Genomic DNA, 144,179 nt, shown 5'->3' with positions numbered 1-144,179 from the left:
TTCTTTGCAAATACCCCCTGTTGGTGGCGAGAAACTGTTGGTGTGGTCAAGTGGGTGCTGTAAAAACAAAAGCTCAGGACAGAACAGTTATCAGTCATGTGCTTCATACAAAATTAGCATATATTGAATTTCATATTGATCCTCTGAGTGTAATGGTACATTTTAATTTGAATTTCTCAAAGCTAAACACAATATTTTCTTTATTTTGCTCTTGTTCTTGTGCAGCACCACCTCCTATCACATGCCCCTGTCGGTTATATTCTACTTTTAATAATTTACTATTTCAAGCGAGAACCTAAATCATGTGGACCAATGTTTGTTATTGCATATCTCTATTCTGAATGTGGCAAGTCTACCATTCCCCTGTTATTCATAAACAGAGATGGGCAGTAACGCGTTACTTGTAATCCGATTACTTTTTCAAGCAACTTGACCAACACTGTTCATAAATTTTGTTAAAGTTTTGGCACTTTTCCTCTATAAACTTTAATTGACTTCTACAGTGACCTGCTATGGTTAATAGTAACATATTCCAGTCATGAGTGATATCAAAAGTTTTCTCCACTGTAGCATTTGGCATTCCCAATAATATAACATGATACCTTAATCAAAACACAGCTAATATAGCACAGTTTTCTTAATGCAAACATCAGTAACTCAGAATTAGCAACCAAAGTGTTCAGTCTGCAGTTCACACTCATGTGAAGCTACAGTCTCCTCCTCCAGTCTCTCTTATCCTCCTGCTCCTGCAAAAACAAAACAAAGCGAAGCATCCACCCTTCTCTTGCCGGCTGGGTGAATTGTTTGTCGGCATTTACTAATCCTAAAGTTGGTGCAGTCTTTGTCTCAGTCTCAAGTCAGTTAAAACTTTTAGTCGTCAGTCCATCACAGTCCAGTCACATGCATTCATCCACACACATTCATACCAGATGTTGCTGATAATGGAGTCTCACGCACAACCTATTCGAGCCTCCATCACCAGCAAGATGACGTCATCATTTTAAAAGGAAACAATTCTTTGTTCTTTTGTTCTGGATTGACTCGCTGCAATCCTTTTAGGCTCAGGACTTCTCATGTGATCAGTGTCCCATATAAGTGAATTTCTCCCAAGCCCATTATAATCATGGAGAAACACACTTTGCAACTGTTTTCCGTAAGAATATTTTATAGCGCTTTAAATTTCAATCTTTCAGGCCTGGTTTAAAGAGCTGATTGTTAAATCATGGACTCACAAAATATCAACATATCACCACCGGTGGATCACACCTCTCAGATGTTTTTATCTCAGTGCACTGTAACAAAAACGAAAACAGACGTAACCAACAAAATACTACTAAAATAACACATACTAGGGCCCGTTGCAGACATGTCCAAGCATAAAAACCATCTCTCTCTCTGAGAGAAAGAACACAAGCCAAAGCTCACTGATAAAATCAAGCTAGCGCTAAGCAAAACCAAGAAATCAACCAAAAATTCACAGGAACTTTTGTTTCCTGCCGGGACAATATTGTGTGGGAATGAGAACCTCAGGTGCCGTAACACCTTTTGTTCCTCCTTGGATTAAATCTCAATCACAGAAAATGCCTAAAACTCACCCTATTAATTCATCATTTTCACTCTGTGCCACTGTTCCTCATCAGGGCTGTGTGAAGCACAGCAAAGAATTCAGTCAAGGCCTTGAGCCATAAACAGACATCACGCACAGACATTGTTTTCATAACCAAACCGTTTTAGACCTTATTCCTTAACTCTACATAAATGCTCTCTGAGTGACATATAACACATTCTAAGTAATCAATGGTAATCAATGGCTCCTCATAAAAATTATGTATTGGGATGTTTGTGTGCAGCATTTTGCATATCAGCATAAGCAAAGCATTCTTCATTGCATCAGCGTGTGTGTGTGTGCATCACTCTTCATTGCACAAGCGTGTGCATGTATATGTATGTGGATCACTTCTCAGTGAAGCAGCATTCCAATGTGTGTGTGTGTGTGTGTGTGTGTTCATCACCTTCCTGTTCTGGTGTTCTGGGTAAACCACGGCCTGAGGCATGCCCTGGGGTCCTGCCCTCCTCCTTTTCAGTCTGTTTGCGGCCATTGCTGCTGCTGCTGCTCAAAGTTCTGTCCGTCCTGGTTCTGACCCCAGTTGGGGCAGTCCTTTCTCCAGTGTCCATGCTCACCGCAGGTGAAACCTGCATCTTCTCCTGTGTTTTTTGTCCATTCTGAGGTGCCTCCTGACCTCAGTTACTCCTCCTGTCTCGGTCACGCCCTTTTCGCTGCCCGATCATCCGTGTTGGTCTGTCACTGTCCTGCACAGTGTTAATGCAGAGTTGTTAAGGTCAGCATTCCTTTGCTCGGCCTTACTTTTCATTCGGGCTTGGCGGGCGTCTTGCCACCGCTCTGTCAGCTGAAGCTGTCTGAGAATTTTCCCCCGTGTAGTGAAACGGGCCTTGGTTTTAACGCTCTCCGTCTCTGCTGCATGAGATCGCATTCCTGCAGCACTGTTGACATTTTCAGGTCGTTGTTGTGGGTCCAGCTGTTGCAGCATTTGGTCAGGGTCACGTAGAGGGGAGAGCAGGAGTCCAAGTCAGCCTCGGCTTTCAGGGCCGGCAAAGCAGCCTGTAATTAAGCATAAAGAGAAAAAACAAAAACAAAACAAAACAAAAACAGACGAACAGGAAAATGATGTTGTGTTGGCTGTTATTCCGAGAGGGGAGAAACAACGGGGCCAGGCCCTGTGTCAGCCTTCTCTCCCCCTTTTTTTGTTTTTTTCTCACCGTATAATCAACTCACAACCCACCAAGCTGACAGGACAACACAGGTACATGTTAAAATTCTTAAGATCATGTTTAAAAGCCCAAAAAGGAATTTTCTTTCATTCAGTAATCACTTGTATCAATCAATCAGCAGAAAACATGTCACAATTTGAATCTTTTAACCACTAAATTTGTCGTGTCTTCACTGGTTGGTCAGTCCAGTGTCTTTTTTTTTGAAGTTAAATTGTTGTCCTGCAACCCAGAGGGTTTCTTTGTCGGTAATGGATAAACTTCATCATTTAACAACAGAAGTATGTTAATTTTTTATTTTTTTTTTTGCTTTAACCTTGCTGGAAAATCTTCACATGTTCATGAGTGTAAGCTGTTTTTTCATTGCATGTGTGTGCATTTGTAGGCAGGCAGGTTAATTTGAATTTTTCTCAAACTAGGCGTTACCTTAAAAGGAGCCTTTCTCTCACATTTCTCTGCTTGTGTGTGTTTTTGTTTCACCTTTTGTTGTGATGCTCCGGACGCCTTCCCAACCTCCAGTCCGTTGGCCCCAAAATTCAACCCAATTTCCTGTGCTCTTAAAACCTTCATTTCTCCTCTAATTCTCTCCTCGCTGCTGTCTGTTTCACAGCTGCTGATTCATGCTGGGTGTGGTTCCCATTTCTTATAATTTTGCTTCGGCCGCTGTGCTTGTGGGGGCAGTTGGTCCAGGTCCGTAGCCACCTGTGTTAACACACTAAGAGATTTATTTAATTTCATTTTCATCACTGTTAAACAGATAAGCAGGCAACACGTCTACCTCGACAGCGTAAACTGCACGCCAGTCTCCCAACACATTCCTCTCTCTACTTCTCCATAATTCTCCACCACACACCTCTTACTATCTCTCTTTTTATTTATTTATTTTTTTTAATTACACCACAGAGTAATACACCCAATTATGCCCGTCTATCTCTATGTGGCTCCAAATTCCCTCTTTATTTAATTTCACACTCGTCAGGGGACAGGCACACAAGAATTTCAACCACTGAAGCGAGGAATTCAACCTTTTTATATTTCACCTATGATAGAACTCAACCTTAGATGTAAAAGCATCTTCTTGTTCTATTCCAGAATAAATGTGAACCCATGATTACACGGCCGTTCCAGTGTTATTCTGTAGCTATGCGGGAGTCCTCAGTTCCCAAGTCACCACCTCGGCATCCAGACGCCGCTGGGCCTGCCCGCGCGTCCACGAACAGGAGGGTCGCCACACCTTGAACAAAATTAGTTTCCACAGGTACACTAGGCGTCAACCTTTGATCTTAAAGCATCTTCTTCGCACTAATGTCCTCCTATTCAAACACATCAACCGTCACTGTCACTGTGTTTCACGCTTCACACACAACCCACACCCAGAGCGCACCTTACACACACAACCCCCAGAGCGCGCCTCACACACAACACCCAGAGCGCACCTTACACACACAACCCCCAGAGCGCGCCTCACACACAACACCCAGAGCGCCTCACACACACAACACTTCTCATCAGCGGAACTTTACACAGAAACCTCTGAGCTCAACTGTTAGAACCCCTTAAAGCACAACTGCACCATCGAACAGATACCCCTTTCTCTGCGCTTATGACCGCCACCACGGGGCAAAATCGCATCGTAAAAAGTGATGCATGTGTCCCCGAAGCTCAAAACCGACACCATAAACCAGGTTCTGCTTTACCTTTATTTCATGGCAAGTGAAATTTTACTTATATTTTATGACCGCAGCCCTCGAGGCTCAACTGATACCATAAACCACCGTCAAACCTCTATTCAATGTACTGAAATCAGCACCAATCACTACTGCACTTACGGCCGCACCACCGGAACACGGCCGTATCATAAACCAAAACCTACGGACGTGTTGCGCTTTTGGCGTTGCCAGTGTTTAACCGCACCGTAAGCCAGCATCTGCTTTCCTTAATTCTATATTCAATTTTATAGCCGCATCCACGAGGACTTAACCGACACCATAAACCAACTTCAAAACCTCTATTCAATGTACTGGACTTATGGCCGCGTCTCCAAGAGATTCTAATGTATTATTGCTACAGAAGCCAGTCTTAGACAAAGTTAAATGTGGAAGGTAAAGTGGGCTGCAACTAGCTCAACGTAGTATGTCATTAGTTTCTCGGTAGAAGCAGTTTAACTGCAACTAGCTCAACGTAGTATGTCATTAGTTTCTCGGTAGAAGCAGTTTTACTGCATCTAGCTCAACGTAGTGTATTATTAGTTTCTCGGTAGAAGCAGTTTATCTAACACACTGGAATTCAGCCTCAACTTATGTTGTTAGTATCTTGCGCCAAAAACCAGACACCGACAAATTTAATGTGAAAATACGTGTAACTCAGCGAACAGATTAATTTGGAAAGCCCAATATGCACATTTGGTATTTATAATACAACAGGCTGTGCTTACCTTTTTATATTTGGACCGGTCCTCTGTTCGCCTCGCCCCACGATCTCACCACAGGCCAAATCTGCACCTCCTCAGCACACCAAAGATCCGGGTCACCAGGCACCAAGTTGGTGGAATTTCCCCAGTTCTTTTAATCTTTGGGCTGAAGGAAGGACAATACTCGGTGTATAAATGCTCAATCAACAATCATTTATTTCCATACAATTCAACACTTATGAGCATTAGAACCATCATGATGGGGAGACCTGCCTGCAGAGGGTCACAGCGAGTCTCAAAATGGTGACGGGTTACACAGCCTCTTATAGCTCCTAGCGGCCCCCACCTAGTCGTAAAAGCCTAAACATTCACATTCTTTCTCTGTTACGGTGCCTAAGTTATGACCTCGGCTCCCTGTCTTTCTGCTCTCTGTAAAGTGGGGGTATGGAATGTGGTTTATCTCTTCTGCCCTAGACACCAAGTCTCCTGCCTACAACCTTCTTTTTATGATTCAACTATAAAGCATGTCAAGAAAACAGTGTAACACATTCACAGCAGATCAAGGATACAGAGTGATGCACACTTATCTAATGAACTACAAAAATGATTATGTTCTTTTAACCCAAAAGTATAATGAGGATTAAACTACATACACAGCACACCATCTAAACTAAAGGATAATATATGTCCAACAGCTGTTATCATAATTCAACTACTTTGATTACATATATAAGGTAACATATGATAACAGAATAATATCACAAGCACCTGACATTCCTGACCATGTGGGCGGAGCATGCATGAAATGGAATGTTCAGTAGAACTGTGCAACACAAGCACTTAGTTACAGCATGTTTCATTGTATCCAGACACAGCTAGAGACACATCTACAGCAGCATCTCTGTGCAGGACAAACGACAGTTGACGAAGAAACATCGAAAACTTCACTTCACTCCTCTACAAAACGTTGGTTCCTTTGTTTAAAAGGCCAAAATGAATGAAGGGAGATCGAGAAGAGGATCGGCGAGTGCTTCACCTCACAATACAGTACAGCTGATTCATTTTAAATTTCAAATGATACAGGCTGAAAATGTCAAATTAAAAGAAGAGGCAGAAAAATCAAGAGGAGAAGCTAAAAATTCAAAGTTTGAAACTGAAGTAGTATTGCAGGAATTACTGCATGTGGGTCTCAAACTTAAAGGAGAGAAGATGAGAAAACAACAGGCAGAAAACGAGAATGAAAACATGAAGAAAGAACTGTTGGAAGCTCAAAAAGCATTGGAGGAAGAGAAAAGCACAGCACAAGAAGCCAAAAATAAATATCAAACTGCAAAGAAGGAGGCAGGAAATGTGATACAGGAATTACAGGAGGTGCAGGAAGCTTTTGAAGAGGAAAAAAGGAAAATGCAGTTGGAAACACAAGAAGCTGCAAATGTAATGGCTGAAGCTGAAACACTAAGGAAGGAATTACTGCATGTGAAGCAACAACTTGAAGAGGAGAAAAAATGTAAACACGAGGCAGAAAATGAGATTGAAAATATGAAGAAAGAATTGTTGGAAGCTCAAAAAGTGTTGGAGGAAGAGAAAATTAAAATACAGGAAGCAAAGAAAGAAATGGAAGATACAAAGAGTTACACTCAAAACATGAAGAAGGAACTGATGAAAGTGCAAGAGGAACTTGCAGAAGAGAAAATTGAGTTGAAGGTATTCAAGAAAGAAACGATGGTGAGCAAGAAAGGCTGCAAAGATGAACTTAAAGAAATACAAAAGCACAAAAAGGAAGCTAAAGAGCTCCTCAAACACAAAGGGAAACTGGCCAAACAGCAGCTGAAAGAAACATTTAAAGATGCCGAGGAGCAGCTCAACAAAACCTTAAAAGAGCTGAAGGCAAAAGAAAAGCAAGCCGAGGACAGGAGGGGATTCTGGAGCAGACTGCTGAGAAAGAACTGACCCAGCAGCATCTTCCTCCTTCCCCCTCTCTCAACCTTTCTTTCACAAAAATCCCCCCAAACTTTACTTGGGACGTTTGTTTGTTTTTTAAAAACTCTATTCTGAATACATGTACTGACATACAAAAATAAAATTGCCATAACTTGACCTCATGTTGCCTGCTTCTTTTCTTGTGTGTCTGTGGATGTAAAACAGTAACACACTTTCTGCTCTGTGTGTTTTTAATTGTAAATAAATGCAATATATCTTCATTTTAAAAACTTCTGCTCTAAATCTTTTTTGAGCAAAATGCTTTGTTTGCCCCTTCCTGATTTCTTATGTTTTAACATGTTTGTTACATTTACATGTTTCCCATTTCAAGTGTTAACACAGATGGTCAGAGACAGAGGTTTGGACAGCTCTTTCCCTTTATTTGTATTTATTCAGGTTCTTTTTATACTCAAAAATCCATCCACAAGCTCCAACGCGTCCAGAAGTCTGCTGCCTGTATCATCACCAGGACCCCTTCTATCCACCACATCACTCCTGTCCTGCAGCAGCTTCACTGGCTCCCGGTCAAATATCGCATCAATTTCAAAAATACTCTTGCACACATACTGTCACGGCTGGCGCAGTGAGCCGTGTGGTGTGGAGGAAAAGGAGGACCCAAAATGCAGGCAGCCGACTGATGATATGAGTGAGGGTTTATTTACAAGGTGGCAGTGGCAAAAACAGGCAGTGAGGCATGACAAAACAACTGAAGAAACCTAAACTGGGAGAACTAAATGACAAACCTGAGACCATACAAAAGGGGTGCGGGGCAGAGAGACGCAGAGACAGGAACGGAACACCATAGAACGCAGAGATACACAGATGAACGCAGACGAGCCGACAACGAACACAGACCGACACCCACTATATATACACACACACAAGGTAATCGGGTAATCGCACACAGGAGGGAGAACAGCTGATCTGAATAACCATGATGACTGGAGGACACAAGCTGAACACAATGACAACAGACACAGACCTTCAGAACAAAACAGGAAATCTAGAACCCGAACCGGACACAAGAGGGGAGGACACCGAATAACTAGAACAGAGGGACATAATCATAAAACACAAAACGCTGGGGCAAAATGACCCAGGACCATGACAGTACCCCCCCTCCAAGGGCTGGCTCCAGACAGCCCAAAACAAAAACAGACGACCAACCCAGGGCGGGCGGCGGGGGGCCCAGGACGGAGGGACCAAAACCAAACAAAAACAAGCTCCAGCGAACCAAGTGAATCGTCAAAACAAACACACATGCTGGAGTTCAAGAACAAAACACAGTTCAGGAGGCCGGCCCAGAGGCTGACAACTCAGAAGTCCAGGACAATGCATCTTCTGAGGCTGGCCACGTTGGCGACACAGATCCAAAAGCCGACCGCGCGGAAGGCTGCGGTGGCGAAGTGGAAACAGTTCAGGGGGCCGACCGTGCACACGGCAGTGGCGGCGACGGGGAAACAGTTCAGGCGGCCGACCGTGCGGACAGCAACGGCGGCGACGGGGAAACAGTTCAGGCGGCCGACCGTGCGGACAGCAACGGCGGCGGCGACACAAGTCCGGAGGCCGGGCGCGCAGAATGCAGCGGCGGCGTTTGGGAGGTCGTCCATAACGACGATGACGCCCAACAAGCGGCCTGGCAGATGACCGCCGATGTCGAGGCGGCAGTTTGGGACCTGAAGGCTGCGTGGCCCCCGCAGCACCAGGTGAGACGGAGGCTGGACCAGGCGAGGCTGAAGCAGAGGCTGGACCAGGCGACGCCGAGGATGCTGAAGCCGGACCAGGCGACGCCGAGGATGCCGAAGCCGGACCAGGCGAAGATGAAGCCGAAGCCGGACCAGGCGAAGATGATGAAGCCGGACCAGGCGAAGATGATGAAGCTGCAGCAGGCGAGGAGGAAGCTGCTGCTGCTGCTGCTGCCGGCGGCGTGGTTGAAGCTGCTGTTGCTGCCGGCGGCGTGGATGAAGCTGCAGCCGGTGAGGATGATGAGGCTGCAGCTGGCGGCTGGACGGGCTCCTTGGGCCCGCCAGCTGACGAGGCAGGAAGCTGGCTAGGTTCCCCTGAACCTCCAGCTGACGAGTCTTGGGGCTGGACGGGCTCCTCGGGCCCTCCAGCTGACGAGGCAGGAGGCTGGACGGGCTCCTCGGGCCCTCCAGCTGACGAGGCAGGAGGCTGGACGGGCTCCTCGGGCCCTCCAGCGGAGACAGGTGGCTGGACGGGCCCCTCGAACCCTCCAGCGGAGACAGGCGGCTGAACGGGCCCCTCGGACCCTCCAGCGGAGACAGGCGGCTGAACGGGCCCCTCGGACCCTCCAGCGGAGAAAAGCGGCTGAACGGGCCCCTCGGACCCTCCAGCGGAGACAGGAAAGTGCTGGCCGGGCTCTCCAGAACCCCCAGTGGAAATAGTCACTGAACCAGGGGGCACAGGGGCCCCTGGCACACGCAGGGCTGAACCAGCAGGCACACGGGCCTCTGGAAAACACAGATCAGAACCAGTAGGCGCACGGGCCTCTGGAAAACACAGATCAGAACCAGCAGGCACACGGGCCTCTGGAAAACACAGATCAGAACCAGCAGGCGCACGGGCCTCTGGCAGGGACAGATCAGAACCAGCAGGCGCACGGGCCTCTGGCAGGAACAAATCAGAACCAGCAGGCACGGTGGCCTCTGGCAAACACATAGCAGACTGCAGCTGCGCAGAGCATTGACCCTGCTCAGGCAGCGACAGCTGGGTGCAGTCCTCAGCTGGCTTCTTCACCTCCAGGGGTCCAGAGTCTGCTGGGGGCTGAAACCCAGCCTCTGGGGAGGCCCTGGAGTGCGTCTCAGAACTGGCCAGCTCTTGAGGAATGTTTTCACAGTTATTAGGTTTGTCTCTCTGCTTAGAACAGGAAGTTGTTGACCTGTCCTTTATGGGTTGAACTGTCATGGCTTGCTGTACCGGAGGAGTTGGTGAAGATGATGGCTGAATAGGTGGCTGAGCTGATGATAAGTCTGATGAGTCTTCTACCAACTGAGCTATTGACTGGGCTATGGATTGTAACATAGTGTCTAATAAGTCTGGCTGTGACTGTAACTGGGCTATGGGTCGTGAGGCTGAATGTGATGGAGGTGACGACTGAGCGGCTAACTGAGCTAGCGGCTGCTGGGCAGCTAACTCAAAAAACACAGCCCCGGTATAAACAGTCACACGGTCTGGCGAAACAGAAAAAGTGTCTTTTCCACTCACCACAGCCGGCAACTCAGAAGTCTCGGGACCCGGCTGTGGCGATGGGCGTCGGCGGCGTGAACGTCGCTTCCTTCTCGGGGATAACTCCGACCGGCCGGGTAATTCCACCTCCGGCGGGCCGGGCCGCAGATTGCCCGGCGGGCAGTGCAAAACATTCACCACCGGGCTGGGTCGGGAAGCGGTGGCGGCTGGAGGGTGAAGGTGCAGTTCTTTCAGAATGAAGTCCTGTGCGAGCGGGTGAAGAGAGTCCAGTAGCCAGGGGTGAGCAGAAATTAGCTGCTGTAGCCTGGCTTCTACAGCGCGGTGAAATTCCTCTCCCTCACGTTCAAGCCATAGGTTAACCAACCTCGAAACAGAGTCGATTACTTCCTCCCGAAACTCCTGGGAAGGTGCGGATGCTGCTGGGTCCATGTTTGGTCGGCTCGTACTGTCACGGCTGGCGGAGTGAGCCGTGTGGTGTGGAGGAAAAGGAGGACCCAAAATGCAGGCAGCCGACTGATGATATGAGTGAGGGTTTATTTACAAGGTGGCAGTGGCAAAAACAGGCAGTGAGGCATGACAAAACAAGTGAAGAAACCTAAACTGGGAGAACTAAATGACAAACCTGAGACCATACAAAAGGGGTGCGGGGCAGAGAGACGCAGAGACAGGAACGGAACACCATAGAACGCAGAGATACACAGATGAACGCAGACGAGCCGACAACGAACACAGACCGACACCCACTATATATACACACACACAAGGTAATCGGGTAATCGCACACAGGAGGGAGAACAGCTGATCTGAATAACCATGATGACTGGAGGACACAAGCTGAACACAATGACAACAGACACAGACCTTCAGAACAAAACAGGAAATCTAGAACCCGAACCGGACACAAGGGGGGAGGACACCGAATAACTAGAACAGAGGGACATAATCATAAAACACAAAACGCTGGGGCAAAATGACCCAGGACCATGACACATTTAAGGCTATTCATCATCTCTCCCCTCCATATCTCTCTGATCTGGTTAAGATCACCGCCCCATCTGGTTGTCTCAGATCTACTTCTTCCCTTTCACTCTCCGTCCCCTCCCCCCGTCTTGCCACCATGGGGAGCAGGGCTTTCAGCTGCTCTGCTCCACGACTCTGGAATTCCCGACCTCCTGATTTAAGAAACATCTCTTCCTTCTCTCTCTTTAAGTCCCAACTCAAAACTCACTTGTTCAAAATAGCTTATCCCACATAACCTCTCCACTCTGCTCTTTTATTAGTTTATGTCTTATGCTTTTACCATTGTGTGAACTGCTTGCTTTTATGTTGCTCTTTATTCTAATGTGTACAGTGACCTTGAGTGTTTTGAAAGGCGCTTTCAAATAAAATGTATTATTATTATCTTTGAAATATCTCAGTGTGACACTGATACTGTACATGAGTGTGGTAGGTTTTGAAAACAGCATCAGCAGAGTACACAGCAAAGGGGAAAGGAACAATTGTTCCTTTCAAATTTTAGACAAAACATCCAATCCTGGATCATATCCATATCCACTTAGGATTGAGTGATCCAAATACACCACATTGTGACAATAACCACGGCATAGCAGCTGATGAGCAGCAGATAGATACTGCTCATGGCACCACTGGTGCAACTAGACTTGCAGTCAAGACCGCCTAAACCAAGACCAAGACCAGAGGGTATCGAGACCAAGACAAGACTAAGAACAAGTCGAGACGAAGTCGAGACGAGACCAAGACCGAGACCGAGACCAAGACCAAGATGAGACGAAGTCGAGACAAGACCAAGACCAAGACCAAGACAGACAAAAAAGTCTTTAAACTGCAGCCAGATGCTGCTTCGTTTACGGGTGTCAGGCATATTTATGTGTTTTTGCTTTCGCACAGCCCTCCTCACCACTGTCTACTGTCTCACTCACTTACTGATGAGAGGACAGACGCACCCTCCACTTGACTGTCGCGAAATGCAGATCCAAAAGCAACAACATGGCAGGTCAAGAGACAACAGCAGTATCCTGAGCAGCGAGGGGTCCAGCAGCAACAGCAGTATGTGCAAAAGGCATCAGCAAGGAGAAAACACCATCATCATGACTGGATGGATGGAGATGCAATGGACTGCTGCAAGGGGGGAGACGAGACTTCAGTGGAAGGAGGGGGAGGAGACATGGAAGAACGCTGTTGTTTAGTGTGGGAGATCAAATTGGGCTAAGGAACCTGGGGAGGAAAAGCGACTGCCTTTGAGTGGAGAATTGAAAAGTGTCTGAAACACTGCAAGGAGGAGAGGCACACAAAAATCACACACACACAAACAGAAAATGCATTAATCCTATTAAGACATATACACATGCAATGAAGACCAGATAACATCTTAAGCATGCCTTTCTGTTTTATCATCTTGTCCAGTTCACTTAGTGGGATGAGAGGTGATATGTAAACTAGTGGACTAGTATTATTTTAGGAAAGATGATTGAATGATAGCAGGTGTAAACAGAATGCTGTAGAGAGGGTTTAAAATGGGTGGCACTAATAGATTCTGGGTTCTGATGTGTGGGGGAGGTTTTACCATGACACACACCTGCTTACATGGGAAGAAACTCATTATCTAATAGAACAGCAGTGTTATGTGGTGTGTGTGGCTGATGGATGAATGTTTTGGGGATTTATCTGGCTGAGGCATTTTCTTTTGTTACCAAGTTGAACCTGCCAATTAGTTTTGGTTTGAATTACCCTTCCAAGATGAAGAGCATGCTTAGATATGTCCTAACTAGGCCTTCCTGTCTGTTTGTTTGTTTACTTTCACAGTGCACTGAAAGTTTTGTTTGGTCATGCAACACGCAGCACCTGTACATAAAAGGCCAAAGCAGACTGTACTTCCTCAGAAGGCTGAGGTCCTTCAACATCTGCAGGAAGCTCCTGAGGATGTTTTATCAGTCGGTGGTTGCAGGAGTACTGTTCTATGCTGTGGTGTGCTGGGGGAGCAGCACAGCAAAGGACTCATCCAGGCTGGAAAAACCAATCAGGAAGGCTGGCTCTGTGGTCGGCATGAAGCTGGACACTTTGGTGACAGTGGCAGAGAAAAGGACATTAAAGAAACTGATGGACATTATGGAAAATGCTGGGCATCCTCTGCACGTGCTCGTAAATAATCAGAGGAGCCTATTCAGCGACAGGTTGCTTCTCTCAAAGTCAAGAACCAACAGGCTTAAAAACTCCTTTGTCCCACACGCCATCAAACTGTTTAACTCCTCGTTGGAGGGGAGAGGGAGGGGAGACAGGAGGACAAAGGCGAGTGGGAACAACTGAGCTGTAGTGCCTTTTCACTGTGCAATATTTGCAATATTTTTTTATATTTGACCTTTTTTGTGGGGCAAATAATATTGACACCAGTCATTTTGAGTTTTTCTGAAATGATTCTGTTGTTGTGTACAAAATATTGAAAAAAAATTAAGCTATAGGGAAATCCTCTGGTTGAAAATCCTGTTTAAAAAAGCACTTGGGACAATTGTGTTGGTGACAGCTTTTGTTATAATATCAATAATATTTCTATGAATATGGGATACTGTTACATGTTTGCATAGACTTTTGTGGAATATGGAGACACTCCTGGCATTATATGAGCAAAGTGAGACTCATTTTTTAGGGTTGGTGGAGATGAGTGTGAAGATCCAAACAATCCCTGTCAGTGATGGAGAAGCTTTGATGAAAATATTTGGTAAAAAGTTCACCAGCATGAAGGAAATGAAGTTTCAAACTTTCCTTAGGAGGAGCCCAGCACGCCTGCTTAAAGAAACGTAAGTGTGGCGATGTGGATGCTTGCAGCGACTGCTGTATAGAGGCCATCCTGCTACACATGAAACACATCAGAGTCATAATTGTTATTTTAGTCACGTCTTTGTTTATTATCCTTATTGTTTTATCTGGGACTGTTTGCAGACATCTCAGAGAGAGGAGACACCAGCATCTGAACAGAGACTCAAACCAGCAACCTGCAGCTCCCTGCTTGGCTGCTCCAGTTTTCTCCTCACTCATGTTGCCCACCAGTGATTTCTAGCTGCCCACCCACACAGCAGGCTAGAATATGCGCTGAGCCTCAGCACCCAATACTTGGACATGTTTTCTTTATTAAACAATGAACCAGACCCCAAAAAGTAAACAGCTGTTATTGCTAGGCAACGGGAGCAGCATTTGGAGATGCAGCACCTGACATTCCTGACCATGTGGGCGGAGCATGCATGAAATGGAATGTTCAGTAGAACTGTGCAACACAAGCACTTAGTTACAGCATGTTTCATTGTATCCAGACACAGCTAGAGACACATCTACAGCAGCATCTCTGTGCAGGACAAACGACAGTTGACGAAGAAACATCGAAAACTTCACTTCACTCCTCTACAAAACGTTGGTTCCTTTGTTTAAAAGGCCAAAATGAATGAAGGGAGATGGAGAAGAGGATCGGCGAGTGCTTCACCTCACAATACAGTACAGCTGATTCATTTTAAATTTCAAATGATACAGGCTGAAAATGTCAAATTAAAAGAAGAGGCAGAAAAATCAAGAGGAGAAGCTAAAAATTCAAAGTTTGAAACTGAAGTAGTATTGCAGGAATTACTGGATGTGGGTCTCAAACTTAAAGGAGAGAAGATGAGAAAACAACAGGCAGAAAACGAGAATGAAAACATGAAGAAAGAACTGTTGGAAGCTCAAAAAGCATTGGAGGGAGAGAAAAGCACAGCACAAGAAGCCAAAAATAAATATCAAACTGCAAAGAAGGAGGCAGGAAATGTGATGCAGGAATTACAGGAGGTGCAGGAAGCTTTTGAAGAGGAAAAAAGGAAAATGCAGTTGGAAACACAAGAAGCTGCAAATGTAATGGCTGAAGCTGAAACACTAAGGAAGGAATTACTGCATGTGAAGCAACAACTTGAAGAGGAGAAAAAATGTAAACACGAGGCAGAAAATGAGATTGAAAATATGAAGAAAGAATTGTTGGAAGCTCAAAAAGTGTTGGAGGAAGAGAAAATTAAAATACAGGAAGCAAAGAAAGAAATGGAAGATACAAAGAGTTACACTCAAAACATGAAGAAGGAACTGATGAAAGTGCAAGAGGAACTTACAGAAGAGAAAATTGAGTTGAAGGTATTCAAGAAAGAAACGACGGTGAGCAAGAAAGGCTGCAAAGATGAACTTAAAGAAATACAAAAGCACAAAAAGGAAGCTAAAGAGCTCCTCAAACACAAAGGGAAACTGGCCAAACAGCAGCTGAAAGAAACATTTAAAGATGCCGAGGAGCAGCTCAACAAAACCTTAAAAGAGCTGAAGGCAAAAGAAAAGCAAGCCGAGGACAGGAGGGGATTCTGGAGCAGACTGCTGAGAAAGAACTGACCCAGCAGCATCTTCCTCCTTCCCCCTCTCTCAACCTTTCTTTCACAAAAATCCCCCCAAACTTTACTTGGGACGTTTGTTTGTTTTTTAAAAACTCTATTCTGAATACATGTACTGACATACAAAAATAAAATTGCCATAACTTGACCTCATGTTGCCTGCTTCTTTTCTTGTGTGTCTGTGGATGTAAAACAGTAACACACTTTCTGCTCTGTGCGTTTTTAATTGTAAATAAATGCAATATATCTTCATTTTAAAAACTTCTGCTCTAAATCTTTTTTGAGCAAAATGCTTTTTTTGCCCCTTCCTGATTTCTTATGTTTTAACATGTTTGTTACATTTACATGTTTCCCATTTCAAGTGTTAACACAGATGGTCAGAGACAGAGGTTTGGACAGCTCTTTCCCTTTATTTGTATTTATTCAGGTTCTTTTTATACTCAAAAATCCATCCACAAGCTCCAACGCGTCCAGAACTCTGCTGCCTGTATCATCACCAGGACCCCTTCTATCCACCACATCACTCCTGTCCTGCAACAGCTTCACTGGCTCCCGGTCAAATATCGCATCAATTTCAAAATACTCTTGCACACATTTAAGGCTATTCATCATCTCTCCCCTCCATATGTCTCTGATCTGGTTGTCTCAGATCTACTTCTTCCCTTTCACTCTCCGTCCCCTCCCCCCGTCTTGCCACCATGGGGAGCAGGGCTTTCAGCTGCTCTGCTCCACGACTCTGGAATTCCCGACCTCCTGATTTAAGAAACATCTCTTCCTTCTCTCTCTTTAAGTCCCAACTCAAAACTCACTTGTTCAAAATAGCTTATCCCACATAACCTCTCCACTCTGCTCTTTTATTAGTTTATGTCTTATGCTTTTACCATTGTGTGAACTGCTTGCTTTTATGTTGCTTTTTATTCTAATGTGTACAGTGACCTTGAGTGTTTTGAAAGGCGCTTTCAAATAAAATGTATTATTATTATCTTTGAAATATCTCAGTGTGACACTGATACTGTACATGAGTGTGGTAGGTTTTGAAAACAGCATCAGCAGAGTACACAGCAAAGGGGAAAGGAACAATTGTTCCTTTCAAATTTTATACAAAACATCCAATCCTGGATCATATCCATATCCACTTAGGATTGAGTGATCCAAATACACCACATTGTGACAATAACCACGGCATAGCAGCTGATGAGCAGCAGATAGATACTGCTCATGGCACCACTGGTGCAACTAGACTTGCAGTCAAGACCGCCTAAACCAAGACCAAGACCAGAGGGTATCGAGACCAAGACAAGACCAAGAACAAGTCGAGACGAAGTCGAGACGAGACCAAGACCGAGACCGAGACCAAGACCAAGATGAGACCAAGTCGAGACGAGACCAAGACCAAGATGAGACCAAGTCGAGACGAGACCAAGACCAAGACAGACAAAAAAGTCTTTAAACTGCAGCCAGATGCTGCTTCGTTTACGGGTGTCAGGCATATTTATGTGTTTTTGCTTTCGCACAGCCCTCCTCACCACTGTCTACTGTCTCACTCACTTACTGAGAGGACAGACGCACCCTCCACTTGACTGTCGCCAAATGCAGATCCAAAAGCAACAACATGGCAGGTCAAGAGACAACAGCAGTATCCTGAGCAGCGAGGGGTCCAGCAGCAACAGCAGTATGTGCAAAAGGCATCAGCAAGGAGAAAACACCATCATCATGACTGGATGGATGGAGATGCAATGGACTGCTGCAAGGGGGGAGACGAGACTTCAGTGGAAGGAGGGGGAGGAGACATGGAAGAACGCTGTTGTTTAGTGTGGGAGATCAAATTGGGCTAAGGAACCTGGGGAGGAAAAGCGACTGCCTTTGAGTGGAGAATTGAAAAGTGTCTGAAACACTGCAAGGAGGAGAGGCACACAAAAATCACACACACAAACAGAAAATGCATTAATCCTATTAAGACATATACACATGCAATGAAGACCAGATAACATCTTAAGCATGCCTTTCTGTTTTATCATCTTGTCCAGTTCACTTAGTGGGATGAGAGGTGATATGTAAACTAGTGGACTAGTATTATGTTAGGAAAGATGATTGAATGATAGCAGGTGTAAACAGAATGCTGTAGAGAGGGTTTAAAATGGGTGGCACTAATAGATTCTGGGTTCTGATGTGTGGGGGAGGTTTTACCATGACACACACCTGCTTACATGGGAAGAAACTCATTATCTAATAGAACAGCAGTGTTATGTGGTGTGTGTGGCTGATGGATGAATGTTTTGGGGATTTATCTGGCTGAGGCATTTTCTTTTGTTACCAAGTTGAACCTGCCAATTAGTTTTGGTTTGAATTACCCTTCCAAGATGAAGAGCATGCTTAGATATGTCCTAACTAGGCCTTCCTGTCTGTTTGTTTGTTTACTTTCACAGTGCACTGAAAGTTTTGTTTGGTCATGCAACACGCAGCACCTGTACATAAAAGGCCAAAGCAGACTGTACTTCCTCAGAAGGCTGAGGTCCTTCAACATCTGCAGGAAGCTCCTGAGGATGTTTTATCAGTCGGTGGTTGCAGGAGTACTGTTCTATGCTGTGGTGTGCTGGGGGAGCAGCACAGCAAAGGACTCATCCAGGCTGGAAAAACCAATCAGGAAGGCTGGCTCTGTGGTCGGCATGAAGCTGGACACTTTGGTGACAGTGGCAGAGAAAAGGACATTAAAGAAACTGATGGACATTATGGAAAATGCTGGGCATCCTCTGCACGTGCTCGTAAATAATCAGAGGAGCCTATTCAGCGACAGGTTGCTTCTCTCAAAGTCAAGAACCAACAGGCTTAAAAACTCCTTTGTCCCACACGCCATCAAACTGTTTAACTCCTCGTTGGAGGGGAGAGGGAGGGGAGACAGGAGGACAAAGGCGAGTGGGAACAACTGAGCTGTAGTGCCTTTTCACTGTGCAATATTTGCAATATTTTTTTATATTTGACCTTTTTTGTGGGGCAAATAATATTGACACCAGTCATTTTGAGTTTTTCTGAAATGATTCTGTTGTTGTGTACAAAATATTGAAAAAAAATTAAGCTATAGGGAAATCCTCTGGTTGAAAATCCTGTTTAAAAAAGCACTTGGGACAATTGTGTTGGTGACAGCTTTTGTTATAATATCAATAATATTTCTATGAATATGGGATACTGTTACATGTTTGCATAGACTTTTGTGGAATATGGAGACACTCCTGGCATTATATGAGCAAAGTGAGACTCATTTTTTAGGGTTGGTGGAGATGAGTGTGAAGATCCAAACAATCCCTGTCAGTGATGGAGAAGCTTTGATGAAAATATTTGGTAAAAAGTTCACCAGCATGAAGGAAATGAAGTTTCAAACTTTCCTTAGGAGGAGCCCAGCACGCCTGCTTAAAGAAACGTAAGTGTGGCGATGTGGATGCTTGCAGCGACTGCTGTATAGAGGCCATCCTGCTACACATGAAACACATCAGAGTCATAATTGTTATTTTAGTCATGTGTTTGTTTATTATCCTTATTGTTTTATCTGGGACTGTTTGCAGACATCTCAGAGAGAGGAGACACCAGCATCTGAACAGAGACTCAAACCAGCAACCTGCAGCTCCCTGCTTGGCTGCTCCAGTTTTCTCCTCACTCATGTTGCCCACCAGTGATTTCTAGCTGCCCACCCACACAGCAGGCTAGAATATGCGCTGAGCCTCAGCACCCAATACTTGGACATGTTTTCTTTATTAAACAATGAACCAGACCCCAAAAAGTAAACAGCTGTTATTGCTAGGCAACGGGAGCAGCATTTGGAGATGCAGCACCTGACATTCCTGACCATGTGGGCGGAGCATGCATGAAATGGAATGTTCAGTAGAACTGTGCAACACAAGCACTTAGTTACAGCATGTTTCATTGTATCCAGACACAGCTAGAGACACATCTACAGCAGCATCTCTGTGCAGGACAAACGACAGTTGACGAAGAAACATCGAAAACTTCACTTCACTCCTCTACAAAACGTTGGTTCCTTTGTTTAAAAGGCCAAAATGAATGAAGGGAGATGGAGAAGAGGATCGGCGAGTGCTTCACCTCACAATACAGTACAGCTGATTCATTTTAAATTTCAAATGATACAGGCTGAAAATGTCAAATTAAAAGAAGAGGCAGAAAAATCAAGAGGAGAAGCTAAAAATTCAAAGTTTGAAACTGAAGTAGTATTGCAGGAATTACTGCATGTGGGTCTCAAACTTAAAGGAGAGAAGATGAGAAAACAACAGGCAGAAAACGAGAATGAAAACATGAAGAAAGAACTGTTGGAAGCTCAAAAAGCATTGGAGGAAGAGAAAAGCACAGCACAAGAAGCCAAAAATAAATATCAAACTGCAAAGAAGGAGGCAGGAAATGTGATGCAGGAATTACAGGAGGTGCAGGAAGCTTTTGAAGAGGAAAAAAGGAAAATGCAGTTGGAAACACAAGAAGCTGCAAATGTAATGGCTGAAGCTGAAACACTAAGGAAGGAATTACTGCATGTGAAGCAACAACTTGAAGAGGAGAAAAAATGTAAACACGAGGCAGAAAATGAGATTGAAAATATGAAGAAAGAATTGTTGGAAGCTCAAAAAGTGTTGGAGGAAGAGAAAATTAAAATACAGGAAGCAAAGAAAGAAATGGAAGATACAAAGAGTTACACTCAAAACATGAAGAAGGAACTGATGAAAGTGCAAGAGGAACTTGCAGAAGAGAAAATTGAGTTGAAGGTATTCAAGAAAGAAACGACGGTGAGCAAGAAAGGCTGCAAAGATGAACTTAAAGAAATACAAAAGCACAAAAAGGAAGCTAAAGAGCTCCTCAAACACAAAGGGAAACTGGCCAAACAGCAGCTGAAAGAAACATTTAAAGATGCCGAGGAGCAGCTCAACAAAACCTTAAAAGAGCTGAAGGCAAAAGAAAAGCAAGCCGAGGACAGGAGGGGATTCTGGAGCAGACTGCTGAGAAAGAACTGACCCAGCAGCATCTTCCTCCTTCCCCCTCTCTCAACCTTTCTTTCACAAAAATCCCCCCAAACTTTACTTGGGACGTTTGTTTGTTTTTTAAAAACTCTATTCTGAATACATGTACTGACATACAAAAATAAAATTGCCATAACTTGACCTCATGTTGCCTGCTTCTTTTCTTGTGTGTCTGTGGATGTAAAACAGTAACACACTTTCTGCTCTGTGTGTTTTTAATTGTAAATAAATGCAATATATCTTCATTTTAAAAACTTCTGCTCTAAATCTTTTTTGAGCAAAATGCTTTTTTTGCCCCTTCCTGATTTCTTATGTTTTAACATGTTTGTTACATTTACATGTTTCCCATTTCAAGTGTTAACACAGATGGTCAGAGACAGAGGTTTGGACAGCTCTTTCCCTTTATTTGTATTTATTCAGGTTCTTTTTATACTCAAAAATCCATCCACAAGCTCCAACGCGTCCAGAACTCTGCTGCCTGTATCATCACCAGGACCCCTTCTATCCACCACATCACTCCTGTCCTGCAGCAGCTTCACTGGCTCCCGGTCAAATATCGCATCAATTTCAAAATACTCTTGCACACATTTAAGGCTATTCATCATCTCTCCCCTCCATATCTCTCTGATCTGGTTAAGATCACCGCCCCATCTGGTTGTCTCAGATCTACTTCTTCCCTTTCACTCTCCGTCCCCTCCCCCCGTCTTGCCACCATGGGGAGCAGGGCTTTCAGCTGCTCTGCTCCACGACTCTGGAATTCCCGACCTCCTGATTTAAGAAACATCTCTTCCTTCTCTCTCTTTAAGTCCCAACTCAAAACTCACTTGTTCAAAATAGCTTATCCCACATAACCTCTCCACTCTGCTCTTTTATTAGTTTATGTCTTATGCTTTTACCATTGTGTGAACTGCTTGCTTTTATGTTGCTTTTTCTTCTAATGTGTACAGTGACCTTGAGTGTTTTGAAAGGCGCTTTCAAATAAAATGTATTATTATTATCTTTGAAATATCTCAGTGTGACACTGATACTGTACATGAGTGTGGTAGGTTTTGAAAACAGCATCAGCAGAGTACACAGCAAAGGGGAAAGGAACAATTGTTCCTTTCAAATTTTATACAAAACATCCAATCCTGGATCATATCCATATCCACTTAGGATTGAGTGATCCAAATACACCACATTGTGACAATAACCACGGCATAGCAGCTGATGAGCAGCAGATAGATACTGCTCATGGCACCACTGGTGCAACTAGACTTGCAGTCAAGACCGCCTAAACCAAGACCAAGACCAGAGGGTATCGAGACCAAGACAAGACTAAGAACAAGTCGAGACGAAGTCGAGACGAGACCGAGACCGAGACCAAGATGAGACGAAGTCGAGACGAGACCAAGACAGACAAAAAAGTCTTCAAACTGCAGCCAGATGCTGCTTCGTTTACGGGTGTCAGGCATATTTATGTGTTTTTGCTTTCGCACAGCCCTCCTCACCACTGTCTACTGTCTCACTCACTTACTGAGAGGACAGACGCACCCTCCACTTGACTGTCGCGAAATGCAGATCCAAAAGCAACAACATGGCAGGTCAAGAGACAACAGCAGTATCCTGAGCAGCGAGGGGTCCAGCAGCAACAGCAGTATGTGCAAAAGGCATCAGCAAGGAGAAAACACCATCATCATGACTGGATGGATGGAGATGCAATGGACTGCTGCAAGGGGGGAGACGAGACTTCAGTGGAAGGAGGGGGAGGAGACATGGAAGAACGCTGTTGTTTAGTGTGGGAGATCAAATTGGGCTAAGGAACCTGGGGAGGAAAAGCGACTGCCTTTGAGTGGAGAATTGAAAAGTGTCTGAAACACTGCAAGGAGGAGAGGCACACAAAAATCACACACACAAACAGAAAATGCATTAATCCTATTAAGACATATACACGTGCAATGAAGACCAGATAACATCTTAAGCATGCCTTTCTGTTTTATCATCTTGTCCAGTTCACTTAGTGGGATGAGAGGTGATATGTAAACTAGTGGACTAGTATTATGTTAGGAAAGATGATTGAATGATAGCAGGTGTAAACAGAATGCTGTAGAGAGGGTTTAAAATGGGTGGCACTAATAGATTCTGGGTTCTGATGTGTGGGGGAGGTTTTACCATGACACACACCTGCTTACATGGGAAGAAACTCATTATCTAATAGAACAGCAGTGTTATGTGGTGTGTGTGGCTGATGGATGAATGTTTTGGGGATTTATCTGGCTGAGGCATTTTCTTTTGTTACCAAGTTGAACCTGCCAATTAGTTTTGGTTTGAATTACCCTTCCAAGATGAAGAGCATGCTTAGATATGTCCTAACTAGGCCTTCCTGTCTGTTTGTTTGTTTACTTTCACAGTGCACTGAAAGTTTTGTTTGGTCATGCAACACGCAGCACCTGTACATAAAAGGCCAAAGCAGACTGTACTTCCTCAGAAGGCTGAGGTCCTTCAACATCTGCAGGAAGCTCCTGAGGATGTTTTATCAGTCGGTGGTTGCAGGAGTACTGTTCTATGCTGTGGTGTGCTGGGGGAGCAGCACAGCAAAGGACTCATCCAGGCTGGAAAAACCAATCAGGAAGGCTGGCTCTGTGGTCGGCATGAAGCTGGACACTTTGGTGACAGTGGCAGAGAAAAGGACATTAAAGAAACTGATGGACATTATGGAAAATGCTGGGCATCCTCTGCACGTGCTCGTAAATAATCAGAGGAGCCTATTCAGCGACAGGTTGCTTCTCTCAAAGTCAAGAACCAACAGGCTTAAAAACTCCTTTGTCCCACACGCCATCAAACTGTTTAACTCCTCGTTGGAGGGGAGAGGGAGGGGAGACAGGAGGACAAAGGCGAGTGGGAACAACTGAGCTGTAGTGCCTTTTCACTGTGCAATATTTGCAATATTTTTTTATATTTGACCTTTTTTGTGGGGCAAATAATATTGACAGCAGTCATTTTGAGTTTTTCTGAAATGATTCTGTTGTTGTGTACAAAATATTGAAAAAAAATTAAGCTATAGGGAAATCCTCTGGTTGAAAATCCTGTTTAAAAAAGCACTTGGGACAATTGTGTTGGTGACAGCTTTTGTTATAATATCAATAATATTTCTATGAATATGGGATACTGTTACATGTTTGCATAGACTTTTGTGGAATATGGAGACACTCCTGGCATTATATGAGCAAAGTGAGACTCATTTTTTAGGGTTGGTGGAGATGAGTGTGAAGATCCAAACAATCCCTGTCAGTGATGGAGAAGCTTTGATGAAAATATTTGGTAAAAAGTTCACCAGCATGAAGGAAATGAAGTTTCAAACTTTCCTTAGGAGGAGCCCAGCACGCCTGCTTAAAGAAACGTAAGTGTGGCGATGTGGATGCTTGCAGCGACTGCTGTATAGAGGCCATCCTGCTACACATGAAACACATCAGAGTCATAATTGTTATTTTAGTCACGTGTTTGTTTATTATCCTTATTGTTTTATCTGGGACTGTTTGCAGACATCTCAGAGAGAGGAGACACCAGCATCTGAACAGAGACTCAAACCAGCAACCTGCAGCTCCCTGCTTGGCTGCTCCAGTTTTCTCCTCACTCATGTTGCCCACCAGTGATTTCTAGCTGCCCACCCACACAGCAGGCTAGAATATGCGCTGAGCCTCAGCACCCAATACTTGGACATGTTTTCTTTATTAAACAATGAACCAGACCCCAAAAAGTAAACAGCTGTCATTGCTAGGCAACGGGAGCAGCATTTGGAGATGCAGCACCTGACATTCCTGACCATGTGGGCGGAGCATGCATGAAATGGAATGTTTAGTAGAACTGTGCAACACAAGCACTTAGTTACAGCATGTTTCATTGTATCCAGACACAGCTAGAGACACATCTACAGCAGCATCTCTGTGCAGGACAAACGACAGTTGACGAAGAAACATCGAAAACTTCACTTCACTCCTCTACAAAACGTTGGTTCCTTTGTTTAAAAGGCCAAAATGAATGAAGGGAGATCGAGAAGAGGATCGGCGAGTGCTTCACCTCACAATACAGTACAGCTGATTCATTTGAAATTTCAAATGATACAGGCTGAAAATGTCAAATTAAAAGAAGAGGCAGAAAAATCAAGAGGAGAAGCTAAAAATTCAAAGTTTGAAACTGAAGTAGTATTGCAGGAATTACTGCATGTGGGTCTCAAACTTAAAGGAGAGAAGATGAGAAAACAACAGGCAGAAAACGAGAATGAAAACATGAAGAAAGAACTGTTGGAAGCTCAAAAAGCATTGGAGGGAGAGAAAAGCACAGCACAAGAAGCCAAAAATAAATATCAAACTGCAAAGAAGGAGGCAGGAAATGTGATGCAGGAATTACAGGAGGTGCAGGAAGCTTTTGAAGAGGAAAAAAGGAAAATGCAGTTGCAAACACAAGAAGCTGCAAATGTAATGGCTGAAGCTGAAACACTAAGGAAGGAATTACTGCATGTGAAGCAACAACTTGAAGAGGAGAAAAAATGTAAACACGAGGCAGAAAATGAGATTGAAAATATGAAGAAAGAATTGTTGGAAGCTCAAAAAGTGTTGGAGGAAGAGAAAATTAAAATACAGGAAGCAAAGAAAGAAATGGAAGATACAAAGAGTTACACTCAAAACATGAAGAAGGAACTGATGAAAGTGCAAGAGGAACTTGCAGAAGAGAAAATTGAGTTGAAGGTATTCAAGAAAGAAACGACGGTGAGCAAGAAAGGCTGCAAAGATGAACTTAAAGAAATACAAAAGCACAAAAAGGAAGCTAAAGAGCTCCTCAAACACAAAGGGAAACTGGCCAAACAGCAGCTGAAAGAAACATTTAAAGATGCCGAGGAGCAGCTCAACAAAACCTTAAAAGAGCTGAAGGCAAAAGAAAAGCAAGCCGAGGACAGGAGGGGATTCTGGAGCAGACTGCTGAGAAAGAACTGACCCAGCAGCATCTTCCTCCTTCCCCCTCTCTCAACCTTTCTTTCACAAAAATCCCCCCAAACTTTACTTGGGACGTTTGTTTGTTTTTTAAAAACTCTATTCTGAATACATGTACTGACATACAAAAATAAAATTGCCATAACTTGACCTCATGTTGCCTGCTTCTTTTCTTGTGTGTCTGTGGATGTAAAACAGTAACACACTTTCTGCTCTGTGTGTTTTTAATTGTAAATAAATGCAATATATCTTCATTTTAAAAACTTCTGCTCTAAATCTTTTTTTAGCAAAATGCTTTTTTTGCCCCTTCCTGATTTCTTATGTTTTAACATGTTTGTTACATTTACATGTTTCCCATTTCAAGTGTTAACACAGATGGTCAGAGACAGAGGTTTGGACAGCTCTTTCCCTTTATTTGTATTTATTCAGGTTCTTTTTATACTCAAAAATCCATCCACAAGCTCCAACGCGTCCAGAACTCTGCTGCCTGTATCATCACCAGGACCCCTTCTATCCACCACATCACTCCTGTCCTGCAGCAGCTTCACTGGCTCCCGGTCAAATATCGCATCAATTTCAAAATACTCTTGCACTCATTTAAGGCTATTCATCATCTCTCCCCTCCATATCTCTCTGATCTGGTTAAGATCACCGCCCCATCTGGTTGTCTCAGATCTACTTCTTCCCTTTCACTCTCCGTCCCCTCCCCCCGTCTTGCCACCATGGGGAGCAGGGCTTTCAGCTGCTCTGCTCCACGACTCTGGAATTCCCGACCTCCTGATTTAAGAAACATCTCTTCCTTCTCTCTTTTTAAGTCCCAACTCAAAACTCACTTGTTCAAAATAGCTTATCCCACATAACCTCTCCACTCTGCTCTTTTATTAGTTTATGTCTTATGCTTTTACCATTGTGTGAACTGCTTGCTTTTATGTTGCTTTTTATTCTAATGTGTACAGTGACCTTGAGTGTTTTGAAAGGCGCTTTCAAATAAAATGTATTATTATTATCTTTGAAATATCTCAGTGTGACACTGATACTGTACATGAGTGTGGTAGGTTTTGAAAACAGCATCAGCAGAGTACACAGCAAAGGGGAAAGGAACAATTGTTCCTTTCAAATTTTAGACAAAACATCCAATCCTGGATCATATCCATATCCACTTAGGATTGAGTGATCCAAATACACCACATTGTGACAATAACCACGGCATAGCAGCTGATGAGCAGCAGATAGATACTGCTCATGGCACCACTGGTGCAACTAGACTTGCAGTCAAGACCGCCTAAACCAAGACCAAGACCAGAGGGTATCGAGACCAAGACAAGACTAAGAACAAGTCGAGACGAAGTCGAGACGAGACCAAGACCGAGACCGAGACCAAGATGAGACGAAGTCGAGACGAGACCAAGACCAAGACCAAGACAGACAAAAAAGTCTTTAAACTGCAGCCAGATGCTGCTTCGTTTACGGGTGTCAGGCATATTTATGTGTTTTTGCTTTCGCACAGCCCTCCTCACCACTGTCTACTGTCTCACTCACTTACTGAGAGGACAGACGCACCCTCCACTTGACTGTCGCGAAATGCAGATCCAAAAGCAACAACATGGCAGGTCAAGAGACAACAGCAGTATCCTGAGCAGCGAGGGGTCCAGCAGCAACAGCAGTATGTGCAAAAGGCATCAGCAAGGAGAAAACACCATCATCATGACTGGATGGATGGAGATGCAATGGACTGCTGCAAGGGGGGAGACGAGACTTCAGTGGAAGGAGGGGGAGGAGACATGGAAGAACGCTGTTGTTTAGTGTGGGAGATCAAATTGGGCTAAGGAACCTGGGGAGGAAAAGCGACTGCCTTTGAGTGGAGAATTGAAAAGTGTCTGAAACACTGCAAGGAGGAGAGGCACACAAAAATCACACACACAAACAGAAAATGCATTAATCCTATTAAGACATATACACATGCAATGAAGACCAGATAACATCTTAAGCATGCCTTTCTGTTTTATCATCTTGTCCAGTTCACTTAGTGGGATGAGAGGTGATATGTAAACTAGTGGACTAGTATTATGTTAGGAAAGATGATTGAATGATAGCAGGTGTAAACAGAATGCTGTAGAGAGGGTTTAAAATGGGTGGCACTAATAGATTCTGGGTTCTGATGTGTGGGGGAGGTTTTACCATGACACACACCTGCTTACATGGGAAGAAACTCATTATCTAATAGAACAGCAGTGTTATGTGGTGTGTGTGGCTGATGGATGAATGTTTTGGGGATTTATCTGGCTGAGGCATTTTCTTTTGTTACCAAGTTGAACCTGCCAATTAGTTTTGGTTTGAATTACCCTTCCAAGATGAAGAGCATGCTTAGATATGTCCTAACTAGGCCTTCCTGTCTGTTTGTTTTTTTACTTTCACAGTGCACTGAAAGTTTTGTTTGGTCATGCAACACGCAGCACCTGTACATAAAAGGCCAAAGCAGACTGTACTTCCTCAGAAGGCTGAGGTCCTTCAACATCTGCAGGAAGCTCCTGAGGATGTTTTATCAGTCGGTGGTTGCAGGAGTACTGTTCTATGCTGTGGTGTGCTGGGGGAGCAGCACAGCAAAGGACTCATCCAGGCTGGAAAAACCAATCAGGAAGGCTGGCTCTGTGGTCGGCATGAAGCTGGACACTTTGGTGACAGTGGCAGAGAAAAGGACATTAAAGAAACTGATGGACATTATGGAAAATGCTGGGCATCCTCTGCACGTGCTCGTAAATAATCAGAGGAGCCTATTCAGCGACAGGTTGCTTCTCTCAAAGTCAAGAACCAACAGGCTTAAAAACTCCTTTGTCCCACACGCCATCAAACTGTTTAACTCCTCGTTGGAGGGGAGAGGGAGGGGAGACAGGAGGACAAAGGCGAGTGGGAACAACTGAGCTGTAGTGCCTTTTCACTGTGCAATATTTGCAATATTTTTTTATATTTGACCTTTTTTGTGGGGCAAATAATATTGACAGCAGTCATTTTGAGTTTTTCTGAAATGATTCTGTTGTTGTGTACAAAATATTGAAAAAAAATTAAGCTATAGGGAAATCCTCTGGTTGAAAATCCTGTTTAAAAAAGCACTTGGGACAATTGTGTTGGTGACAGCTTTTGTTATAATATCAATAATATTTCTATGAATATGGGATACTGTTACATGTTTGCATAGACTTTTGTGGAATATGGAGACACTCCTGGCATTATATGAGCAAAGTGAGACTCATTTTTTAGGGTTGGTGGAGATGAGTGTGAAGATCCAAACAATCCCTGTCAGTGATGGAGAAGCTTTGATGAAAATATTTGGTAAAAAGTTCACCAGCATGAAGGAAATGAAGTTTCAAACTTTCCTTAGGAGGAGCCCAGCACGCCTGCTTAAAGAAACGTAAGTGTGGCGATGTGGATGCTTGCAGCGACTGCTGTATAGAGGCCATCCTGCTACACATGAAACACATCAGAGTCATAATTGTTATTTTAGTCACGTGTTTGTTTATTATCCTTATTGTTTTATCTGGGACTGTTTGCAGACATCTCAGAGAGAGGAGACACCAGCATCTGAACAGAGACTCAAACCAGCAACCTGCAGCTCCCTGCTTGGCTGCTCCAGTTTTCTCCTCACTCATGTTGCCCACCAGTGATTTCTAGCTGCCCACCCACACAGCAGGCTAGAATATGCGCTGAGCCTCAGCACCCAATACTTGGACATGTTTTCTTCATTAAACAACGAACCAGACCCCAAAAAGTAAACAGCTGTTATTGCTAGGCAACGGGAGCAGCATTTGGAGATGCAGCACCTGACATTCCTGACCATGTGGGCGGAGCATGCATGAAATGGAATGTTTAGTAGAACTGTGCAACACAAGCACTTAGTTACAGCATGTTTCATTGTATCCAGACACAGCTAGAGACACATCTACAGCAGCATCTCTGTGCAGGACAAACGACAGTTGACGAAGAAACATCGAAAACTTCACTTCACTCCTCTACAAAACGTTGGTTCCTTTGTTTAAAAGGCCAAAATGAATGAAGGGAGATCGAGAAGAGGATCGGCGAGTGCTTCACCTCACAATACAGTACAGCTGATTCATTTTAAATTTCAAATGATACAGGCTGAAAATGTCAAATTAAAAGAAGAGGCAGAAAAATCAAGAGGAGAAGCTAAAAATTCAAAGTTTGAAACTGAAGTAGTATTGCAGGAATTACTGGATGTGGGTCTCAAACTTAAAGGAGAGAAGATGAGAAAACAACAGGCAGAAAACGAGAATGAAAACATGAAGAAAGAACTGTTGGAAGCTCAAAAAGCATTGGAGGAAGAGAAAAGCACAGCACAAGAAGCCAAAAATAAATATCAAACTGCAAAGAAGGAGGCAGGAAATGTGATGCAGGAATTACAGGAGGTGCAGGAAGCTTTTGAAGAGGAAAAAAGGAAAATGCAGTTGGAAACACAAGAAGCTGCAAATGTAATGGCTGAAGCTGAAACACTAAGGAAGGAATTACTGCATGTGAAGCAACAACTTGAAGAGGAGAAAAAATGTAAACACGAGGCAGAAAATGAGATTGAAAATATGAAGAAAGAATTGTTGGAAGCTCAAAAAGTGTTGGAGGAAGAGAAAATTAAAATACAGGAAGCAAAGAAAGAAATGGAAGATACAAAGAGTTACACTCAAAACATGAAGAAGGAACTGATGAAAGTGCAAGAGGAACTTGCAGAAGAGAAAATTGAGTTGAAGGTATTCAAGAAAGAAACGACGGTGAGCAAGAAAGGCTGCAAAGATGAACTTAAAGAAATACAAAAGCACAAAAAGGAAGCTAAAGAGCTCCTCAAACACAAAGGGAAACTGGCCAAACAGCAGCTGAAAGTGTTGTGTGCCCACCTAATTACTAAATTAGGCAGAGCACTCTGAATTGAATCAGGACATAAAGCACGGTCTTTATGTTGCTTTATTGAACACTGTCCATCTTACAACTAGCCACTTAACGGGGCTTCCTCCGGACAACAACATCCGGTTCAAAGGTCATCACCTTAAGACATAGCCATATCAATACATGACATCCCCCTTTTCCTTAGACTCAAACTTTAGTTGTAATAACTTTGATGTCTTTTTTTTTTTTTCCAACATTGAACATTCTCTCTTGTCTTACTTTCTAACAATTATATTATCTAACTGTCTCACCACACATGTATCTTTCTTTTTTCAATATATACATGTCGACATACACATATGAACTTGAAACTTGCCAAATTTAAGGTACCTCTCCACCTTAACATATTATAGTTCATTTCACCACAAAATCACGAAACCTCTCGGGTATCTTTTTAGCCCTCTGTGATCTACTTGGTCTCTCTGGCCCCTGGGAGCCCTCTTGTGGTGTTGGAGTGAAGGTGTCAGTCTTTGTGGGTGTTTCACCTTCCTCCCTTTCAGGTATTGTGTCATAGTGTCCTTCTCTGGTCTCATTTGTCTCGTATTTCTTCACATGTGTGGTATTCCGGTGATAGCGAGCTCCTGTTGGCGATTCAATAATGACTTGGTTTCCAGTTCTGCTTACAATTTTGTGTGGTGTTGCGTTGAATGGTGTTGTAAACTTGTCCACTTTGTCTTGTTGAACCAGCACTGTGTCTCCCGAGTCAACTTTTGAATACTCAGCTCCCCTTCGTTCATCAGCATAAATCTTTGATTTTCCTTTCTGTTCAGCGTCTCTGTCACGCACGTCCAACTCCGTTGTTTTTGCCTCACTGATGCTCGGTAACTTTCCTCTCATTTTGCGGTTGAACAGGAGTTCTGCTGGACATTTGCCCGTGGTTGGATGTTCAATGCTGCGATACACTGTTACATATTTTCTTAGCTCTCGCTTCCAGTCAAGTCCTTCGGCTTGTGCGATCCTGATTCTTTTCATCAATGATGCATTTTGACGTTCCACTTCTCCATTTGCTTGAGCCCATTTTGGTGTAGTTCTTATATGTTTGATTCCATTAGTTTCACAATATTCTCTGAACATCTCAGATTTGAACTGTGGGCCGTTATCAGATTTGATGGTAACTGATAGCCCATGTCTGCTAAATATACAGTCAATAGAGTCAATGACTTTTTCAGCAGTTGTAGATGACAGTACATCATACTCATAGTACCGACTGTAGTAATCTATCAGTACAAGTATTGAGTGGTTCGAAGGTAGCGGTCCCAGTAAGTCTACCGCCACATCTCGCCATGGTCCATCCGATAAAAGTGTGCTTCTCAGTGGTTCAGGTGGATCTGGTCTGGCTACTATTTGACATCCGTGACAAGCTTTACAAAACTTTTCTGCAGCTTTGTCCATCCCTGGCCACCAAACTTTTGTTCTGAGATGCTGTTTGGTTCCAACAATTCCTAAATGTCCTTCATGAGCTAGTGACAGTGCTTGAGCTCTGAGGTTTTCTGGCAATACAATGCGAGTTCCCCGCAAAACTATGTAGCCGATGACACACAGTTCATTTGCAATGGGTGCATATGTTTTGCATTTTTCAAAGTGTCCATTTTCAATAGCTCTTTGCACTTGTGTTAATTCTGAGTCTGTAGCAGAGGCTTCTTCAACCTCTCTTGTTGTGAGTGCTTTTGGAGTAGCATTCACTGCAACAAATCTCACATATTCTTCAGATTCATGCTTATGTATCTCTTTTGACGTGGTGTCAGACAGCAGTCTTGACAGTGAATCCGCAATGTTTTGTTTTCCCGCGATGTGCACTACTTTAAAGTCATATGGTTGCAGTCTGAGAACCCATCTTTCTATGCGTGCACAAGGTTTAGATTTCTGGCTGTATATGACCTCTAACGGCTTGTGGTCTGTGATTAGGTCAAACTTCCTGCCATACACATATGGATGTAGTCTCTCACATGCCCATACCAGTGCTAGGGCTTCTCTTTCTGTTTGAGAATATCTTCGCTCACAGTCTGTTAAACTCCGACTTACGTAGCACACTGGTACCTCTTCTCCGTTCTGTATTTGTATTAGCACTGCGCCCAAGCCTACAGGGCTTGCATCTGCTATGACTCTGGTTGGGGCTTCTTTGTCAAAATAGGCTAGGGTACCTGCTCTGGCTAACTCAGTCTTTAGTCTTTCAAATGCTTGCTTTTGTTCTGGCCCGAATGTAAACATAGTTTCTTTTCGAGTTAAACGTCTAAGTGGTTCAGAGAGTGTAGCAAACTGTGGTATGAACCTGCTACTGAAGCCTACCAGTCCAAGAAAGCTTCTCACCTCAGTAGCATTCTTCGGTTCTCGGGCTTCCACCACAGCTCTCACTCTTTCTTCAGTTGGGCCTATGCCTTTCTGTGTCAGCAGTATTCCCATGAACACGAGTCTGTCCATGTTGAACTGACACTTCTCTGAGTTTAGTGTCAGGCCACAGTCAGAGAGTCTCTTCATCACAGCATGCAGGCGTTTATCATGGGTTTCCTGGTCTGGCGCGTGTATGATTACGTCATCTGAAATGTTCTCAACTCCTTCAATGCCAGCTAGTGCATTGGCAATCTCATGCTGATATTGCTCACTAGCTGATGAGACTCCAAATATTAGCCTTTTGTACCGGTATACTCCGTTGTGCACTGCAAATGTAGTTATCTCTCTTGACTCCGGGGTAAGCTCTAGCTGATGGTATCCCCACTTGAGATCGAGTTTGGTGAAGATTGCAGAGCCGTTTAGTCCTTGCAAAATTTCATCCACAGTGGGTATGGGGTATCTTTCCCTGATTATTGCCTCATTTGCTTTTCTCATGTCTAAGCACATTCTGATATCTTTGTCACATTTCTTTGGGAGTACCACTACAGGATTTACCCAAGGTGTAGGTCCTTCTACGCGTTCTATAATGTCCATGTCGATTAGTTCATTGATCTTTTTCTCCACTGCATCCCTCAAATGATAAGGTATGCGCCTCAGTGGCTGTGCTACTGGTTTCACATTTGGATCAATGTACAGGCTGATCTTGAGCACAGCACAAGAAGCCAAAAATAAATATCAAACTGCAAAGAAGGAGGCAGGAAATGTGATGCAGGAATTACAGGAGGTGCAGGAAGCTTTTGAAGAGGAAAAAAGGAAAATGCAGTTGGAAACACAAGAAGCTGCAAATGTAATGGCTGAAGCTGAAACACTAAGGAAGGAATTACTGCATGTGAAGCAACAACTTGAAGAGGAGAAAAAATGTAAACACGAGGCAGAAAATGAGATTGAAAATATGAAGAAAGAATTGTTGGAAGCTCAAAAAGTGTTGGAGGAAGAGAAAATTAAAATACAGGAAGCAAAGAAAGAAATGGAAGATACAAAGAGTTACACTCAAAACATGAAGAAGGAACTGATGAAAGTGCAAGAGGAACTTGCAGAAGAGAAAATTGAGTTGAAGGTATTCAAGAAAGAAACGACGGTGAGCAAGAAAGGCTGCAAAGATGAACTTAAAGAAATACAAAAGCACAAAAAGGAAGCTAAAGAGCTCCTCAAACACAAAGGGAAACTGGCCAAACAGCAGCTGAAAGAAACATTTAAAGATGCCGAGGAGCAGCTCAACAAAACCTTAAAAGAGCTGAAGGCAAAAGAAAAGCAAGCCGAGGACAGGAGGGGATTCTGGAGCAGACTGCTGAGAAAGAACTGACCCAGCAGCATCTTCCTCCTTCCCCCTCTCTCAACCTTTCTTTCACAAAAATCCCCCCAAACTTTACTTGGGACGTTTGTTTGTTTTTTAAAAACTCTATTCTGAATACATGTACTGACATACAAAAATAAAATTGCCATAACTTGACCTCATGTTGCCTGCTTCTTTTCTTGTGTGTCTGTGGATGTAAAACAGTAACACACTTTCTGCTCTGTGTGTTTTTAATTGTAAATAAATGCAATATATCTTCATTTTAAAAACTTCTGCTCTAAATCTTTTTTGAGCAAAATGCTTTTTTTGCCCCTTCCTGATTTCTTATGTTTTAACATGTTTGTTACATTTACATGTTTCCCATTTCAAGTGTTAACACAGATGGTCAGAGACAGAGGTTTGGACAGCTCTTTCCCTTTATTTGTATTTATTCAGGTTCTTTTTATACTCAAAAATCCATCCACAAGCTCCAACGCGTCCAGAACTCTGCTGCCTGTATCATCACCAGGACCCCTTCTATCCACCACATCACTCCTGTCCTGCAGCAGCTTCACTGGCTCCCGGTCAAATATCGCATCAATTTCAAAATACTCTTGCACACATTTAAGGCTATTCATCATCTCTCCCCTCCATATCTCTCTGATCTGGTTAAGATCACCGCCCCATCTGGTTGTCTCAGATCTACTTCTTCCCTTTCACTCTCCGTCCCCTCCCCCCGTCTTGCCACCATGGGGAGCAGGGCTTTCAGCTGCTCTGCTCCACGACTCTGGAATTCCCGACCTCCTGATTTAAGAAACATCTCTTCCTTCTCTCTCTTTAAGTCCCAACTCAAAACTCACTTGTTCAAAATAGCTTATCCCACATAACCTCTCCACTCTGCTCTTTTATTAGTTTATGTCTTATGCTTTTACCATTGTGTGAACTGCTTGCTTTTATGTTGCTTTTTCTTCTAATGTGTACAGTGACCTTGAGTGTTTTGAAAGGCGCTTTCAAATAAAATGTATTATTATTATCTTTGAAATATCTCAGTGTGACACTGATACTGTACATGAGTGTGGTAGGTTTTGAAAACAGCATCAGCAGAGTACACAGCAAAGGGGAAAGGAACAATTGTTCCTTTCAAATTTTAGACAAAACATCCAATCCTGGATCATATCCATATCCACTTAGGATTGAGTGATCCAAATACACCACATTGTGACAATAACCACGGCATAGCAGCTGATGAGCAGCAGATAGATACTGCTCATGGCACCACTGGTGCAACTAGACTTGCAGTCAAGATCGCCTAAACCAAGACCAAGACCAGAGGGTATCGAGACCAAGACAAGACTAAGAACAAGTCGAGACGAAGTCGAGACGAGACCAAGACCGAGACCAAGACCAAGATGAGACGAAGTCGAGACGAGACCGAGACCAAGACCAAGACCAAGACAGACAAAAAAGTCTTTAAACTGCAGCCAGATGCTGCTTCGTTTACGGGTGTCAGGCATATTTATGTGTTTTTGCTTTCGCACAGCCCTCCTCACCACTGTCTACTGTCTCACTCACTTACTGAGAGGACAGACGCACCCTCCACTTGACTGTCGCGAAATGCAGATCCAAAAGCAACAACATGGCAGGTCAAGAGACAACAGCAGTATCCTGAGCAGCGAGGGGTCCAGCAGCAACAGCAGTATGTGCAAAAGGCATCAGCAAGGAGAAAACACCATCATCATGACTGGATGGATGGAGATGCAATGGACTGCTGCAAGGGGGGAGACGAGACTTCAGTGGAAGGAGGGGGAGGAGACATGGAAGAACGCTGTTGTTTAGTGTGGGAGATCAAATTGGGCTAAGGAACCTGGGGAGGAAAAGCGACTGCCTTTGAGTGGAGAATTGAAAAGTGTCTGAAACACTGCAAAGAGGAGAGGCACACAAAAATCACACACACAAACAGAAAATGCATTAATCCTATTAAGACATATACACATGCAATGAAGACCAGATAACATCTTAAGCATGCCTTTCTGTTTTATCATCTTGTCCAGTTCACTTAGTGGGATGAGAGGTGATATGTAAACTAGTGGACTAGTATTATGTTAGGAAAGATGATTGAATGATAGCAGGTGTAAACAGAATGCTGTAGAGAGGGTTTAAAATGGGTGGCACTAATAGATTCTGGGTTCTGATGTGTGGGGGAGGTTTTACCATGACACACACCTGCTTACATGGGAAGAAACTCATTATCTAATAGAACAGCAGTGTTATGTGGTGTGTGTGGCTGATGGATGAATGTTTTGGGGATTTATCTGGCTGAGGCATTTTCTTTTGTTACCAAGTTGAACCTGCCTGCCAATTAGTTTTGGTTTGAATTACCCTTCCAAGATGAAGAGCATGCTTAGATATGTCCTAACTAGGCCTTCCTGTCTGTTTGTTTTTTTACTTTCACAGTGCACTGAAAGTTTTGTTTGGTCATGCAACACGCAGCACCTGTACATAAAAGGCCAAAGCAGACTGTACTTCCTCAGAAGGCTGAGGTCCTTCAACATCTGCAGGAAGCTCCTGAGGATGTTTTATCAGTCGGTGGTTGCAGGAGTACTGTTCTATGCTGTGGTGTGCTGGGGGAGCAGCACAGCAAAGGACTCATCCAGGCTGGAAAAACCAATCAGGAAGGCTGGCTCTGTGGTCGGCATGAAGCTGGACACTTTGGTGACAGTGGCAGAGAAAAGGACATTAAAGAAACTGATGGACATTATGGAAAATGCTGGGCATCCTCTGCACGTGCTCGTAAATAATCAGAGGAGCCTATTCAGCGACAGGTTGCTTCTCTCAAAGTCAAGAACCAACAGGCTTAAAAACTCCTTTGTCCCACACGCCATCAAACTGTTTAACTCCTCGTTGGAGGGGAGAGGGAGGGGAGACAGGAGGACAAAGGCGAGTGGGAACAACTGAGCTGTAGTGCCTTTTCACTGTGCAATATTTGCAATATTCTTTTATATTTGACCTTTTTTGTGGGGCAAATAATATTGACACCAGTCATTTTGAGTTTTTCTGAAATGATTCTGTTGTTGTGTACAAAATATTGAAAAAAAATTAAGCTATAGGGAAATCCTCTAGTTGAAAATCCTGTTTAAAAAAGCACTTGGGACAATTGTGTTGGTGACAGCTTTTGCTATAATATCAATAATATTTCTATGAATATGGGATACTGTTACATGTTTGCATAGACTTTTGTGGAATATGGAGACACTCCTGGCATTATATGAGCAAAGTGAGACTCATTTTTTAGGGTTGGTGGAGATGAGTGTGAAGATCCAAACAATCCCTGTCAGTGATGGAGAAGCTTTGATGAAAATATTTGGTAAAAAGTTCACCAGCATGAAGGAAATGAAGTTTCAAACTTTCCTTAGGAGGAGCCCAGCACGCCTGCTTAAAGAAACGTAAGTGTGGCGATGTGGATGCTTGCAGCGACTGCTGTATAGAGGCCATCCTGCTACACATGAAACACATCAGAGTCATAATTGTTATTTTAGTCACGTGTTTGTTTATTATCCTTATTGTTTTATCTGGGACTGTTTGCAGACATCTCAGAGAGAGGAGACACCAGCATCTGAACAGAGACTCAAACCAGCAACCTGCAGCTCCCTGCTTGGCTGCTCCAGTTTTCTCCTCACTCATGTTGCCCACCAGTGATTTCTAGCTGCCCACCCACACAGCAGGCTAGAATATGCGCTGAGCCTCAGCACCCAATACTTGGACATGTTTTCTTTATTAAACAATGAACCAGACCCCAAAAAGTAAACAGCTGTTATTGCTAGGCAACGGGAGCAGCATTTGGAGATGCAGCACCTGACATTCCTGACCATGTGGGCGGAGCATGCATGAAATGGAATGTTCAGTAGAACTGTGCAACACAAGCACTTAGTTACAGCATGTTTCATTGTATCCAGACACAGCTAGAGACACATCTACAGCAGCATCTCTGTGCAGGACAAACGACAGTTGACGAAGAAACATCGAAAACTTCACTTCACTCCTCTACAAAACGTTGGTTCCTTTGTTTAAAAGGCCAAAATGAATGAAGGGAGATCGAGAAGAGGATCGGCGAGTGCTTCACCTCACAATACAGTACAGCTGATTCATTTTAAATTTCAAATGATACAGGCTGAAAATGTCAAATTAAAAGAAGAGGCAGAAAAATCAAGAGGAGAAGCTAAAAATTCAAAGTTTGAAACTGAAGTAGTATTGCAGGAATTACTGGATGTGGGTCTCAAACTTAAAGGAGAGAAAATGGGAAAACAACAGGCAGAAAACGAGAATGAAAACATGAAGAAAGAACTGATCCAGCAGCATCAAGTTTGAGGAGATCAATAGTTTCTTCCTCCTTCCCCCTCTCTCCACCTTTCTTTCACCCCATCCTTCTTCTTGGGACGTTTGTTTGTTTTTTAAAAACTCTATTCTGAATACATGTACTGAAATACACAAATAAAATTGCCATAACTTGACCTCATGTTGCCTGCTTCTTTTCTTGTGTGTCTGTGGATGTAAAACAGTAACACACTTTCTGCTCTGTGTCTTTAATTGTAAATAAATGCAATATGTTTTCATTTTAAAATGCAGTGCAAAAAACTTCTGCTCTAAATCTTTTTTTTTTTAGCAAAAAGCTTTTTTTTTTGCCTGTTGTGGAAGTTTTCCATTTAAATAAAGCCTGCAGACGAGCGGTGAGCGGTAGCTAACATTCTTTAATCAAAACACACAAAGAACAGACAACCAAGCTTGATGAAGTCCCTGCATGACCGCGGGACAGACGGTCAGCAGAGTCTCCCTGAGCCTAGCATGGCTCTCAGTTAAATACCTTCTCCAGGAACAAAAGGCAGTACACAGCTGTTTCACACCTTAAGGTTCACACTCCCTTGCTACCTACCAGAGTCCTCAAAGAGACAAAAGACTCTTCCTGTGGAGTTGCCTGCTTCCCCCAACTTCCTTACTAGACCCCCAGCATTTGTCTTACTGTATGAGTGTGAGACATGTTAAAATCCAGTGGCACCAAGGTATCATACAATAAAGTAATGTGATTAATACACAAGTAAAAGAAATTCCTATACATGCCCCTTCCTGATTTCTTATGTTTTAACATGTTTGTTACACTTACATGTTTCCAATTTCAAATGTTAACACAGATGTTCAGAGTAAATACAGATTGTAGTTTTTTAAATGATGATTTCATTTAGTTTGGGGAAACAGCTCTCCAACTTTACCTCATGTAGAAAAAGTAATTTCCTTCTAAACCTAATAAGTGGTTTTGTCATCTAGCAAGAACTGCAATCAAGCATTTGCAATAACTGGTGATGAGTGTGTTACAGCGCTGTGGAGGAAATTTGGTCCTCTCTTCTTTGCAGAATTGTTTTCATTCGGCCACTTTGGAGGGTTTTCCAGCATAGGCTGAGTTTTTAAGGTCATGCTAAACCATCTCAATCTGATTGCAGTCTGCACTTTGACCAGGTCAAAACCTCCATGTTGTTTTTTGAGCCATTCAGAGATGATCTTGCTGCTGTGTTTTGCATTATTGTCCTGGTGCACTTCAGCTTCAGGGCACATTAAATGAGACAAGTGAGGCCTTCAGGTTTTCCACATTTTCTGGATTAAGGCCCTCATCGTGGTTCGATTCCCAAAGCGCTTGAAATGCCTTTGTAACCCTTTCCAGACTGATAGAGTTCAGTGTTTCTTAGCTGTTTCTTTAGATGTCCACAATGTTGCTTTCTGAGATCTTTTAGTCAACTTCACTTTTTTTTTGCCTGTCCCATTTGGTTCTTTAGCCCTCAGAATTGTTGTCTGAAGACCAACAAGGAGACCCAATGGATTTACTTTCCCAAATGGATCATCACGGCCTTGCCGTATTGGTCCATTTGATCGACCTTTGTTGTTATTATTTATTTTATTTTATTTTCAGTTGTTACAGACAGGATAGACATGACTGAGGGATAGGAAAGGGAGAAAGAACGATGAAGGAAAAGAAAAACAGAAGGGAAGAGGGACAGTGAGAAAGGGCACTTAAAAAGAGAAAGAAGAGAAAAAAAACGTCCTGGATCACCTGTTGAGAGAAAAAGAAGAGAGCAACATACTAAACACAACACCATCACCAGTAGCGGTTTTTGATACGGGCGTCACGGGCGGTTGCCCGGGGCGGCATCATGGGCATCGGCAAAAAAATAAATAAATAAACTGCTTGTACTCATGCTGCCCCGACGTCAGCCAGCGCATATTGGGAATGGTACAGGCACCGATCGGTTTTCTATAAAATAAAATAAAAAATAAAAAATAAAACAAACCAACAAACACGAAAACAGAGGCTCCAGTTACAGCAGTGCAAGTAAACAAACAATAAATATAAGAAGAGTAAGAAAATAAATATTCACTTTAGGACTCGTGGTAAAGGATCAATAACAATTTAAAATGTATAATTTACAGTTTGATGATTTAAAATCTCACACACAACCCGTCGAAAGGGGAGGGGGGCCGGCTGCTTCCAAGTAGAGCACATTTCATTCATAATGTTGTAAATTATGTATTCATGATTTGAATCCTGGGTTGTGTGAAATCCCAGAAATACACCTTAGACAAAGTGAATCTGTGAACTAAGGTGTTGGTCTATTAGGTTATGTTGTGGTGATCCTCGGGTTGGGGAATGGGTGCTCATACTGGAGTGCAAAATTAAAACCAATGGAAGATGGACAAGAAAAGTTCAAAGCCATCAGGTCCTCAGTTTAGAAAAAATAGAAAAGAAGAGGAGGAGAAACGAGCAAAAGATGCAGGTAAGCAGATGTGTGATTGGATAATGGCAGGTCATCCTGAAACAATCAGAATCAGAATACTTTATTAATCCCTGAGGAAATAATGTGAATTACAGATGCTCCAAGAAGAAATGGTAAAAATAGCAACAGTAACAGACTAAACTCCAAACAATACATTATGTTACAGATTTTAATATTAATTAGTCATTGTCAATTGTTGATTTGTCCTGTTCTCATTGTGTGACGAATTATGATGGCTGCTTGGTAGCCGTCTGCATAAAATGCACGCTCTCTCTCTCTTCATGTGTGTGTGTGTGTGTGTGTTTCTCTGGTGAATTTCGACAACAGTTTTATGTTAACGTACAATCCTTAATATGTTTTATGTGTGTGTGTGGGGGGGACGGCGCCAGAGAGAGTGTTCGCCTGGGGCGCCAAACAGGCTAGGACCGCCACTGACCATCACGTTAATCTAGCTAAGTGTAAACAGCAGTAAATACTAAATATTGAATGTTGTTGTGTAGCAAGGAGGACCGACAGCGCACAATGTGCTTGGAAATAGCACCAATAAAGGTGTAGTTTATGTCTATGAACAGTGAACACCTGTGTGCACACCTGTGTGGATCAGCGCGCTTGTATTCAAAAGGTTTCCCCATGTAATGATCTGCTAGAGGATGTAGAGAGCCATAGCCCCGTCTCCCAGGGCATGAAGCAGGCATGGAGGAGGCCCCAGAGTGCAAGAGCCCAAGGAGGACCACCGGAGGGGCATCCGTGCCACCCTCCTGGGAAGAGCTGAGGAGAACCCCAGATGAGGGGTCACCCAGTAGCCACGGAGCAGAAGCCAGAGGGGGCTGCAGTGGCGTGCCCGCTGGCTCTGCTGGCAGCCAGCTGTGCCAGAGTGAACCGAGCCGCAGGCCCAGAGGCCGGAGGCCCGAGGGCCCCCTTTGCCCCGGAAGAGGCCTGACCGGGCAACAGGCACCAGGCCCTGCCAAGTAGTCACCGGGAGTGAGCTGGTACATACCTGAGCGCCCAGCCCCGGACACCAAGAACCACCAACCCACCGACCCCTGAGGGCATCAGTTACCGGCAGGGAGTGTGGTGAGGGGAGATAGGCCTTTGGAGGGCCTGGGAGTTCCCAGAGAGGTGGACTGTAAGACCCGACCTGACATATAGACACAGACAAACTCTGTACATAAGATGTAAGGGCGGTGGCCACAATTCAGGGATGGTCCTGGTGTTTCACTGGGATGCTCTCTCCACATTGCAATGTGTTTATTAAACCCACTTCAAATCAAGCTCACTGGGTGTGTTGCAGGTTATTGTTAACATTTCCACAACAATGTGTATATGTGTTAGTAGGATTAATGCATTTTCTGTTTGTGTGTGTGATTTTTGTGTGCCTCTCCTCCTTGCAGTGTTTCAGACACTTTTCAATTCTCCACTCAAAGGCAGTCGCTTTTCCTCCCCAGGTTCCTTAGCCCAATTTGATCTCCCACACTAAACAACAGCGTTCTTCCATGTCTCCTCCCCCTCCTTCCACTGTAGTCTCGTCTCCCCCCTTGCAGCAGTCCATTGCAGTCAGTTGTCTTCAGCTTTGTCCTGTGTAATCCCACTGTCTCTGTCTGTTTGGTCATGCAACATGCAGCACCTGTATAAAAAAGGCCAAAGCAGACTGTACTTCCTCAGGAGCAGCACAGCACAGAAGGACTCATCCAGGCTGGAAAAACCAATCAGGAAGGCTGGCTCTGTGGTCGGCATGAAGCTGGACACTTTGGTGACAGTGGCAGAGAAAAGGACATTAAAGAAACTGATGGAAATTATGGACAATGCTGGGCATCCTCTGCACACGGTGGTAAATAATCAGAGGAGCCTGTTCAGCGACAGGTTGCTTCTCCCAAAGACAAGAACCAACAGGCTTAAAAACTCCTTTGTCCCACACGCCATCAAACTCCTCATTGGAGGGGAGAGGGAGGGGAGACAGGAGGACAAAGGAGGGCGGGAACAACTGAGCTGTAGTGCTTTTTTTTTCAACTGTGCAATATTTGCAATATTGTTTTATATTCGACCTTTTTTGTGGGGCAAATAATATTGACACCAGTCATTTTGTGTTTTTCTGAAATTATTCTATTACTGTGTACAAAATAATTGTGTTGGTGACAGCTTTTGTTATAATATCAATAATATTTCTATGAATATGGGATACTGTTACATGTTTGCATAGACTTTTGTGGAATATGGAGACACTCCTGGCATTATATGAGCAAAGTGAGACTCATTTTTTAGGGTTGGTGGAGATGAGTGTGAAGATCCAAACAATCCCTGTCAGTGATGGAGAAGCTTTGATGAAAATATTTGGTAAAAAGTTCACCAGCATGAAGGAAATGAAGTTTCAAACTTTCCTTAGGAGGAGCCCAGCACGCCTGCTTAAAGAAACGTAAGTGTGGCGATGTGGATGCTTGCAGCGACTGCTGTATAGAGGCCATCCTGCTACACATGAAACACATCAGAGTCATAATTGTTATTTTAGTCACGTGTTTGTTTATTATCCTTATTGTTTTATCTGGGACTGTTTGCAGACATCTCAGAGAGAGGAGACACCAGCATCTGAACAGAGACTCAAACCAGCAACCTGCAGCTCCCTGCTTGGCTGCTCCAGTTTTCTCCTCACTCATGTTGCCCACCAGTGATTTCTAGCTGCCCACCCACACAGCAGGCTAGAATATGCGCTGAGCCTCAGCACCCAATACTTGGACATGTTTTCTTTATTAAACAATGAACCAGACCCCAAAAAGTAAACAGCTGTTATTGCTAGGCAACGGGAGCAGCATTTGGAGATGCAGCACCTGACATTCCTGACCATGTGGGCGGAGCATGCATGAAATGGAATGTTCAGTAGAACTGTGCAACACAAGCACTTAGTTACAGCATGTTTCATTGTATCCAGACACAGCTAGAGACACATGTACAGCAGCATCTCTGTGCAGGACAAACGACAGTTGACGAAGAAACATCGAAAACTTCACTTCACTCCTCTACAAAACGTTGGTTCCTTTGTTTAAAAGGCCAAAATGAATGAAGGGAGATGGAGAAGAGGATCGGCGAGTGCTTCACCTCACAATACAGTACAGCTGATTCATTTTAAATTTCAAATGATACAGGCTGAAAATGTCAAATTAAAAGAAGAGGCAGAAAAATCAAGAGGAGAAGCTAAAAATTCAAAGTTTGAAACTGAAGTAGTATTGCAGGAATTACTGCATGTGGGTCTCAAACTTAAAGGAGAGAAGATGAGAAAACAACAGGCAGAAAACGAGAATGAAAACATGAAGAAAGAACTGTTGGAAGCTCAAAAAGCATTGGAGGAAGAGAAAAGCACAGCACAAGAAGCCAAAAATAAATATCAAACTGCAAAGAAGGAGGCAGGAAATGTGATGCAGGAATTACAGGAGGTGCAGGAAGCTTTTGAAGAGGAAAAAAGGAAAATGCAGTTGGAAACACAAGAAGCTGCAAATGTAATGGCTGAAGCTGAAACACTAAGGAAGGAATTACTGCATGTGAAGCAACAACTTGAAGAGGAGAAAAAATGTAAACACGAGGCAGAAAATGAGATTGAAAATATGAAGAAAGAACTGTTGGAAGCTCAAAAAGTGTTGGAGGAAGAGAAAATTAAAATACAGGAAGCAAAGAAAGAAATGGAAGATACAAAGAGTTACACTCAAAACATGAAGAAGGAACTGATGAAAGTGCAAGAGGAACTTGCAGAAGAGAAAATTGAGTTGAAGGTATTCAAGAAAGAAACGACGGTGAGCAAGAAAGGCTGCAAAGATGAACTTAAAGAAATACAAAAGCACAAAAAGGAAGCTAAAGAGCTCCTCAAACACAAAGGGAAACTGGCCAAACAGCAGCTGAAAGAAACATTTAAAGATGCCGAGGAGCAGCTCAACAAAACCTTAAAAGAGCTGAAGGCAAAAGAAAAGCAAGCCGAGGACAGGAGGGGATTCTGGAGCAGACTGCTGAGAAAGAACTGACCCAGCAGCATCTTCCTCCTTCCCCCTCTCTCAACCTTTCTTTCACAAAAATCCCCCCAAACTTTACTTGGGACGTTTGTTTGTTTTTTAAAAACTCTATTCTGAATACATGTACTGACATACAAAAATAAAATTGCCATAACTTGACCTCATGTTGCCTGCTTCTTTTCTTGTGTGTCTGTGGATGTAAAACAGTAACACACTTTCTGCTCTGTGTGTTTTTAATTGTAAATAAATGCAATATATCTTCATTTTAAAAACTTCTGCTCTAAATCTTTTTTTAGCAAAATGCTTTTTTTGCCCCTTCCTGATTTCTTATGTTTTAACATGTTTGTTACATTTACATGTTTCCCATTTCAAGTGTTAACACAGATGGTCAGAGACAGAGGTTTGGACAGCTCTTTCCCTTTATTTGTATTTATTCAGGTTCTTTTTATACTCAAAAATCCATCCACAAGCTCCAACGCGTCCAGAACTCTGCTGCCTGTATCATCACCAGGACCCCTTCTATCCACCACATCACTCCTGTCCTGCAGCAGCTTCACTGGCTCCCGGTCAAATATCGCATCAATTTCAAAATACTCTTGCACACATTTAAGGCTACTCATCATCTCTCCCCTCCATATCTCTCTGATCTGGTTAAGATCACCGCCCCATCTGGTTGTCTCAGATCTACTTCTTCCCTTTCACTCTCCGTCCCCTCCCCCCGTCTTGCCACCATGGGGAGCAGGGCTTTCAGCTGCTCTGCTCCACGACTCTGGAATTCCCGACCTCCTGATTTAAGAAACATCTCTTCCTTCTCTCTCTTTAAGTCCCAACTCAAAACTCACTTGTTCAAAATAGCTTATCCCACATAACCTCTCCACTCTGCTCTTTTATTAGTTTATGTCTTATGCTTTTACCATTGTGTGAACTGCTTGCTTTTATGTTGCTTTTTATTCTAATGTGTACAGTGACCTTGAGTGTTTTGAAAGGCGCTTTCAAATAAAATGTGTTATTATTATTTTTGAAATATCTCAGTGTGACACTGATACTGTACATGAGTGTGGTAGGTTTTGAAAACAGCATCAGCAGAGTACACAGCAAAGGGGAAAGGAACAATTGTTCCTTTCAAATTTTATACAAAACATCCAATCCTGGATCATATCCATATCCACTTAGGATTGAGTGATCCAAATACACCACATTGTGACAATAACCACGGCATAGCAGCTGATGAGCAGCAGATAGATACTGCTCATGGCACCACTGGTGCAACTAGACTTGCAGTCAGGACCGCCTAAACCAAGACCAAGACCAGAGGGTATCGAGACCATGACAAGACTAAGAACAAGTCGAGACGAAGTCGAGACGAGACCAAGACCGAGACCGAGACCAAGATGAGACGAAGTCGAGACGAGACCAAGACCAAGACCAAGACAGACAAAAAAGTCTTTAAACTGCAGCCAGATGCTGCTTCGTTTACGGGTGTCAGGCATATTTATGTGTTTTTGCTTTCGCACAGCCCTCCTCACCACTGTCTACTGTCTCACTCACTTACTGAGAGGACAGACGCACCCTCCACTTGACTGTCGTGAAATGCAGATCCAAAAGCAACAACATGGCAGGTCAAGAGACAACAGCAGTATCCTGAGCAGCGAGGGGTCCAGCAGCAACAGCAGTATGTGCAAAAGGCATCAGCAAGGAGAAAACACCATCATCATGACTGGATGGATGGAGATGCAATGGACTGCTGCAAGGGGGGAGATGAGACTTCAGTGGAAGGAGGGGGAGGAGACATGGAAGAACGCTGTTGTTTAGTGTGGGAGATCAAATTGGGCTAAGGAACCTGGGGAGGAAAAGCGACTGCCTTTGAGTGGAGAATTGAAAAGTGTCTGAAACACTGCAAGGAGGAGAGGCACACAAAAATCACACACACAAACAGAAAATGCATTAATCCTATTAAGACATATACACATGCAATGAAGACCAGATAACATCTTAAGCATGCCTTTCTGTTTTATCATCTTGTCCAGTTCACTTAGTGGGATGAGAGGTGATATGTAAACTAGTGGACTAGTATTATGTTAGGAAAGATGATTGAATGATAGCAGGTGTAAACAGAATGCTGTAGAGAGGGTTTAAAATGGGTGGCACTAATAGATTCTGGGTTCTGATGTGTGGGGGAGGTTTTACCATGACACACACCTGCTTACATGGGAAGAAACTCATTATCTAATAGAACAGCAGTGTTATGTGGTGTGTGTGGCTGATGGATGAATGTTTTGGGGATTTATCTGGCTGAGGCATTTTCTTTTGTTACCAAGTTGAACCTGCCAATTAGTTTTGGTTTGAATTACCCTTCCAAGATGAAGAGCATGCTTAGATATGTCCTAACTAGGCCTTCCTGTCTGTTTGTTTGTTTACTTTCACAGTGCACTGAAAGTTTTGTTTGGTCATGCAACACGCAGCACCTGTACATAAAAGGCCAAAGCAGACTGTACTTCCTCAGAAGGCTGAGGTCCTTCAACATCTGCAGGAAGCTCCTGAGGATGTTTTATCAGTCGGTGGTTGCAGGAGTACTGTTCTATGCTGTGGTGTGCTGGGGGAGCAGCACAGCAAAGGACTCATCCAGGCTGGAAAAACCAATCAGGAAGGCTGGCTCTGTGGTCGGCATGAAGCTGGACACTTTGGTGACAGTGGCAGAGAAAAGGACATTAAAGAAACTGATGGACATTATGGAAAATGCTGGGCATCCTCTGCACGTGCTCGTAAATAATCAGAGGAGCCTATTCAGCGACAGGTTGCTTCTCTCAAAGTCAAGAACCAACAGGCTTAAAAACTCCTTTGTCCCACACGCCATCAAACTGTTTAACTCCTCGTTGGAGGGGAGAGGGAGGGGAGACAGGAGGACAAAGGCGAGTGGGAACAACTGAGCTGTAGTGCCTTTTCACTGTGCAATATTTGCAATATTTTTTTATATTTGACCTTTTTTATGGGGCAAATAATATTGACACCAGTCATTTTGAGTTTTTCTGAAATGATTCTGTTGTTGTGTACAAAATATTGAAAAAAAATTAAGCTATAGGGAAATCCTCTGGTTGAAAATCCTGTTTAAAAAAGCACTTGGGACAATTGTGTTGGTGACAGCTTTTGTTATAATATCAATAATATTTCTATGAATATGGGATACTGTTACATGTTTGCATAGACTTTTGTGGAATATGGAGACATTCCTGGCATTATATGAGCAAAGTGAGACTCATTTTTTAGGGTTGGTGGAGATGAGTGTGAAGATCCAAACAATCCCTGTCAGTGATGGAGAAGCTTTGATGAAAATATTTGGTAAAAAGTTCACCAGCATGAAGGAAATGAAGTTTCAAACTTTCCTTAGGAGGAGCCCAGCACGCCTGCTTAAAGAAACGTAAGTGTGGCGATGTGGATGCTTGCAGCGACTGCTGTATAGAGGCCATCCTGCTACACATGAAACACATCAGAGTCATAATTGTTATTTTAGTCACGTGTTTGTTTATTATCCTTATTGTTTTATCTGGGACTGTTTGCAGACATCTCAGAGAGAGGAGACACCAGCATCTGAACAGAGACTCAAACCAGCAACCTGCAGCTCCCTGCTTGGCTGCTCCAGTTTTCTCCTCACTCATGTTGCCCACCAGTGATTTCTAGCTGCCCACCCACACAGCAGGCTAGAATATGCGCTGAGCCTCAGCACCCAATACTTGGACATGTTTTCTTTATTAAACAATGAACCAGACCCCAAAAAGTAAACAGCTGTTATTGCTAGGCAACGGGAGCAGCATTTGGAGATGCAGCACCTGACATTCCTGACCATGTGGGCGGAGCATGCATGAAATGGAATGTTCAGTAGAACTGTGCAACACAAGCACTTAGTTACAGCATGTTTCATTGTATCCAGACACAGCTAGAGACACATCTACAGCAGCATCTCTGTGCAGGACAAACGACAGTTGACGAAGAAACATCGAAAACTTCACTTCACTCCTCTACAAAACGTTGGTTCCTTTGTTTAAAAGGCCAAAATGAATGAAGGGAGATGGAGAAGAGGATCGGCGAGTGCTTCACCTCACAATACAGTACAGCTGATTCATTTTAAATTTCAAATGATACAGGCTGAAAATGTCAAATTAAAAGAAGAGGCAGAAAAATCAAGAGGAGAAGCTAAAAATTCAAAGTTTGAAACTGAAGTAGTATTGCAGGAATTACTGCATGTGGGTCTCAAACTTAAAGGAGAGAAGATGAGAAAACAACAGGCAGAAAACGAGAATGAAAACATGAAGAAAGAACTGTTGGAAGCTCAAAAAGCATTGGAGGAAGAGAAAAGCACAGCACAAGAAGCCAAAAGTAAATATCAAACTGCAAAGAAGGAGGCAGGAAATGTGATGCAGGAATTACAGGAGGTGCAGGAAGCTTTTGAAGAGGAAAAAAGGAAAATGCAGTTGGAAACACAAGAAGCTGCAAATGTAATGGCTGAAGCTGAAACACTAAGGAAGGAATTACTGCATGTGAAGCAACAACTTGAAGAGGAGAAAAAATGTAAACACGAGGCAGAAAATGAGATTGAAAATATGAAGAAAGAATTGTTGGAAGCTCAAAAAAAAATAAATAAAAAAAAATAAAAAAAGATTGATTGATTGATTGATTGATTGATTGTTTGATTGATTGATTGATTGATTGATTGCCCAGCTTTGGTCATTATATGCTGTATTTTGGAGACAGAGAGTTACAGACTCTCTCCCAGACCACAGACTCATAATACAAGTCAGAGCCTTATAAAAAAAAAAAAAGAAAGTTGTGTTTTCGAAATTGGAGTTCAAGTTATTTTTACTTCCAACAGTGTTAACATACTACACAGGTCATGAACAAGATTTCTTTTACATTTTCATTGTAAATGGGCTGAAGCAGTTAATTAAAAGTAGTCTAACATAAATGTAAACACTGTAATTTGATTATTTTAATAAACCATGAAACTTGGATGGATTCAATGCCGGTGTGACCACAGTGCACACGTCTGATGTCGCTCACAGTGGTCCAAGGAACCGCTCAGGGAGTTTGTGCGTTCGCTCAGACACGTGAAAATTTAGAGGGAACATTGGGCCTCTGACATTAAAATGTTAAGTGTAAATCATCCGCAGCCCACAATAGCAGCTGAATTTACTACGATTTCAGATCTTTTTACACGTCAATAAGAAACCACCGATGTGTAAAACAGGCTGACAACAGAATGACGTAAACCACACTGCTGCAACTGTGCAGCTCTCAGGTTTTTCTATTGTTTCTCTGTGTGGCCAGCAGGGGGAGGTGTTTTGCTTAGTTTTTTTTTTAAATATTAATGAAAACATTTTTCATGAAAGTTGCAAATTTGTTATCTGTTTTTATGACATTTTTCACTGTGGATTACAACAACATCAACATTAGAAAATGAAATACATTTATAGTAGGTGATCATTAATCACTATTATTGGCACTATTAAAGGGCCCCAAAAATCAAACTTTGCTTAGGGCACCACGGAGGGCCAACCCTTTTTACACTTCAATGATTGTACACAAAATACAATCATCCATCCTTCTATCTATTTATTTTTGTCCACTTATATAATTCAGCATCACAGGGAAGCTGGATCCCAGTTGTTTTTCACAGAGGGCCAAGCAGTGGAGGGAGCTGCTGACCTCCCAGCAATACATGTAAAAGCTTTATTTTATACTGACTCTGGTCATCTTTATCTATCATAAAAATTTGCTTCACGATCTGAAACACGTAAGTGTGGCAAATATGCAAATAGCTAAGAAATCAGGATGGGGTAAATCGTTTCTCACTGCACTTCTGTTAGGCGACTGAATAAAAACACAAAGTCAGCAGTCTGGCTATGAATGTCTTTAATGTTTCCAAGATCAGAATCACATCAGGGTGTACGACCTCACCCCTGGCGCCGTTGCCCACCTCTCAATTTTAAATACACGTAGACATTGAGGGCTACCAGGAGGGGCTATGCGCTTACCTGCTGCTGAGTAATTGCATATGAGAGCATGAGGGTGGGAATGGATGTTTGTATCTGTGTGTGCCTGTTTGTCTGTGTCCATATGTCAGGTCGGGTATCAGACGCCACCTCTCTGGGGGCATCTCAGGCCCTCCAAGGTATGGAGGCCTATCTCCCCCCACCACTCCCCCTGCCAGTGGCAGACGCCTTCAGACATCGGTGCATTGGTGGTTCTTTGTGTCTGGGGATGGGCGTCCAGGTACTGCTTGTCGGGGCCTGGAGCCTGGGGCTCGCTCGGGCTCCTTCGGGGGTGGGGTGCCTTTGGCCTCTCGGCCTGGGGCTCGGTCACTCAGGCACAGCTGGCTGCCGGCGGAGCTCACGGGCACGTCACGTTTAAATCATGCTTTTTATCTGTTTTTGTTTTTTAATGTTCTGTAAAGAACTTGGGATCACCTTGTTGTTGAATTGTGCGATATAAATAAACTTGCCTTGCATTTTGGCTGCTACCTCAAAGCACACTGTGCGCTGTCGATCTTACGTGCTGCACAATAATATTCAATATTTAGTATTTACAGTTATATTCACATAGATCATCGCGATGATGTTGTTTATTATATTGCTCTCTTTTGTTTGCTTGTTTTCTCTTTTTTCTTTCTCAACAGGTGATCCAGGTGATTGATAGATGGATTTTTTGTCTGTTTGTTTTCTTGGCTTGGACAACTTCCTACCAGACCCGTGGAAGTGGAAGCTTCAGTGAAGAAAGATTCCTGCTCCCTGCCGTTCATTGGCTCGGCATTTTAAACCCCTAAAGGGTCACCTGGCCTGTAACTAAACAGGGCCAATAAAAAAAAAATCACAAGAATAATACAAACATTTCAGCCAGTTTATCTTAATACATTAACTTATTCTTGTGTACACAGTAATTCATAAATAAATAATGTATATTATCAATAAAGATTGATCTAAACAGTTTAACTGCTATGTGCAGATAAAGGTTGCAAAGCTTTAAAACATTTGCTATCCAGCAAATATCAGTCAAACTCAACACAAAAGGTAACATAACAATGGTCCAAATTGTTTGGACCGGTGATCCAAATCAACTGGTGTTGGTGAAACAGATGTGTGGTAGACTTACTTTGAAGGAGCTGCTACCGACAAACCAGCAAATAAACACCAAATATTTCATCTGTGACATTTGTGAGGTTTCCTCAAACACACTCCGTCAGTCTTGTTGCTGTTGAACGACAAACTATTTAAAAATGTCGCGGGTTTACCTGGTCATATTCTCATTCACGGGGCGATCGCCAAAACAAAAGCAAACAATTAACACCACGCCGATGCTGTTCACAGGACAGCAAGAGTAACGATCAGGAGCATCTTGTCTTCGTTATCGTTCCCCTCGTACGTGTTATTACTGCGATTTCAGCGTTTTCGCTTCACAACTAAAGTGTGCAGTTTACTTTGTGTGCACTCAAATGGAGTCAAGTCAAGTCAATTAGCGCCACCTGTGGTCAAGTGCCATAGCCTACAGCCAGATTAACTTGTGACACACATCTGAGCCACGTTTGAATTCCTGTTTCATGCACAATACATTTGTAACTTTTAATTTTTTCTGTTTTTGTGTCTTGCAAATAAACCTTTAAAGTGATTGAAATGATGTTATGTATTTATTTTTGGCCTATATCTACGGTGGCCCTGAGAGGCCAAACGGACTGCAACTTAAGAAAACACCAGCAATGAAAAAAACGCTGCAAAAGCACAAAAAACACAACTGAAACACAAAAAAAGAAAACACAAATACAAAAAATGAAAACACAAATAGGAAAAAAGAAAACGGAAGTGTTTCTGGGGAGACAATAGTAATTAGTAATAAACAGAGCCAGTGTGACTAAGTGGAGCTTGTGAGAGTGAGTGGATTGAAGAAAGTGAGGGACTCAGATGTGTCAGTTGGTTTGTCTTTGTTTTTGAGTGTGGAGGAGAGTTAGATTGGGTTGGTTTTAAAGCTAAGTTAAGAATATTCTGAATTTCAATTCAATTTTATTTATATAGCACCAAATCACAACAACAGTCGCCTCAAGGCGCTTTATATTGTACAGTTTAATTTCCAAAACTTGCATATGATCTTCAGTTTGCAGCTGGACTATCACATAGCAGCTGGAGCAGTCTCAAATGGAGGCCAGTCCACTGCTGCCACCTGTGGCCAAGTGCCATAGCCTACTACTAGATGAACTTGTGACACACATCTGCAGTAGAGGCTGAGTGGCTGCTCTCACACCTGGAGCATCCAAATCGACCCACAAACACGTTGAAAGATGCAATGCCATCAATGTGGATTGTCAAGACTGAGAGACCTCTTCCCTCTGACCCCTCCCCAAACCCTCAAACCCTCCTACCCACCTCGACATACAAACTCTGTGTGGCTTCACGTGTTCTGTTGATGTTTACATGATCGAAATAACTTGAACACAAACACAAACAAACAAAGAGGAAGACCGCACCGGAAGGAAACAACTACAAGTCCCAGCATCCTCTGTGTTTAGGGAGCAGCAGTGAAAGTGAAAGTATTGAGCCTCCGTTCAGAGCAGCAGGAGGAGGAAGGTGGAGCTGAGGCAGGTGAGTGTTTACATGAATATGTTTCTTCTTATGACATAAAATAATTCCACGCTGTTCGTGTCTGTGGGTGAAATGTGAGGCCGGTCGGCTCCTCTGAGCGCTGGTTTCCTGTAAGTAGAGAGGAAGTGAGTTTAGCTGAGCCTCCGTTTAGTGTGAGAGAGCAGGAGGAGAGTGAGAGCTGTGCTGAGGCAGGGTGAGTGTTAACACCGCTCTGACATTACTGTGTCTCTGTGGCGGGAACAACAGGCTCCGTCAGTGGAGGCAAAAATAATCAGACTTTGGTTTTTCAAAGGAAACAACTTTATGTCGGAAGTTCCCGCACGCTCATTGGATAACGATGTGTCAATCTCGAGCTATTAGCCAATGAGCGTGCGGATTCACAGAAAGACCCGCCTTTATCACGGGACTTTAAAAACTACAATAGCGACAGAAACTCCGTGAGTGGCAAGGGTGTAGATTTGGTTGTGGCATTGGTGGGGACGGATGATTCAACCATCGACCCCTGCCCCGTTTCTTATTTTTTCCTTTTTGTTTTTGCTTCTTGATAAAAAGAGGAGAAATATACTTGCCTACATGTGCTATTCTACATGCTTTTAAACCGTTTAAAATTACAATTCATAGTTTTATATGTGAATTATATAATGTTAAATTACTATTAAACAAATGACTGACTAAGTATTTCAGGCTTTAGTTTACTTCAGCCATATTCCATATAAATCAGGTATCATACAAAAGTAAAAATAGCTTCAAATACAGTCAAGACAATAAAAGAATATGACTTTAAGGACTTAACAACATTACTTCAGCTATAGTACACCAACATCTCTGATACATTAGCACTAAGGGAACACTGAATGATCTGGTGGGTTTTGTCCATAAAACTACTCATCTAAGATTACCACAAAGTAAATGATCTCTCAGCAACATTATGCAACATTTTAGGCACTACTGCCCTCTATCAGATCAGTGAGCTGGGATGTTTAACTCTAAACATGAACTACTGTTACAGCAACAGATATGGACTACATGCCCACACAACAAACACATGCCTGCTCCTCTCGTTAGCTGAAATGAACTGCTGGCATATTTGTTTTACATCTATACTGTCCAGTCTCTCCTGGTGGACATGGAATCACATTATTCGTGGTTACATACAATTTTAGACTGATGTGGACCAAGCCTAGCACCTACTTGCCAACCTTGAGATCTCAGAATTAGGGAGAAAGGGGCTGGGGGGGGAATACATGTACATATATATACAAAAAACTTGAAACTTACAGTGTTTATTTATCGGATAAAATAAGTTAAATGTCACTGTTATTATTGTCCAGCCGGAAACAGGCCGGGGGTGTCCAACTTCAGAGGCTGCGTCCACCTGAGGACGCGGCCTTAGTGGTCTAAGTGGGCCGGGTCCTCCGAAAGCCGGGTAGACCGGAAATGAGCGACTGTGAAATTGGACGGTCTAGCCTTCAGAATTACGTCACCCGCCGTCTGTTCCTTGCTGTCTAAAATATAACCGGACGCTGGCGTAGATGGTCGAATAAACTGCTGTTTTCACACAGCAGTTTATTCAGCTGTGTGAGAACCCGGCATAGCCTGTAACGTTATTGTGACGGACACATTATATGAGTGAACTTGACTTTAAGTGACTTACAGGTTTCTTTGAAAAACAATTTCTTATATCCAGGTTCTTCCTTTGCGCTGCCGTCCTCCTCTCCTCCTCGCAGCGCAGGTTTGCCGCTGCTGAAACTAAACAGAGCTCCCTGAAAGGCTCAGCCAATCACATTGGCCATATTTGTCACATGACGTAGGACTCCAGTAGAGAGCGTAATTTAACTTTTTCTGCTCCGCTCGCTGAATGAGACGCTGACAGATCGTTTTTTTCTTACTATCGGGTTTGTTTTTCTTTACTCGAAGAGATCAAATTATTGGTGGGGACAATTCAATAATCGCTGGATATTGGTGGGGACACGTCCCTTCCGTCCATGCCAAATCTACGCCCTTGGTGAGTGGAGTTCAGGGTGACGTTATGAAACTGTGACGTTTGAGCCACTTCCTGTTCTCAGTCCCAGCGTCCTGATCACCGAGGTTTCTGTTGCTCTGATATCTGATATTGATTATATTGGTAAACAGGCTGTAGCATAAACATCAGGTCTGCTCTGAAAACTGGCTTTATTTTTTCAAAGTAAGGGAATATCTGTGGTCTGATACCGCGGGCTCATGGGCTAAGGACTTGGATTGACAAGTCAAGCGCAGATGATTGTGTTGTTTCTTATAAAGGCTTGTGTGTGTGTGCCTTCCTGTGTGTGTCCTTGTGTCAGTGGAACTGAATCAGTGTGTTAGAGAAAGTGCTCCTCTGCTGTGCCGTCATCGTGTGGATGCTTCTTTTAAAGCTGGAACTCATGTCTTTATGATCTGCTTCATTTCATTGAACCTTTATTTCTAACCATGAAGTCCCTTTGAGGTTACAGCCTCCTGGTTAGGTTTAGGCTGTTATTGTGCTTCAGGCTGAAATCTGAGGAGTAAGGAGTGGGGCTGGTTAGCCCTCATGACCCTCACCATAACACATACGTCACAGGACAGTGTTTACCACAGAAACTCCATGAAATGATCAATGAGAACTTTAGAAACCCGTCAGTGTGATGCTTCCAGTACAACAGCACCTCTGAGTGTGTGTGTTTGCATCCCAGACTAACTCCACCCTGACATCAAGAAGATGGAGGAAGAGGATGGAGCAGGATCTGCAGCATCCAGCTGTGTGTCTGTGAGGAGTGACGGGTCCAAAGATCAACCTCCAGACTTCAGTAATGAACCTGCAGCAACAATGTAAGAGAGCTGCTGACTCATTTATTCAGTGTAAATAATGATTTTTGATGCAATGGGAGAAGAAAAATGACAAAAACTGTTTTAAAAATAAGGATTAAAATATTAAAAACTATATTTTTGAGTTTCCTGATGTAGTACAAAAATATATGAACATAACTGTATATAGGACAGATATTTTACGGTTCTTTTAGGCAGCACCAAAAAACAAAAAGACTATTTTTAAGCTGTCTGAGGTAGTGAGTCAACATGTCACACTGGGTCAAAGGTCAGGGAGTAAAAGTGTGTTTTAAAGGAGGTTTAAAAGCAGCGAGTGAAGGAGCCTGTCGAGGTAAATCGTTCCATAACTGATCAAATTCAGTTGGTGGACCTCTGTGTGAAATCAAGCATCTGGTTCACAGAGAGGATAACCCTCAAATGGGCTGTACAACATTATATAGGGAGACAAAAACAGAGATTATCGTAGCCATCGCTCTCTCGCATGGACGTGGCAGTCTTGCTGTCTGCTGCGAATCCTCCCCGTACCGCCGTGACCTCGTCTGGTATCTGCTCCCTCCTCTGTAAGAGACAGTAAAGGAAAACACGTCTCTGCCTAGTCTTGAAAATCTAATCTTATCATCCATTGTTCTTCTAGGGCCTCTTCTTCTTGTGGCCTCAGCTAACTGCTAATATTTAAATGGCTAACATTAACATTAACATTTTTTTTCAAAAACTTACTCAAGTAAACGTAACGGAGTAAATGTAACTCGTTACTACCCACCTCTGGACTTGACTGCGGTAGTTTGTAACCAAAGATCATCACACTGCCCCTCTGATTGTCTCCCCCCAACTACTCTTTCAAGGATTGTCAGGTTGGAGATATAATTAGCTAAGACAGCTGGGTCTAGAGATGCTTTTTAAGTAAAGGTTTAACTACAGCCAGCTAGGGATGGGTACTGTTTAGAAAACCTGCTAAATCAGAATCAGTTGCTGATGATGGCTTTTTTCTTTTACATCAATCACGTATAATCTTAACTCAAAGTGAACATAGACTTGATTGAAGTAACTCAGATCAGCCAATTCAAAATGCTAATTCAATCAACTCTGAGTTTATGGCTAGACTCAGTTTGTTGGCCCTGCACCTTAAAACTATTCCCTGTTTGTCCCTCATGTTTTTTGGATATTGTTTTCACATCTTATGTCACGGCTAGCGGGGCGAGCCATGTTGAATTTAATAAAGGACCCAAGATGCAGACATTGCTGTGACGTGAGTGAGCTGTATTGAAACGGTGAAGTGCAGTGGAGATGGCCTGTGCAGAAGCTAAGATAACCTCTACTGAAAAAACTAACCTGAAACCTTAAACGGAGACACGGGGAGACAACACAGACGAACCAGCAACAAGCAGGAGAAAACAAAGGGCTCATATACACAAAAGAGCAATCAGGGAATGAGAAAAGGGAGACACAGCAGGATTCATTGGACATAACCAGACAAGGGGAAGCAAAAGTAGACACACTAACATAGGACATGGCACTGTCAAAATAAAACAGGAAGTGAACACAGAGACACAATACTAACACAGTACAGAGGGAACACAGAAACCAAAACCTCAGAACTAGAAAATCTTAATCAGAATGAAATTGTAACAAAAGACAATAACAATCAAAACAAAACTACTGAGTCCACAGACTCGGGACATACATCGGCTCAAACTGTGGTCATAAATATTTTGTGCTTGTAAATCAGACTGTGTAGTTGTGAACTGAGTTTTGTAACATTGTAAAACAAAATATCTGGAAAGTTTATGTTTTTGCGTTCATTGATTTGTGTGTGTAAAAATGTAAGAAATGTAATAAATGTAAGAAACATTAGAACTACTTTTGCTGACACAAAGTTTGGCGAGCACTGCAAGTTGTCCCTTTAAACCAGTCACTGATATAAAGAGAGCACCTTGTTCCAGGGCATCTGAGCATGGAGGGAAAGCTTTACGCAGGAGATGGTAAGAGCTGTTGGGACTAAAGAAACTGAGCAGAAAACTACAGACATCTGGAAACTGAGATGTTAATTCTCAGTGGGATCACCAGGACTAGCAAAGCTTCACCATGACAGTCATCTGATTGACTGAACCCATCCAAACATCACTTCATGGACCTTTAGCTTGTGTCTGTGTGTGGACAGACATAACATGAGCTAATTATACATTACTCCTCCACAGAGTGGACCAGCAGAGAGCAGAGGTTTCCACTGGTCAGTCTGCACAGCAACATCCAACACACCTGGACTCTGTGGTTATGGTTTGTAGTACTACGTTTACATTTGTTCTTTTCAGTCACCTCTATGCTGCACTTTGTGGACCAGAGGATTGTCAGTGTGTCCAACATAAATCAGAGTTTGGGCTCCATGATTTCAGTCAGATTGGGGTGACTGTAGCTCAGGAGGGGAGCAGGTCAGCTACTAGTCAGAAGGTTTGTGAATCAAACCCTGGCTGGCAAATGTACTGGGTAACGTACTAAACCCAAGCTGCCCTCTGATGCATCCATCAGAGTGTGAAAGAAAGTATTTAAGCTAGGGCTGCTCAATTGATCGAATTTTAATCACGATTACGATCTGGGCTTTCAACGATCATTAAAAATGACTAAGCCGATTATTAGCCCCTCCCTCGTGCTTTACTCTTGCGCTGCTCCGTGTGGCAAATCGAGCGCACCTCTCTGCATTTCGAACAAGCCTCACAACAATTAAGAGGACCCGAGGGAAGCTCGGAAAGCTAAGCAGAAGTTATTTGGAGAGGAGAGTGACTGCCATTGGTTGAAAAGAGAGGTAAAAAAAACTTCAGTGGGGTGGAAACATTATGGGTTCACGGAGTCAGACGTGGATCAAGTAGACATAGTGTGTAAACTTTGCTACGGTGTCGTAGCTGCACCACAGAGCAACACTGCAAAGTTCACTAAACATAGATGTTTACATTTTTCATTTACTTTTTATATTGCAAACATTTGCACTGTTATCAGTATTTGCACACTAGTTTATATTATTTTTAAAAGTCATTATTCAATACATTGTTATTGTTAACCCTTTAAAGCCGGTCAGAGCGGCAAGCTCCGTTTTGCGTAACTATTTTTAAATCCCTGTAGAACCGGAACCGCGTAAGCTAGCGCAATAATTTTTTTTGCATATGAAACCGGAGGAGTTGTACTTACGTCTTATGCCATCAGCTTGTCCTAGGTCACGGTTTCCTTCCACATACAGCTTTGCAAAAATTGCATAAAAAGCGCTTGCAGGAACAAAAACATAATATTCCAGAAACACGCTGATCCGATCAGCTGTTCGTAACACTTCCCACATTGAAAAAGACGTCAGCCATTTCCTGACCGAAACCGGAAGTGACGTCATTTTGCGGAAAATGTATTTTTTTACTTGTAGGCCTTAAAAGCCTATACTGGTGTTTTTATAAGTCATGTTTGACTTTTATGAATAGTTTCTGGGATGCTTAGAACTCGAATTGCACTGCTGGAAATAGTTTATTTTGATGCACCTGCTGTTTTCTTTGCAAATTTGCATCATAGGATTGTTTTTTGTTTTTCCTACAGTATATAAAAATTGGTGTATCTCCAAAATAAAACTATGAAGACACTCAAAATAAATTTCCTGTTTTTGTAAACTATTTTTTGCAATTTTTTTGTATTTAAAGTTTTGAGGGATAAGCCTCTTAAATTTCTCCAAGTAGAAATATATGTAAAAAACAAAACAAAAACGATTTTCAAATTTTTTTTAGTTTATTGCACTTTTTCGCAATTAATGTAGTTACTATGGATTTAATGCATACATATTATTAAAATATGGTCTATAACAGTTGTATTGATGTATAGCAACTTGAAATGCTCCCACAAATGGCACTACAGCATGTAAAAAAATAATATAAGCTCTGGCGGACTTGGTTCTATGGTAGGTCTTAAAGGGTTAAATAAATATCGTCAAATAATCGAGATCTCAATTTCAGCGAAAATAATCGTGATTATCATTTTTGCCATAATCGAGCAGCCCTAATTTAAGCATAGAACAATGTGCTTGGTTGAATGAGGCATGTTGTATAAAATGCTTTGTGTGCACAGAGTATCAAAGAGAGCTATAGAAGAACCAGTCCATTTACCACTGGGTAATTCATATAGTCTTCTTTTCCAGCGGCTGGAGGACAACATCACCATGTTTGTGAAGAACGAGCTGAAGAAGATCCAGAAGGTTCTGAGTCCAGATCACCCAGAAACTTTAAAGAGCCAGATGGAGGATGAGGAGATGTTTGAAGGTGAGGATGAAGATGAAAGAAAGAGCTGCAGAGAAGCATTTCTGAAGATCACACTCCACTTCTTGAGGAGACTTAAGCAGCATGAGATGGCTGACCATCTGCAGAGCAGTAAGAGAATTTCTCTAAAGACTGAATATTGATCTTTCCTAATAGCTCAAGAAACAGACCAATAGACATTCATCCTTTCAGGGTACTGAAAGGCTATGATATTTATTATATAATATTTTTTTCTGAATTTCTTACCTTCAGAAATATTTGCTTCACTCCGTAAACGTGAACTTAAAGCCCAACTGAAGAAGAAGTTCCAGTGTGTGTTTGAGGGCATCGCTAAAGCAGGAAGCCCAACCCTCCTGAATCAGATCTACACAGAGCTCTACATCACAGAGGGAGGGACTGCAGAGGTCAATGATGAACATGAGGTCAGACAGATTGAAACAGCATCCAGGAAACCAGACAGACCAGAAACAACAATCAGACAAGAAGACATCTTTAAAGCCTCACCTGGAAGAGACGAACCAATCAGAACAGTGCTGACAAAGGGAGTGGCTGGCATTGGGAAAACAGTCTTAACACAGAAATACAGCCTGGACTGGGCTGAAGACAAAGCCAACCAGGACATCCAGTTCATATTTCCATTCACTTTCAGAGAGCTGAATGTGCTGAAAGAGGAAAAGTTCAGCTTGGTGGAGCTTGTTCATCACTTCTTTAATCAAACTAACGAATCAGGAATCTGCAGGCTTGAAGACTTCCAGGTTGTGTTCATACTTGATGGTCTGGATGAGTGTCGACTTAATTTGGACTTCAACAAAACTAAAATCCTGACTGAAACAAGAAAGTCCACCTCATTGGATGAGCTGCTGACAAACCTCATCAGAGGGAACCTGCTCCCATCTGCTCGCCTTTGGATAACAACACGACCTGCAGCAGCCAATCAGATCCCTCCTCAGTGTGTCGACATGGTGACAGAGGTCAGAGGGTTCACTGACCCACAGAAGGAGGAGTACTTCAGGAAGAGATTCAGAGACGAGGAGCAGGCCAGCAGGATCATCTCCCACATCAAGAAAGCTCGAAGCCTCCACATCATGTGTCACATCCCAGTCTTCTGCTGGATCACTGCTACAGTTCTGGAGGATGTGCTGGAAACCAGAGAGGGAGGACAGCTGCCCAAGACCCTGACTGAGATGTACATCCACTTCCTGGTGGTTCAGGCCAAAGTCAAGAGGATCAAATATGATGGAGGAGCTGAGACAGATCCACACTGGAGTCCAGAGAGCAGGAAGATGATTGAGTCTCTGGGAAAACTGGCTTTTGATCAGCTGCAGAAAGGAAACCTGATCTTCTATGAATCAGACCTGACAGAGTGTGGCATCGATATCAGAGCAGCCTCAGTGTACTCAGGAGTGTTCACACAGATCTTTAAAGAGGAGAAACAACTGTACCAGAACAAGGTGTTCTGCTTTGTTCATCTCAGTGTTCAGGAGTTTCTGGCTGCTCTTCATGTCCACCTGACCTTCATCAACTCTGGACTCAATCTGCTGGAAGAGCAACAAACAACTTGGAAGGTGTTTCAAACAAGAAAATCTTCAGAGAAATACTTCTACCAGTGTGCTGTGAACAAGGCCTTACAGAGCCCCAATGGACACCTGGACTTGTTCCTTCGTTTTCTCTTGGGTCTGAAGACTAATCAAACTCGTTTGCAAGGCCTGCTGACACAAACAGGAAGTAGCTCAAAGACCAATCAAGAAGCAGTTCAATACATCAAGAAGAAGCTCAGTGAGAATCTGTCTGCAGAGAAAAGCATCAATCTGTGTCACTGTCTGAATGAACTGAATGATCGTTCTCTACTGGAGGAGATCCAACAGTCCCTGAGATCAGGACGTCTCTCCACAGATAAACTGTCTCCTGCTCAGTGGTCAGCTCTGGTCTTCATCTTACTGTCATCAGAAAAAGATCTGGATGTGTTTGACCTGAAGAAATACTCTGCTTCAGAGGAGGCTCTTCTGAGGCTGCTGCCAGTGGTCAAAGCCTCTAAAAAAGCTCTGTAAGTTATAAAAACACACTGCCATCAACTTCTGTTTTGTTTTCGTCGAAATCACTGTAATATAATCACTGTACCTTTATATACACGTGACTTGTATTAATGCTGCTGCCCTCTTGTGGCTAAAGTGTAATTATGTTCTTGTTATTAGGGAGGATTTGAGAGTAACATGCCAAGTGAGTCAGCACCTTCGCTTTAGCTTAAAAAATCCAAATTCTTATGTCATCAGTTATAGTTGCATGTATTCATTATCATAATTTAACCTTTAATATTGATGTCTTAAAATTATTTTGAGTAAACTAGCAATAATTTTATGGTTGTATTAAATACATACATCACTAATGAATTATTTATTTCAGTAATTAATTTAAAAAATATATTGATAATGAATTATCAGTTAATTTCATTTAAAATAATTCATTATTTATTTATGTACAATTCTAATTAGTTAAATACAAATTTAATCAATTATTGGTTTGTTTTCTATTTTAATTATTTTACTGACACATTTAATGAATTATTTAATGATGTATTTATTTAATTCACGTTGCTACTCCTGGCCCTGCATCGCTGTTCATAAATACATTTGATTTGTCAGCTTCACCCATCAAAGTCAGGGGGCGGGGTTAATGCTGATCAAGTCAAAACCATTGCTTTGGTCTGGTGGGCGTTCTTGTAGTGGGCTTTTCTCAATACTAAGTAGGCCCACACACCAGGGTTTGGACATGTGTGGACCCAAACTATACTTAAACTTTACCCTTTTTTGTGTGTCACCAAATACACTTTTAATATTTTCTAGACAAGAATGTAGTGGCGTAATCTTTAACCTCTTTTGGCTCCAAACAGAAGTGACAGACTTGAGCAGGGTTCATTTAAAGGCTGACAGAAGTGGAGTGGTGACGGGGAGATGTTTGACAGGACAGTGTTTCAGCCTCCACAGGTTCATGTTGTGCTCCATCAGTCAGTGAAGATGAAGTCAGTGCTGATGAGGCTGTAGAGTGTGTGAGGGATGTGAATGAGGATGATGAAGATCTGATGATAGCAGATAAAAACAGGCTGCAGAGACTTTGAGCCATACAGGGCACACAGTGCGTGTACAGAACAGCTGAAATCATTATGGAGGCCTCACTGGAATATGGAAGCATCACAGTACAGCTTCAGTGAAGCATTAAAGTCTCTGATATGAGATGAGAAATGAAGCAGCCAGAGCTTTTTCATGAGTGGAAATCCACTGTGACTGTGAGCTGCTGCTACAGCCTCCAGATTAGCCAGCAGCTCATCCTGCTCAACATTTCCTCACCAACTTTAATGGAAGTGTGATGTTTTCAGCTGGAGTGATGGTCAGGGTGGCCTCCCTCTCCTCTTCTTCTCCTCTTCCTCTTTCATTTGTAAAGCCACTTCTGCTGCTTTCATTCATTTGGAAGTCCTGTAGCTGAGTTTGGGAGAGACTAACAGCCTCGGCAGCAGAGGGGAGAAAGGCTGTAACACCACCACTTTACTCTGTTCTACCTGTCACATCATTTTATCAGGAAACAAATATGCTCATGTTTTTACTATGTTTGTCTTGAATGTAAGAAGATCACATGGTGCTTTTTATTATTGTGTTGGTTTGTTTCCTGTCTCTTGGATGGAGCCCAACTGTGCGTGGCCCCTGGGCCTGTGGTCAGAGTGTGTGCTGGATAATCCGGCCCAGGATGAGGCCAAACTGACATGGGATGAAATGTCTGTCACATAATTGAGCTTAGTGTAGTTTCATTTCTGCACAATTTAAAAACAACCAAAACTTTTTTTCTGTCTTTTCTATGTTATACTGTAGACTTTCTTTGATACTGTGTCCAAAAGGAGCAGCTTTTACTTTGAAGGGGAGGCGTCTCTGTTTCCTCTTCAGGTTGGATGATGGAAGCAAATTAGTGTGTGATGTTCTTTCAGTGTTGCACTTTGTAGACGCTCCCTGAGCACTGGTCTCACAGCCAGCTGCACATAGAGACCAGTGTTGTTAGTCCAGGTCAGAAGATGACTTGTTGGAATGAAAATGAGCTTGTAGTTTGTCTGCTTTAATAATGTGACTGGAAAAAGGTGTTGGACTTCAAATATGTCCATTTCTTTCACACTTCACCTTTAAAAGTGAAGCCTTGTGGTTCCTGGAAGGAAAAACACGACTTTTTCAAGTCTTTGTCCTGTTTTTATGATAAATGTACGACTTTAATGTGAAACATTCAGAGTTTTTTCTCTTGTTGTGTTTGTTTGAAGCTGCTTCCTGTTGGCTTCAGCTGTTTGGAGTTTCCATTTTCTAAACTTCTACATTCTGAACCTTCTTCAGCTCTGAACAGATGATGAAACACTGAATGATTTCAAGCTCACACTTTGTCTAATAAACTTACATCTTTCATTCTTTATACAGATTGAGTTTCTGTGGTTTGTCAGAGATCAGCTGTGATTATCTGGCAGCAGCACTGAAGTCCAACCCCTCCCATCTGAGAGAGCTGGACCTGAGCTCCAACAACAAGCTGCAGGATTCAGGAGTGAAGCATCTGTGTGGTTTCCTGGAGAGTCCAGGATGTGGACTTGAAACTCTGAGGTCAGTCAGCATGTTTTAGTTGTGCTGAGATGAATATGATGTGAAAGTTGTGCTGACACTAAACTGCAGACATCAGGCTGATATTATACTGATCCACACTGAGGATCTTCATGGTAAAGTCTGTTTTCTTCTTCTCTGGTTTAGTCCATTGACTGCAGCAGAACAATGTTCACATTTCAAACAGTGAGACTCAACGTATGGCCCGCGGCCCACACGCGGCCTGCCCACCTTTCCTGATTCAGAGAGAGGGGACCCTGATTAACTGTGTAGTGTTCTTCCTCACAGTTCTAAGTATCAGACACAACAATGAATAATCCACAGCTGACTGTCTTTAGCAGGTCAAAGGTCACGGCACACAGCAGACAGTGGGAAATATTATAACTCTGATCATTTATCAGCACATATCCATATGTATAAAAACAAAGCTGACACTGTGAGACTTGATCAGAGGTGTGATCATCACAGCAGAGGCCTTTGTGTCAAAGTCACTGAGGATCAAACAGAAACACATGAAGCAGATTTTCCTGTTCTGGCTTTTTATAGCAGATAACCTTCAAAATATTCTGCAGTCGATCAAAAACTGAAGCAAACCATGAATCAACATGTGAACATGAGCTGATGCTGCTGAAGTGAAGCAAAGTTACAGAGGTTTGATTACAGACACAGCTGAGAGTTTGTAATCTGTCATCATTTTAAAAGGTTTCAATTTCTTCAGTATTGAACAGCAGAAATGAGGCTTTGTTTTGGGAGGCCGACAGCAGTGAACACAACAGCAGACTGGTGCGTAATAAGCAGTGAAGAATGCAGGAAACAGATTTTTGAAGGTAAACTGTTCTTGAAGTACACTGAGAGAGAGAGAGCTGTGCAGGAAGTAAACGTCAAAGTCAGAGAGAATTCATGACGATGTTCATCAAACGTAAAGCGTAGTTTGGATCTTCTTTTGCTGCTGGTTCAGTCAGTTTTGGTTGGAGACAGATGAAACCTGCAGCTTCAGGATCTGTGAGCTGTCCACTTTCAGCCCCGACGGCGTGTCCGTGTACGTGCCGTCGAGTGAACGATCCACGCTCTGTGTTTCCATCTTTGTGTGTTTAGCTGCTCTCAATTACTGTTTTATCTGTTTGCTTGTTGTTGAAATACTTTTGGGAGCTTTAACCTGAGATTCTGGCAAAATACATTTATATTAAACATCGATTCAGGATTGAATGAATCAACATCGCTTTATTCAAATTAAAACCATTTAAATAGGAAAATCCATTTTTTTACAGCCGCCTCTAATGCTGGGTAATGTCAGCTGGTCCATGTGCAGCTGGCTGTGAGGCTCAGGGAGCGTCTACAAAGTGCAACACTGAAAGAACATCATCCATAAATATTGAGTAATAACTGGACTCTCATACAGCGAGACTCAAATGCCTTTAAACATCAGCTTATCCTGCTGATCCAAGTCCAACACTGAGTTTGTAAAAACATGTTTGTCAATCATTTTGTTTGGTTTCTGAGGAAAATGATTCAATAACTTGCTGCTAATACACAACATTTCATCATATTTCCTCATAACCCTCTTTTGTCTGACCATTTGATCCCATTTGAATTTGCAATAAAGGATCCACAGAGTTTGGTGACAATAATGACAGTAGATGTTTGTGTGAAAGTGCTGGAAGCAAATTAGTGTGTGATGTTCTTTCAGTGTTGCACTTTGTAGACGCTCCCTGAGCACTGGTCTCACAGCCAGCTGCACATAGAGACCAGTGTTGTTAGTCCAGGTCAGAAGATGACTTGTTGGAATGAAAATGAGCTTGTAGTTTGTCTGCTTTAATAATGTGACTGGAAAAAGGTGTTGGACTTCAAATATGTCCATTTCTTTCACACTTCACCTTTAAAAGTGAAGCCTTGTGGTTCCTGGAAGGAAAAACACAACTTTTTCAAGTCTTTGTCCTGTTTTTATGATAAATGTACGACTTTAATGTGAAACATTCAGAGTTTTTTCTCTTGTTGTGTTTGTTTGAAGCTGCTTCCTGTTGGCTTCAGCTGTTTGGAGTTTCCATTTTCTAAACTTCTACATTCTGAACCTTCTTCAGCTCTGAACAGATGATGAAACACTGAATGATTTCAAGCTCACACTTTGTCTAATAAACTTACATCTTTCATTCTTTATACAGATTGAGGAGCTGTGGTTTGTCAGAGATCAGCTGTGATTATCTGGCAGCAGCACTGAAGTCCAACCCCTCCCATCTGAGAGAGCTGGATCTGAGTACTGACTACTGGTCTTCGACCATGAACAAGCTGCAGGATTCAGGAGTGAAGCATCTGTGTGGTTTCCTGGAGAGTCCAGGATGTGGACTTGAAACTCTGGGGTCAGTCAGCATGTTTTAGTTGTGCTGAGATGAATATGATGTGAAAGTTGTGCTGACACTAAACTGCAGACATCAGGCTGATATTATACTGATCCACACTGAGGATCTTCATGGTAAAGTCTGTTTTCTTCTTCTCTGGTTTAGTCCATTGACTGCAGCAGAACAATGTTCACATTTCAAACAGTGAGGCTCAACGTATGGCCCGCGGCCCACACGCGGCCTGCCCACCTTCCCTGATTCAGAGAGAGGGGACCCTGATTAACTGTGTAGTGTTCTTCCTCACAGTTCTAAGTATCAGACACAACAATGAATAATCCACAGCTGACTGTCTTTAGCAGGTCAAAGGTCACGGCACACAGCAGACAGTGGGAAATATTATAATTCTGATCATTTATCAGCACATATCCATATGTATAAAAACAAAGCTGACACTGTGAGACTTGATCAGAGGTGTGATCATCACAGCAGAGGCCTTTGTGTCAAAGTCACCGAGGATCAAACAGGAACACATGAAGCAGATTTTCCTGTTCTGGCTTTTTTTTTTTTAATTTCTTTTTTTTAAATTTTCTGCATCCATTTTTACAAAAGACAAATTGCACAATATGCCGTTTTCTTTTTGAAGAACATAAAACAATATGAAACATACACTCCCACCTCATAATTATAGGAGTACCAGTGGGTGTAGAAAAAGAAAAAAGAAAGGATCCAATCTAATAATACAAATAGTAAACCCTGAAGTACAAGATAACAGTTCCTGAGTGTACAAGAGAGATGTGGAGAGTTTCAGAACCCACACCCCCACACAGGCACAGAAAAAACAAAACAAACAAACCAAGGAAAAAACAAAACAAAAAACACAAACATAATGAGTGGTCAGCTTAGTTGTAGAAATAAGTCAAATCTGTAAGAGAAAAGAAATATGTATAAAGTAGGTAAGTAAATGCCATCATAAAGCGCAGGCACAATAGAGTCCATATACTTAAACATAAGATAAAATAAAATAGAATAAAGTCCGAGCTGGCTAATTGGGAGCGTTGCGGGACCGCAAAGTCTGAACATGGTCAAAAAAGGGTTGCCAGATCTTAAAAAATTTGGCCATAGACCCACGCAGGGTGAATTTAATCTTTTCGAGTTTGCTAAAATGCAAAGCATCTCTGATCCAGATTTCCCAGGATGGGGGAGAAGGGGACTTCCAACATAACAATATTCTGCGTTTTGCCAATAAGGTGAGAAATGCTACCAGATCCGCTTGGGGCATCGGCAAGACAACTGTATCAAGAAGAACCCCAAACAAAGCAGTTAAGGGCACAGGTTGGAGGGTTAGCTGGATGATCTTTGATAAAGTCAGAAAAATATTAATCCAGTATTGTTTGAGGGATGGACATGACCACAACATATGTATTAGAGAGGCAGGTGTTTGATGACAGCGGTCGCAATCGGGGCTAAGGTTGGGGTATATTTGAGCTAGTCTGGCTTTAGTCCAGTGTACGCGGTGCAAAATCTTACATTGAATCAGCCCGTGTTTGGCACATAATGAGGAGCCATGGACCCGGTAAAGAATTTTATCCCAAGAGTCATCCTGAATCACACACCCCAAATCCTGCTCCCATGCCATTTTAATAGCCGAGGTTGAGGAGTTGCCAAAGGAACATATTCTCCCATACAGACAAGAGATCAGGCCCTGTGATGAAGGGGAAGGCGATAGAAGGTTATCAAAGTCATGACAAGGAGGTCTAGATGGGAACTGGGAGGATTTCTCCTTAACAAAGCTCCGGATTTGTAAGTAGCGAAAAAAGTGACTTTTTGGAAGGCCAAATTTCAATGTTCAAAGGAGGCAAGTGTTATATATATATATATATATATATATATATATATATATATATATATATTTTTTTTTTTTTTTTTTTTTTTTTTTTTCAAGGTAACTTTGACAATGGAGTTATTATAAGAACCTGCACTCGGAAGCTGCTTTTGGGCATAAATCAGGGCTGGTAAAGAGGATAAGGCACAAGAAGAAATCTCCAAGCTCAGCCATGCCGGGGCATTATTCATGCCTTCCCCCTGTAGCCAGTACCTGAGAATATGAATATTACATGCCCAATAATAGAACATAAGGTTTGGTAAAGCCATCCCCCCCATCTTTTTCGGTCTTTGAAGATATGTCTTGCGTATTCTAGGGGTTTTTTGTTCCAAATGAACCCAGAGAGAATCTTGTCTAATTTAACAAAAAAGGAAATTGGGATAAATACAGGGACACACTGAAAAAGAAAAGAAAATCTTGGGAGGATATTCATTTTAATTGTATTTATGCGCCCTGCTACAGACAGATGGAGTAGAGACCATCTGTCCAAATCTTGCCTAACTTTCTCCACAAGTGGGTCGAAATTAAGCTTGAAAAGAGCATGAAATTGACTTGTAATTTTAACCCCTAAATATGTAAAGTTGTCCGATACAACTCGAAAAGGCAGTGCTGTGCACTGATATTTCTGTGCAGCAGCATTCAGAGGGAACAGTTCACTCTTGGCGAGATTCAGCTTATAGCCAGAAATAAGGCTAAACTGTTCAAGTATTGAGAGCACCAAAGGAAATGAGGATGCTGGTTCTGAGATATAAAGAAGCAAATCATCTGCGTATAAGGAGACCCTTTGTTCTATACCATTTCTAGTAACCCCGGTGATACCTGGGTTTGATCTCAGCGATATGGCCAGGGGCTCAATTGCAATTGCAAAGAGCAACGGCGACATGGGACAGCCCTGCCTAGTCCCCCTAAACAGAGGAAAAAAGTCAGAACGTGTACCATTTGTTTTGACAGTGGCAAGCGGGGAAGTATAAAGAAGTTTCAACCAGGAGATGATTATTTTACCAAAGCCGAATTTATCCAAAACATAAAAAAGGTATCCCCACTCGACCCTGTCAAAAGCCTTCTCAGCATCTAAACTGATCCCAAACTCAGGGCTGTTGGAGTCTGAGGGATTGTAAAGAACATTAAACAAACGTCTAAGGTTAGAGATGGCATATCTCCCTTTAATAAAGCCTGTTTGATCCGGGTTAATTACAGATGGCAAGACTGCTTCCACACGCATCGCTAAAAGTTTAGCAAGGAGTTTATAGTCCACATTTAACAAAGAAATGGGACGGTATGAGCCACATTGTAATGGATCCTTATCCTTTTTTAAGATCAAGGATATAGATGCCTGCAGTAGAGAGGGTGGGAGGGATCCAACTTCCAGTGAATGCTTATACATATTTATCATGAGTGGGGCCAGTTTAGGCATAAATTTACGATAGAACTCAACGGGAAACCCGTCCTGTCCGGGACACTTGGAACACTGCAATTTGCTGATAGCTTGCAGGATCTCTTCTACAGTTACTGGTCCCTCCAGCCGAAGACTGTGTGTCTGATCAATTGATGGGAGCTTAAGATGATTGAAAAAGGAGTCCAAAGCCTCAGTGCTAAATGCACACTCAGATGCATAAAGAGATGAATAAAAGTCTCGAAATTGGTCATTAATTATTTTAGGATCCGTAGAAACACCGCTTGATGTCTGAATCCGAGGAATGGAATGTGCAGCTGCTGCACTACGAAGCTGATGGGAGAGCAGTTTACTGGCCTTTTCCCCATACTCATACTGGGAGTACTGACACTTCAACAACATCTCTTCAGCCCGAGCAGAGGACAGGTGATCAAACTCAGTCTGCAAAGACAGCCTGTCATTATAGACCTCTGGTGCCGGGCAGACAGCACACAACTCATCTAATTGCGATATGTGTATTATGAGCTCGGACAACTTTGCTTTCCTTTGATTTGCCTCAAAACCAGCATAAGATATAATATGTCCCCTGATAAAAGCCTTAAACGTTTCCCACAAAATGGAGGGTGATATTCCTGGTGTAATGTTTGTCTCTATAAATAAGTCTATCTTGGAAGTCACAAATGTGATGAACTTATCGTCTGACAGCAAGCGTGTGTTCAAACGCCATGGAGCTGGTGGAGAACTTTGGCCCACTGCCAAATCTAGAGTCAACGGAGCATGATCTGAAATGACAATAGCACTATGAGAGGAAGAGCGAATCTGTGAAGTAAGTCGACTGTCCAGTAGAAAGTAATCAATACGAGTGTATGTATGATGAACAGGGGAGAAAAAGGTGTACTCTCTACGTGTGGGGTTGAGAAAACGCCAGGCATCAATAACAGAAAATTCTTCAAGGAACATATTAATAATTTTGGAAGACTTGGATTGCCTACCAGGCTTATTTGAGGATCGATCCAGCGGCCAGAGCCAACAATTAAAATCGCCACCAAGAACCAAATAGTGGGAAGACAAGTCAGGAATTTTAGTGAAAAAAGTGCTAAAAAAATTTGGATCGTCCCAATTGGGAGCATAGACATTGGCAAAAATGAATTTAGTGTTCAAAATACTACCACTTACAATAATGAGTCTACCATTCTGGTCCGCTATAACATTAGAAGAAAGAAAAGGCACTGATTTGTGTATTAAAATAGCAGCACCACAAACTTTGGATTTAAATGTAGAGTGATAGAGTTGGCCCATCCACCCCTTACGAAGTCTAAAATGATCTGAAATTTTTAGGTGTGTTTCTTGTAAAAACACAACCCGGGCGCCCAAAACTTGCAAATGATGGAGGACCTTGCTCCTTTTAATAGGTTGGTTCAGACCTTTACAATTCCAGCTACAGAACTTAAACGAGTGACCTGCTTGTTGATTATTAATATTTAATTGCGATACCATGTTAGAACATAGATTGAAAAAAACAAAAGCTGACCGATGAAAAACACAGAAAAAACAAAGTCAGTGTACAGAACAGTACAACATAAAAAACAGAGAACACCCAAACTTCCCCCTAAATGCTGAAGCATCTTCCCTAACAAGATGCGCGCACCCCCCACCAAACACACCCCTGAGCACTTCCTCCCAACCATTCGAAGTCCCAGTTGAGTTCCAGCTCCTTGCAATACAAGGCAGAGACAAATCAAGGATTGTATGAAAATATATTAGAACAAGACACATCCTATAAATCAAGCTCACCTCAAATAAACATAAGTATGTTACTTAAAAAAAAATACAATAAGATACAATAAAAAAATAAAAAACAGTGAAGAAAGAGAAAAAAAAATAGAATAAAATATTTCACAGAAATTAACCAAGATGGACATATCAGCCCAATGGGCTAAGACACATATGTGCCCTGAGAGGCAGGGCCCCCCAGGATCTTATTGGCAAAGTCCGTGGCAGACGCAGGATCAGTAAACTTACGTACAACTCCATCTGGAAGTGTCACCCTCAGTTCCGCAGGATAGAACAGGCCGAACTTGATTCCCAGGACAAGAGTGCAGAAGGCACTTGACACCAGTAAACTGTGAACGTTTTTTAGCCACTGCAGGTGTGAAGTTTGGAAAGATGGAGATCCTTCTGCCCTGGTAAAGTAGAGGAGAGTTTGCCCCTGCAAGACGTAGCAGCTGTTCCTTGACATGGAAGTAGTGGACTCTAATGAGGAGTGGGCGAGGAGGCGCTCCCTCTCTGGGCTTTGGTCCAAGGGATCTGTGAACCCGATCCAACAGAGGTGCTTCATTCAGTTTCAGAAGATCTTGCAGGAGATGGGAAATAATCTCCCTAGGGTTAGAAGTCTCCAAACCCTCGGGGATGCCAATAAGGCGAATATTATTGCGCCTTGATCTTCCTTCTAGATCCTCACATTTAGCTTGCAGTTGTCTGACCTCCTCCGTTAGGACACTTACAGCAGATTGAAGAGAGGTCAGGTCGTCACTGCAGGTTGTAGCTGAAAGCTCCAAATCTTTAATGGTGGTCCCTTGAGCATTAACGGTGGCCTGTAGGGTGGTTATAGCAGCTTTAAACTCAGCCTTCACAGATGATATTTCTGACCGCAGTGTATGGGTAACTGTATCAATCTTGCATTCAAGCTTGTCGCAGATGTCCCGTTTCAGAACCTCCAATGCTTTGGTAAATGTGACTTCGCCGAGCGGTGCGCCCGCACCCTGCTCGTAGCTGCTCTCTGTGATAGCCGCATCACGTTGAGATTCGCGACCCAGCTCCGGGCTCTGTGAACCACCCGCGCCGGCCTGACCCCGTTTTCGACGTTGCTCGAAAACGTTGAAAACGGGGTCTGCCATTATGCAAAAAAAGAATAAAGGGCAAATGGTGGGACTTTTAGTGAGAGAACTTGATTGTCCAGACGCTACGGTCACCACAGCCAACCAGGAAGGAAACTCCTGCGGCCTTTCCCAGAAGTTGTCAAAAATAGGTTTCCCGACCTCAGAGAGTGAAAAAGTGAAAATAAATAAACAAGCGGGCGCCCAGCGGCAAAAAGGGTTATTTATAGCCCACAGGGCTGATATAGAAAGTGCGGATGCGTCTTAAAACAATATTTTTGTCACTGCTTTGCGGAGCCCCGGAAACACGTCTTCACACCATAGTGTCTAACAGCGCGCCCCCCTGTTCTGGCTTTTTATAGCAGATAACCTTCAAAATATTCTGCAGTCGATCAAAAACTGAAGCAAACCATGAATCAACTTGTGAACGTGACCTGATGCTGCTGAAGTGAAGCAAAGTTACAGAGGTTTGATTACAGACACAGCTGAGAGTTTGTAATCTGTCATCATTTTAAAAGGTTTCAATTTCTTCAGTATTGAACAGCAGAAATGAGGCTTTGTTTTGGGAGGCCGACAGCAGTGAACACAACAGCAGACTGGTGCGTAATAAGCAGTGAATAATGCAGGAAACAGATTTTTGAAGGTAAACTGTTCTTGAAGTACACTGAGAGAGAGAGAGCTGTGCAGGAAGTAAACGTCAAAGTCAGAGAGAATTCATGACGATGTTCATCAAACGTAAAGCGTAGTTTGGATCTTCTTGTGCTGCTGGTTCAGTCAGTTTTGGTTGGAGACAGATGAAACCTGCAGCTTCAGGATCTGTGAGCTGTCCACTTTCAGCCCCGACGGCGTGTCCGTGTACGTGCCGTCGAGTGAACGATCCACGCTCTGTGTTTCCATCTTTGTGTGTTTAGCTGCTCTCATTTACTGTTTTATCTGTTTGCTTGTTGTTGAAATACTTTTGGGAGCTTTAACCTGAGATTCTGGCAAAATACGTTTATATTAAAAATCGATTCAGGATTGAATGAATCAACATCGCTTTATTCAAATTAAAACCATTTAAATAGGAAAATCCATTTTTTTACACCCGCCTCTAATGCTGGGTAATGTCAGCTGGTCCATGTGCAGCTGGCTGTGAGGCTCAGGGAGCGTCTACAAAGTGCAACACTGAAAGAACATCATCCATAAATATTGAGTAATAACTGGACTCTCATACAGCGAGACTCAAATTGTCATGCAGCGGCTGTGTGAAGGCAAGAGAGGACCCAAATGCACGGCTCTAGACACACGGGGATGAACTCAAAGGCAGGTCTTTATTAACAGGAACATAAGAAGTCATACAAAAACTATACTGGGAGCAACTAAAGCTGAGGCGCTGGGAAGACACGGTAAATGCACACAACCTAGAGGGACAACGCAACACGGAACAAAGGGATACTTTGACATAAATACACAGAAGGTAATGAGGGAAGTGGGAACACACGGGGAACGCAGCTGAGGACAATTACTCGTGACAGAGCGGGGAGGACACGAACCTGAAAATACTGACACCAAGATGTGGACCTTGAACACAACACAGTACACAGAGATGAGGACAGAGAGAGAGGCAGAGAACAAGGATGAATACACGAGGGGATGAGGAGAACACAGAACACAAAGGACGGGAACACGGTACCAGAACAAACACCACAATAACAGCATGGACACAGGGGGGATCCAAATACCAAACCAAACAATCCAATGAACATAAGGAACAAAATACAAAACCACAGGAAAACTAAGAACACTGGGTCAAAATGACCCAGGACCATGACACAAATGCCTTTAAACATCAGCTTATCCTGCTGATCCAAGTCCAACACTGAGTTTGTAAAAACATGTTTGTCAATCATTTTGTTTGGTTTCTGAGGAAAATGATTCAATAACTTGCTGCTAATACACAACATTTCATCATATTTCCTCATAACCCTCTTTTGTCTGACCATTTGATCCCATTTGAATTTGCAATAAAGGATCCACAGAGTTTGGTGACAATAATGACAGTAGATGTTTGTGTGGAAGTGCTGGAAGCAAATTAGTGTGTGATGTTCTTTCAGTGTTGCACTTTGTAGACGCTCCCTGAGCACTGGTCTCACAGCCAGCTGCACATAGAGACCAGTGTTGTTAGTCCAGGTCAGAAGATGACTTGTTGGAATGGAAATGAGCTTGTAGTTTGTCTGCTTTAATAATGTGACTGGAAAAAGGTGTTGGACTTCAAATATGTCCATTTCTTTCACACTTCACCTTTAAAAGTGAAGCCTTGTGGTTCCTGGAAGGAAAAACACGACTTTTTCAAGTCTTTGTCCTGTTTTTATGATAAATGTACGACTTTAATGTGAAACATTCAGAGTTTTTTCTCTTGTTGTGTTTGTTTGAAGCTGCTTCCTGTTGGCTTCAGCTGTTTGGAGTTTCCATTTTCTAAACTTCTACATTCTGAACCTTCTTCAGCTCTGAACAGATGATGAAACACTGAATGATTTCAAGCACTTTGTCTAATAAACTTACATCTTTCATTCTTTATACAGATTGGAGAACTGTGGTTTGTCAGAGATCAGCTGTGATTATCTGGCAGCAGCACTGAAGTCCAACCCCTCCCATCTGAGAGAGCTGGACCTGACTAACAACAACAACCTGCAGGATTCAGGAGGGAAGCATCTGTGTGGTTTCCTGGAGAGTCCAGGATGTGGACTTGAAACTCTGAGGTCAGTCAGCATGTTTTAGTTGTGCTGAGATGAATATGATGTGAAAGTTGTGCTGACACTAAACTGCAGACATCAGGCTGATATTATACTGATCCACACTGAGGATCTTCATGGTAAAGTCTGTTTTCTTCTTCTCTGGTTTAGTCCATTGACTGCAGCAGAACAATGTTCACATTTCAAACCTTCAAAGAAGAAGAAAAATCCTCCACTGGATAATTCACTGTGAAACTCTCAAACTCTTCATTCCACCTTAAAGTCTGTCTGACACTGAAATCCAAAGCAAAATGTGTGTTTGCTTTACAGACAGCAGTCCAACACAAACATACACACATCATCCAAAACACAGTCCAACATCCAAATCTCCTCCACTGCCAGCATGAATGATGGGAAAGAGAAGGAGGAACACTCTGACATTCAGGGTTAGAATGAGTTTCATAAAGCAGGCTGTGAAGATCAAAGCTGCATTAGAAAGCTTACATGAATGAATGAGTGGACAGAAGTGGACAGAGATCATCTGAAGCACTTCAAAGGCTTTAAATCAGCACATTTCTCTTTATTCTTTATCAACTCTGTTAGTTTCTCTCAGTTTTCTGTGGAATGAAGCTAACAGCAGGCTAATAAAATGCTGACCAATAGGTTTCTATTAAAGGTTGTAATTTGTATATGAAAAAGTGCTTTGGCTCAGCAGGGATCAGCTTACAGGCAGAATACAGCTGCTGGATGGGATTAGCATGTCATAGCTATCTACCAAACTGCTAACTGGGGAATTTCAGGCCATCTATGGATCATTTTTGCTAACTGTTTATTCAGCTTAGGCTCACAGGGCTGCAGCCTGTGCCCTAGCTGTCATAGGGCAAGAGGCGTGGTCCACCTGCACAGGTGAGCAGTCCATCACAGGGCCAACAGAGAGAGACAGAGAAGCACTCTCTCACATCCACACCTACAGCCAATTTAGAAGCACCAGTGAACCTAAGCAGCATTTCATTGGACTGTGGGAGAACATCCAACCTCCACAGAAAGGCCAACAAGCTTCAACCTACAACCTTCTTGCTTTAAGGCACTAGTGCGAACCACTTTTCCCCATTTCAGCCCAAATCCTGCATCTTCCTGTTTCTGACTCCAGGCCAGCTCCACTAACACTTTCTCATCAGACACTGCCACCTAGTGGAGGAAGTCGTAGTTCCATTTGAAGCGTCAGATTACAGTTAGTTCCTTTACAAAGAGGTGGAGGTGGTGGGGCCACAGCACCATCATCACTGAGTGCCATAGGACACTTAACCTTTGTTTCCATATGCTGGGAACTTCCTGTTGTTCCAAGGAGGACTGGAAAATGTGTGAAAATCTCCCAGTCAGTTCCTCACAGCACACTTCAATCATTTCCCTCCCACAGCATCAGGACCAGGGCTTTTTCTCTCTTTGGTCCCACTAAGAGATTTCCACACAAACACCTCATCAGTGGGACTCTCAGAGCTACCAGCCCTTTGCTACAATCACAAAGCTCTTCATTGAAATCAATGATATCAAAGCTGGAATCAAATGAGTCCAAGTCTTCTGCTGATTCAGCATCACATTCATCTTTGCTCCTTGTTCTGCATCCCCACCATGGACTTCATTCCTTTCCAAGCCAGCCTTGAGTGTCCTTTATTCAGCTCATCCTCTGCTTTACTTTTACACCTGATTTTAGCTGCTTTATCTCTCTTTCAACAAGTTTCTGTGCCTCAATCTTTTTCTTCTCTCCCTCGTAACAAGACAGCTTCTTCTGCCTGAGAACATGTTGGAGTGATTTACTAATCCAGGGCTGCTTATTGGGGAAAATACTTCCTGTTTTCAAAGTAATCCCCATTTTTCCCAGAAAGAAATGTAAGTAGAAATCAATGATCTAAGTGAGAACATGAGCCTTTAAAAAGTCCCAGTGGGTGCAGTCAAAGCACTCCCTCAGTCCCAGTATAGAGTCTTTGGTCCAGACTGGAACAACTGTGTGCCCAGTTTGAGCTCTCTTCAGTCCTGTGACCTGACAGACCCAGAGGGGCCATCACATCACATTTAGAAGCTCCCCTAATGGAGCCACAACACATGTCCAACACTTAGTCTGTCTTGTTGGACCAACTGGAAGAAATGATTCAAGGACTTAGTCACAGAACAGAGATTCAAATCTCCAAAATCCAACTGGCTGCATCAGGACATATAGTCTGAAACTCTGCACAGTTTCCTGTTTGAAGCTGCTTCCTGTTGGCTTCAGCTGTTTGGAGTTTCCATTTTCTAAACTTCTACATTCTGAACCTTCTTCAGCTCTGAACAGATGATGAAACACTGAATGATTTCAAGCTCACACTTTGTCTAATAAACTTACATCTTTCATTCTTTATACAGATTGAGTTTCTGTGGTTTGTCAGAGATCAGCTGTGATTATCTGGCAGCAGCACTGAAGTCCAACCCCTCCCATCTGAGACAGCTGGAGCTGAGAGGAAATAACCTGCAGGATCCAGATGTGAAGCAGCTGTCTGATCTTCAGCAGAGTCCAGACTACAGACTGGAGACTCTGAGGTCAGTAGAGTGATGGAGTGAGTGGGTGGTGCTGTCAGCAGTATTGTACTAAACACAGTCAGTATGAAACAAAGATCCAGAGTTTCCTGTAAAGCTGCAGCTTCTCAGTGAAGCTGTGAGAGGAGAATGGTGACAGGCTTCAGGATTGGACACAAACACTTCCTGTTTCTGACCTTTATGGTCACCATAGTAACGGCTGACACGCTCTGATCAAACGCTGTCAACAGCCAATCAGCTGTCTGAACAAAGCAGCACGCAGACCAATGACTGCATTCATTTCCAAGTTTAAAGCAGTGAAGAACACAGTCTGTAGGTGAGGAAGAATTTAGTGAGAGCAGATGTTTGGATGGAATTCCTCCAGTTAACAGCTGGAACCGTCCATCTGGATTGTTGGGCTTGTTGTTGGGGTTCCTACAGAGCTCAGAGTGGACACACCAAGGTTCTTCTAATGAATGAAAGTCCAAACTCAAACTAGGAGGGAAAAACATTTTCATCAACTTCAATAAAAATCCAAAGATTAGAAAAAGTGAAGCAACAATGAGTCCTAGTACAGTCCCAGCACTGAAGTCCCTGCTGCTCTTTATACTGGATGTGCTGCATCACTGACTGACAGCTGATGAAGAGTCTCTGGAAACACTCGTTTATCTCCTCTGCTCTTCCGTCTTCTCTCTGCAGGTGGAGCTGATGATGGTAAACAGGACGGTGTGTGTGCTGAGAGAGGAGGAGCTGTGTCCTGATGATCCAGAGAGGTTGAAGCAGCAGCAGCTTGTGTGTAGAGACGCTCTGACTGGGCCATGTTACTGGGAGGTGGAGAGGAGAGCTTCATCCAGCAGTGACTGACAGAGGAATGAGAAGAAGTGCAGATGACTGTCAGTGCTGCAGAGTGAACTGCTCTGAGAACAGCTCCACTGTCAGACACAATGTAGAGTCCAGCATCATCCCTGTGTGTCCCTCTGGATCTGACAGAGGATCATCAGTGTATCTGGACTGCTCTGCTGCTGCTCTGTCCTTCTACAGTCTCTGCACAGTCTCTGTCTGACTCTGGCTTCAGACCCTCCTGGATCAAACTCACCTGGAAAGACTTTCAAATTCAAATTTTATTTGTCACACACACAACCATACCCAGTATGACATGAGGTGAAATGCTTGAAGCTGTGCAATGCCCGACCATTAAATGACAGTGGTTTTACAGTATTTACAATTTACAGGTTGTCAGGTTTTGTATTGTTGATTATCATTTATGCTTAGAAATATCTACTTATATATGCTTAGAGTTTTATAATTAGTTTTAGATTGGTAGAGGTTTGATCCTTAATAGTCTGCAAAGGCTTGGTGTGCATTCCAGAGTGTTCTGGCATTCACACCTACATCCTGGGAGCATGGGAGAGGTCGTACCTTGTCTTATTGTTTTATGGTAGGATAAACGTATCTATATCTGTTTTAGTCTAAGTGCCTTTTGATTAGATGAACTGCTGGACTTCCAGACCAGCAGGGTTAGAGAAGTCATTTATGGGGTCACACTCTGACCCCCCCCACACACACACAGACACACACACTTACACAACGCACAGGCAAGGTACTCTTTGTTTGTATGTAGACGTCATATGTTAATGAACCTATGTATATATGTATATTCATGTAACCTCAATAAAAGAGCAGTGTTACGGGGGAGCAGACGAGAGCAACTGGGGTCAAGCGAAGGAACGGCATTTGTCCGGTTCTCTCCCGTGCACGAGAAACATGAAGAACTTTGCCTACTCGTGTCTTGTTTTCCTGTGTAGCAAATTGTCCTTAACGTTCCAGCGAATAGGTTTACGCTACAAACCTATCACAGGTTATTATAAAATTTACAGATTTAACTTAGAAATTTACAGTAAAAATGTGCAAATAGCAGAAAGAGATTATAAGGAAGTGTACATGAAGAAAAACCAGAGTGTGTGTGGTGATGTGATGTGTGTGAGAGTCCAGTCTTATAGTGATGTTATGTGTGTGGGAGAGTTCGGTCCTACACCTGGTTCACGCCGCAATGTATTGCGCCATTTTCCGGGTCCACAAATCAAAACAAACGCACCGTGTTGGAACGACGACGACAAGAACCATGCTTAAAAGCAGCTCAAAAGAAAACAGACGGTATAGAGACCGATTGCGTCCAGAGGCGAAGCAGCAGCACTTGAAAAAATTAGAGCGCATCGCAAATCTGGACCCATATGAAATACAGCAGTGGAGTAAAGACCCAGACGACTTACCCCCACTGTCCTACCCTGATATCTTCACGTATCTTGTTTGTGGAGTAAGCGCTTACACTGCGAACCAGTTTCGTAATTACAAGTCACTGGAGGCGCACATCCAATTTACAAATGGCTGGGTGCAAGATTTGGCTATTTTCAAGCCGCCAAACTGTGAGTACGTCGTCATTCATACCAAGGTAAGTCAGCTGGAGTGCATCGAGTGTAATAGCCATTGTCCACCCCCCACCTTAATTAATGTTGTGTGATTGGGCCATCTGAACATCCTACCTATATAAATCCCAGCAGGAAGCATGTTTTAATAGTGTGATTGGGCCATCTGAACATCCTACCTATATAAATCCCAGCAGGAAGCATGTTTTAATAGTGTGATTGGGCCATCTGAACATCCTACCTATATAAATCCCAGCAGGAAGCATGTTTTAATAGTGTGATTTGGCCATCTGAACATCCTACCTATATAAATCCCAGCAGGAAGCATGTTTTAATAGTGTGATTGGGCCATCTGAACATCCTACCTATATAAATCCCAGCAGGAAGCATGTTTTAATAGTGTGATTGGGCCATCTGAACATCCTACCTATATAAATCCCAGCAGGAAGCATGTTTTAATAGTGTGATTTGGCCATCTGAACATCCTACCTATATAAATCCCAGCAGGAAGCATGTTTTAATAGTGTGATTGGGCCATCTGAACATGCTACCTATATAAATCCCAGCAGGAAGCATGTTTTAATAGTGTGATTGGGCCATCTGAACATCCTACCTATATAAATCCCAGCAGGAAGCATGTTTTAATAGTGTGATTGGGCCATCTGAACATCCTACCTATATAAATCCCAGCAGGAAGCATGTTTTAATAGTGTGATTGGGCCATCTGAACATCCTACCTATATAAATCCCAGCAGGAAGCATGTTTTAATAGTGTGATTTGGCCATCTGAACATGCTACCTATATAAATCCCAGCAGGAAGCATGTTTTAATAGTGTGATTGGGCCATCTGAACATCCTACCTATATAAATCCCAGCAGGAAGCATGTTTTAATAGTGTGATTGGGCCATCTGAACATCCTACCTATATAAATCCCAGCAGGAAGCATGTTTTAATAGTGTGATTGGGCCATCTGAACATCCTACCTATATAAATCCCAGCAGGAAGCATGTTTTAATAGTGGTATTTGGCCATCTGAACATGCTACCTATACAACAGAGCCATTAACCACGTAAGGTAGCATATTCTGATAAGTTAGCACGGATTGATAGACAAGACTATAAATTTACGCTACGGTAGGATGTTTTGACAGAACACTGTTTCTCCTCCCCAACATTTTTCTTTTGTTAAGCTTACTGTTATCAAGGCATGGTAAATGAACAGTAAACCTTACCTGATGACTAATCTTCCCGTTTCCCTCTCATTGATTTATTTGGGTTGTCATGGCAGAAGTATTAAACAATGCCTTTTATTAGAACATAAGCATTTAAATGCAGTAATTGTATTTGAATTAGTTAAATATGAGTGGGCAACTCTTTTTGTCCTGGTCGCGGAACACTGGACCAGCTCTTTATCCTCTCAAGGATACTTGAGGGTGCATGGGAGTTTGCCCAACCAGTCTAGATGTGTTTTGTGGACTTGGAGAAGGCATTCGACCGTGTCCTTCGGAGTGTCCTGTGGGAGGTGTTGCGGGAGTATGGGGTGTCTGGACCATTGCTACGGGCCATTCGATCCCTATACAACCGTTGCAAGAGTCGGACTCGTTCCCGGTGGGTGATGGGCTCCGCCAGGGCTGCCCTTTGTCACCGGTTCTGTTCATAATTTTTATGGACAGGATTTCTAGGCGCAGCCAAGTGGCGGAGGGCTTTCACTTTGGTGGCCTCAGAATCTCATCTCTGCTTTTTGCGGATGATGTGGTTCTGTTGGCTTCATCGGGTGAGGGCCTCCAGCTCGCACTGGAACGGTTCACAGCCGAGTGTGAAGCAGCGGGAATGAGGATCAGCACCTCCAAATCTGAGGCCATGGTTCTCAGCCGGAAAAGGGTGGAGTGCCCACTCCAGGTCAGGGATGAGTTCCTGCCCCAAGTGGAGGAGTTCAAGTATCTCGGGGTCTTGTTCGCGAGTGATGGGAGAAGGGAGCCGGAGATCGACAGACGGATTGGGGCTGCAGCTGCAGTAATGCGGACGCTTCACCGGTCTGTCGTGGTGAAGAGGGAGCTGAGTGTAAAAGCGAAGCTCTCAATTTACCGGTCGATCTACGTCCCTACCCTCACCTATGGCCACGAGCTGTGGGTAGTGACCGAAAGAACGAGATCGCGGATACAAGCGGCAGAAATGAGCTTCCTCCGAAGGGTGGCTGGCCTCTCCCTTAGAGATAGGGTGAGAAGTTCGGCCATCCGGGAGGGGCTCAGAGTAGAGCCGCTGCTGCTCCACATCGAAAGGAGCCAGCTGAGGTGGTTCGGGCTTCTAACAAGGATGCATCCTGGGCGCCTCCTGGGTGAGGTGTTCCAGGCATGTCCCACCGGGAGGAGGCCCCGGGGCAGACCCAGGACACGCTGGAGAGATTATATCTCTCGGCTGGCCTGGGAACACCTTGGTGTTCCCCTGGATAAGCTGGAGGAGGTGGCTGGGGAGAGGGAGGTCTGGGCCTCTCTGCTTAGGCTGCTGCCCCCGCGACCCGGCCTCGGATAAAGCGGATGAAGATGGATGGATGGATGAGTGGGCAACTCTGACCATGACAAGACTGCATTTGCTCTAAAAAATTAATAAAAAATTTAGACATATTGTTGTCATTATTTTTACTCTTCAATTTTATGTGTTTTTTCTTTAAGATGGTATCAGAAGTTGCTCCTCCACCATGAAAAAAACCATCTGCATGTATTCTTTCACTACATCCACGATTCTCCTCTGTGGTCTTCCTCATTCATCCTGTTTGGAGCTTAAAGTTCAACATCCTTTATCTATTAAAATTACAGAAGGAGAAGAAAGTAATCATCAGAGCAGGAATCATGATAAATGATAAATAGATTACCAGTACATACAAACATAACACTTGCATAATTTCTCTGATAACGCTGCATTGGATGGGTTTATTAACTGTGGGCTGAAATTGTGCTACAGTCTGCTGGTGAGGAACTTTTTTGAGTGTTGAATTAAATGTCCTCCACAATCTGTATATGAATTGTCATTAAAACCACAGAGATTCTTACTTATAAAGGAAAGAAAAGTGGGACAATGCCCATCAACATATAGTGTATATTTTCTGAAACATTACAAAGATGCAGGTAATTCTGGGTTCACCTGAATTACAGATTAGACTGGTGGACAAACAGAGATGTTGTGTACAACTGGTGACAGCATCAGTGACAACAAATTCATCAGCAAGGCTGGAAGCAGAATTAGGAGGCGTCAGAGTCAGCGAGGGTCAGAGATCAATGAACAAATTGCCCACCTTCATGGATAATGCATCACCCTCAAAAGGATTCAAAATTTGGGCCACGAAGAACAGTTCAGGAAACCTATTTTATTGTTTCGTCTGTGAAACTGTATAAATGAAATGTAAATTATGTTAAAGGCAAACACATTTGTAAGCCATAAGAAACAAACATGCTTTGCTTTATACCTTCAAACATCTGTATAGATTTGATACATTATTTATTAACTGAATTTGCTAACATGTCTTACATAGTGAGAGTGTTTCTTTTACTGATGATATTTCAATGATATGTATTTTTTATGACTCAATAATGCTCTATCGAACACCTGGCAATAACAGCAGGTGTGGCAATTTTGTAATTTGTTGTTTAAATTTGATATTATTTCAGGCAGTATATTTTCTTAGCCTTTGTCATACTCATGCTTAACCCTCTCAGGCTCAAATTAAGTTTTTGTTGCTAATGCACAAAAGAATACCTGCAGTGGTACTTCTGAGTAAAAAAACTCATAAAATATGTATGTGGGGTGATCAGGTTGTTAGCTTTTAACTGCTGCAAATCTGCAACGCCTGCCTTGAGAGGGTTAACACAGCAATCTCAGAAACAGTACAGTAATTTTGGGCGTGGATCACAGGCTGAAGAGTGGGGGTCACCCAGAGTCAGAATCTATCGAGATATGTGTCACCTCTTACAGTTTCCTGTAATCTGAGCTCAAAGATGAGAAAATATATAGTACAGTACTCTAAATTTGGTAAAGTTTACTGTTGATTTTCTGGAAAACTGTACAGTAATTTTGGGTGTGGATCACTGGGTAAAAAGTGGAGATGGCCTAGAGTCAGAATCTAGTGAAATATCTCTGTCACCTCTTACAGTGTTTGTGTAATCTGAGCTCAAAGATGAGGATATTAAAAGTACAGTACTGTATATTGGGTAAATTTTACTGTAAATTTTCTCGTACAGTAATTTGGGCTGTGGATCACAGGGTGAAGAGTGGAGATGAACCAAAACTGGGAGTGGATTGTGAAGTACAATAGTGTCAGGACACAAAAGACTGCGTTTCTAAGCCAGTCGGCACCCGTACCGTAATGTGCATAAGAATAGTGCAACAACATTTTAGGTGCGGCTAGCTTGACTGTGTCTTCGTAAGTGAGGGCAAACTTGACCGCGGTCAAATATGGTGCTGGAGAAACAAACTACAGAGAACTTCGTAAAGAGAGTATTGAGTGCTTTGGCGATGTAAATGGACTGGTTCTTATATAGTACTCAAAGCACTAAACTTGCCTCATTCAGGTGTACGCAAGCACTTTTCTCTGTAAGCACTTTCTGTGTAATGTTCACACACACATTCGGAGAGCAACTCTGGGTTGGTATCTTGCCCAGGGATATTTGGCATGCAGACGGGGATTGAAGCACCTTCCTCTACTACCTGAGCAAAGCCGCCCCACGTTCGTCTGTGCACAGATTTCTTTCAATACAGTATTATCACAATTGTGCAAAAATACAGGCATGAAAGCTTAAAGTGCGCGATCACAATAAAGGTGACGTTCAGAGACTGACTGAGTGATCTGAGAACTCATCAGCGCTCATCACTGCCTTCACTTACTTGCTGCTATGGGTGCAGGAATAACACAGTTATGCAGTTACTTTCTCAGTCTGCTAGAGCCTCCACTTGAACGCAAGAACCTTCATTTATCTTCTCAAACGGAATTCAAAATGTTTTTTACAAATTGAAGGATTACGATATAAATCGTAGAAGCATCGATCCACACATTCAAAGAAGAACAACCCAACAAACTCTTCATAAAACTCCAAGAGATATGAAAATCTTTATTTCTGTCTATTCTGTGTTGTTAATAACATCACATCTTCACATAGTAGCAAAAACATATTAAAAAAACATTAATCTCAACATGCATACTGTACTTCAAGTTTCTCTCATGGAAAGGCCAGTGTTACTTTTATAGTATCCTTTCCATAAATATCATAAATATCTTTACCCATGTAGTGGAATTATTTCATTTTTTCATTTTAGTTAACAAGTATAATGTGACCACATTCACTTTTTATCAGGACAAGCTACACCACCACGGTGGTTAGCATACAATAACACTGCCTTGTTCTCAAAGCTTCTTGCTAACTGTACTTTTTTCTGAGATGTTCTCTTTAAGTAAGGATACTGAGAGTGTAAGCAGTGTATATGGTCACATCACGTGCTTAAGGTTGTGTTAGCACTGATAATTCCTTCACAGTTCTTTAAAGATGCTGAAGTCATCATATCAGCTGTAAATGCAGTGCTGCTGCTGTCCTTACGCTATACTTTCAAGCATCACACTTTCTTACTGACCAGTTTATTTCCACTTTTTATGCTCTAGTATGGTGTGACTGAATGAAGTCAGCAAACCAAATTCTGTCCATCTGAGGATGAGAAAAAACTTGCATGCAATGGGAAGCATGAGATGAAGATGGCTCCTATGCTTTAGACGTGGCACTGTTTCTGCCATTGTAAGTACGCTAATGCTTGAAAGATACATTAAAAGTCTGACACTTCACTCTTCAGCTGGAGCGTCCATCAAGTTTTACATTCCAGGTTTCCTCTTTGGGATTACGACTCAGACGATGATGTGAAAAATTAGTTATTACATTAAACCCATAAAATCAACACTGGCAAAAAAGCCGTGCACTTCACAGAACAGCTTTCTATGGCCGAGCAGCTCCTGCAGGTGTAAGGTGTAGGTGTCACAGCACTCTGGTCCAAAGAGTTTATGTGCAGCATGCAGACAGAAAATGGCTTTACAGAATATGACTGAATGTTGAGGCACCAAAACACACTCAGTCTGCCCCTCAGTCTGATCAAGAAGAAAACCTGGCTGAGCGCTTCATAACATCAGTACGATGATGTCCCAGAGGCCATGTTCAGGTTATTCTCCCGTCCACACTGAGCGGGCTGATCAGTGGAGTCTGCATTAGCTTTAACAGAAAGGTCTGATTTAAGCAGGTAAGCTGAATAGACAAGAAAAGCTAGAAAGCTTTATCAACTATAACCCCAGCGAGGACCTTGACAGGTGTCTTGTGTACAGGTGAAGGCTGGACAGTCAGCAGGATACCTTCCTAACATTTGTCATTCCCAGCATTGAACCGTTTCCTGGCACAGCCTCAGTGAAACAGAGCATCGTTTCCACCCCACAGTTACAGACAGGCTGTGCTTTTCTTTGGTAACACCGTCGAAAGAGAAGCCCCGTGTCCTCTCTCAGTAGCTGCTTTCGTGTCCTGTCAGGATGTACAGGCTGCTCAGTGCTGACGGGTCATCAGTCGGTGTGCTCTGAAGGATGATGTCTCTGCACATTGTCAGCAAATGAGAAGGAGATGAGTTGTAAAGGAGAGCCAGAGAAAGGCAGTACTAACCTAAAGCCAGTGCCTCCACCTGCTTCTACTCCTCCCACCTCTAGTACTAACACTACTCTACTGATACTACAACCACTGTAGTTTGACTTTAATGCTACACACTGGTACAGTACTGGTACACTTACTGGAGTTTTACTCCTGTTCCTGCTCATCACCACGCCTACTACTTTTTTAAACTTTATGATAAGTGTGAACATTTACACAACAGCATACAAACAAGTTTAAAGTAGAAAAAAGGAAGCAAAGAGCTGAGAAATACATAAAACATAACACAGAAGAAAAAGAAACCTTTGCGAGGATTCCTTCTACACCCAGTTTGAGTAAAAACTAACTGAAACACAAGGAAAGAAGATAAGATCAACTAAATAAGGGTTGGCACAGTTGTATAATAATACTTAGTACTGGCAGCCACCAGCGCTAAGCCTCAGCCTCCCAGTAGACACACCTATGGTACCGATTTAAAATCCTACATGTCTTTGTTCTCAGGTTATCACGTTCACAAACTTTGGTGTCCACGCTATTTGCCTGCCAGGCTGACAATGATTTAGATCACAGAAATCCAACAACATTTTTAAGCTGTTATTCCTGGTTTCACAGTGGAAAACTCCGGGTAACGTCCATTATCTTTGCTCCTGTATAAGACTTTCCTGAATGCTGAGGTTTGGTCTTCCACATGAAATTCAGTACTTTTGTTTCAGTTTCATTAATGATGCATTGATTTTGGACATCTATGTAATATATATGTGATACACGACAGTCTTTGAGTCCATCCTTCTCATATATAATCTCACTGTTTTTGCACTTCAGAAGATTCCAGTAATGACTGATTTAAAAAAGAAATTGTGAAATATTTCTAATGAACTCACCACGATTCTTATTTCAAACTTCATTAAGAGCTACTGGATCAACAGGGGTGTCCTGGATTTGTTAGTAATATAATATAGTAATATATTATTATTAGTTTTAATTATTTAGTCAAAAATCAGATCCAGACTGCTCTGAAAGAAATCAAAAAGAAAAGGACATTTTCTGAAGACTGAGCTTTAATGCCAGATATCTATACGATCCAAATGTAAACACACACTTGTAGTTACTGAAATTATTCATTTTCACAGGTTGTGTGTCAATTGTTTGAGAAAATCTGGTGTTAATGTCCCCTCCCCCCACAAAAATGATCAAAAGGAAGTGCTGAGGTTATTATCAGGATGTCCTAAAAGCTCTCAGTTAATCCAACATGCTGCAGCGAGAGTCCTGACAGGGACTAGAAACAGAACATTTATTGGCTCCAGAATAAAAGATTCAAAATCCTCACATAAAAGGTTTTGAATAATCAGGCCCTGTCTTATCTTAATGACCTTATAGTACCATATCACCCCATTAGAGCACTTCGCTCCGAGTATTTAAAAGTAAAATGGGAGCCAGACCCTTCGGTTTCCAGGCCCCTCTTGGTAAATGGTAAATGGACCGGTTCTTATATAGTGCTTTTCTACTCTGAGCACTCAAAGCTTGCCTCATTCACCCGTTCACACCCATTCATACTCTGACGGATGCACCGGAGAGCAACTTTCATGCAGGATATCTGGCATGTAGACGGGGAGTAGGTGACCTGCTCCCCCACCTGAGCTACAGCCACCACTTCTGTGGAACCAGCTTCCAGTTTGGGTTTGGGAGACGGACACCCTCTCTACTTTTAACATTAGGATTACAACTTTCCTTTCTTCCCTGAATCCTCCCTTAGTTAGCCTAAGTCTAGGCTGCTGGCGGGTTCCCCTGATGTGTTTCTTCTTCAGTCGCCCTTTTCACTCACTATCTGTTTATACACCTCTCTGCATTCAATCATTAGTTGAGAATATTCTCTGGCTCTCTTCCCCAGATTGTCTTTGTCCCGTCTTCCTCCTCTCACCCCCCCAACCGATCGCAGCAGATGCCCGCCCCTCCCCCAGCCTGGTTCAGGTTTTCACCTGCTAAAAGGGAGTTTTTCACCTTTGTGCACCATAATTGCAGGGCCTTTACCTTACAATATACAGTGTCTTGAAGTGACTATTGTTGTGATTTGGTACTAGCATAAAGAAAATTAACACTAAGGAAAGTAGTTTTCTGTACAAAGTGTCAGGTAGACGGTAGTTGGTAACTTTAATGGCTGGTTTTTTTTGGAGGGCTGCATGCAAACACATAGGCTGCATTTCCTAAATCCTTGGATCTGAGTAACCAACAGAACAAACACTCTAGTGTGACTCCTGCTTTAATGCTACCATTAATGCTAGTAGAATTCATGCTACTTCCACATGCTACTCTGAAAATCACTTCCAGGTCTATTAACAATAGTATCAAGAAAAATACTATCCTGATTACTTCTGATGTTCTAGGATTACTAGTTTCTCACAGTGATTGATAGCTCTTGTCAGCATACTGTTAACATACCTGTTTGTTCCCAGAACTCTGAACACACGACTCTCATCTGTAATTTCTTGTGTTACCTGCACATAAAGTGAAAATTCACATGTGTAATGACTTAGAACAAATATGATAAGCACATGATACAAGCTCAGCCAACGCTGGATGGATTTACTAGTTCATCACCTCATCTGAATGGAAACTCCTCCCTTTGAGGCCATGCTTCCAGAACGCCAGCACACTATCCTGCAAGCAGACTGACAGAACAGGAGGTGTCACTCAGCTTTCAGGACACACATCAGCTCTCATTCACTCTGTTTGTCACGTCATTATTTCTACCTAGTGTTTCAATGGGGAAGTCAAAGACTATTTCTGCAGCCAGCTGTCTGGATGGAAGTCCTTGCAGGTTCACGATCTTTACAGTTCCTGTCCAAATGGTACACAGATTGAGAATGAGCACGAAAGACATTTGAAGGATTCACAATATGCGAGGGGACTTACTTTCCAAGGTGATGAGAACAGTGTCTTGGTCCAGCTGGGTTACCTGCACGGCTCTGAGTGCTCCACTATCTCCTGACTAGGGATGGGTATCGTTTAGGTTTTATCCGATACCGGTGCCAAACCGGTACTTTTGAAACGGTGCCGGTGCTTAAACGGTGCTCAAACCGGTGCTTAAAGAATGGAGAACACCAACTTTGTCCAAAAACCTCTCATGTTCAGCTGTTTTTTTGTAAAAAGATAACAATGTTAGCCTTTTCTGCAGCTATGGGGCATATATGGTATCACTCTTGGCTGGAAGCAGTGCTTAAACAATGGAAAAAACACAAACTTTATCCAAAAACCTCTCATGTTTAACTGTTTTCCACTTTTTCTTTGGTCATTTTAGCCTTTTTGGCCAGGGTGAAGGGAGTATCTGCCATCAAACAAGAAGACAGCCGCATGTAGCTATGATGATGTTTGCTAGTTCACCTTACATGCATTAATGTAATAACGTGGTTAGCCTACTCAACGTAAATTACACACGAACAACATTAAGCTACTCATGCAGAGAAGAACGGCTGCTGCTGCATCATCATCCGTCATCATTTCTGCTACACTGGCAGGGCTAGGGGCCAGGACTCTCCTCTTCGGGTTTTTGGGGGATGTTGCTCCGGGTCCGATAACTGGCAACCCACCCGCAGTAGATGTGCACGGAGTGAGGTCTCGCAGCAAGCTATCAAATACGGCGCATTTCTCGGCTTTTAAAAAAAACGCTATGCGTCGCCAGGTGTTTCATCAGATTTGAGGTGTTACCTCCTTTGACAGTATCACAGTATCAGCTTAAAGCACTTGTTGCAGGCTGCTGAGTTTGCATCTTTTGCTGTGAAGTACAGCCATACATTTGACCGGTCCTCCTTGGGCATTTTTAATCTGTAGCTCTGCTCTAAAAGAACGTACGTACCTGGACCCGCCTACTATCCTCGGAAACGTAAAATGATTGGCTAGAATCTAAAGTGTATCACAGCTCAGGAAAAAAAAGCACCGAAATAAAGCACCGAAATAAAGCACCGAAATGTGCGCTGCTTTTCGGTCTGGTTACTACCGTTTATGTCAGAACCGGTGCCATCATGGCACCGGATACCGGTACCCATCCCTACTCCTGACGCACAGAAAGAAGGAAGCTTGTTGAAACAAGTTGAAGCTTGAAGCTTCAGGAAGTCAGCAGAGAAATTCAGAAACGGTCCTACCTGGCACTGGAACAGGAGCGCCGTTCAGCTCTATAATATCAAACCTGAGCTGTTGGCCGGTTGGTGGTTTATCATTACTACAGTCTCTCACTCCAACACACAGCTGAGGAAACTCATCTGTTGCCAACACCAGCAGTTCAAATATCGGAAGAGAATCTGGGAGCCTGATGGCGAGTTGCTGTGAAACAGTCACCAAGGAAAACAAGAAAAACTAAATAAATTCTCATGATGGTTAAGTGATGCTTGTTAAACCTGAGCTGAACCTGTTCATACAACCGTCCAAAACAGCACAACAGAATTCTTGTATGATTAGTAAATCTTGAGATTAAAGATAAACCGATGCCATCCACCCATCCATCCACCCATCTGTCCATCCAGCCGTCCATCCACCCGTCCATCCATCCACCCATCCAGCCGTCCAGCCGTCCATCCAGCTGTCCATCCATTCATCCGTCCACCCGTCCATCCAGCCGTCCATCCATCCATCCATCCACCCATCCATCCATCCACCCATCCAGCTGTCCATCCAGCCGTCCATCCAGCCGTCCATCTAGCCGTCCGTCCATCCATCCATCCACCCATCCAGCTGTCCATCCACCCATCCATCCATCCATCCATCCATCCATCCATCCAGCCATCCATCCAGCCATCCATCCATCCAGCCGTCCATCCATCCATCCATCCATCCATCCATCCATCCATCCATCCATCCATCCAGCCATCCATCCAGCCATCCATCCACCCGTCCATCCATTCATCCAGCCGTCCATCCATCCATCCATCCATCCATCTGTCCATCCATCCGTCTATGCATCCATCCATCCATCCACCCATCCATCCATCCACCCATCCATCTGTCCATCCAGCCGTCCATTCGCGCATCCATCCATCCGTCCATCCAGCCGTCCATCTGTCCATCCATCCGTCTATGCATCCATCCATCCAAGCATCCATCCATCCGTCTGCTTCCGCTTATCCTTTTTCAGGGTGGCGGGGGGCTGGAGCCTGTCCCAGCTGTCTTAGGGCGAGAGGCGGGGTGCACCCTGGACACGTCCCAGTCTGTGGCAGGGCTAACACATAGACACAGACAACCATTCGCACACATTCACACCTATGGGCAATTTAGCGTTTCCAATGAACCTGTCCCCTAACTGCACGTCTTTGGACTGATGCCACTTTTCCATAATGTTGTGACACAGGCGTGTTTCTCCAAGCAGCACTGTGTTAGGACTGCAGACAGGCTTAACACAGAGCTCTGTTCTCACAGTACATACATTATCTTTATGAAATGTGCGAGACATTCACAAAAAACCTGTCAATTAGTCTGCTATGTGATCTAATGGTGCATGCTGGCGTTGAACTGTGTGCTGATAACACTGTTCCTGTAGCACAGAAAACACATGGTAACCATTCAGTTACACGAGCTTGGACCCAGAGAAGGTGCTGTTGGTGTTTTTGGACGGCGTTTATACAACGTTTAAAGTCTCTAAAATCTTGTTGGGCTTGAATAAAAAGTATGCATATGTTATTAAAAAATCAATTACATTCTTCAGCTTCAGATTCTGATGTGCTGTCTGTCTACTTTTATGTAATTCAGGTCTAATGGCTGGTTTGCATTGTGGAAATCGGGTTAGAGTTAGAAAGGAAGACATTTATTCAGGTGGCAAGTTCGACATATCTGTACAAACCTTTAGATGCATGAACTTCTGAAGAGGCTCATACCACAAGAATAAAACCAGGCCAGATGGGACAGCCCCGCACAGAAATGTGCTATCTGTGTATGGGTTTCTTGCTGAAACAGAGAGAGCAGGACTAAGTGTCTGCAGTTGTTCTCCGTGAACAAACAGACTGACCAGAGTAACTCGGCATTGCTTACCTACACTGCACCTCCTACAACCTTTAGTGTCAGGAATCTTTACAGATATGGCAAACTTTCTGTGGCCAACAGAGAATATCCAGGTCAGAACAAGCAGACAAAATTGGGTTTACAGTATCCTCCTTCCTCAAAATCAGGTGGTAGCATCATACATCACATAATTAATACTGCTGCACCTACAGCTCCTGTTTCCCTGCATCTGTGATGGCGTGTCGTACCTGAGACTGATCCGCTCAGTGAGGCGGTTGGTGCTGAGTGACAGTCTGCTGTGTTTCTTGTGCAGATGTCCTTTCTGTTCAAACAGAGCTGGCAGGCTGTGCGAGTAAAGCTGGGCCGACTTCCCTGCAGGATGGAGCCTTTTTAGAGCAGCATATTATCGAGTGGACACAATGTTCTCCGTTTGTGTCACGCTGTTTGTTACCTGATACGGACATCAGCACATTGTTCATAACATATAGCCATATACATCGCTGAGGGAGGAGCTGTGGGGAAAAGACAAGCAGTTCACTGAGACTTCAAACATCCAGCTTCAGTCATCAGACTGTTCCAGAAACACCATTTCCTGGTTTTCAGTGCTCCTCCTTTCATCAGGAGCTGCACTCCTTACTCAGGTTTTTCAGGGTGATGCGATTAATGACTTGCACTTTTCTGTTATTACTTGCATTTTTACACAATGCTCTTCTACTCTGACTGACACTTTCAACTACCAGCTTGACCACGCATCACTCTTTTCTACCTCAAAACGACCAGTTACACATGTCTGCATGAATTCTGCACGCACGTTTGCACTACAAGCTGCACACAAACACGTGCACACATCCATGATTTACTCCAAACCTAACCTTCAGCGCTTTTTAACTTCCAACCCCTTCAGTGGAAACATCGGGAGAAGTTTGCCAGTGTGGGATTATAATATTATTTTATGTCATGTTAGACCCCTAATTAAAGATTGTGAATTATTATGTAGTTTTAGTTTGCATTATTCTCCTGAATTAGAAGAAGGTTATAACTATTGCATTTGTTAAACTGATTTGCATTACATTAGACTGCTGATTTATGGTGAATGAATGATATTGTTTTATGATGCATTATACTGCTGAGTTATAAGAAATACTGTTCGCAGAAAGTCATCGCCTTATTTGTCTGATTAGAAGAGAACAGAACATACTGGAGAGGTTTTCTGCCCCATCTCAGCAGGAGCAGATAAACAGGGAGCCAAGGTCGTAGCTTAGGCGCCGTGTGAGAGAAAGGATGTGAATGTTTAGGCTTTTATGATTAGGTGGGGCCACTAGAGGCTATAAGAGTTTGATCAATGCTCCACCATTTTGAGATCTGATGCTGTCTGCGTACGGTGTCCATCTCCCACGCGTGTGATCATTAAAATCATCGTTTGACTCAACCCGGCCGGACCAGTGTTGTTATTTTGGTTTTTCCTCTCGTATCCATCCCCAATATTTGAATCCGTAACACCATCAAACTCCTCGTTGGAGGGGAGAGGGAGGGGAGGCAGGAGGACAAAGGAGGGCGGGAACAACTGAGCTGTAGTGCTTTTTTTTTCAACTGTGCAATATTTGCAATATTGTTTTATATTCGACCTTTTTTGTGGGGCAAATAATATTGACACCAGTCATTTTGAGTTTTTCTGAAATGATTCTGTTGTTGTGTACAAAATATTGAAAAAAAATTAAGCTATAGGGAAATCCTCTGGTTGAAAATCCTGTTTAAAAAAGCACTTGGGACAATTGTGTTGGTGACAGCTTTTGTTATAATATCAATAATATTTCTATGAATATGGGATACTGTTACATGTTTGCATAGACTTTTGTGGAATATGGAGACACTCCTGGCATTATATGAGCAAAGTGAGACTCATTTTTTAGGGTTGGTGGAGATGAGTGTGAAGATCCAAACAATCCCTGTCAGTGATGGAGAAGCTTTGATGAAAATATTTGGTAAAAAGTTCACCAGCATGAAGGAAATGAAGTTTCAAACTTTCCTTAGGAGGAGCCCAGCACGCCTGCTTAAAGAAAGGTAAGTGTGGCGATGTGGATGCTTGCAGCGACTGCTGTATAGAGGCCATCCTGCTACACATGAAACACATCAGAGTCATAATTGTTATTTTAGTCACGTGTTTGTTTATTATCCTTATTGTTTTATCTGGGACTGTTTGCAGACATCTCAGAGAGAGGAGACACCAGCATCTGAACAGAGACTCAAACCAGCAACCTGCAGCTCCCTGCTTGGCTGCTCCAGTTTTCTCCTCACTCATGTTGCCCACCAGTGATTTCTAGCTGCCCACCCACACAGCAGGCTAGAATATGCGCTGAGCCTCAGCACCCAATACTTGGACATGTTTTCTTTATTAAACAATGAACCAGACCCCAAAAAGTAAACAGCTGTTATTGCTACGCAACGGGAGCAGCATTTGGAGATGCAGCACCTGACATTCCTGACCATGTGGGCGGAGCATGCATGAAATGGAATGTTCAGTAGAACTGTGCAACACAAGCACTTAGTTACAGCATGTTTCATTGTATCCAGACACAGCTAGAGACACATCTACAGCAGCATCTCTGTGCAGGACAAACGACAGTTGACGAAGAAACATCGAAAACTTCACTTCACTCCTCTACAAAACGTTGGTTCCTTTGTTTAAAAGGCCAAAATGAATGAAGGGAGATGGAGAAGAGGATCGGCGAGTGCTTCACCTCACAATACAGTACAGCTGATTCATTTTAAATTTCAAATGATACAGGCTGAAAATGTCAAATTAAAAGAAGAGGCAGAAAAATCAAGAGGAGAAGCTAAAAATTCAAAGTTTGAAACTGAAGTAGTATTGCAGGAATTACTGCATGTGGGTCTCAAACTTAAAGGAGAGAAGATGAGAAAACAACAGGCAGAAAACGAGAATGAAAACATGAAGAAAGAACTGTTGGAAGCTCAAAAAGCATTGGAGGAAGAGAAAAGCACAGCACAAGAAGCCAAAAATAAATATCAAACTGCAAAGAAGGAGGCAGGAAATGTGATGCAGGAATTACAGGAGGTGCAGGAAGCTTTTGAAGAGGAAAAAAGGAAAATGCAGTTGGAAACACAAGAAGCTGCAAATGTAATGGCTGAAGCTGAAACACTAAGGAAGGAATTACTGCATGTGAAGCAACAACTTGAAGAGGAGAAAAAATGTAAACACGAGGCAGAAAATGAGATTGAAAATATGAAGAAAGAATTGTTGGAAGCTCAAAAAGTGTTGGAGGAAGAGAAAATTAAAATACAGGAAGCAAAGAAAGAAATGGAAGATACAAAGAGTTACACTCAAAACATGAAGAAGGAACTGATGAAAGTGCAAGAGGAATTTGCAGAAGAGAAAATTGAGTTGAAGGTATTCAAGAAAGAAACGACGGTGAGCAAGAAAGGCTGCAAAGATGAACTTAAAGAAATACAAAAGCACAAAAAGGAAGCTAAAGAGCTCCTCAAACACAAAGGGAAACTGGCCAAACAGCAGCTGAAAGAAACATTTAAAGATGCCGAGGAGCAGCTCAACAAAACCTTAAAAGAGCTGAAGGCAAAAGAAAAGCAAGCCGAGGACAGGAGGGGATTCTGGAGCAGACTGCTGAGAAAGAACTGACCCAGCAGCATCTTCCTCCTTCCCCCTCTCTCAACCTTTCTTTCACAAAAATCCCCCCAAACTTTACTTGGGACGTTTGTTTGTTTTTTAAAAACTCTATTCTGAATACATGTACTGACATACAAAAATAAAATTGCCATAACTTGACCTCATGTTGCCTGCTTCTTTTCTTGTGTGTCTGTGGATGTAAAACAGTAACACACTTTCTGCTCTGTGTGTTTTTAATTGTAAATAAATGCAATATATCTTCATTTTAAAAACTTCTGCTCTAAATCTTTTTTGAGCAAAATGCTTTTTTTGCCCCTTCCTGATTTCTTATGTTTTAACATGTTTGTTACATTTACATGTTTCCCATTTCAAGTGTTAACACAGATGGTCAGAGACAGAGGTTTGGACAGCTCTTTCCCTTTATTTGTATTTATTCAGGTTCTTTTTATACTCAAAAATCCATCCACAAGCTCCAACGCGTCCAGAACTCTGCTGCCTGTATCATCACCAGGACCCCTTCTATCCACCACATCACTCCTGTCCTGCAGCAGCTTCACTGGCTCCCGGTCAAATATCGCATCAATTTCAAAATACTCTTGCACACATTTAAGGCTATTCATCATCTCTCCCCTCCATATCTCTCTGATCTGGTTAAGATCACCGCCCCATCTGGTTGTCTCAGATCTACTTCTTCCCTTTCACTCTCCGTCCCCTCCCCCCGTCTTGCCACCATGGGGAGCAGGGCTTTCAGCTGCTCTGCTCCACGACTCTGGAATTCCCGACCTCCTGATTTAAGAAACATCTCTTCCTTCTCTCTCTTTAAGTCCCAACTCAAAACTCACTTGTTCAAAATAGCTTATCCCACATAACCTCTCCACTCTGCTCTTTTATTAGTTTATGTCTTATGCTTTTACCATTGTGTGAACTGCTTGCTTTTATGTTGCTTTTTATTCTAATGTGTACAGTGACCTTGAGTGTTTTGAAAGGCGCTTTCAAATAAAATGTATTATTATTATCTTTGAAATATCTCAGTGTGACACTGATACTGTACATGAGTGTGGTAGGTTTTGAAAACAGCATCAGCAGAGTACACAGCAAAGGGGAAAGGAACAATTGTTCCTTTCAAATTTTATACAAAACATCCAATCCTGGATCATATCCATATCCACTTAGGATTGAGTGATCCAAATACACCACATTGTGACAATAACCACGGCATAGCAGCTGATGAGCAGCAGATAGATACTGCTCATGGCACCACTGGTGCAACTAGACTTGCAGTCAAGACCGCCTAAACCAAGACCAAGACCAGAGGGTATCGAGACCAAGACAAGACTAAGAACAAGTCGAGACGGAGACCAAGATGAGACGAAGTCGAGACGAGACCAAGACCAAGACCAAGACAGACAAAAAAGTCTTTAAACTGCAGCCAGATGCTGCTTCGTTTACGGGTGTCAGGCATATTTATGTGCTTTTGCTTTCGCACAGCCCTCCTCACCACTGTCTACTGTCTCACTCACTTACTGAGAGGACAGACGCACCCTCCACTTGACTGTCGCGAAATGCAGATCCAAAAGCAACAACATGGCAGGTCAAGAGACAACAGCAGTATCCTGAGCAGCGAGGGGTCCAGCAGCAACAGCAGTATGTGCAAAAGGCATCAGCAAGGAGAAAACACCATCATCATGACTGGATGGATGGAGATGCAATGGACTGCTGCAAGGGGGGAGACGAGACTTCAGTGGAAGGAGGGGGAGGAGACATGGAAGAACGCTGTTGTTTAGTGTGGGAGATCAAATTGGGCTAAGGAACCTGGGGAGGAAAAGCGACTGCCTTTGAGTGGAGAATTGAAAAGTGTCTGAAACACTGCAAGGAGGAGAGGCACACAAAAATCACACACACAAACAGAAAATGCATTAATCCTATTAAGACATATACACATGCAATGAAGACCAGATAACATCTTAAGCATGCCTTTCTGTTTTATCATCTTGTCCAGTTCACTTAGTGGGATGAGAGGTGATATGTAAACTAGTGGACTAGTATTATGTTAGGAAAGATGATTGAATGATAGCAGGTGTAAACAGAATGCTGTAGAGAGGGTTTAAAATGGGTGGCACTAATAGATTCTGGGTTCTGATGTGTGGGGGAGGTTTTACCATGACACACACCTGCTTACATGGGAAGAAACTCATTATCTAATAGAACAGCAGTGTTATGTGGTGTGTGTGGCTGATGGATGAATGTTTTGGGGATTTATCTGGCTGAGGCATTTTCTTTTGTTACCAAGTTGAACCTGCCAATTAGTTTTGGTTTGAATTACCCTTCCAAGATGAAGAGCATGCTTAGATATGTCCTAACTAGGCCTTCCTGTCTGTTTGTTTTTTTACTTTCACAGTGCACTGAAAGTTTTGTTTGGTCATGCAACACGCAGCACCTGTACATAAAAGGCCAAAGCAGACTGTACTTCCTCAGAAGGCTGAGGTCCTTCAACATCTGCAGGAAGCTCCTGAGGATGTTTTATCAGTCGGTGGTTGCAGGAGTACTGTTCTATGCTGTGGTGTGCTGGGGGAGCAGCACAGCAAAGGACTCATCCAGGCTGGAAAAACCAATCAGGAAGGCTGGCTCTGTGGTCGGCATGAAGCTGGACACTTTGGTGACAGTGGCAGAGAAAAGGACATTAAAGAAACTGATGGACATTATGGAAAATGCTGGGCATCCTCTGCACGTGCTCGTAAATAATCAGAGGAGCCTATTCAGCGACAGGTTGCTTCTCTCAAAGTCAAGAACCAACAGGCTTAAAAACTCCTTTGTCCCACACGCCATCAAACTGTTTAACTCCTCGTTGGAGGGGAGAGGGAGGGGAGACAGGAGGACAAAGGCGAGTGGGAACAACTGAGCTGTAGTGCCTTTTCACTGTGCAATATTTGCAATATTTTTTTATATTTGACCTTTTTTGTGGGGCAAATAATATTGACACCAGTCATTTTGAGTTTTTCTGAAATGATTCTGTTGTTGTGTACAAAATATTGAAAAAAAATTAAGCTATAGGGAAATCCTCTGGTTGAAAATCCTGTTTAAAAAAGCACTTGGGACAATTGTGTTGGTGACAGCTTTTGTTATAATATCAATAATATTTCTATGAATATGGGATACTGTTACATGTTTGCATAGACTTTTGTGGAATATGGAGACACTCCTGGCATTATATGAGCAAAGTGAGACTCATTTTTTAGGGTTGGTGGAGATGAGTGTGAAGATCCAAACAATCCCTGTCAGTGATGGAGAAGCTTTGATGAAAATATTTGGTAAAAAGTTCACCAGCATGAAGGAAATGAAGTTTCAAACTTTCCTTAGGAGGAGCCCAGCACGCCTGCTTCAAGAAACGTAAGTGTGGCGATGTGGATGCTTGCAGCGACTGCTGTATAGAGGCCATCCTGCTACACATGAAACACATCAGAGTCATAATTGTTATTTTAGTCACGTGTTTGTTTATTATCCTTATTGTTTTATCTGGGACTGTTTGCAGACATCTCAGAGAGAGGAGACACCAGCATCTGAACAGAGACTCAAACCAGCAACCTGCAGCTCCCTGCTTGGCTGCTCCAGTTTTCTCCTCACTCATGTTGCCCACCAGTGATTTCTAGCTGCCCACCCACACAGCAGGCTAGAATATGCGCTGAGCCTCAGCACCCAATACTTGGACATGTTTTCTTTATTAAACAATGAACCAGACCCCAAAAAGTAAACAGCTGTTATTGCTACGCAACGGGAGCAGCATTTGGAGATGCAGCACCTGACATTCCTGACCATGTGGGCGGAGCATGCATGAAATGGAATGTTCAGTAGAACTGTGCAACACAAGCACTTAGTTACAGCATGTTTCATTGTATCCAGACACAGCTAGAGACACATCTACAGCAGCATCTCTGTGCAGGACAAACGACAGTTGACGAAGAAACATCGAAAACTTCACTTCACTCCTCTACAAAACGTTGGTTCCTTTGTTTAAAAGGCCAAAATGAATGAAGGGAGATCGAGAAGAGGATCGGCGAGTGCTTCACCTCACAATACAGTACAGCTGATTCATTTTAAATTTCAAATGATACAGGCTGAAAATGTCAAATTAAAAGAAGAGGCAGAAAAATCAAGAGGAGAAGCTAAAAATTCAAAGTTTGAAACTGAAGTAGTATTGCAGGAATTACTGGATGTGGGTCTCAAACTTAAAGGAGAGAAGATGAGAAAACAACAGGCAGAAAACGAGAATGAAAACATGAAGAAAGAACTGTTGGAAGCTCAAAAAGCATTGGAGGAAGAGAAAAGCACAGCACAAGAAGCCAAAAATAAATATCAAACTGCAAAGAAGGAGGCAGGAAATGTGATGCAGGAATTACAGGAGGTGCAGGAAGCTTTTGAAGAGGAAAAAAGGAAAATGCAGTTGGAAACACAAGAAGCTGCAAATGTAATGGCTGAAGCTGAAACACTAAGGAAGGAATTACTGCATGTGAAGCAACAACTTGAAGAGGAGAAAAAATGTAAACACGAGGCAGAAAATGAGATTGAAAATATGAAGAAAGAATTGTTGGAAGCTCAAAAAGTGTTGGAGGAAGAGAAAATTAAAATACAGGAAGCAAAGAAAGAAATGGAAGATACAAAGAGTTACACTCAAAACATGAAGAAGGAACTGATGAAAGTGCAAGAGGAACTTGCAGAAGAGAAAATTGAGTTGAAGGTATTCAAGAAAGAAACGACGGTGAGCAAGAAAGGCTGCAAAGATGAACTTAAAGAAATACAAAAGCACAAAAAGGAAGCTAAAGAGCTCCTCAAACACAAAGGGAAACTGGCCAAACAGCAGCTGAAAGAAACATTTAAAGATGCCGAGGAGCAGCTCAACAAAACCTTAAAAGAGCTGAAGGCAAAAGAAAAGCAAGCCGAGGACAGGAGGGGATTCTGGAGCAGACTGCTGAGAAAGAACTGACCCAGCAGCATCTTCCTCCTTCCCCCTCTCTCAACCTTTCTTTCACAAAAATCCCCCCAAACTTTACTTGGGACGTTTGTTTGTTTTTTAAAAACTCTATTCTGAATACATGTACTGACATACAAAAATAAAATTGCCATAACTTGACCTCATGTTGCCTGCTTCTTTTCTTGTGTGTCTGTGGATGTAAAACAGTAACACACTTTCTGCTCTGTGTGTTTTTAATTGTAAATAAATGCAATATATCTTCATTTTAAAAACTTCTGCTCTAAATCTTTTTTTAGCAAAATGCTTTTTTTGCCCCTTCCTGATTTCTTATGTTTTAACATGTTTGTTACATTTACATGTTTCCCATTTCAAGTGTTAACACAGATGGTCAGAGACAGAGGTTTGGACAGCTCTTTCCCTTTATTTGTATTTATTCAGGTTATTTTTATACTCAAAAATCCATCCACAAGCTCCAACGCGTCCAGAACTCTGCTGCCTGTATCATCACCAGGACCCCTTCTATCCACCACATCACTCCTGTCCTGCAGCAGCTTCACTGGCTCCCGGTCAAATATCGCATCAATTTCAAAATACTCTTGCACACATTTAAGGCTATTCATCATCTCTCCCCTCCATATCTCTCTGATCTGGTTAAGATCACCGCCCCATCTGGTTGTCTCAGATCTACTTCTTCCCTTTCACTCTCCGTCCCCTCCCCCCGTCTTGCCACCATGGGGAGCAGGGCTTTCAGCTGCTCTGCTCCACGACTCTGGAATTCCCGACCTCCTGATTTAAGAAACATCTCTTCCTTCTCTCTCTTTAAGTCCCAACTCAAAACTCACTTGTTCAAAATAGCTTATCCCACATAACCTCTCCACTCTGCTCTTTTATTAGTTTATGTCTTATGCTTTTACCATTGTGTGAACTGCTTGCTTTTATGTTGCTTTTTCTTCTAATGTGTACAGTGACCTTGAGTGTTTTGAAAGGCGCTTTCAAATAAAATGTATTATTATTATCTTTGAAATATCTCAGTGTGACACTGATACTGTACATGAGTGTGGTAGGTTTTGAAAACAGCATCAGCAGAGTACACAGCAAAGGGGAAAGGAACAATTGTTCCTTTCAAATTTTAGACAAAACATCCAATCCTGGATCATATCCATATCCACTTAGGATTGAGTGATCCAAATACACCACATTGTGACAATAACCACGGCATAGCAGCTGATGAGCAGCAGATAGATACTGCTCATGGCACCACTGGTGCAACTAGACTTGCAGTCAAGACGCCTAAACCAAGACCAAGACCAGGGGGTATCGAGACCAAGACAAGACTAAGAACAAGTCGAGACGAAGTCGAGACGAGACCAAGACCAAGACAGAAAAAAAAGTCTTTAAACTGCAGCCAGATGCTGCTTCGTTTACGGGTGTCAGGCATATTTATGTGTTTTTGCTTTCGCACAGCCCTCCTCACCACTGTCTACTGTCTCACTCACTTACTGAGAGGACAGACGCACCCTCCACTTGACTGTCGCGAAATGCAGATCCAAAAGCAACAACATGGCAGGTCAAGAGACAACAGCAGTATCCTGAGCAGCGAGGGGTCCAGCAGCAACAGCAGTATGTGCAAAAGGCATCAGCAAGGAGAAAACACCATCATCATGACTGGATGGATGGAGATGCAATGGACTGCTGCAAGGGGGGAGACGAGACTTCAGTGGAAGGAGGGGGAGGAGACATGGAAGAACGCTGTTGTTTAGTGTGGGAGATCAAATTGGGCTAAGGAACCTGGGGAGGAAAAGCGACTGCCTTTGAGTGGAGAATTGAAAAGTGTCTGAAACACTGCAAGGAGGAGAGGCACACAAAAATCACACACACAAACAGAAAATGCATTAATCCTATTAAGACATATTCACATGCAATGAAGACCAGATAACATCTTAAGCATGCCTTTCTGTTTTATCATCTTGTCCAGTTCACTTAGTGGGATGAGAGGTGATATGTAAACTAGTGGACTAGTATTATGTTAGGAAAGATGATTGAATGATAGCAGGTGTAAACAGAATGCTGTAGAGAGGGTTTAAAATGGGTGGCACTAATAGATTCTGGGTTCTGATGTGTGGGGGAGGTTTTACCATGACACACACCTGCTTACATGGGAAGAAACTCATTATCTAATAGAACAGCAGTGTTATGTGGTGTGTGTGGCTGATGGATGAATGTTTTGGGGATTTATCTGGCTGAGGCATTTTCTTTTGTTACCAAGTTGAACCTGCCAATTAGTTTTGGTTTGAATTACCCTTCCAAGATGAAGAGCATGCTTAGATATGTCCTAACTAGGCCTTCCTGTCTGTTTGTTGTTTTACTTTCACAGTGCACTGAAAGTTTTGTTTGGTCATGCAACACGCAGCACCTGTACATAAAAGGCCAAAGCAGACTGTACTTCCTCAGAAGGCTGAGGTCCTTCAACATCTGCAGGAAGCTCCTGAGGATGTTTTATCAGTCGGTGGTTGCAGGAGTACTGTTCTATGCTGTGGTGTGCTGGGGGAGCAGCACAGCAAAGGACTCATCCAGGCTGGAAAAACCAATCAGGAAGGCTGGCTCTGTGGTCGGCATGAAGCTGGACACTTTGGTGACAGTGGCAGAGAAAAGGACATTAAAGAAACTGATGGACATTATGGAAAATGCTGGGCATCCTCTGCACGTGCTCGTAAATAATCAGAGGAGCCTATTCAGCGACAGGTTGCTTCTCTCAAAGTCAAGAACCAACAGGCTTAAAAACTCCTTTGTCCCACACGCCATCAAACTGTTTAACTCCTCGTTGGAGGGGAGAGGGAGGGGAGACAGGAGGACAAAGGCGAGTGGCAACAACTGAGCTGTAGTGCCTTTTCACTGTGCAATATTTGCAATATTTTTTTATATTTGACCTTTTTTGTGGGGCAAATAATATTGACACCAGTCATTTTGAGTTTTTCTGAAATGATTCTGTTGTTGTGTACAAAATATTGAAAAAAAATTAAGCTATAGGGAAATCCTCTGGTTGAAAATCCTGTTTAAAAAAGCACTTGGGACAATTGTGTTGGTGACAGCTTTTGTTATAATATCAATAATATTTCTATGAATATGGGATACTGTTACATGTTTGCATAGACTTTTGTGGAATATGGAGACACTCCTGGCATTATATGAGCAAAGTGAGACTCATTTTTTAGGGTTGGTGGAGATGAGTGTGAAGATCCAAACAATCCCTGTCAGTGATGGAGAAGCTTTGATGAAAATATTTGGTAAAAAGTTCACCAGCATGAAGGAAATGAAGTTTCAAACTTTCCTTAGGAGGAGCCCAGCACGCCTGCTTCAAGAAACGTAAGTGTGGCGATGTGGATGCTTGCAGCGACTGCTGTATAGAGGCCATCCTGCTACACATGAAACACATCAGAGTCATAATTGTTATTTTAGTCACGTGTTTGTTTATTATCCTTATTGTTTTATCTGGGACTGTTTGCAGACATCTCAGAGAGAGGAGACACCAGCATCTGAACAGAGACTCAAACCAGCAACCTGCAGCTCCCTGCTTGGCTGCTCCAGTTTTCTCCTCACTCATGTTGCCCACCAGTGATTTCTAGCTGCCCACCCACACAGCAGGCTAGAATATGCGCTGAGCCTCAGCACCCAATACTTGGACATGTTTTCTTTATTAAACAATGAACCAGACCCCAAAAAGTAAACAGCTGTTATTGCTAGGCAACGGGAGCAGCATTTGGAGATGCAGCACCTGACATTCCTGACCATGTGGGCGGAGCATGCATGAAATGGAATGTTTAGTAGAACTGTGCAACACAAGCACTTAGTTACAGCATGTTTCATTGTATCCAGACACAGCTAGAGACACATCTACAGCAGCATCTCTGTGCAGGACAAACGACAGTTGACGAAGAAACATCGAAAACTTCACTTCACTCCTCTACAAAACGTTGGTTCCTTTGTTTAAAAGGCCAAAATGAATGAAGGGAGATGGAGAAGAGGATCGGCGAGTGCTTCACCTCACAATACAGTACAGCTGATTCATTTTAAATTTCAAATGATACAGGCTGAAAATGTCAAATTAAAAGAAGAGGCAGAAAAATCAAGAGGAGAAGCTAAAAATTCAAAGTTTGAAACTGAAGTAGTATTGCAGGAATTACTGCATGTGGGTCTCAAACTTAAAGGAGAGAAGATGAGAAAACAACAGGCAGAAAACGAGAATGAAAACATGAAGAAAGAACTGTTGGAAGCTCAAAAAGCATTGGAGGAAGAGAAAAGCACAGCACAAGAAGCCAAAAATAAATATCAAACTGCAAAGAAGGAGGCAGGAAATGTGATGCAGGAATTACAGGAGGTGCAGGAAGCTTTTGAAGAGGAAAAAAGGAAAATGCAGTTGGAAACACAAGAAGCTGCAAATGTCATGGCTGAAGCTGAAACACTAAGGAAGGAATTACTGCATGTGAAGCAACAACTTGAAGAGGAGAAAAAATGTAAACACGAGGCAGAAAATGAGATTGAAAATATGAAGAAAGAATTGTTGGAAGCTCAAAAAGTGTTGGAGGAAGAGAAAATTAAAATACAGGAAGCAAAGAAAGAAATGGAAGATACAAAGAGTTACACTCAAAACATGAAGAAGGAACTGATGAAAGTGCAAGAGGAACTTGCAGAAGAGAAAATTGAGTTGAAGGTATTCAAGAAAGAAACGACGGTGAGCAAGAAAGGCTGCAAAGATGAACTTAAAGAAATACAAAAGCACAAAAAGGAAGCTAAAGAGCTCCTCAAACACAAAGGGAAACTGGCCAAACAGCAGCTGAAAGAAACATTTAAAGATGCCGAGGAGCAGCTCAACAAAACCTTAAAAGAGCTGAAGGCAAAAGAAAAGCAAGCCGAGGACAGGAGGGGATTCTGGAGCAGACTGCTGAGAAAGAACTGACCCAGCAGCATCTTCCTCCTTCCCCCTCTCTCAACCTTTCTTTCACAAAAATCCCCCCAAACTTTACTTGGGACGTTTGTTTGTTTTTTAAAAACTCTATTCTGAATACATGTACTGACATACAAAAATAAAATTGCCATAACTTGACCTCATGTTGCCTGCTTCTTTTCTTGTGTGTCTGTGGATGTAAAACAGTAACACACTTTCTGCTCTGTGTGTTTTTAATTGTAAATAAATGCAATATATCTTCATTTTAAAAACTTCTGCTCTAAATCTTTTTTTAGCAAAATGCTTTTTTTGCCCCTTCCTGATTTCTTATGTTTTAACATGTTTGTTACATTTACATGTTTCCCATTTCAAGTGTTAACACAGATGGTCAGAGACAGAGGTTTGGACAGCTCTTTCCCTTTATTTGTATTTATTCAGGTTCTTTTTATACTCAAAAATCCATCCACAAGCTCCAACGCGTCCAGAACTCTGCTGCCTGTATCATCACCAGGACCCCTTCTATCCACCACATCACTCCTGTCCTGCAGCAGCTTCACTGGCTCCCGGTCAAATATCGCATCAATTTCAAAATACTCTTGCACACATTTAAGGCTATTCATCATCTCTCCCCTCCATATCTCTCTGATCTGGTTAAGATCACCGCCCCATCTGGTTGTCTCAGATCTACTTCTTCCCTTTCACTCTCCGTCCCCTCCCCCCGTCTTGCCACCATGGGGAGCAGGGCTTTCAGCTGCTCTGCTCCACGACTCTGGAATTCCCGACCTCCTGATTTAAGAAACATCTCTTCCTTCTCTCTCTTTAAGTCCCAACTCAAAACTCACTTGTTCAAAATAGCTTATCCCACATAACCTCTCCACTCTGCTCTTTTATTAGTTTATGTCTTATGCTTTTACCATTGTGTGAACTGCTTGCTTTTATGTTGCTTTTTATTCTAATGTGTACAGTGACCTTGAGTGTTTTGAAAGGCGCTTTCAAATAAAATGTATTATTATTATCTTTGAAATATCTCAGTGTGACACTGATACTGTACATGAGTGTGGTAGGTTTTGAAAACAGCATCAGCAGAGTACACAGCAAAGGGGAAAGGAACAATTGTTCCTTTCAAATTTTAGACAAAACATCCAATCCTGGATCATATCCATATCCACTTAGGATTGAGTGATCCAAATACACCACATTGTGACAATAACCACGGCATAGCAGCTGATGAGCAGCAGATAGATACTGCTCATGGCACCACTGGTGCAACTAGACTTGCAGTCAAGACCGCCTAAACCAAGACCAAGACCAGAGGGTATCGAGACCAAGACAAGACTAAGAACAAGTCGAGACGAAGTCGAGACGAGACCAAGACCGAGACCAAGACCAAGATGAGACGAAGTCGAGACGAGACCAAGACCGAGACCGAGACCAAGATGAGATGAAGTTGAGACGAGACCGAGACCAAGACCAAGATGAGACGAAGTCGAGACGAGACCAAGACCAAGACCAAGACAGACAAAAAAGTCTTTAAACTGCAGCCAGATGCTGCTTCGTTTACGGGTGTCAGGCATATTTATGTGTTTTTGCTTTCGCACAGCCCTCCTCACCACTGTCTACTGTCTCACTCACTTACTGAGAGGACAGATGCACCCTCCACTTGACTGTCGCGAAATGCAGATCCAAAAGCAACAACATGGCAGGTCAAGAGACAACAGCAGTATCCTGAGCAGCGAGGGGTCCAGCAGCAACAGCAGTATGTGCAAAAGGCATCAGCAAGGAGAAAACACCATCATCATGACTGGATGGATGGAGATGCAATGGACTGCTGCAAGGGGGGAGACGAGACTTCAGTGGAAGGAGGGGGAGGAGACATGGAAGAACGCTGTTGTTTAGTGTGGGAGATCAAATTGGGCTAAGGAACCTGGGGAGGAAAAGCGACTGCCTTTGAGTGGAGAATTGAAAAGTGTCTGAAACACTGCAAGGAGGAGAGGCACACAAAAATCACACACACAAACAGAAAATGCATTAATCCTATTAAGACATATACACATGCAATGAAGACCAGATAACATCTTAAGCATGCCTTTCTGTTTTATCATCTTGTCCAGTTCACTTAGTGGGATGAGAGGTGATATGTAAACTAGTGGACTAGTATTATGTTAGGAAAGATGATTGAATGATAGCAGGTGTAAACAGAATGCTGTAGAGAGGGTTTAAAATGGGTGGCACTAATAGATTCTGGGTTCTGATGTGTGGGGGAGGTTTTACCATGACACACACCTGCTTACATGGGAAGAAACTCATTATCTAATAGAACAGCAGTGTTATGTGGTGTGTGTGGCTGATGGATGAATGTTTTGGGGATTTATCTGGCTGAGGCATTTTCTTTTGTTACCAAGTTGAACCTGCCAATTAGTTTTGGTTTGAATTACCCTTCCAAGATGAAGAGCATGCTTAGATATGTCCTAACTAGGCCTTCCTGTCTGTTTGTTTTTTTACTTTCACAGTGCACTGAAAGTTTTGTTTGGTCATGCAACACGCAGCACCTGTACATAAAAGGCCAAAGCAGACTGTACTTCCTCAGAAGGCTGAGGTCCTTCAACATCTGCAGGAAGCTCCTGAGGATGTTTTATCAGTCGGTGGTTGCAGGAGTACTGTTCTATGCTGTGGTGTGCTGGGGGAGCAGCACAGCAAAGGACTCATCCAGGCTGGAAAAACCAATCAGGAAGGCTGGCTCTGTGGTCGGCATGAAGCTGGACACTTTGGTGACAGTGGCAGAGAAAAGGACATTAAAGAAACTGATGGACATTATGGAAAATGCTGGGCATCCTCTGCACGTGCTCGTAAATAATCAGAGGAGCCTATTCAGCGACAGGTTGCTTCTCTCAAAGTCAAGAACCAACAGGCTTAAAAACTCCTTTGTCCCACACGCCATCAAACTGTTTAACTCCTCGTTGGAGGGGAGAGGGAGGGGAGACAGGAGGACAAAGGCGAGTGGCAACAACTGAGCTGTAGTGCCTTTTCACTGTGCAATATTTGCAATATTTTTTTATATTTGACCTTTTTTGTGGGGCAAATAATATTGACACCAGTCATTTTGAGTTTTTCTGAAATGATTCTGTTGTTGTGTACAAAATATTGAAAAAAAGTTAAGCTATAGGGAAATCCTCTGGTTGAAAATCCTGTTTAAAAAAGCACTTGGGACAATTGTGTTGGTGACAGCTTTTGTTATAATATCAATAATATTTCTATGAATATGGGATACTGTTACATGTTTGCATAGACTTTTGTGGAATATGGAGACACTCCTGGCATTATATGAGCAAAGTGAGACTCATTTTTTAGGGTTGGTGGAGATGAGTGTGAAGATCCAAACAATCCCTGTCAGTGATGGAGAAGCTTTGATGAAAATATTTGGTAAAAAGTTCACCAGCATGAAGGAAATGAAGTTTCAAACTTTCCTTAGGAGGAGCCCAGCACGCCTGCTTAAAGAAACGTAAGTGTGGCGATGTGGATGCTTGCAGCGACTGCTGTATAGAGGCCATCCTGCTACACATGAAACACATCAGAGTCATAATTGTTATTTTAGTCACGTGTTTGTTTATTATCCTTATTGTTTTATCTGGGACTGTTTGCAGACATCTCAGAGAGAGGAGACACCAGCATCTGAACAGAGACTCAAACCAGCAACCTGCAGCTCCCTGCTTGGCTGCTCCAGTTTTCTCCTCACTCATGTTGCCCACCAGTGATTTCTAGCTGCCCACCCACACAGCAGGCTAGAATATGCGCTGAGCCTCAGCACCCAATACTTGGACATGTTTTCTTTATTAAACAACGAACCAGACCCCAAAAAGTAAACAGCTGTTATTGCTAGGCAACGGGAGCAGCATTTGGAGATGCAGCACCTGACATTCCTGACCATGTGGGCGGAGCATGCATGAAATGGAATGTTCAGTAGAACTGTGCAACACAAGCACTTAGTTACAGCATGTTTCATTGTATCCAGACACAGCTAGAGACACATCTACAGCAGCATCTCTGTGCAGGACAAACGACAGTTGACGAAGAAACATCGAAAACTTCACTTCACTCCTCTACAAAACGTTGGTTCCTTTGTTTAAAAGGCCAAAATGAATGAAGGGAGATGGAGAAGAGGATCGGCGAGTGCTTCACCTCACAATACAGTACAGCTGATTCATTTTAAATTTCAAATGATACAGGCTGAAAATGTCAAATTAAAAGAAGAGGCAGAAAAATCAAGAGGAGAAGCTAAAAATTCAAAGTTTGAAACTGAAGTAGTATTGCAGGAATTACTGCATGGGGGTCTCAAACTTAAAGGAGAGAAGATGAGAAAACAACAGGCAGAAAACGAGAATGAAAACATGAAGAAAGAACTGTTGGAAGCTCAAAAAGCATTGGAGGAAGAGAAAAGCACAGCACAAGAAGCCAAAAATAAATATCAAACTGCAAAGAAGGAGGCAGGAAATGTGATGCAGGAATTACAGGAGGTGCAGGAAGCTTTTGAAGAGGAAAAAAGGAAAATGCAGTTGGAAACACAAGAAGCTGCAAATGTAATGGCTGAAGCTGAAACACTAAGGAAGGAATTACTGCATGTGAAGCAACAACTTGAAGAGGAGAAAAAATGTAAACACGAGGCAGAAAATGAGATTGAAAATATGAAGAAAGAATTGTTGGAAGCTCAAAAAGTGTTGGAGGAAGAGAAAATTAAAAAACAGGAAGCAAAGAAAGAAATGGAAGATACAAAGAGTTACACTCAAAACATGAAGAAGGAACTGATGAAAGTGCAAGAGGAACTTGCAGAAGAGAAAATTGAGTTGAAGGTATTCAAGAAAGAAACGACGGTGAGCAAGAAAGGCTGCAAAGATGAACTTAAAGAAATACAAAAGCACAAAAAGGAAGCTAAAGAGCTCCTCAAACACAAAGGGAAACTGGCCAAACAGCAGCTGAAAGAAACATTTAAAGATGCCGAGGAGCAGCTCAACAAAACCTTAAAAGAGCTGAAGGCAAAAGAAAAGCAAGCCGAGGACAGGAGGGGATTCTGGAGCAGACTGCTGAGAAAGAACTGACCCAGCAGCATCTTCCTCCTTCCCCCTCTCTCAACCTTTCTTTCACAAAAATCCCCCCAAACTTTACTTGGGACGTTTGTTTGTTTTTTAAAAACTCTATTCTGAATACATGTACTGACATGCAAAAATAAAATTGCCATAACTTGACCTCATGTTGCCTGCTTCTTTTCTTGTGTGTCTGTGGATGTAAAACAGTAACACACTTTCTGCTCTGTGTGTTTTTAATTGTAAATAAATGCAATATATCTTCATTTTAAAAACTTCTGCTCTAAATCTTTTTTGAGCAAAATGCTTTTTTTGCCCCTTCCTGATTTCTTATGTTTTAACATGTTTGTTACATTTACATGTTTCCCATTTCAAGTGTTAACACAGATGGTCAGAGACAGAGGTTTGGACAGCTCTTTCCCTTTATTTGTATTTATTCAGGTTCTTTTTATACTCAAAAATCCATCCACAAGCTCCAACGCGTCCAGAACTCTGCTGCCTGTATCATCACCAGGACCCCTTCTATCCACCACATCACTCCTGTCCTGCAGCAGCTTCACTGGCTCCCGGTCAAATATCGCATCAATTTCAAAATACTCTTGCACACATTTAAGGCTATTCATCATCTCTCCCCTCCATATCTCTCTGGTCTGGTTAAGATCACCGCCCCATCTGGTTGTCTCAGATCTACTTCTTCCCTTTCACTCTCCGTCCCCTCCCCCCGTCTTGCCACCATGGGGAGCAGGGCTTTCAGCTGCTCTGCTCCACGACTCTGGAATTCCCGACCTCCTGATTTAAGAAACATCTCTTCCTTCTCTCTCTTTAAGTCCCAACTCAAAACTCACTTGTTCAAAATTGTCACGGTTCTGGGTCAGTTTCGAACCAGTATTTTGAGTTTTGATTGTTAGTTTATTTTTTGAATGATTGTTGTGGTTTTGGGTGCGATGATGATGATTATTATTATTATTATTAGAGTTCCATGTTTCTGTTTATTTGGGTTTAAGATTTGTGTTCTCATGTTTTGTGTGGGTTTAGTTTCATGTGTCATTTTCTGTCTGTCTCTCTATGTCGAGTCTGCGTCTTAGTCTGATGGTTTCTCGTTCCTGTTTTATTGTGAAGGTCTGCGTCTCATGTGAGTGTGTTCAGTTTTACCTCTGTCTCGTCTTGTTGATTATTCCCAGCTGTGTCCACCACCTGTGTGTAATTCCCCTGTGTTTCTGTGTGTATTTAAGTCGTGTCCTCTGTCATTGTAGTTGCTGGTCCGTCTGTGTATCCACCATGTTTCTTCCGTGTGTTCCCTGCTGTCACCATCTTGTACCGTCGTCCACCTTGCTTTATGTTCAGGTTCGTGTTCTTGTTCATGCTCTGTAGTTTAGTTGTCCCAGTATAGTTTAGTTCGCCGTTTTGTCATTTGCCTCTCTATATTTTGTGTCAATAAATCACCTTCACACCTTCACGACTGCCTGCGCTTGGATCCTCTTTTTCCTTTTTTCACACGGCTCTTCCCACTCGCCGTGAAAAAAATAGCTTATCCCACATAACCTCTCCACTCTGCTCTTTTATTAGTTTATGTCTTATGCTTTTACCATTGTGTGAACTGCTTGCTTTTATGTTGCTTTTTATTCTAATGTGTACAGTGACCTTGAGTGTTTTGAAAGGCGCTTTCAAATAAAATGTATTATTATTATCTTTGAAATATCTCAGTGTGACACTGATACTGTACATGAGTGTGGTAGGTTTTGAAAACAGCATCAGCAGAGTACACAGCAAAGGGGAAAGGAACAATTGTTCCTTTCAAACTTTATACAAAACATCCAATCCTGGATCATATCCATATCCACTTAGGATTGAGTGATCCAAATACACCACATTGTGACAATAACCACGGCATAGCAGCTGATGAGCAGCAGATAGATACTGCTCATGGCACCACTGGTGCAACTAGACTTGCAGTCAAGACCGCCTAAACCAAGACCAAGACCAGAGGGTATCGAGACCAAGACAAGACTAAGAACAAGTCGAGACGAAGTCGAGACGAGACCGAGACCGAGACCAAGACCAAGATGAGACGAAGTCGAGACGAGACCAAGATCAAGATGAGACGAAGTCGAGACGAGACCAAGACCAAGACAGACAAAAAAGTCTTTAAACTGCAGCCAGATGCTGCTTCGTTTACGGGTGTCAGGCATATTTATGTGTTTTTGCTTTCGCACAGCCCTCCTCACCACTGTCTACTGTCTCACTCACTTACTGAGAGGACAGACGCACCCTCCACTTGACTGTCGCGAAATGCAGATCCAAAAGCAACAACATGGCAGGTCAAGAGACAACAGCAGTATCCTGAGCAGCGAGGGGTCCAGCAGCAACAGCAGTATGTGCAAAAGGCATCAGCAAGGAGAAAACACCATCATCATGACTGGATGGATGGAGATGCAATGGACTGCTGCAAGGGGGGAGACGAGACTTCAGTGGAAGGAGGGGGAGGAGACATGGAAGAACGCTGTTGTTTAGTGTGGGAGATCAAATTGGGCTAAGGAACCTGGGGAGGAAAAGCGACTGCCTTTGAGTGGAGAATTGAAAAGTGTCTGAAACACTGCAAGGAGGAGAGGCACACAAAAATCACACACACAAACAGAAAATGCATTAATCCTATTAAGACATATACACATGCAATGAAGACCAGATAACATCTTAAGCATGCCTTTCTGTTTTATCATCTTGTCCAGTTCACTTAGTGGGATGAGAGGTGATATGTAAACTAGTGGACTAGTATTATGTTAGGAAAGATGATTGAATGATAGCAGGTGTAAACAGAATGCTGTAGAGAGGGTTTAAAATGGGTGGCACTAATAGATTCTGGGTTCTGATGTGTGGGGGAGGTTTTACCATGACACACACCTGCTTACATGGGAAGAAACTCATTATCTAATAGAACAGCAGTGTTATGTGGTGTGTGTGGCTGATGGATGAATGTTTTGGGGATTTATCTGGCTGAGGCATTTTCTTTTGTTACCAAGTTGAACCTGCCTGCCAATTAGTTTTGGTTTGAATTACCCTTCCAAGATGAAGAGCATGCTTAGATATGTCCTAACTAGGCCTTCCTGTCTGTTTGTTTTTTTACTTTCACAGTGCACTGAAAGTTTTGTTTGGTCATGCAACACGCAGCACCTGTACATAAAAGGCCAAAGCAGACTGTACTTCCTCAGAAGGCTGAGGTCCTTCAACATCTGCAGGAAGCTCCTGAGGATGTTTTATCAGTCGGTGGTTGCAGGAGTACTGTTCTATGCTGTGGTGTGCTGGGGGAGCAGCACAGCAAAGGACTCATCCAGGCTGGAAAAACCAATCAGGAAGGCTGGCTCTGTGGTCGGCATGAAGCTGGACACTTTGGTGACAGTGGCAGAGAAAAGGACATTAAAGAAACTGATGGACATTATGGAAAATGCTGGGCATCCTCTGCACGTGCTCGTAAATAATCAGAGGAGCCTATTCAGCGACAGGTTGCTTCTCTCAAAGTCAAGAACCAACAGGCTTAAAAACTCCTTTGTCCCACACGCCATCAAACTGTTTAACTCCTCGTTGGAGGGGAGAGGGAGGGGAGACAGGAGGACAAAGGCGAGTGGGAACAACTGAGCTGTAGTGCCTTTTCACTGTGCAATATTTGCAATATTTTTTTATATTTGACCTTTTTTGTGGGGCAAATAATATTGACACCAGTCATTTTGAGTTTTTCTGAAATGATTCTGTTGTTGTGTACAAAATATTGAAAAAAAATTAAGCTACAGGGAAATCCTCTGGTTGAAAATCCTGTTTAAAAAAGCACTTGGGACAATTGTGTTGGTGACAGCTTTTGTTATCATATCAATAATATTTCTATGAATATGGGATACTGTTACATGTTTGCATAGACTTTTGTGGAATATGGAGACACTCCTGGCATTATATGAGCAAAGTGAGACTCATTTTTTAGGGTTGGTGGAGATGAGTGTGAAGATCCAAACAATCCCTGTCAGTGATGGAGAAGCTTTGATGAAAATATTTGGTAAAAAGTTCACCAGCATGAAGGAAATGAAGTTTCAAACTTTCCTTAGGAGGAGCCCAGCACGCCTGCTTAAAGAAACGTAAGTGTGGCGATGTGGATGCTTGCAGCGACTGCTGTATAGAGGCCATCCTGCTACACATGAAACACATCAGAGTCATAATTGTTATTTTAGTCACGTGTTTGTTTATTATCCTTATTGTTTTATCTGGGACTGTTTGCAGACATCTCAGAGAGAGGAGACACCAGCATCTGAACAGAGACTCAAACCAGCAACCTGCAGCTCCCTGCTTGGCTGCTCCAGTTTTCTCCTCACTCATGTTGCCCACCAGTGATTTCTAGCTGCCCACCCACACAGCAGGCTAGAATATGCGCTGAGCCTCAGCACCCAATACTTGGACATGTTTTCTTTATTAAACAATGAACCAGACCCCAAAAAGTAAACAGCTGTTATTGCTAGGCAACGGGAGCAGCATTTGGAGATGCAGCACCTGACATTCCTGACCATGTGGGCGGAGCATGCATGAAATGGAATGTTCAGTAGAACTGTGCAACACAAGCACTTAGTTACAGCATGTTTCATTGTATCCAGACACAGCTAGAGACACATCTACAGCAGCATCTCTGTGCAGGACAAACGACAGTTGACGAAGAAACATCGAAAACTTCACTTCACTCCTCTACAAAACGTTGGTTCCTTTGTTTAAAAGGCCAAAATGAATGAAGGGAGATCGAGAAGAGGATCGGCGAGTGCTTCACCTCACAATACAGTACAGCTGATTCATTTTAAATTTCAAATGATACAGGCTGAAAATGTCAAATTAAAAGAAGAGGCAGAAAAATCAAGAGGAGAAGCTAAAAATTCAAAGTTTGAAACTGAAGTAGTATTGCAGGAATTACTGCATGTGGGTCTCAAACTTAAAGGAGAGAAGATGAGAAAACAACAGGCAGAAAACGAGAATGAAAACATGAAGAAAGAACTGTTGGAAGCTCAAAAAGTGTTGGAGGAAGAGAAAAGCACAGCACAAGAAGCCAAAAATAAATATCAAACTGCAAAGAAGGAGGCAGGAAATGTGATGCAGGAATTACAGGAGGTGCAGGAAGCTTTTGAAGAGGAAAAAAGGAAAATGCAGTTGGAAACACAAGAAGCTGCAAATGTAATGGCTGAAGCTGAAACACTAAGGAAGGAATTACTGCATGTGAAGCAACAACTTGAAGAGGAGAAAAAATGTAAACACGAGGCAGAAAATGAGATTGAAAATATGAAGAAAGAATTGTTGGAAGCTCAAAAAGTGTTGGAGGAAGAGAAAATTAAAATACAGGAAGCAAAGAAAGAAATGGAAGATACAAAGAGTTACACTGAAAACATGAAGAAGGAACTGATGAAAGTGCAAGAGGAACTTGCAGAAGAGAAAATTGAGTTGAAGGTATTCAAGAAAGAAACGACGGTGAGCAAGAAAGGCTGCAAAGATGAACTTAAAGAAATACAAAAGCACAAAAAGGAAGCTAAAGAGCTCCTCAAACACAAAGGGAAACTGGCCAAACAGCAGCTGAAAGAAACATTTAAAGATGCCGAGGAGCAGCTCAACAAAACCTTAAAAGAGCTGAAGGCAAAAGAAAAGCAAGCCGAGGACAGGAGGGGATTCTGGAGCAGACTGCTGAGAAAGAACTGACCCAGCAGCATCTTCCTCCTTCCCCCTCTCTCAACCTTTCTTTCACAAAAATCCCCCCAAACTTTACTTGGGACGTTTGTTTGTTTTTTAAAAACTCTATTCTGAATACATGTACTGACATACAAAAATAAAATTGCCATAACTTGACCTCATGTTGCCTGCTTCTTTTCTTGTGTGTCTGTGGATGTAAAACAGTAACACACTTTCTGCTCTGTGTGTTTTTAATTGTAAATAAATGCAATATATCTTCATTTTAAAAACTTCTGCTCTAAATCTTTTTTGAGCAAAATGCTTTTTTTGCCCCTTCCTGATTTCTTATGTTTTAACATGTTTGTTACATTTACATGTTTCCCATTTCAAGTGTTAACACAGATGGTCAGAGACAGAGGTTTGGACAGCTCTTTCCCTTTATTTGTATTTATTCAGGTTCTTTTTATACTCAAAAATCCATCCACAAGCTCCAACGCGTCCAGAACTCTGCTGCCTGTATCATCACCAGGACCCCTTCTATCCACCACATCACTCCTGTCCTGCAGCAGCTTCACTGGCTCCCGGTCAAATATCGCATCAATTTCAAAATACTCTTGCACACATTTAAGGCTATTCATCATCTCTCCCCTCCATATCTCTCTGATCTGGTTAAGATCACCGCCCCATCTGGTTGTCTCAGATCTACTTCTTCCCTTTCACTCTCCGTCCCCTCCCCCCGTCTTGCCACCATGGGGAGCAGGGCTTTCAGCTGCTCTGCTCCACGACTCTGGAATTCCCGACCTCCTGATTTAAGAAACATCTCTTCCTTCTCTCTCTTTAAGTCCCAACTCACAACTCACTTGTTCAAAATAGCTTATCCCACATAACCTCTCCACTCTGCTCTTTTATTAGTTTATGTCTTATGCTTTTACCATTGTGTGAACTGCTTGCTTTTATGTTGCTTTTTATTCTAATGTGTACAGTGACCTTGAGTGTTTTGAAAGGCGCTTTCAAATAAAATGTATTATTATTATCTTTGAAATATCTCAGTGTGACACTGATACTGTACATGAGTGTGGTAGGTTTTGAAAACAGCATCAGCAGAGTACACAGCAAAGGGGAAAGGAACAACTGTTCCTTTCAAATTTTAGACAAAACATCCAATCCTGGATCATATCCATATCCACTTAGGATTGAGTGATCCAAATACACCACATTGTGACAATAACCACAGCATAGCAGCTGATGAGCAGCAGATAGATACTGCTCATGGCACCACTGGTGCAACTACACTTGCAGTCAAGACCGCCTAAACCAAGACCAAGACCAGAGGGTATCGAGACCAAGACAAGACTAAGAACAAGTCGAGACGAAGTCGAGACGAGACCAAGACCGAGACCGAGACCAAGACCAAGATGAGACGAAGTCGAGACGAGACCGAGACAGACAAAAAAGTCTTTAAACTGCAGCCAGATGCTGCTTCGTTTACGGGTGTCAGGCATATTTATGTGGTTTTGCTTTCGCACAGCCCTCCTCACCACTGTCTACTGTCTCACTCACTTACTGAGAGGACAGACGCACCCTCCACTTGACTGTCGCGAAATGCAGATCCAAAAGCAACAACATGGCAGGTCAAGAGACAACAGCAGTATCCTGAGCAGCGAGGGGTCCAGCAGCAACAGCAGTATGTGCAAAAGGCATCAGCAAGGAGAAAACACCATCATCATGACTGGATGGATGGAGATGCGTTTCCAACAAGCTGCAACTTCACTGTGTGTGAATGCAAATTGAGAACAGTGTCTGAGTTGGACATTTGTTACGTTTGGAGTGAAACGGCAATGGAAGAGACAGTGGGCGTAGATTTCGTTTTGGCATTGGTGGGGACCAATGACCAATGATTCAGTTTTTTTTTCCTTTTTGTCTGTGCTTCTTGATAACAAAAGGAGAAATGTACTTGCCTAAATATGCTCTTCTACATGCTTTTAAACCATTTAAAATTATAATTGATAGTTTTATATGTGAGTTATATAATGCTAAATTACAATTAAACAAATGACTAAGTATTTTAGACTTTCAGTCAGCAAGCCGGCCTAAAAATACATCAACGTAAACACATTGGCGACAAACTGAAATACTGCAAAGAATGTGGGAGAAGCTTCCCCACGTCAGGTGACTTAAAACGACATGAACTCTTTCACAGTGGGGTCAAAAAGCATCTCTGTGATCAGTGTGGGTCAGCTATCAACAAGGCATCTAACTTTTTTAGGTGGGGTTGCACTACTGTTGGGACTGCAGTCTTCCTCATTCCTGGTTCTCTTTGTTTGACGAAGACGATTTGATGCTTCTTAGTAGTGAATAATGTCCACAACCCAGTCTTTCTCCCTTTTCAGTAAGATCTGCAGATGTTTGAGGGTATCTGCTTACAATGATTTTAGCAACTTCTTCACATGATGCACGTTTAGGGTTTCTGCAGTGAACTTGCATGGCCTCCACAACAATTCTGACCATACTTCTCCTGTCCTCTGGATGAGCTCTGTCTCCTCTTGTGATTGCATGCGACAGTCGGAGTGGAAATCTTTCCCAAGGAATCTGTAAGTGTGAGACCCAAGAGCTGGAGTAATGGTTGTACATAGTGGTGGACGTGGAGGAGGAGGGGTGAGGTGGATGGCTTGATGTTTCAGCTGATGCAGCAGGGCAAGGCTCCAGAGTAATGGTGTCATTCAGGTTCTCTGGTCTGTTGCCATCTAAAAAAATAAATAAATAAAGATCATTGGAAAAGCTACCTTAAAAAGCTACTATGTCAACAAATATGTCCTCACTAAAAGATGAACCCTTCAATTAGGATTGAGTAGTAACGGCAAGGCAGTTTTGGGGACCTTGTCTGAAGATGAAAAGAAGCAATCCCAGGACTGCAAAAGAACTACAAACTCAAGGTCTTGCATTGAAAAGACCTTGAGTCAATATATTTTACAGTATGTCACAATTTCAAACCCTTAGTTGTACCACTACCAATGAAAGGTTAATGGTGTTAGATTTAGTGTCTACTTTTGTTTATGTTTTCCGTGTTAATTATCTACCGGACAATGTGAGCCCCAAAACGCTCTTCACTATTATACTGTCAAAGTACATGTGTAGTATGGTGAAGAGAAAAAAAAAAGCTAATCAAGCTAATCAGTGACATACGAGTCTATGAGTGACCTTCAAATCATAGACTCAAGTCTATGATTTATACAGAACCTACACAAACCTCCTTTAAATGCAAGAAGTAGTATTTGAATTGGTGTGAGAAAGGGTTTGAGATCTTCTGCCTCCACAAACAAAAGATCACTTTTTTGTTGTACACCAATAACGTCCGTCAGATGTTCTACAATGCAGATTATTTTCTCTCTGTCTAGTGCCGGCAGGAGCCTTGTGAGTTCCTCTTCAATTTCCATCCCTGAAAAAGAATTAAGAGGAAACTGAATGGTGTAGGGAGACAAGAAAAAGGCCTGCCATGTTATAAAGTGGTAGTGGGTAATAATCCATCAGACTGTCAGCATTTACACACACACTTCTTTCTGTGGGGCAACGCAAGCAGTGAAGTCCAAGGTCAATGAGAAGTACTGAGTGATGCAACTCGAGCACAAAGTACAATCCAGAATCGTTAACAAGTATAACAGCTATCTTCCCAAAAAACCAAGCCATCATCAGTGTCATCTACAATGGAAACATAGCCTTTCACATACTTGGTACCTTTGTGGACAACTGCTGACACATCCAAAGTGGTCTGATTAGTGCAGCCGGCTTTTGCCACAGCTTCTTGAATGACAGCGTTGTAAAGATGATGATTGTAATCACTTGCTTCTCCAATGATTTGAACTGTAGGTGGAAAGAATTGGCCCACTGAGAGGTAGGACTGCAGTAACTGATGCCGTTCTGTCAGAGTCTTGCATAAGTTGACGAAGTTGTGCACTGTTCTTGTACATGCTTTGAAATACGAGTGCTTGCTCTCAAACCTAAGGGTCCACAAACGAATGAGTGGTCCAAAGTGAAGGATAAGCTCTGCATAATGTAACAAATAGTGATGTTTAGCTTTTAAAGCTTTGTCAGGAAACCTACTGTGTCTCAGATGTATATAGTCCTCTATCAGTATCTTTAGGTAGGCAATGTCATTGTGACTTATTTTGGGGGCACATACAATATCAACAATGTCTCTAAGTTTAAGGCATAACTGCCAAACCTCACTATCCACAGGATGTTTTATCTTTTCACCAATGTACAGAGGCAGAAGTCGTAGAAGACACCAGTTCTGTGCTGCCACTTCCTACGTGTTTGAACTGTACAATTGCTCTGTTTAACTGGTTGTATGTGAAATGCCCTTCCACTTGCACAAGGGTATCAATATATAGCGACAAGTCACTGGAAACCACTCCTTCAAATAAATCATGGCCCAAACATGGAGGTAACCCAGAGCACACATGGAAATACTTCAGTGAATTAAACACAGAGTCAAATTTAATGCCATTCACAACCGAGTGGTCACTTGTAGAGAGGACCTCAACACTGTCTTTATAGTTATCAGCTGTTCTTTTTTGTCCAAGTGATAGTGGATCATTGATAAAGCTTTCCCTGTCAATTAAGCAGTATCTGCAAAAATGTTTGCTGCAGCTGAAATTCTCAGTGAAACCACCTATGCAGTGGGAGCCCAGATTGTCTCCTAAGATGGCTATCAAAGCTGCCTTCATTATGGTTCCATCCTCTACCAGAACACCTGTCTCTTCCATATCTTTAAGGTCTGCAATAAGACTGGAAAAAACTTTGTTATGGCCAAAAGTTTTGAAGTCAGTGTTCCTGCAAAGCAGAACAAGTTGCATTGCATCAACAGAGGACCGGTTGTGTGGCAAGATCTCACCTAGAGTCATGTACACTGCCAGGATTTTATGTTTCTTTTTGCCAGACCCTAATGGATTAACCACTTCAAATGCATCTTGGTAGAGAATGAGTGAAAGAGATGATGGATAGTGCTGTAAAAGTGCATTATCCTTGACATTTTGACCATCTGAGACATCCTCTAAAACCATGTCTGGTGATCGGCGTAGTTTTGACTGTTTGTACTGTTCCCGTATTGTGGGTTGTCTCAAGAGAGACTTCAGTGTTTCTTTAATTGGCACATACTGAAAATAACGCTGTTTGCCTGTACTGTCAGATCCTAAAAAAAATTGAGTGGGTTCCACATAACTGAAATTTTCTTTGAAAAATGTCTTCCTTGTTTTGTCAGATCTCAACACACCTTTATTGTACAGTGTTAAGAGATCATTCTGTGAAAGTTCTTGAATGATGTTATCCACTTCTGCCTGTGGAATATTAAATGCAGACAGTTTGTCAGACAGTTTTGCCACAACATCGTGCATTGCACAGCTGTGAAGATCCTGAAATTCCTCTATGATGCACTGTATAGTGCTGGTTGGCAAGAGCATTTTAGCCTGCATTTTTAAATAAAATAAAGCCAATCGATCTAGAAATCAATCTTCATCAGTAGTATTGTGTTGTGAATCCCTGTCTTCTAATAGATTAACTGTGTCCTGTCCTTGTATTATGGCAATTTCACCAATTTCTTGTTGCCTTGACTGCTGAACTGTCTGCTTATGTTTTCGAGAAATATGGCTGGAAAATGATGTTCGGACACTGAAGTATTTAGAGCAACCTTCAAATGGACATAATACTTTTTTCCCATCTTTGATGTGAAATCTGAGATGGGCACAAAGAGTTGTGAAGTTTTGTGCAGCATACCCACATCCAGGAACTTGACAGCTGAGGTCACCAGTGAACTTACAGGACTCCTCCTCAGTGGCCTCCCTTCTGGTTCTGTGATTCCTATGCATATGTGAACGAAAGGCAGGAAATGTTCTGAAAGTGGCAGGGCAGTTCTCAGTTCCACAGGAAAACCTATAGTTAGCTACATGTTTGTGGCTTTTAACATGCAAACTGAACAATATAAATTTCCGTGCACGGAAGCCACAAAATTTACAAATAAACATAGTTGCAAAAACTTCAATGACAAATTACCTATCCAAAAGACATATGCAATGCAAAAAAAAACAACCCGAAACAAAATAAGAGTATTGTCAATAGGGACCAATTCCCAGTTTTGACATGATCAAAATGATTCACAAAAGGCTTCAATGAACACAAAATGTGTGCCGGCAAAAAGCACAGTAAAGACAAGTGAGCAGTCCACAAAAATGAAAAAATATTTGAGCTCGACGCTTGAATGAGTTTAGCCTGACTTAGTCAGCACCCCGCACTGTACAGGTAGTACAAGTACACCTGAAAACACCGACCATTTACCACCTTTAAGCATGGTAAATGGGCGTAACCTCGTTAGTTCGCCGATTTACCTGTTGCAAGCATCCATGTTTCTATCATCTATTGACATTTTGTCTTAGCATTTGATTGGAAAATAACCTGGCACGGTAGCTGAAAAATCAAACCAAACAGTAATGAGAACACATTTCTGACTTCTCTCGAATAAGTGAAAAAACACTTACCTTCAGACTGATTCGCTGATTCCAATTCAACTTCAATGTTTCCCATGTCAGTCAGTCTTAGGGAAAAAGTGTTAAGTTTAGATGTTTCATTTACTTTGAGATACTCCCGCATTAATTGGATGAGAAATTTGGAGTCTAGCAGAGTTAGCACGAATAGCATACGATCTTCAGATATAATCCAACCAACTGTGCATTTGACCTGATTGAACTCCATCCAGTTACCTCTGACTGCTTCTAAGTTGCACATCTTAACGGTCCGTAAATTGTCTCTGTTGTTCTTCCACCATCTCATCATCTCTATGTGCTGCAGCAAACTGGGACTGTGGCACAGAATAGTTGATGGCCATGTTGTTCTCCTGCTTTGCAGCTTTGTTTGAGTCTGAATCGCGTCTTAAACACGCACAACTAAGAAAAGCAGATCAATATTTTCTTCTTGTTGTTATTTAATGGTGGTTGGCAACCAGCGAAAGGAACATTAACCGCCTCGATCAATATCTTCTATCTGCCATTGTTGTTTTGAAAGTGTGCGCCATACGTCACGTTGTACGTCAGGTAAAGGTGTGGTGTCGACTGTGGCTCTCCCATTGAGATGTGTAACAAGTGCTACACACACCTGTCGCATAAAACGCTTTAAAAACGTAACATTCGCTTTAAAAACACAACCCAACGCGCTAAACATGAACAAACAAAAACACCCGTGTTACATTATCATGTATATCCAGGACATCTCTTCTGAACCGAGACGAAGTGGTGCTACAAGGGAATTATTTCTATAGGAGAGCATTTAATAGCAGTCTGTCCTGCCACAAAATGCACCGCTAAAAATACAGTTTCTGCTTGTCCCAGAATTTATTAAATTTGAGAGTGAAGTTGTAGGACTGATGCTGGTTAGTGGTGTAGGTTTCATGGATGTGACACCTGAACTTGTGTAAAATGACCACCAGAGCATATTCCGGGATTTCTGGTTAGTTCACTGGAGTTAAGCAGAGGTGTCTTAAAAGTACCACCTTATAAAAAATAAAATGAAGTTCCAGTATAAAAAAGAATAAGAAGAGAAAAAGCTACACCCTGCTAAATGCAGTAACTTTTAAACATTACTCTAAATGTAACATATAGAAAGGAAATCAGTCTAAGTATACTTTACCTAGTAAGTATACTACAAATGCTTCTTGGGACTACATTGGCCCCCGTTTTAGTATATAGAAGTATACTTGAAATTAACTTTTAGATGTACTTTTTGTTCACTATAACTGTACTAGCATAATGTCCTTTCCAGTCTATAAGAGTATACTTAAAATATACTCTACTCTAACACAATACTAAACTTACAAGTATACTATTGATTTACTTTTTAGTTTATATTTGGCTTACTTCCGATTAACACATAGTAATTAAAATCCAGTTGAAACATATTTTTCACATGTAACAAATCACTCCATTCCCCAAACAGTCAGATAATAGTTCCAACTATCAATTCAATTTCAATTCAATTCAATTTTATTTATATAGCGCCAAATCACAACAAAAGTCGCCTCAAGGCGCTCCATAGATACAGAGAAAAACCCAACAATCATATGACCCCCTATGAGCAAGCACTTTGGCGACAGTGGGAAGGAAAAACTCCCTTTTAACAGGAAGAAACCTCCGGCAGAACCAGGCTCAGGGAGGGGCGGGGCCATCTGCTGCGACCGGTTGGGGTGAGAGAAGGAAGACAGGACAAAAGACATGCTGTGGAAGAGAGACAGAGGTTAATAACAGATATGATTCAATGCAGAGAGGTCTATTAATACATAGTGAGTGAGAAAGGTGACTGGAAAGGAAAAACTCAATGCATCATGGGAATCCCCGGCAGCCTACGTCTATTGCAGCATAACTAAGGGAGGATTCAGGGTCACCTGGTCCAGCCCTAACTATATGCTTTAGCAAAAAGGAAAGTTTGAAGCCTAATCTTAAAAGTAGAGATAGTGTCTGTCTCCTGAATCCAAACTGGAAGCTGGTTCCACAGAAGAGGGGCCTGAAAACTGAAGGCTCTGCCTCCCATTCTACTTTTAAATACTCTAGGAACAACAAGTAGGCCTGCAGAGCGAGAGCGAAGTGCTCTAATAGGGTGATATGGTACTACAAGGTCATTAAGATAAGATGGGGCCTGATTATTTAAGACCTTGTATGTGAGGAGCAGGATTTTGAATTCTGGATTTAACAGGAAGCCAATGAAGGGAAGCCAAAACAGGAGAAATCTGCTCTCTCTTTCTAGTCCCTGTCAAGAAGGCTTCCTTTGCAGAGAACTACACTCATAGTTCACGTACCAGAATTATATTGCAAACAGGTGAGAAAATGATTTGAGAGTTGAGGTGTATTAACTATTAACCCTTTTCACTCACGGTTTAAACATTTTTTGCCACTCTGTTACTCTGTTCAAAAGGTAAAAGACATTACACAAGAATTTGTGACAAATTCTTGTTTAAAACATCAATTATTTGTTTCATAGTTGTTTTAATTTTACAGTTAAAGCACTGCAATGCTTGCTGGGTATTTCGTTGTACTTCTTAGTATACTTCAGGTATACTTCAAATACTTCAAATAGTGTAGCTGCAACTTACTCCTTAAGTTAAAAATGATGCTGCATATTGTAGTTTACATGTGATACTACTCTCACAATGAATTGCATTTTATGGTAATACACTCTGAATGAGGATTTAAGTAATTACTCTTAGATCTACAGTAGAAAACAACAGAAATCCGGATGGTGTAATAGTATAATCTCAGTAACATCACCAATTGTTACATTTGCTGTATTTTACAGCTGTTTCCATGAGTACGGTGAGTTACCGTAAAAATAATGTAATCTCATGGAATTTTCCCACAATTACATGCAAATTACAGTACCAAACTGCAAACATCCTTTAGAGTTTTTTCCTGTTGATTTTGCAGTACTAAGCTATGGAAATTACTGCAAAGGCTAACAGTGTAACATCAAATTGTAACATCAAATCCGCTCCGCCGATGGTTGACTCCAAATCTCCCGAACACTATGTCGATCTGAGAAAGCAAGACCGAGACCAAAGTCTGTCGAGACCAAGACCACGTAAAAGTGGTCTCGAGACATCCAACTCTACCACACGTCAACCTATTAACTCACTTCTTCAACATCTCTTTTCCTTTCTCTCCAACTGCTCTTCTAACTTTCAACTGACTCATGCTGAGTGAACCCTTTCCCACACAACCATTCTCTGCCATCTAACACAACATACTTTTACCCACAGTTCTTGCCATACAGTCACACAGGAGTTTGTCATCCGGCTGCCCAGTGGAACGTCCGCCGCTTTACTGGATCTAGATCCCATTTTGCTACACGAGGCGTCCCCCGTGAGGTTCCTTGCTTGAACACCGCCACTCCACGAACATTGTGGTACGCAGAAATGGTTCCAGACAGTGGACTCGAACACAGGCCTGGGGAATCAAACACCCAGGACTTTGCCTCCGGTGTCGGCAGGCGTTCCCCTCCTCGGCCAGACAAAAAACTCCCCATGACTGTATACAGGTTAGCTACAGCTCACCCATCTGCAGGAGTCCCCTCAAAGAGATGGATGAAATTAAAGAAATTCTAATATAATACTAAAGCTAGAGCTCTCTGGCAACAGAGAGGCTGCTTCCTACTCATTTATCTCCATCAAACCAGGCTCAATTCAATCTGTAACAGGATTACTAATATTCACTGTATTTCAGAATGACAAAACACAGATACTCACTACTTTCTTGTGGCTGAGACTGGTAAGTACTCACTAAATGTAAAATGTATAACAGGAATAACCATGGACACTGTAAAAAGCTGCTCACATATTTAAATGTTACACTGGAGATTTAAAAACAATTACAATTACTTCTGTGGCAGTACTGGCACAATTAGTTCCTGGTCTGGGACCCCAAGGAGTGTGATGGTGTCACTAAGACTTCTCTACCTGTGAGGGAGCTCTGGTCTCCAGACATCATTGTTTATGAGTTGTAAGCACTTCAAATATAACATACATCCATACATACATCCATCCAACTTCTCCCGCTTATCCAGGACCATGGGGGCAGCAGCCCAAGCAGAGAAGCCCAGACTTCCCTCTCCCCTGCCACCCCCTCCAGCTTGTCTGGGGGAACACCAAGGCGTTCCCAGGCCAGCTAAGAGATATAATCTCTCCAGTGTGTCCTGGGTCTGCCCCAGGGCCTCCGAATCTCCGAATCGTATCTCTGCTTTTCGCAGATGACAGGTTCTGTTGGCTCAAAAACAAAAGTGAGGGGAGATGTGTGATTTAAGTAGTGATGAGAATGATCAAAATGTCTCAGTGTGTCAGTTGCAGGTGGGAAGCAGACCTGGATCAATCTCCACAGGCGGCGGTCGGAGTAAAATAATAGGTTAACATCATTAGAAACACCCAGGACGAGTTTTGGCTGAATTGTTTTACAGCTTCACTTCCATGTGTTCCTCATCCCGAAAAGCAAGCTCCAAGGATGTTAACGTCTCCCTGAAAACAAGAAATGCAGATCCAAAAGCAACAACATGGCAGGTCAAGAGACAACAGCAGTATCCTGAGCAGCGAGGGGTCCAGCAGCAACAGCAGTATGTGCAAAAGGCATCAGCAAGGAGAAAACACCATCATCATGACTGGATGGATGGAGATGCAATGGACTGCTGCAAGGGGGGAGACGAGACTTCAGTGGAAGGAGGGGGAGGAGACATGGAAGAACGCTGTTGTTTAGTGTGGGAGATCAAATTGGGCTAAGGAACCTGGGGAGGAAAAGCGACTGCCTTTGAGTGGAGAATTGAAAAGTGTCTGAAACACTGCAAGGAGGAGAGGCACACAAAAATCACACACACAAACAGAAAATGCATTAATCCTATTAAGACATATACACATGCAATGAAGACCAGATAACATCTTAAGCATGCCTTTCTGTTTTATCATCTTGTCCAGTTCACTTAGTGGGATGAGAGGTGATATGTAAACTAGTGGACTAGTATTATGTTAGGAAAGATGATTGAATGATAGCAGGTGTAAACAGAATGCTGTAGAGAGGGTTTAAAATGGGTGGCACTAATAGATTCTGGGTTCTGATGTGTGGGGGAGGTTTTACCATGACACACACCTGCTTACATGGGAAGAAACTCATTATCTAATAGAACAGCAGTGTTATGTGGTGTGTGTGGCTGATGGATGAATGTTTTGGGGATTTATCTGGCTGAGGCATTTTCTTTTGTTACCAAGTTGAACCTGCCAATTAGTTTTGGTTTGAATTACCCTTCCAAGATGAAGAGCATGCTTAGATATGTCCTAACTAGGCCTTCCTGTCTGTTTGTTTTTTTACTTTCACAGTGCACTGAAAGTTTTGTTTGGTCATGCAACACGCAGCACCTGTACATAAAAGGCCAAAGCAGACTGTACTTCCTCAGAAGGCTGAGGTCCTTCAACATCTGCAGGAAGCTCCTGAGGATGTTTTATCAGTCGGTGGTTGCAGGAGTACTGTTCTATGCTGTGGTGTGCTGGGGGAGCAGCACAGCAAAGGACTCATCCAGGCTGGAAAAACCAATCAGGAAGGCTGGCTCTGTGGTCGGCATGAAGCTGGACACTTTGGTGACAGTGGCAGAGAAAAGGACATTAAAGAAACTGATGGACATTATGGAAAATGCTGGGCATCCTCTGCACGTGCTCGGAAATAATCAGAGGAGCCTATTCAGCGACAGGTTGCTTCTCTCAAAGTCAAGAACCAACAGGCTTAAAAACTCCTTTGTCCCACACGCCATCAAACTGTTTAACTCCTCGTTGGAGGGGAGAGGGAGGGGAGACAGGAGGACAAAGGCGAGTGGGAACAACTGAGCTGTAGTGCCTTTTCACTGTGCAATATTTGCAATATTTTTTTATATTTGACCTTTTTTGTGGGGCAAATAATATTGACACCAGTCATTTTGAGTTTTTCTGAAATGATTCTGTTGTTGTGTACAAAATATTGAAAAAAAATTAAGCTATAGGGAAATCCTCTGGTTGAAAATCCTGTTTAAAAAAGCACTTGGGACAATTGTGTTGGTGACAGCTTTTGTTATAATATCAATAATATTTCTATGAATATGGGATACTGTTACATGTTTGCATAGACTTTTGTGGAATATGGAGACACTCCTGGCATTATATGAGCAAAGTGAGACTCATTTTTTAGGGTTGGTGGAGATGAGTGTGAAGATCCAAACAATCCCTGTCAGTGATGGAGAAGCTTTGATGAAAATATTTGGTAAAAAGTTCACCAGCATGAAGGAAATGAAGTTTCAAACTTTCCTTAGGAGGAGCCCAGCACGCCTGCTTAAAGAAACGTAAGTGTGGCGATGTGGATGCTTGCAGCGACTGCTGTATAGAGGCCATCCTGCTACACATGAAACACATCAGAGTCATAATTGTTATTTTAGTCACGTGTTTGTTTATTATCCTTATTGTTTTATCTGGGACTGTTTGCAGACATCTCAGAGAGAGGAGACACCAGCATCTGAACAGAGACTCAAACCAGCAACCTGCAGCTCCCTGCTTGGCTGCTCCAGTTTTCTCCTCACTCATGTTGCCCACCAGTGATTTCTAGCTGCCCACCCACACAGCAGGCTAGAATATGCGCTGAGCCTCAGCACCCAATACTTGGACATGTTTTCTTTATTAAACAATGAACCAGACCCCAAAAAGTAAACAGCTGTCATTGCTAGGCAACGGGAGCAGCATTTGGAGATGCAGCACCTGACATTCCTGACCATGTGGGCGGAGCATGCATGAAATGGAATGTTCAGTAGAACTGTGCAACACAAGCACTTAGTTACAGCATGTTTCATTGTATCCAGACACAGCTAGAGACACATCTACAGCAGCATCTCTGTGCAGGACAAACGACAGTTGACGAAGAAACATCGAAAACTTCACTTCACTCCTCTACAAAACGTCTTTTCCTTTGTTTAAAAGGCCAAAATGAATGAAGGGAGATCGAGAAGAGGATCGGCGAGTGCTTCACCTCACAATACAGGGAGTGCAGAATTATTAGGCAAATGAGTATTTTGTCCACATCATCCTCTTCATGCATGTTGTCTTACTCCAAGCTGTATAGGCTCGAAAGCCTACTACCAATTAAGCATATTTGGTGATGTGCATCTCTGTAATGAGAAGGGGTGTGGTCTAATGACATCAACACCCTATATCAGGTGTGCATAATTAGTAGGCAACTTCCTTTGCTTTGGCAAAATGGGTCAAAAGAAGGACTTGACGGGCTCAGAAAAGTCAAAAATAGTGAGATATCTTGCAGAGGGATGCAGCAGTCTCAAAATTGCAAAGCTTCTGATGCGTGATCATCGAACAATCAAGCGTATCATCAAAGATGAGCTTGTGGGGCCTTTTCAGGTTGAGGATGGAGTCAAGCTCAACTCCCAGTCCTACTGCCAGTTTCTGGAAGACACCTTCTTCAAGCAGTGGTACAGGAAGAAGTCTGCATCCTTCAAGAAAAACATGATTTTCATGCAGGACAATGCTCCATCACACGCGTCCAAGTACTCCACAGCGTGGCTGGCAAGAAAGGGTATAAAAGAAGAAAAACTAATGACATGGCCTCCTTGTTCACCTGATCTGAACCCCATTGAGAACCTGTGGTCCATCATCAAATGTGAGATTTACAAGGAGGGAAAACAGTACACCTCTCTGAACAGTGTCTGGGAGGCTGTGGTTGCTGCTGCACGCAATGTTGATGGTGAACAGATCAAAACACTGACAGAATCCATGGATGGCAGGCTTTTGAGTGTCCTTGCAAAGAAATCAGAATCAGAATCAGAATACTTTATTAATCCCTGGGGGAAATTATTTTTTGTTACAGTGCTCCATTATAAACCAACATTAAGACAAGACAGACAATACGCTAACTAAGAATAGTACAATATATACATATATATATACATACATAAGTCACTCATAAATAAATAGCTGGAAAAGAAACGTGTAGTTGTAGCAGTAACCAGTGTGTTAAGTGGATGCGTTGTACAGGGAGATGGCCACAGGCAGGAAAGATTTCCTGTGTCGTTCAGTGGTGCTTTTCGGTAATCTCAGTCTCTCACTGAACGTGCTCCTGTGACTGACCAGCATGTCATGGAGTGGGTGGGAGGTGTTATCCAACATTGTCTTTATCTTGGACAGCATCCGCCTCTCCGACACCACCTTGAGGGAGTCCAGCTCCATCCCCACAACATTACTGGCCTTACGGATTAGTTTATTAAGTCTGTTGGCATCTGCGACCCTCAGCCTGCTCCCCCAACATACAACAGCATAGAGGATCGCACTGGCCACAACAGACTCATAGAAAATCCTGAGCATTTTCTGGCAGATGTTGAAGGACCTCAGTCGCCTCAAAAAATAGAGACGACTCTGGCCCTTCCTGTAAAGTGCTGTGGTGTTTTTGGCCCAGTCCAGTTTATTGTCAATGTGTACTCCAAGGTATTTATAGTCCTCCACAATGTCAACACTGACCCCCTGGATTGAAACAGGGGTCAAGTGTTTCCTGGTCTTCCTGAAGTCCACGATCAGTTCCTTGGTCTTTGCCACGTTGAGCTGCAGATGATTCTGCTCACACCACGTGACAAAGGAGTCGACCACAGCCCGGTACTCTGTCTCATCATCCCTGCTGATGCATCCAACCACCGCAGAGTCATCAGAAAACTTCTGAAGATGGCAGGTCTCTGTGCAGTGGCTGAAGTCTGTGGTGTAGAGGGTGAAGAGGAAGGGGGAGAGGACAGTCCCCTGTGGTGCCCCTGTGTTGCTGATCACCTTGTCAGACACACACTGTGGGAGACGTACATATTGTGGTCTTCCTGTCAGGTAATTAACAATCCAGGACACCAGAGAAGCATCCACCTGCATCGCTGCTAACTTATCACCCAGGATGGTCGGCCTGATGGTATTGAAAGCACTAGAAAAGTCAAAAAACATGACCCTCACAGTGCTCGCCGGCTGGTCCAGATGGGTGTAGACACGATTGAGCAGGTAGATGATGGCGTCCTCAGTTCCAAGATGAGGCTGATAAGCGAACTGAAGGGGATCCAGGTGTGGTCTTACTATGGGTCGCAGCTGGTCCAGGATGAGCCTTTCCAGGGTCTTCATGATGTGGGAGGTCAGTGCCACGGGCCTGTAATCCTGGGGGCCACTGGGACGTGGCGTCTTTGGTACAGGGACGAGGCATGATGTCTTCCACATCACTGGGACCCTCTGCAGACTCAGACTCAGCATAAACAGTTTATGAAAGACTCCACACAGCTGGGGGGCACAGGTCTTGAGGACGAGGGGACTCACTCCGTCTGGTCCAGCAGACTTGCCTGAGTGAAGTCTCCTCATTTGCATCTCAACCTGGTATTGAGTGAAGGTGATGGGTGGGGGAGGGGTGTCAGGAATCTCACAGGAGGCAACAGCGCCATGTGAAGAGAGAGGCTGGCACAGTGGTGTGGCTCTGGGTTCCAGGCTGACTACAGGTGAGGTTGTGGGGGTGGGAGCAGACACTGTGGTGTCGAATCTATTGAAAAACAGATTCAACTCGTTAGCTCTATTCTCACCTCCCTCAGCTCCCCTGCTGTTGGTTGGCCTGAATCCAGTGATGGTCTTCATGCCCCTCCACACCTCTCTCATGCTGTTCTGCTGGAGTTTCCACTCCAGCTTCCTCCTGTAATTGTCCTTAGCCTCTCTGATCTTGTCCTTTAGTAACACCTGGACCTTCCTCACCTCCTCTTTATTGCCCCCTCTGAAAGCCCTCTTCTTGTTGTTGAGGAGGGCTTTGATGTCCTTAGTCACCCACGGCTTGTTATTTGGGTAACAATGAACAGTCTGAGCTGGAACAATGGAGTCGGTGCAGAAAGTTATGTAGTCTGTGATACACTCAGTAAGCCCATTGATGTCCTCTTCGTGAGGCTCACAGAGTGTTTCCCAGTTGGTCACCTCGAAACAGCCCTGTAGTTCCGCTAAGGCCTCCTCTGACCACCTCCTAATAGTCCTGGTGGTCACAGGTTCCCTCCTCACAATTGGCACATAGCGGGGGGTGAGGTGAATCAGGTTATGATCTGACCTACCAGTGGGGGGAGGGAGGAGGAGCTGTATGCATCCTTGACGTTAGCATACAGTAAGTCTAAAATTTTCTCTCCCCTGGTGGGACAGTCCACATATTGTCTGAATGTTGTTAGTGTATTGTCCAGTGATACATGGTTGAAGTCACCCGAGATCACAATAAAGGCACTCGGGTGCTGAGTCTGTAACCGGGCTATGGCAGAGTGGATAGTGTCACATGCAGCTGTGGGGTTAGCAGAGGGAGGAACATAAACAGCCACCAAGATGACGTGAGAGAATTCCCTGGGTAAATAATACGGCCTGAGTCCAACAGCACACAGTTCAATGTCCGGGCAACAAATCTTTTCTTTGATTGTTATGTTGGCAGGGTTACACCACCGGTTGTTAACTAAAACAGCAAGCCCACCTCCTTTCCGCTTACCGCTAGCGATGCTGTCCCTGTCCGCCCGAACAGTGTGGAAGCCTTCCACGGAAGCATTCTCATCGGGAATGTCCTGGTGCATCCATGATTCAGTGAAACACATCAGGCTACACTCTCGGTATTCCCTCTGACTCCGTACCAGTGCTGAGAGCTCGTCGATTTTATTTGCCAACGATCGCACATTTCCCATTACGATAGACGGCAGACACGGTTTATACCTCCTCCTCGCTTCGAGCCTCCGCTGTCTCACCATCTCCTTCTTTCTTCTCTTCTGTCTTTGACCTCTGCATCCCCGATGTGTTTTCCTCCAAATTTCAGCTGGTACTTCTGCGGGCCTGGCCAGCGAGCCGGCCGGCATCAGGGCGATCAGCTGATCTCTGGAGTAAACAGTCCGTGAGTGTAGGAGATGTGCCGTGGTCCCGTTCCTTGATAAAAGTAACAGTTCCACGGCCACCAGAAGAACAAAAATTCTCTCAATCCACATGATTGAGTAAAAGATAATAAACGGATGAAAATACAAGTCAGAAAAAAAGAATACGTAAGAAAAAAGAGCTAAACTAAGAGAAAAAGCAGGAGCGACTGTAACAGGCTGCACGCTGGTTGGCGCATGCGCACGATCTGAAAGGTGGCTATATTGTTCGCTGATTTGTTTTTGTTTTGTTTTTGAATGTCAGAAATGTATACTTGTGAATGTGGAGATGTTATATTGGTTTCACTGGTAAAAATAAATAATTGAAATGGGTATATATTAGTTTTTTGTTAAGTTGCCTAATAATTATGCACAGTAATAGTCACCTGCACACACAGATATCCCCCTAAAATAGCTAAAACTAAAAACAAACTAAAAACTACTTCCAAAAACATTCAGCTTTGATATTAATGAGTTTTTTGGGTTCATTGAGAACATGGTTGTTGTTCATTAATAAAATTATTGCTCAAAAATACAACTTGCCTAATAATTCTGCACTCCCTGTACAGTACAGCTGATTCACTTCACTCCTCTACAAAACGTTGGTTCCTTTGTTTAAAAGGCCAAAATGAATGAAGGGAGATGGAGAAGAGGATCGGCGAGTGCTTCACCTCACAATACAGTACAGCTGATTCATTTTAAATTTCAAATGATACAGGCTGAAAATGTCAAATTAAAAGAAGAGGCAGAAAAATCAAGAGGAGAAGCTAAAAATTCAAAGTTTGAAACTGAAGTAGTATTGCAGGAATTACTGGATGTGGGTCTCAAACTTAAAGGAGAGAAGATGAGAAAACAACAGGCAGAAAACGAGAATGAAAACATGAAGAAAGAACTGTTGGAAGCTCAAAAAGCATTGGAGGAAGAGAAAAGCACAGCACAAGAAGCCAAAAATAAATATCAAACTGCAAAGAAGGAGGCAGGAAATGTGATGCAGGAATTACAGGAGGTGCAGGAAGCTTTTGAAGAGGAAAAAAGGAAAATGCAGTTGGAAACACAAGAAGCTGCAAATGTAATGGCTGAAGCTGAAACACTAAGGAAGGAATTACTGCATGTGAAGCAACAACTTGAAGAGGAGAAAAAATGTAAACACGAGGCAGAAAATGAGATTGAAAATATGAAGAAAGAATTGTTGGAAGCTCAAAAAGTGTTGGAGGAAGAGAAAATTAAAATACAGGAAGCAAAGAAAGAAATGGAAGATACAAAGAGTTACACTCAAAACATGAAGAAGGAACTGATGAAAGTGCAAGAGGAACTTGCAGAAGAGAAAATTGAGTTGAAGGTATTCAAGAAAGAAACGACGGTGAGCAAGAAAGGCTGCAAAGATGAACTTAAAGAAATACAAAAGCACAAAAAGGAAGCTAAAGAGCTCCTCAAACACAAAGGGAAACTGGCCAAACAGCAGCTGAAAGAAACATTTAAAGATGCCGAGGAGCAGCTCAACAAAACCTTAAAAGAGCTGAAGGCAAAAGAAAAGCAAGCCGAGGACAGGAGGGGATTCTGGAGCAGACTGCTGAGAAAGAACTGACCCAGCAGCATCTTCCTCCTTCCCCCTCTCTCAACCTTTCTTTCACAAAAATCCCCCCAAACTTTACTTGGGACGTTTGTTTGTTTTTTAAAAACTCTATTCTGAATACATGTACTGACATACAAAAATAAAATTGCCATAACTTGACCTCATGTTGCCTGCTTCTTTTCTTGTGTGTCTGTGGATGTAAAACAGTAACACACTTTCTGCTCTGTGTGTTTTTAATTGTAAATAAATGCAATATATCTTCATTTTAAAAACTTCTGCTCTAAATCTTTTTTGAGCAAAATGCTTTTTTTGCCCCTTCCTGATTTCTTATGTTTTAACATGTTTGTTACATTTACATGTTTCCCATTTCAAGTGTTAACACAGATGGTCAGAGACAGAGGTTTGGACAGCTCTTTCCCTTTATTTGTATTTATTCAGGTTCTTTTTATACTCAAAAATCCATCCACAAGCTCCAACGCGTCCAGAACTCTGCTGCCTGTATCATCACCAGGACCCCTTCTATCCACCACATCACTCCTGTCCTGCAGCAGCTTCACTGGCTCCCGGTCAAATATCGCATCAATTTCAAAATACTCTTGCACACATTTAAGGCTATTCATCATCTCTCCCCTCCATATCTCTCTGATCTGGTTAAGATCACCGCCCCATCTGGTTGTCTCAGATCTACTTCTTCCCTTTCACTCTCCGTCCCCTCCCCCCGTCTTGCCACCATGGGGAGCAGGGCTTTCAGCTGCTCTGCTCCACGACTCTGGAATTCCCGACCTCCTGATTTAAGAAACATCTCTTCCTTCTCTCTCTTTAAGTCCCAACTCAAAACTCACTTGTTCAAAATAGCTTATCCCACATAACCTCTCCACTCTGCTCTTTTATTAGTTTATGTCTTATGCTTTTACCATTGTGTGAACTGCTTGCTTTTATGTTGCTTTTTCTTCTAATGTGTACAGTGACCTTGAGTGTTTTGAAAGGCGCTTTCAAATAAAATGTGTTATTATTATCTTTGAAATATCTCAGTGTGACACTGATACTGTACATGAGTGTGGTAGGTTTTGAAAACAGCATCAGCAGAGTACACAGCAAAGGGGAAAGGAACAATTGTTCCTTTCAAATTTTATACAAAACATCCAATCCTGGATCATATCCATATCCACTTAGGATTGAGTGATCCAAATACACCACATTGTGACAATAACCACGGCATAGCAGCTGATGAGCAGCAGATAGATACTGCTCATGGCACCACTGGTGCAACTAGACTTGCAGTCAAGACCGCCTAAACCAAGACCAAGACCAGAGGGTATCGAGACCAAGACAAGACTAAGAACAAGTCGAGACGAAGTCGAGACGAGACCGAGACCGAGACCAAGATGAGACGAAGTCGAGACGAGACCAAGACCAAGACCAAGACAGACAAAAAAGTCTTTAAACTGCAGCCAGATGCTGCTTCGTTTACGGGTGTCAGGCATATTTATGTGTTTTTGCTTTCGCACAGCCCTCCTCACCACTGTCTACTGTCTCACTCACTTACTGAGAGGACAGACGCACCCTCCACTTGACTGTCGCGAAATGCAGATCCAAAAGCAACAACATGGCAGGTCAAGAGACAACAGCAGTATCCTGAGCAGCGAGGGGTCCAGCAGCAACAGCAGTATGTGCAAAAGGCATCAGCAAGGAGAAAACACCATCATCATGACTGGATGGATGGAGATGCGTTTCCAACAAGCTGCAACTTCACTGTGTGTGAATGCAAATTGAGAACAGTGTCTGAGTTGGACATTTGTTACGTTTGGAGTGAAACGGCAATGGAAGAGACAGTGGGCGTAGATTTCGTTTTGGCATTGGTGGGGACCAATGACCAGTGATTCAGTTTTTTTTTCCTTTTTGTCTGTGCTTCTTGATAACAAAAGGAGAAATGTACTTGCCTAAATATGCTCTTCTACATGCTTTTAAACCATTTAAAATTACAATTGATAGTTTTATATGTGAGTTATATAATGCTAAATTACAATTAAAACTGTGCAGGACAGTGACAGACCAACACGGATGATCGGGCAGCAAAAAGGGCGTGCCAGAGACAGGAGGAGTAACTGAGATCAGGAGGCACCTCAGAATGGACAAAAGCACAAGAAGAAAATAAGCTGAAGGCACAGGTGTCGGGGCTCGGCCAGGAGCTGACCTCTGAGAAGAGCCGGACAGCAGAGCTGCAGAAGGCCGTGGAGCAAAGCAAGGAAAACATCAATAAACTTCAATCTGACGTGTACGGAAAAGAGTCTGAGGTTTCTGCCCTCAGTAAGAGCTCAAGGCATCAGAGCAGAAACTGAGCATGGCTCAGGAGGAGCTGGCTGCTAATCGAACCCATCAGTCAGGCTTGGAGTCCCAGACACAGGACTTGGAATCAGGCCGGAGCTTGCTGGAGCAGGAGGTCGCCAAACGCGACGAGAAGCTCCAACAGCAGGAGCAAACCCTAAAGGAGCTACAGAAGCAAAAGGGTCAAGTTAAGGAGGAGCTGGACAAGGAGAAGATGCAGGACACTGGAGAAAAGGACTGCCTCAATTGGGGCCAGAACCAGTATGGACAGAACTTTGAGCAGCAGCACCAATGGATGCAAACAGACTGAAAAGGAGGAGGGCAGGACCCCAGGGCACGCTTCAGGCCGTGGTTTACCCAGAACACCAGAACAGGAAAGTGATGAACACAAACACACACAAACACACACATCTACATACACTGACTCAGAATGAAGAGAAACACACATATGAACACATATGCACTCGTTGATTGAGTGAGAAATGACACACACACACGCACACAAATCGAAATGCTGATTCAATTCACTGAGAAGTGATCCACACACACACACATGCACACGCTTGTGCAATGAAGAGTGATACACACACACGCTGATGCAATGAAGAATGCTTTACTAACAAATGCTTATGCTGACACGCAAAATGCTGCACACAAACATCCAAATACAGAATCTGTTACAACAACAAGAAGCCATTGATTGTTTATTGGTTAAATGCATTTCATGTCACCCAGAGGGCATTTGTGTAGATTTAGGGGACAGGGTCTAAGGCAGTTTGGTTATGAAAACAATGTCTGTGCGTGATGTCTGTTTATGGCTCAAGGCCTCGACTGAATTGTTTACTGTGCTTCACACAGCATGATAAGGAGCAGTGGTACAGAGTGAAAATGATGAATTAACGGTGTGAGTTTTATTTCGGAGGCCCACATTTTTGTGATTGAGATTTAATTGAAGGAGAAACACACTGAAAAAAAAGGAAAAAAATAGAGAAAAAAAGGGGCCAGTTCTTGGATTTACGTAAGCATCTCACGTGTGTTTAACACAATTGCCTCAGGCTTTAAAGATCTGTACGAAATTCTGGTTTCTAGTGTGAGAGGAAAAGTCATGCAGTTATTAGAGCTAGGTTAATTGATGATTCTAAATTATCCATGAATGTAAGCGTAAACGGCTGTTTGTTTCTATCTGATAGACTGGTCAGCTGTCCGGGGTGTACCCTGCCTGGTAACATATCACTTCAGGGTTATTTCTCAGCCCTGCTGCAACCAGGATAAAGATAGGAGGATGCTAGTTGTTGTAGACCCATTCAATTTTTATGGTAACCAGGATCTAGACTTTGTTGAAACGTAGGCAATATGAAGACAACATGTAGTATTTAAGTGACCAAGTAGTATTTGGATAAAAGTTACTGAATAGTGTTGAAATAAACTGACAGAAGTGTGAAGGATTAAAATATTCCAGGAGCTCAACTTACTCCATCTGAACATGTTTCAATCGTGTTTTATGAACACAAAATGCAGGTTTACTGAATAGGAAAAGGTTGTGTTGATTTAACTCAGTTGTTTAAGTTTCTGCCAAAGCAAAACATTTGTGTGCAACCAGTGTCCACTATTGAATCGAGTAAATCCAACACGTTTTTTTTCAGTGCAAAAAGGAGTTACGGTCCCTGTATTCCTACACAATATTGTCCCGGGAGCGAGAAAAACTTTGTGGTGAAGTTTTGGTTGATTTTTGGGTTTTGCTTAACACTAGGTTGATTTTATCAGTGAGGTTTGGATTGTTCTCTTTCTCTAAGAGACAGAAAGATGGTTTTATGCTTGGACATGTTTGCAATGGGCCCCAGTATTTGTTATTAAATGAGTATTTTATTGGTTACGTTTGTTTTTGCTTTTGTTACAGTGCACTGAAATAAGAACATCTGAGAGGTGTGATCCACCGGTGGTGATATTTTGGTATTTTGTGAGTTCCTGATTTAACAAATCAGCTCTTTAATCCAGGCCTGAGAGATTGAACTTTAAAGCGCTATAAAATATTCTTACTGGAAACAGTCGCAAAGTATTTTTCTCCATGATTATAATGGGTTTGGGAGAAATTCACTTATATGGGACATTGATCACATGAGAAGTCCTGAGCCTAAAAGGATTGCAGCGAGTCAATCCAGTCCAAAAAACAAGGAACTGTTTTCCTTTAAAATGATGACGTCATCTTGCTGGTGAGGGAGGCTCGAATAGGTTGCGCATGAGACTCCATTATCAGCAACTTCTGGTATGAATGTGTGTGGATGTATGCATGTGGCTGGACTGTGATGGACTGATGACTAAAAGTTTTAACGGACTTGATACTGAGACAAAAACGGTGCCGACTTTAGGATTAGTAAATGTCCACAAACAATTCACCCAGCCTGTAAAAGAAGGGTGGATGTTTTGTCTTGCTTTGATTTGTTTTTGCAGGAACAGAAGGATGACAGAGACTAAAGGGGGAGGCTGTAGCTTCACATGAGTGTGAACTGCAGACTGAACCCTTTAGTTGCTAATTTTGAGTTACTGATGTTTGCATTAAGAAAATTATGTTTTAATAGCTGTGTTTCGATTAATGTATCACATTATATTGTTGGGAATGTTAAATGCTAAAGTGAAGAAAAGGTTTGATTTCACTCATGACTGAACATGTTATTATTAACCATAGCAGGCCACTGTAAAAAGTCAATTAACTTTTATAGAGGAAAGAAAAAGCCAAAAACGTTATTAATTTCTATGAATAACAGGGAATGGAAGACTTGTCACATTCAAAATGGAGATATGTAATAACAAACACTGGTCCCCGTCTTTTAGGTGCTTTCTTGAAATAGTCAGCAATTTAAAAGTAGGATAGAACCGACAGGGGCAGGTGCTGAGATGTGGTGCTGCACAAGAACAAGAGCAAAATAAACAAGGAAAAATTATTGTGTTTAGCTTTGATAAATTCAAATTAAAATGTACCATTACACTCAGAGGATCAATATGAAATCAAATATATGCTAATTTTGTATGAAGTACATGACTGATAACTGTTCTGTCCTGAGCTTTTGTTTTTACAGCACCCACTTGTTCACACCAACAGTTTCTCGCCACCAAAAGGGGGTACTTGCAAAGAATAGGGAGGAATATCATCAAAACTGGGAAAGGTAAGCCCCGAAGGGGGTGATAACACCATAACTTTCACTTATGGTCAAATTCTCAAAATTTGACCCCAAACTTGAAAAATGTTGATCATGTTGATCATGTTTATTCCAGTGTGCAGAGATTGGCTAATCTGACCAGGAAATGTTATAAAATGGATTGTCGGAACAGTCAGCGTTAAAGTCACCTTTGACAGTCCAGACTAAGATGGCGTTGGACATCTTCAGGGCGGAAAAGGGTTGGTGTGACCAAGGTGTGGTTTGGCTTGTTGTATGTATATTTCAAGATGATATGGCTCTGGATGGACCAGTTACCAGGGCATGGAAGGAGGACAGACACATTAAATGAGGAGAAGGAATTTTCTGGGATTGGTAATCCTCTGGGTGAGTGGTTGACTAAAAGCATGCATAAAATAAAAGCTATTTTTTGTTATTGATTGGTAATAGATTGATAATTGGCCACATTTACAGCTGTATTGACTTGTTGTGGACGCAGTCTACTTCATGTTTAAGCACTCTAATTAACTGATTGAACATAGAGACATTAAAGGACGAGTATGCAGCGCCTCCCTGTCAGATGCCAGTGACGAGGGGGCTCAGTGATGAATCAGGTGAGCTGAATTCATGGCTGAATCAAAACACAGATTCCCCTGCTGTGGTCAGTGAGGGAAAAACAGGGGGAATAAAATTTAAAAGTGTGAAGTTTGTAAACGGGATAAAAGGGGGTGTTTTACTGTTATTTTAGCATCAGCATTATTGTTACATCAGAATCATATAACAAGCATTGCGTTAATCATTTATTGAAGCTATTGACATTACATTAACATTTGTGTTCCAGTGATTGTTATAACCTCAGGTTAATCTTCTATTTACAGGTGTCAGGATAATCATATGATCTTTCATTGCAGGTGTAACCATGATAATCTTTATACATATTGCAGTTTGTTGCTCATTATAGAGTTGAGCTCAAGTTGATAAGAGTTAAAAGCTACGGTCAGCGCGATGTTTGGCTGATCTATGGACTGGAGTGACTTCGAGCATAGAAGGCC

At 42.7% G+C, this 144,179-nt stretch overlaps 2 protein-coding genes and 1 long non-coding RNA gene across 11 annotated transcripts; 1 reads left to right on the top strand and 2 right to left on the bottom strand.

The window, feature by feature from the left end:
- The first annotated feature begins 53,581 nt into the window (after window positions 1–53,581).
- Window positions 53,582–81,780, top strand: LOC146391699 (protein NLRC3-like). 9 transcript variants are annotated; one of them, XR_014798612.1, is made up of 11 exons: window positions 53,582–53,792; window positions 56,483–56,618; window positions 58,811–58,889; window positions 60,775–61,003; window positions 61,145–62,936; window positions 65,335–65,511; window positions 67,668–67,862; window positions 76,554–76,730; window positions 79,101–79,274; window positions 79,950–80,482; window positions 81,109–81,780. XR_014798612.1 is itself a non-coding variant. In XM_084914946.1 (10 exons), the coding sequence occupies exons 2-10, from the start codon at window positions 56,509–56,511 to the stop codon at window positions 79,957–79,959; spliced, it is 2,943 nt and encodes a 980-aa protein (XP_084771072.1). In that variant the 5' UTR covers window positions 53,582–53,792; window positions 56,483–56,508; the 3' UTR covers window positions 79,960–81,022. The 9 variants fall into 9 exon arrangements, 8 of the variants coding, with proteins under 8 accessions (XP_084771072.1, XP_084771102.1, XP_084771111.1 ...); XM_084914946.1 differs by lacking the exon at window positions 81,109–81,780 and having other exon boundaries at window positions 79,950–81,022; XM_084914958.1 differs by lacking the exons at window positions 53,582–53,792; window positions 81,109–81,780 and adding an exon at window positions 55,094–55,977 and having other exon boundaries at window positions 79,950–81,022.
- Window positions 81,781–86,747: 4,967 nt separating this feature from the next.
- Window positions 86,748–92,373, bottom strand: LOC146391698 (mitogen-activated protein kinase kinase kinase kinase 2-like). Its single transcript, XM_084922886.1, has 6 exons — window positions 92,364–92,373; window positions 91,244–91,315; window positions 91,082–91,168; window positions 90,929–90,999; window positions 90,770–90,825; window positions 86,748–88,281 (listed from the first exon to the last, which is right to left on the bottom strand). Exons 1-6 carry the CDS (start codon window positions 92,371–92,373, stop codon window positions 88,194–88,196), a joined length of 384 nt encoding a protein of 127 aa, XP_084779012.1. The 3' UTR covers window positions 86,748–88,193.
- A 28,424-nt stretch (window positions 92,374–120,797) lies between these two features.
- Window positions 120,798–124,667, bottom strand: LOC146391697 (uncharacterized). The gene is made up of 3 exons (XR_014798661.1): window positions 124,387–124,667; window positions 121,865–122,053; window positions 120,798–121,361 (listed from the first exon to the last, which is right to left on the bottom strand). It is a non-coding gene; the product is annotated as an uncharacterized LOC146391697 (long non-coding RNA).
- Window positions 124,668–144,179: the final 19,512 nt, after the last annotated feature.

The sequence above is a fragment of the Perissodus microlepis genome, chromosome 3, assembly GCF_051167445.1.
Source record: "Perissodus microlepis isolate ML-2025 ecotype Zambia chromosome 3, ASM5116744v1, whole genome shotgun sequence".
NCBI classification, from domain to species: Eukaryota; Metazoa; Chordata; class Actinopteri; order Cichliformes; family Cichlidae; genus Perissodus; species Perissodus microlepis.
Note: the sequence above shows the minus strand (reverse complement) of the source record. Positions and strands in the feature narration are given on the sequence as shown.

Coding starts and splice junctions, on each gene's coding strand:
- LOC146391699 (XM_084914946.1), top strand. CDS start 56,509: ATGGAGGAAGAGGATGGAGCAGGATCTGCAGCATCCAGCTGTGTGTCT. Junction 61,004..61,144: donor GGCTGACCATCTGCAGAGCA/GTAAGAGAATTT, acceptor TCTTACCTTCAG/AAATATTTGCTTCACTCCGT. Junction 76,731..79,100: donor TGTGGACTTGAAACTCTGAG/GTCAGTCAGCAT, acceptor TTCTTTATACAG/ATTGAGTTTCTGTGGTTTGT.
- LOC146391698 (XM_084922886.1), bottom strand. Junction 91,000..91,081: donor CTTCCCCATTGAAACACTAG/GTAGAAATAATG, acceptor CTGTTCTGTCAG/TCTGCTTGCAGGATAGTGTG. Junction 88,282..90,769: donor AGAGTTCTGGGAACAAACAG/GTATGTTAACAG, acceptor GACAATGTGCAG/AGACATCATCCTTCAGAGCA.